Source organism: Polyodon spathula, chromosome 2 (genome assembly GCF_017654505.1).
Source record: "Polyodon spathula isolate WHYD16114869_AA chromosome 2, ASM1765450v1, whole genome shotgun sequence".
NCBI classification, from domain to species: domain Eukaryota; kingdom Metazoa; phylum Chordata; class Actinopteri; order Acipenseriformes; family Polyodontidae; genus Polyodon; species Polyodon spathula.
In genome coordinates this window covers 32,449,345-32,593,523 of record NC_054535.1, presented here as the reverse complement: position 1 = coordinate 32,593,523, position 144,179 = coordinate 32,449,345, and the positions used below count along the sequence as shown (strand labels likewise).

The following is a 144,179-nucleotide window of genomic DNA, read 5'->3' as shown; positions in this document are numbered from 1 at the left end:
CCACCTTTCTGTGGCGATGTGATGGATAATTAATTACAGTGAATGGAGATGGGCACACAGTATGAAAAGTGTACTGCTGTTAACAGTGTACTCAATAATATCTAAAATGCAGCAAAAGCACTAAATATCAGACAGTGAACAGTGTAAATGTACTGTACTATACAGTAGGTTGCTGTACCTGACTATCTGTAATGTGAGAACAGGGTAACAGATGTAACTTTACAGAGGCCTCTTCAGAAAAAAGATTATTCTACATATTTTTACTTTGGCAAGGAACCTTACATAGTTTGTTAGGAAGTAATGCTGCATATCCTAGCCTTTAACCACATCTCCAGCTGCTTGGCAACATAATTGCTTGTGTTCTGCTTCACTTTAAAACCTCTGGGCTTGACAGTTCCCCTGACCTCTTCTGAGTTTTAACAGCATATTGCTCTCTGTCTTCATCAGAAATGCCCCTGTTCCTGTATTTGCTGCCAGATCATCTAGTTCTCAAAGCTTTGTCTTTGTCAAGAGGTCTGATATTGAAAAGTGTATAAGCTTCACTACTGCAGGATGCAATATTGCAAGAATTAATGTCATGAATCGGGTTGTTACATACATTATTTCTTCTACAAAATTCTGATTGGCCACAACAATAGTATCAAACATGAATGTCACCTCTGGGTTTTTGGGGTTTTTTTTGACAGCTGAATATGGTAATGCTAGTAACCAAATAGCTGATGCCACAGGGCTGACAAATTGAAATTGGTGTGTCACATTTTTGTACACTTTTTTAGAGTTATGTCAATTGCAGGTTTTTTTTTTTTTTTTTTTATTAATATATGTAAGAAATAACCCATTACAGGGTGTGCAGTAAGACAATTCTTATCGTACACCCTGGGTGAGTTGTGAGGCACGAGGCTTTGCTTTAGCTTTTGTGAACTTGGGTCTATTTTTAATTAAAATAAATGTATTATTGACGAAAGATGTTCTGATCTAAATTATTTATTTATTTATTTATTTATGTATTTATGTATTTATTTTGGTAAAATGGTGAAGTGCAGGGTAAGTCATACAACGCAGGTTCATGCCCTGGCTGTGCAAAGTCGTGGGTTTTCCTTAAGCGAGTGTTGAATTGGCTCTGGCACTCCCGTGCGTTATGGAAGCAAAACCATCAGGTACTGTTTTTCCTCATCAAGCTAATAATAATAATAATTAAATAAAAGAAAAAAAAAAAGAGGTGCAGGTCATTTTACCTTCTTGTTGGTTGATCTTCTACCAAAGGCATAATTACTAGGTGAGTGTTACATTTAATGTGTGGAGTATTTGTACTATTTTAAGCACTTTTTATATACAGCCAGTACAAGAATAATAACCTCTCCTGTTTCAACAAGCATGAACAACTGATTGACATTAGAGCAGAACACCAAACCATGTGCAGCTTGTCTTTGACAGGCTGTTCCGGTATATTGTACAATATAATTGAGAATTAAAAGCAAAAAAAACACAGCCAAATCCACTTCTTCTGTCTTTGTTAACTGGAAAATGTCAAGGTTGAAAATGCAATGGGGGCAACATGCCACATAATCTCCATTCACTGTTTATAATTGCTTGACGCTTCATGCAAAGTAGAAATACATTTTATTCAACATCCCCACGAACTGCTCAGTGATACTCCATTTCCAACTGACTGATTTAACATTGCTGTAGCAAAAAAGCACTGTTAAATCATTTTTTTTAGTGTTCTGTCTTGCTGTATGGATTAAAGGAAATGACACTAAGAAACTGATAATTTACAATTAACTCTACATATTCATGTGTCAAGGTGTCAAACACCTCCAAGCAGTGTTATGGAATCTAGTTAGAGCGAGAACCTGACATTTTTTTTTCTAAAAAATTGTGAATGCTGTAATTATATAAACATATTTGTTTTATTTATACATTATGTTCTTGAATATTTACAAGGTATCTTTTTTTTTTTTTTTTTTTTAATTACTCATTGAGGCCACCATATCAAAGGAGTATGAAAACTCAGGTAATTACCTGCAGGGAAGTTCTGCTAATGGGCTTCTAGTATTGTTCTCAGGAACCGGGAACCAGGGATATCTAAACTTGTGGAAGCTAACGGGGTGATCCTGTTGTAATTTGTTGGGGGTGGAAAGTGGTAAAACGAAATAAAATGTGGTACCGTTTTTTGTAACTCTCAACCTTTGTCCACTGGTTTGTATTAATTTACCGCTAACTAAAAATGTAAGGAATTTCAACACTCGCTGATGATGTCAGTTATGTGAGTATAATATGTCTTCATTGTTTGGGGATTAAAAGTTACTTTAAAAGAGATCAGAACTACAACAACAACAGAAAAAACCACACATACATAAATATTGGCTGACCAAGGACCAATGCATGTGTATGTTAAGTATAGGATTGTAGCAGGATAGCGTCAGGGATGAGGCTCAAGGAAAGCTGTAGTGAAAGCTCTGTTGCACACCCTTTACTTTCACTTTCACAAAACTAAACAAAAACACTGGAACAACTAAGTCAGCTACAATGACCAAAATAAAAGGTTCAAACAAAACATACTTTCAAATAAATGCTTTGGGTTATCCAGGCTCCTTTCAAGCTCCTGTTCAGGCTGGACATTAGCCTTCACTGAACCCCACCTTTCTCAAGCAAAGGATTTTAGTCCCTTTATATAGATGTGGTCATTCCCAAATTAGCACTCAATTACCTAATTAGGGAATGACCACATTCCACACATGGCTGTTGGCAGGGATGGATTTAACCCCATCCCTGCCAAACTTACATTCAAAACCAATCAATCTTTATTTACAACAACACTACACAATATTTACATGCCACAAGGATAAACAATAAGTATTGAGTCGGTAGCGACAATTCACTGTTTCGAGAGCGCAGTTAGCTTGTACACTGTACTGCTTGAGAAGAAATATCTGACTAGTGCAATGTACCATGAAAGGGTTTTAACATGTGCTATTTGTTAGATCAATAATTCTTTGAATTACCTGACCTGGTCTACCCTATTTTAAAGAACCTATGTACTTCTGGAGAGATAGCTGGTAAATTCTTTAACTAAAATATCTCTTGGTCAAATTCCCAATGCCATAGTCGAAATATAAAATAAATAAACATTGGGGTACAAACCCTATTTTCTGCCATGTTCTTGTAGGTCCCTTATACCTGGGAGAATCTATAATGAAGTATAGCATACATTTTATGCAGATATACATCAACATACAGGTACACTATGCTTTGTTACTCTGTTATTGCCATTTATTAATATTTACTAGATGCACTGAACACACAACTGTGAGTGTGATAATGGAACTCCAAAGGTTAGCAACATGTATTTAACAAAGTGAACTCACTATTGTTAGTATATGTAATAATGTAACAAAATAATAGTACAGTGTAGATAGATGTGTATCATTTATTAAAATGGGGGTATATTTTTTCTATTTTTGACCTTAATAATAATGGCACCTTCTTCCATACCATTCTGAAAGATATTGTTGTGGATCTCTACTAAGCTTCTTAAAATTGGTACTCAAAAACTGTAATCTGTCTACACAGTTATCTATTGAGACATAAATGTAAAAAAAAAAAAAAAAAATGTGTTGGTAGTTCATTCAGTGCTCCGATGTCACTATTTCTCTAAAGAGTGTTTCATCAGACTGACGGCCATTAAAAGTGACAAGTGAAATGACTTCTGGCAGTACAACTTGAGTCCCAAGAGAAAAATGATTCAAATTCTGGAAACACAAAGTAGAAAAGATACTGTGTGAATTTGCTATAGTATTTGACAGGCATGACATTTGTCCTGACTTACCTGGAGCATGTCCATGAGTAGAGGGAATAAAATCAGACAGAAGCAGCTTTGTCAGTTACTAGCAACATGGTGGCCGTGGATTAAGTGTTGGCTGCAGCCTCAATCAAAGAGCCTCTAACCACTATTTGAGTTTTTCAGTGCTCCGTACCAACTTCCTCGCAGAATTTCAATCTTCACAGTCTCAATTTGGCAAAAGCTGAAGCAAGTGGAGCGTGAATTAACAGAGCACTCATTAACAGATGTTTATGATCAGCTCACACTTGTTGAGTCATTATGCTCTTCCTTGTCTTCTGAAATTAATTAAAAAAAACAAAAAAGAAGCTGAAGCTGGATGGTAGGGAAAATTGTTCATGCAGGCAGAATATCAGGGTTATTGGAATCCTGGAGCTGCCTGAGGGGTCCTGGTCCATTGCCTTTACAGCATCTTTCTTCACAGAGGTCCTTGGCACAGAAACATTCAACCAAGCTTGCCGAGTGTTTGAATCACCAAATTCCTCCCTCCTTGGATAGAAGTACCAACCACTGAATAAGCCACCATTGTCGCTACAGAGTAGTCCCTGCCAACAGGGTCTGTGACAGGGGCATCACTTCACAAAAAAGCTTGGGGGTGGCAAAGAATGCATTTAGGGGCCCCTCTCCTTAATAATAAAACTCTGCAACAAACTTAAAAAAAAAAAATCCCTCTGGCATTGCATGAATAAACCTAGTGAAGCAGCAGGTATTGTCTAGGCATCATTTTTGCAAAGATATCAAAGATATCAACCAGGACATCAAAATCTTTTTTTTTTTTTACCAATGATTTTTCAGTTGCCATTACAAGCAGATCACTCAGATGAGGATTGGTCATGTTAGTTCGTAAATAGGTTTTAACCGAACTTAATACAGAAAACAGACGGTCACTATTGCAGTGTTTACTGGAAGAGTGAGGATTACCTTGATGATTTTTAATAATATAAAAGTATAAGCAGGGCTTAAATTCTCATGGAATATTTCCTGGAGCCCAACCTCCACAAAAAAACAAAAACAGGATCATTTAAAATAATTACATTTATTTTATTTTAAACCACAACATTTTGTTCACAGGTTTTATAAGCATGTCTTACACATTTTGTTTTTTTCTGTTACACTTAAGTAAAACTCCAACTTCAAATAAGTAAAGCTCCAAAAGACAGATACGTACGTGCAACCAGTGGAGCAAAGAGCGGGGGCTGAACAGGCTATAGCTACCCCCCCCCCCCCCCCCCCTCGATACACATGATACACACACACAGGACTATACTAACAACAACCAAGGAAAGGAAGGACAGGCGCACACATACAGATACAGAAGTAGCGCTCCTGTTGTTATGCTGCTCTCCATATACTGTACGTAAATATTTTCACTTGTAATAATTGCCATGAAAATAAATTGCTACAGTCCCCGTGAAAATAAATGTTCGTAATTCTTTATGGTAAAGTTGTATTTTGTGTTGTTTTCACTACAGAACAATCTCAGGCTGAATTCAAGATGCAGAAATGTTTACTCAGCTCAGCTCCCGACAGCTCTGGCTGAATTTAAGCCCCGAGTATAAGTAATAGCAAGTATCCTTTTAGAGTTGTACCAGCTCAAAAAGAGAATACAATTTAACGGTGGAGCGAGATTTGCTTTTCATTCCCCTCTTCAACTCAGTAACTTCTTAATTAATTAACATGGCACTGGTTATTATCAGGGCGGCACAAGGTTTTTGTGAGCCCCGGGTAATTGACCTCTAGTGCCCTCCACCTTCAACCCCAAATAAAATATTTTTCTATCAAAAAGGTTTTCATAATTAGTAGTCCCTCGCTAAACCGGTCATGTCTGGAAACATGAGTTTTCTGATTTAAAAATAAATAAATAAATAAATCTGTACAGTAGGCCTTACACAAATGAAATGAATGCCTGTAGTGCACTTTCTTTTTACTTTAGCCTACCGGTAACACACAGTAAATCATGCTGCTGCATTTTACAAATTACTGTACAGTGTGAAAATAGTAAAAACACATATGTTTATTTAAAACCACCAGTATATGATTTAGAGCATTTTCTTTTTTACTGTAGCTTACTTAGTACACAACTAACAGAAAACAGAACAGACAATTTACAGAAATAATATTTTTTAAATTTACGTATAGAAAATTTGACAGTGCAGTAGTTTTTATTTAATTTCTTTTTCTAGTCATTTCCTTTCGTTTTTGACATTCAGATTTGAGAGGTTCCAGAGGCTTGGTAGGTTTAATTTTTGATGGTTTAAAACTGTATAATTATAATAGCTGTTATACATTATGATAATAATAAAGGTTATGATAATGAGGCTCGATAAAACGCTTGTCAAAGGAAAAGAGGAAAAAAAGGGGGGGAGATCTGAAAAGTTTCACTGCACTGCATGCATACAGTTTAGTTTAGTTGAGTGAAAACAAAATGTTTCTAGTCCTAAAGCATGCTGGAGTAGGATAGCTGGCACATAAATAAGACATTTACATTTATTTTATTTCTGTATGTGTGGGCTCCCCTCTGACGTCGGGGCCCCGGGTGCTTTCCAGGGTTACCCTGGTGCTGACCCCGGCCTTGGCTATTATTTTGCTATTTGCTTAGTTGCTGTGACGTGATATATGTTAAGCTAAGAACTTTTACTGACACGTTCCCAGAACACATCTTAAACATGTGAACAGAAGTATTAGTAAAATGTACCTTTCTGGGATATTGAAAAGTTAGTGATAATATACAGCAATAGTAATCTGTGAATCTTTAGATGCTGTGAGAAATTGACAAACATGGCTTTTCAAACAAACCTGCATCCTAAGGCAAAGGACATGTCTGGATTACAAACTTACTTCAGCCGATGATATGTCCCTTGTCAAATTGTATTTTGGTTTTCCATTGTATGAAATCTGTATTAAAACATAACCAGAGTTGTGCACCATGTCTACTCTCTCTTCAAGCAGACACCTTCATTTATTTGAACCATGAAAAGATTAATGCACTTTTTACACCCTGAGGCTTAGTTATACTTCAATTTAATAACAAAAATCAGGAGAGAGCTTGCCTTTCTTCTTGTAACGACCTTGGACATGCCAATGCAAACAATTAATTTATGCCTGTTACCCTTGTCAACATGCTAGTTATAACTGAAAGCAACAATTAATACTACCTGCCCTTCTGACTTGAGCAATTTATTACAATAAAATACAGGTCATTCCAGTTTGCTTTGGCCTTCGCTGTAAAAATAGTGGAGGAGAGTGAAAACACATGGATATATATCACAACTAGGCTTTACAGTGATTCATATTTTACTACAGAGCCAATGTGCTTGCTAGACTGTTTTCTCAGGAAGAACAAAAAAAATAAAAAGCAGAGGCTTAAGAATGTTGTTATGCTCCACAATAACTCTGTAAACATAAGTGATAAAAAAAAAAAAAGTTTGTGATACATGCTAAAATTACTATTTTAACCTGGAAGGATACAGACTTTTTTGACAGGTTTAGAGCTTGTACGAGTCATAATATGAGCTACACATATTTACATTATAAAAACTTGTTAATTTAATATCATCTGTATCATACTATACAGGTTACCAAACAACAAACTTATATTTCTCAAGGTTATGGCTGGCCAAGTTCCTGTTACTTACAATTACTGTATAAGGCATAATGGCCCCTGGGACAGAGGGCCAATATGCCTTATAGAGTACAGGAGCCGCATTGCCAAGCAACCAGTTGAGCAGGGAGGTTTGGCCTGGTACTGAGCTGATCGGGTGGCTGAGCCGTAGCTCAAGGCTACGGCAAGGCCGTGGACACACAGACAGATGCTGAGCTAAAACTTCTTTGTTTACACCGAGGAGAGCGTTCATTCTGCAGGATTACTAATACAGAACCATTCTGCTGCCATACAGATCCTGTGAAGGTACCATCAGAAAGAGCCAGAGTCATTGTGAGGGACCCACGCAGGTAACACTGCCCTTGTTACATATGATGTCTGAAGTGGGTGTCACTGGTCCCGCTGAGTCAAGGCAGGATAGACGCAGAGTAGTTGGCTGCCAGGATGCGTCAGGAGAAACATGATGATCAACAGCCATCAGAGGTACTACTGAGGGAGCAACTGGAGGCATGTGCGAAGCATCCAGAGAGGGAGTAGCGGCCATCCCCGGAGGCAATAGTAGGAGTAACTGCTGTCCGGAGAACCAGAGGAGGAATTACATTCTAGGTGATAGTTGCAGTCCTGAAGGCTAAAGTAAGAGCTACCATCCCGACAGGTGGATGAGTAGTAGTTACCATCCCTACAGCTGGTGACGAGTCAAAACGTAGCAAACTGCTTCAACCACAGCCCCAACCACCACTCATAGGCACGTTTATCTTTGTCTGAAAATTATGCAAAAAGGGCAGCATTTGTATTCAACTTAAAAATTACCCACTAATACATAAGGTAGAACAATTAGGTATGTAGAGCAGAAAATGTATTGGTAATCATATGAAAGGAAATGTGTTGGTAATGCTAAACCAGTTTGCTAGAGGTGACTTCGGCATAAGCAAAGGTTTAAACTGATTGGAATAATAAGTCTTGTGCATAAATGTATGGGAAATAAATATGCTAAACAATTAACCACAGTAACCTTGTAAAATAGAGTAGTTAGTGGCTGGTTGCACTTAAATGGAGTAACAGTTACACTACAATACACTAATTTATATTGATAATTAGTAACATAACAAAAACAAACTGTAGTCACATATGTTCTGAGCCTACTATAGTATGAATACCAGGCATAGAGGCATACACAGAGAAAGGAGTGCCAATACCTCCAGGATGTACCGCTCTGATCAATTTTTTCATGTGACGTCACCGGATGCTTTCTATAATTTAAGCACGGTACACGTTGTGGTGTTGGGTGCACCAACAGAAGAGGACAGAAATATAGATCATCCTTCTACATGATTCCTGCTGATCCAGATAGGAGGGCAAAATGGATTTCACCAATTAAAAGGGAAACAAAAAATGAAAACGACTGGACCCATTACACATGTTCGTGTAGTGAGCACTTCATAAAAGGTTAATATCAGTAATATATTGATAGTAAATTCTACTATTATGTTATTATTATTATTATTATTATTATTATTATTATTATTATTATTATTATTATTACTAGTAGTAGTAGCAGTATAGTAGTATTAGTAGTCATAGTATTAATAGTAGTAGTCTTAGTAGTATTACGTTTAACACGTTTACTTGTATGGCTGTTTTTGTTTAATTTAGCTACACAGTTAAAAGAGATTACACATATGCAGGTCTGTGTTTCCCGTATCTGTAGCTATCGGTACTTTTGTATACTTTCATCTCTGAAGCTGTGTAGGGTGAGGGATTCTCCACTAGATACAACCAGACCACCGAAATCGAGGCTGGGGAGTTTTTGTAAACAGCACCATAGGTGCACAGTAAGGGTCACATATACCAAGAATTTGACATGTCTCATTGTATCTTATTAACTCCTTATTTCAGAGGTGGCAAGTGTGTTCATTATTAATGTGTTGTGTGCAATCTGTGTAATTTGTATTTGCCATCACTGCTGTTTTGCCTACCAGTATGGCATTGGGGTCACGTGACTGCAACCTCTCAACTGCCTGTCTCTGTTAATACTAGTGTCACGTATTGCATCTAAACAATAATGTTCAATGCAGAATTTAATGTGGGTATTTGGAATTAATAAATGGTAAAAATTGTTAAAATATAAACATGCCCTGGTCTCATCTTTATAGTGTGACAAAGTAATTACATGTTTACCTTCATCCATAGACCTTACAGGAAGAAGATAAATAACCTTTTAAGGAATGACGATGTTTAGTTATTTGTAATGGCTCTACTCTGGCAGTCCAATCCTCTGAATAAAGGCAAGTATTTTCAGAGGGTCCTTGGTCTCAATGTTAAGCAGCTCTTTGAAGGTCCTTCCAGGTTGCCAACATGTCTATCTTTTAAACACTGCAATATATCTGTTGCTGTGACACCTGGGATATTGCAGTTATAGGACTGGCATGTTTTATTATTACTCACATTGCTTGTTAAAGTCAAACCTCAAGGAAAACCATTTCCTACCTGCCACTGATTACAAATATCAGTAAATGTGAATGCAATAAGGCATTGGGTATCCTGTCCAGATTTTCTACATCCTTGACTTGGCTTGTGACCATTACTTGTATTAGCCCCCCTTCCAGCTCCAATAAGCTTCCCTTTTCTTTACACATTTATAAATGATCTCAGTGTGCCAGTATATATTGCCTAGGGGCCCGCTGCAACACTATAAATAACAAAATGCAGTCGGTTACATCTATATAGAGCCCTAGAGAGTCAGTTTTATTACAATGTGACTCCTAGTTTGAACATATGTTATAACAACAAAGCCCTTCCCTTGGCTCCCTTTTCAAACGTGCATATTTCCTAGTCTAAAAGTACATACATTGCTTGTTACTGTCAAACCTCTGGGAAAGCATATTATAGTTTTTACAGTATCACTTTTGTTTTTAATTTCATTGACTGTCTCTTATTGAGGTTTCCATCTCACACTGGTATTAAGAGAGTCCGTCTCAACATTGCTGATCAGGTATTCTCTCTCAAGCTGGGTTTTAAGTTCTGTCCGGCATTTGTTTTTCATTTTTTAAGAATAAAATAACCTGTTTCATAGACAAAGTCTGCATGTTATAAAATAAAGCTCTAAATAGTGTACTATTGTGTTTTTAAAATTAATAATTTTCAATAAGTGTATGTTACACAAGTGATCTGAGTTTTTCAAGAAGTGTGCACAAAGCATATAACCCAATGCAGCTTTGTCATGGGAATGGTTTAAATTCACTTGGGATGAACCAGGTCTCTTTACAATGGTTAGAAACATAAGGGAAGACATCAACTCACCTCAGCAACACTCTGGAAGGAACAAGCAGAGATAGAGATTATCTCAACCTCCATTAAAATATATGTGATAAATTATTATTATACAGTCAGGATAGCAGTATATTAACAAAGCACACATTTGTGTCAGTTCAAGTTTAACACCCCATCTACAGTGCCGTGAAAAAGTATTTGCCCCCTGTCTGATTGTCTGCATTTTTGTCTCCATTTGGACAATATGGCTCTGAATGTGGTTTGGTGGAGCCCCGGAGCCTTAGAAATGACTTTGTAACCCTTTCCAGACTGATAGGCATCAACAACTTTTTTTCCAGAGGTATTCAGGAATTTCTTTTAAACGTGGCATGATGTGCCTCTAGAACCTGTGTGCTGACAACTTCACTCTGATGGTAAGGGGAAGTTAGTCAGATTTATATTGGGCATGGCTGGCCCAAATCAGTCCTGATTGTTAACCAAAGTATTCAAACAGCTGACCCTAATTAACCTTTTAATTGGGTTGAGTTAACTAGGCGGGCAATAACTTTTTCACACGTGAAGATTGCATGTTTGATTACCTTGCACACCAAACAAATGAAAGAAGCACCAAACTCTGGTGATATTTTTTTTCTCTCGGACTCCCTCTATATACTACTACAACCCACAGAATGATTTGACCAAATTCAATGTGAAAAATGGACGAAAATTAGATGGGGAAAATACTTTTTCACGGCACTGTATATGAAAACAGTCAATGTTTGCAGAAGACAATTTTGACTATTGATGTGATTTTTGCACGCTATTCAATTCACAGTGGAAATGCACACGCTCTGTCTGATAAAACTACATGTGTTTTTAATGTGTAAAAATGTACTTATATCTGGTAACTAATGTATATGTTTACAACAGGAAAAAAAAGACTGGTACGTGTTGTTGCCACCTCTCCCTGTATTCCCCGTTTTTTAGGAACGTGTCCCTGGATTTCAATATGCCCTTCAGGGACACTGTATACCATTTTGTAATCTTATACATTCTGTGACAGGGAGACCCTGTCATTGATTTTGGTGTGCATGTGTGCCTTTGTGGAAACAACTGGGACATGTTGCTAAGGAACCAATTGATCGCCACAGCTCAAAGCTACTGCACGGCCATTGCTACACAGACAGGAGCTGAGCAAAAGCTTGTGTTTGTTTACATCAAGGGGGAGAGTGTCCTTTCTGCAAGAACTATTACACGAAATCCTTCCACTCCAAGATGGTGCCATTTGAAAAGGGAGTTTGAAGAGGCAGGAGTCATCGTGAGAATGCCGGGACTCCGGGAGTACAGAAGTAGGTCAATCTAGGGGAAGTTGATCCCAGACAGTGTAGAAGGTTTGCGTAGAGTAGTAGGTTCCTGGAGCGGGATGTTCCTTTTAGTGTGACAACCTACATATGTAACAAACCCCCCCTGTTACACTTCCACATCAATGTAGATTACTAAAGCAGCACTGAAATATCAGTATGGTAATTTGAGTTAGATAAAGTTAGTGCCATCGGAGGTGGCAACCCTATTGGTACGCTGTGGCATATCTTTGTAAGATAATACAATTTTAGACTGACCCGCTATTTTAGGAGAGGTTACAACAAACTTGTCTGTGGCCTGAGGTGGTGTCATTCTATTAATTTAATTAAGGCAAGGCTTTGCTAAAATAGTAAAGCATAATAGTAAAGCATAAAAACATCTATTTTACGACTGTACTGCCTGTTGTTTTTAGTAACCCACAAAATCCTACATAGACTTTTTTCACCTGCTAATCCGTTAAAAAATTTACACCTATTTTCTAACATGATTCTCCTTTTTACCTGCCGCCGGGTCACATGTCATGCATAATCTGTGTTTTTACATGAATAAGTAATGAGCATTTAAGAGGTTTTAGCCATCAGGTTCAATTGTGTTAGCAAATGCTATATAAACACAACCGGCGGAAAAATTTGTCAAAAGGCAGATGCAAACACAAGGGCACATTCGTATTTCCATTCAGTCTTACCAATCACTTATTTAATTAGGACAACATAAAACAAACAAACATGATCGGAACAAATTATGGGAGGTATGGTTTTGAAAGGAGGTATAACTGCGGTGTACAAAAATGAAAATGAATGAAAGCTTTTTTTTTTTGGATGTACACAAAAGTTTTAAATGAATCATTTATCATTTATTTCAGGACGCTTAATTTTTTTCTCTCTACACAGATGAAGACGACTCCATCAGGATCATGCCTTGAGGACCATTTATTGATATTTTTAGAATTTTTAGACATTTTTATTCGGCTTGTGCAGACAATTTACTTTACCCAAAGCCGACCTGAATAAGAACAAATACTAAAACAAGATCTAACCACCCCTTTCACATCAAAGTGAGACCAGTTTGAATTATTTTCCAGGGTAGCCCTAAATGTGTCAAACTATACTTTGGAAATAAAAAATTAAAAAGTAATAATAAATTAAAAAATTAAAAAATAAATAAACACATTGCAGACATATGCTTTTAATAAAATAATCAAACCAACCGATTTATTTATTTATATATTTCAGAAGTACTAAAGTGGGCTAAGTAATGTTTAATTGTTAAGTCAATATTGTAACAAGCATAATATAAAAAATTCCAAAATCATAAATATACACAAAAAAAGGAACAGAGCTAATACAAAATATTACATCAAGTAGCACATATGCATTGAAATACTGAATACTGTATTGTTAAACTAAAGACGGTCCCTGAAGAGAAATTAAAACTAACATCCACAACTTTATACACTCAATTATAAGTGCTAATAAATCTAAAAACAACTGTGTACAATGCCACTAAAATACCATGTTTATATTAGGTGGATGGATTGTCATTTTATTTAAAAACATATGTCTGCAACATATTTATTACTACATCAACACAATGCTGAAGTTGGCTTCTTATTCACCTCCCTGCTTCTTATTCGCTAATATGCACAAATGTAACTAAAATTAAATAAATAACTGGGCCCTGGGGTATTTCATGTGATAAAACCCCTATATGTCACATATAAGAATTAATTGGCTTTCCTTTCTTATCATGTCTAATAACCCATTTTTAAGTTTCAAGCTTTCCTCATTCAATAAAGCTCACACACACACACACACACACACACCTGAACAGAAAAAAAGTCCCTCTAACAAACCATTCTGTTGTAAAGTCACGTGTCCAAGTTTTGTACTTTATTCTGCACCGTATAGAAAGCATGTTTTCCTTGTTGAAGTTTTAATTTCTACTTTTCATTAATAAGCCCAACGTATATCTGAAGTGCTAAGCAATGTGTACACTGTATCATCAATCTCTACCCATAAATAAAATTTTTGTTCCATACTATATAGACCTTATAGTCTTCTCCACAGCGGTTTGTTATATGGGTTTTTTTCCTGTTCAGGTGTGAGCGATATTAAATGGGGAAAACACAAAACTTAAAAATGGGTTATTAGACAAGATAACAAAGGAAAGCAAATTCCATGTTAGACAGGGAAGAATAAAATATTTGTACACTTGGCACTCCATAAAACTTTTGTTTGTACACAGAGCATAACGAAAAGCAAGACCAAACAAACCCCCCCAAAAAAGTGACAGAGAATAAAGGCATGGCCTGGGGTTTAAATACAATGTTTGACATATTTTAGTGGGCACAGAACAGAGGGGGGAGGTTACAATAACTCAGAAGTTTCCATTTTGCTGTTGTCTCACCACTATGATTTGAGATTTCTTTGCTCATGCTATTACGTCACCATGTAGACCAATTCAGTGCAATTCATCTTGAGATATTTCAGTTGTGCCAATTAGTCTGTCATTGCAAGCAAATTAGTTATGTTTTATTACTATTATATTGCAAGAATTACACACTTGACAATAACCAGTAAAACACTGCATTAAAAGACAAATATATGCAGTATTATCTGTAATCATTGAACACAATTGAATGCTAGTTTTTATGTACTGTATGATGTGTAATCAGATACTATAGAATGTTAGTTTGTTATAATTATGTACAATAAGATTGAATCTCAGAATGCAAAAGCATTAGTCACACACGTTGCGGTACATGTTAGTCGCAGCGTGAGCCCAGACTGAGTGGAACCAAGCTCTGCAGGATTTTGACCAATCGAAGAGTTTTGATAGGATGCCTTACTTTCTATAGGTTGCCTGCTACAGGGACTAGGGGCGGAACAAGGGCTGTTTAACCCAGGGAAATGTGAATGAAAAGTTGTACTGAGCTCTGTGCCTGTATTGAATTATTTTGTGTACCTTTTACTATTTGAATAAAGCATTTTAAAAACCAAACAAGACAAAGAGTTTTCCATTAAATGCAAGTTTGCAAGCAAAGTTCCAGAATCCGGCGTTTTCTGAGTCAGAGACAGAGCAGTGCGGCAAGGAACAGCAGCACCAGATCCATCGTGGAAGCAGAGTGAGCAGCCAGCGATTCCTGAGTCAGAGATGGAATGGGGGGTGACCCAACTCATTGGCAGCAGATCCAGTGGTGAGCAGTGAGTCAGCAATTCCTGACAGAACGGCAGCGGATCCTGAGTCAGAGACGGAGCGGCGCTGATGCGGTTCTCATCAGCAACAACACCCAATAAAATAATGTAACTAAATACACCACATCTAACTACGATATCCCACTGCAGTCACCAAAAAAAAAAAACAACTGTTCAAACACATATTGCAATAACAAAAAGCATCTCAGTGATTGAGTTAACCTTTCCCTATTTTGTACTGCATGGAGAAAATCTGCATGGTGACTAGCTTGTATAATTCCTTTGACAAATTTTCAGTCTCTTCCCCTATATCTTTCATATAGGAATTACAGCACCCAACTGTTTTTCAAATAATTTTACAAACTTTGATTGATTCCATTGCCTGGTGTTCAGTGCAGATCATAACTATCAAGACTCCTATCTTTTTAATGCAAAATCAGTTTACGACTTACAAAATGTAGATATCTGTGTATCTACTGTTTTTTTATATTATATTATATATATATATATATATATATATATATATATATATATATATATATTATGTAAAAATATATCTGTGTTAAAATATATATATATATAATATATATATATATATGCAAATCAATATACACGTTTAGAATATATATATATATATATATATATATATATATATATATTATATATATATATACATATATATATATTCTAAAATTTTTTCAGTTATCCTGTTGTGTAAATAATCAAATTTAAAAAATATTTAGCACATTTTTTATGTGAAAAAATACATATTCCTATCAGTTTCAAATTATTATTTTTTAATTAAAAAAATTAATCCATCAATGAAAGGCAGTTGTTTATAACATGCAATTAAATATATATATATATATATATATATATATATATATATATATATATATATATATATATATATATATTTTTTTTTTTTTTTTTTTTGATGACATTCATATTGACAATTTAGATTTTCAGTGGGACATGAGATATGCAATGTGGGTGAGGCAACAGAAACAGTTTCAGTACAGCAGCTTTTTTCTCTTTTGAAGACACTCATAGACAGTCTTTCATTTCAATGGTAATCACTACTTCCTGACTCAAGAGCGATTTGATTGGATTTAGTAGCATTCTGGTTTTAGTTAGTTAGGTCAGAATGTGGCTGGTTCCTAATGGTGTGTTGAGTAATGAGTATAAACAAGATTTTGTAATAAATATGACACTTTTTCCTATATAATATACAAAGTTATATAAGTACAAAATTTATTTTTTTGGTTTTAAGTATGATCATTCTAATGACAAAAATCCATATTAGGAAGAAATGCATTTTTATCTCGCCCTCCTGAGTAAAAGTGAACATACCACTTTGACAGCAGCTGCACACCTCTGCACACCCCTAGTGGTTTTGTCCAACAGCTTGATCAGTCTGACCACACTGTAGTGTAGAGAGAATATGTCAAAAAACCAACACCTCATACCTAGGATAGCAGGGTAATCACCGAGCGACCTTGATTTATGCCAGTGAAATCAATATCTCACTTGCTACAGAACCTCAATTTACAGTAAATAGCTGCTAAATATAATTCTCTTTTTGCAAAGATAAGACAAAGTTATGGATAAACAATGCATTATTTACAACCCGTAATATTCCGAATCTAATCATGTTTAGGTTCTAGTTCATGGAGCTAGTATAAATAAAATATAAAGCCTTTCTTTTATTAAACCAGGCCAGGTAACATAGTCTAACAGATTTCTACCTCCTGCCTTCCTCTTGGAATGCTGGTGAAAATTAATCAAACAAATCAGCTTGTTTTCAATTAATTCTTATATAAATGTTTATTCTTTTCCAAATGACTATCAGTTTACCCCTCTGTGTGTAAAAGGGTACATTTTGATTTATTGCAATTTTTTCTTCTTTTGCGAATAGGTGTAAATGATTGTGATCGACTGGTTTGCAGTGTGCAAGTGTACAGGTGATGCCGGTGCACCAAAAACAACACAAAGTTCACAGTTCAAAACAGTTCTTTATTTTCTGTTTTCTCAGTTTGCAACCAGTTAAATAATAATACTGGCTCTACACAATGATGTGTATTGCCAGCATATAAACCACAGGGTTCAGTCCCGAAATAATAATACAAAGAACAACACACAAAACAGACAAGGTCACTTCTCCTGACAGTGCTCTTAGTGCTTGTGTGGTGCAAGGCAAGTATAGGGACAGTAGTGAATTGTAGTCCGGGCTTCATGCTGGCCTGTAGCGACAGCTCCCGGTTCGTGTTAGCTGCCTGACATTGACAAACACAGACAGTTAGTTTCCATAAACAAACAAAATACTTAACACTCATGATATGCTTTTCACTGTTTCCTTTCACTGTCTTTAGCATCACATCACTGAGATCATGAACAGACTCCTAGAATGAACAGGAGAAGACCCGGTAGTAGTCGTCCACATCGGTACAAACAACATTGGAAGAGACAGACCAAAATCCCTGCAAAACAAATTCAGAGATCTAGGAAGGAAATTAAAAGACAAGTCCAAAGCCGTGGTATTTTCTGGGATACTGACGGCACCTTTCAAAGGTGGACAGCTGGAAATAATCTAAATGCATGGCTGAAAATGTAGGACCACATTCTATAACAAGGACTATCTATATAGGCGGGACAGACTGCACTTAAATAAAAAGGGAACCAATCTACTCGAAGAAAGAATCCTCGAGGAGGTTCAGAAGCATTTAAACTAGATAGGAAGCGGGAGAAATCAACAAAAAACAGAAGGGAGACTACATTAAAACAAGGGCAACAACTCAGGTAAGATAGCCATTAAATGTATTTGTCTAAATGCTAAAAGTCTCAGAAACAAAATGTTAGAACTTGAAGCTACTGCAATAACAAGTAACTAAAATGTAACAGGTGTAACAGATGAATATAATATTAGTGGGTATACACTGTATAGGAAAGACAGGACAGGACCGCCAAATTCAAGCATCAAGCAAAATAATCTGTTATATAATGACTTTAGAAATGTGTGCAGCAAAGAAGAAGCCATATTAATGGGGGATTTGAACTTCCCCCATATAAAATGGGAAAACCTGGTGGGAAGTATAACAGACAAAATTGAAATGGTGGAAATAATAAATGACTGCTTCCTAATGCAATTTGTTAAGGCACTGACTAGAGGGGAGGCATGCCTTGATTTGGTCTTTCAAATAACGAAGACAGAATAACTAAAACAGAGGTCACTACATGGTCTCATTTGAAGTACTTTTTAAAACCCAAAACATAATGACTAAAGCTATGGTTTACCATTTTAAAAATGTGAACTATGAAGTTATGAAACAAATGCTAACAGAAGTAGATGGGAGTAAAACAGAGAAAGCATCCACGGAAATCTATAGTACTAGAAGTGCAAAACAATTACATCCCAAAAGTAGACACGTACAAATCTAAAACAAAAATTGCCAAAATGGTTTAACCCTTAGCAGTCTATTTATTCAGCACTTGTCAGGCACGTCAGATCCAATTTATTTTCACAAGTGCTGTTTATTTTAATTTTACATGCGCTGTTTAAATTTTTCTTTTCAGGGTAAAACAGGTTTAAAAAGGCCCTGCATAGCAAAAGGACATCTGCACTGCATCTCCAGCCAAGCCCAACCCCTTGTTCGCTGTATTTTCACATACTTTTTTTATAGATGTGCATACTTATAAATGCTCTCCTGATCACTGATTTTATCACTAAACTCCTCAATAATGCGATCCAAGTCAATATTTTATTACTATAACATCTAAAAAAGTTCTGCAAATGTCTGTGATATTCTTTGAGCGCTGGATGCGGAAGCAGCTATCTCATTTGTTTGTGTCTGTGTTATCTCTGTGGTGCAAGGGCTATGTCTATTGCTCAGATGTGCCCCTATTTTTATTTAATTTATTTTTTTCAGCTTCATTCAGCTCTTATCGGTCTCACTCAGCCATTGCAAGGTTTTCTCTGCTTTTTCCAGAAAAAAAAAATGTCTTTTTGATGATGTCAGACAACGGACTGGAAAGGAAAAATTGTAATGTTGGGCCTGGTCTGACATAGGACTGCAAAGGGTTAAACAATTTAATCTGTTCAGTCTTGAACAAAGAAGACCATGCGACGATCTGACTAAAGCATTCAAAATTCTAAAAGGTATTGACAATGTTGATCCAAAGGACTTTTTCAACCTGAAAAAAGAAAAAAGGACCAGGGGTCACAAATGCAGATTAGATAAAGGGGCATTCAGAACAGAAAATAGGAAGCACTGTTTTACACAGAGAATTGTGAGGGTCTGGAACCAATGCTCCGGTAAATTTGTTGAGGCTGACACCCTGGGATCCATCAAGAAGCTGCTTGATGAGATTCTGGGAACAACCAAGCGAGCAAGATAGGCGAAATGGCCTCTTCTTGTTTGTAAACTTTCTTGTGTTCTTATAACCACATCAAGGGAACAGATTACATTGTCACATCCCCAATTATACCCTCAGTCATGCCCCCTGCGATAGCTAGTTCAATCACGTCTCCTCCAATCCATGACTGACACATTGCGTACAGCATTAGGGCGATGACGTTGGGCATTGTCATTCCACCCCCTTCCTGGATGGCTGGCTTCGGACTGACCCTGGAATGAACTGCCAGACCATCCAGTATGAGGCACTTTGTTCCTGTTATGCAGTGCCCTCACAGATCGGGAGGGAGATTGTTAACTAGGATTCATTCACATTCTGTCACAATGAGCAATTATCAATCCCCTGTGCAACAAAGTTAATTTGGAAATAACGTTGGGCAGAAACATTAACATTATGAGTAATCACACTTTTTCAGTTAATTTTCATACAGCCACACCCCACTTTTTCAGGCTTGCAGCTTGACTGGGTTAATACTGAAGTCAAGATCTTCAATAACTCCTTTGTTAGTGTCGACTGGTAGTGTCTGAGTGTGTTATCTGGAATTTAATACAGGACATGACATCAAATCAGAGCTTAATGGTTACTTCAGGGCACAAAGACGTGTTAGGCATCATAAATACAGTTCTAAATGTGTCTGGCAAGTATTTTACATTTTTTCTTATCTGAATCTAATTCCATATATTGGAAGACATGTATTCTTATTTTTTTGTTTGTTTGTTTTTGATTTATTGACAAAAAAATACAGTACAATAAATAAGAGCTCTTCAAGATGATGAATTCTACTTTAGTGCAACACAGACTATAATAACTTCGCCTAATTCAGACATTAAGCAAAGAGACGAGGAACAGCATGTTTGTGAATTGTAGTGACTGCAGGTGGCTTGTTAAACAGAGGGCTAAGTGCAGTTTGAAACACCACAAGATTCAGTTAATCAGGCTTGACAGGTAAGGGAAGAACAAAATCATACAGCACTGCAGGGCACGGCAGCCCATTTAAAATGGTAATACAATCAGCCATCTTCCCGTTTCTTATCTCTCCTCTGCGTTTGTACACATCAATCACTGAGAACAAATCATCATCTCCAACTGTCAAAACGAGCATGACAGACATATAAATGTGGAATTTCTACAAGAATGTTCACCATGGGTAGGAAACTGAGGAATGTTATCGATCAACCAACAGTGTAGGGGTATTAGTGATTAGAAGAACACAGCTACACTTTTTCACTACCAAATCAGATTATGGCAATGTAATATAATAGTATAAATGGGGTATTAATATTAATTAATAGTGTGAAAACAGAGGAATTGTTTTGGCTTATGTTTTCAGATTCATATATATCATTGCTTGCTTGAGAGTCAGTCATTGTGGAAAACAGCTCAGTAAGACAGTAAATTATTGCATGTACTGGTTTAATTCGTATAAAATCAGAAAGTTGTCAGATTCTAACCACATCTGAAATCTGCAACATCTATAGGAGGCTAGGTACAAGTTTGATGAATATTGATGAAGAATCAAGGCAATTACGGTGTTCACGAAGTATAATGAGCCAGACGGACAGACAGACAGGCAGATAATGACAGCATATAAGGATCCCCATTTTTGAATGAGAACCCTAGACAGACAAAAGCGTAAATCCTTTTCTTTCTTCTTTTGTCAACCAAGTGAGAATTAATGGAATATTAGGACATGCAGGAATAGAAGTGCTGTTTTGAAGTCATAGCTAGCTTAAATGTCTTTAACTTTGGGCTGTATCTCTAAGTTAACTATTATAATTATGCTAACAACATTAACCGTTTGAGGTCCTATATCAGACAAGGTTAAAATGTTTCCTTTCCGTTCCGATGTCAGACCTTGTCCGACATCATCAAAAAGGCATCAATCACAGTTCACTAGTCGGTTTTTCCCCAGAAAAAAAGTCGAGAAAAGCTTTCAATGTGAGAGGCCAAGAGAAGCCGGAAAAAAAAAAAAATGGAGGTGGATCTCAGCAATACACATAGTCTCTTCACCACAGACACAACACGGGCATAAACACACAAGATCTGCATCCAGTGTCCAAAGAAAACCGTGGATATTCGCCAAACTTTTTGAGATGTTACAGTAATAAAATTATGAATTGGATAGCATTATTGAGGAGTTTGGTGATAAATCAAGTGATCAGGAGATAATCAGTATGCACGACTTTGAAGAGATATGTGATAAATACAGCAAAACAAAGGGTGGGACAGGGCTGGAGATGTGGTACTGAGTATCATGCTGATATGTAGTGCCTTTTAAACGGTTTTACTGTGAAAAAAATTACTTTTTAACAGCTTGTGCAAAAATAAATTAGACCTGATGCATCTGACAGGCGGTGAAAAAATGGACCGCAAAGGATTAAAAAAAAAAAAGGATTAGTTTACTTCTTGAATTACATTACAGTGCTCTCAGCAAAATTTGTATACTTCTGATAAATGGTTCTTATTCATTAACAATCTAAACACAGGCACAAAATAAGTGTAAATTACAATAAGAATACTCTTTATTGCACATGGTAATCCACAGTGTTGGTCACGTTACTGAAGTAAGTAACTGTGACAGAAATATAATGAGTTCTGGTTGTAAATCTTCCTCCTGACTTGTAAGGGCGCAAAGTAGTGAAAGGGGAAGTCTTTGGACGGGCTGGCCTGACAGTTCATTTCCTGGGTCGGGAAGTCGGTCAGCCTGGATGAAGGTGAGACTCCATTGCAGGAACGTATTGACCCGGATGGTAAATGAGGTAGCAGCTGCAGGCAATAGAGACAGCTGCAATCGTTTAACATAATAGATACACATCTATTTTGTAGATACATACTATGAATAAATTATACTATAGTATTTTTCGTATGCAAGTGTATGTTGTCAAACTATTTAAAAAGTTATGTTTAAAGATCTAAATAGTCTTTGGAGCTTAGGTTACTGAAGAAGCATATGAGTTCCGAAAAATATAGTGATATTCTTACCCACGTGTTGCTACAATTGTTTAAATAATGTACCTGTAATTTCTATTTTCATTGTTAACATCCTCACAACTTTTTATACTTATAACTTTAAAGTCTGTTTCAAAGCTATTTTCAAAATGGCCGCTCTAGTGCACTGGGGTTTTAAATGTGTTTTATAAATCACTGCAGGAAGAGTGATTTAAAAAAAAATCATAACAGCAAATGTTCTGACTTTTCTGTTCTGTACCACATTATGGATCATTATTGCTGTCTTACCTGTTTGACAATGTGGGCAATAATCCTTATAATCCACTATTAGAGCACTAGAGCAGACAAATTACAAGATAGTGATTGCAATGGCATAATACGTGTTTATTCTCAGGGTCTTTATATAAACAGTAATAGACACTACTCTTGATTTATTTTCTCAAAATAAATATTTATAAATAAAATAATAGTTATTCATTCCATTATTATCAGTAATAAGGGAAAAAAACGTACCTAATACATTTAGTTCATGAAATAGTATATGATTGTATCCATTCGTTTCTTGATATTTATACAGTGGTTTGCAGAAATATTCACCCTCCTGCAAAGATTTCACATTTTGTTGGCACCTGAGCGTACTCCATGACACTTTCAAATTAGACTTTACATGTAGAATCTACACAAACTACTCCACATTGATAAAGTAAAAAAATTCATATAGAATATACAGTACCGTGAAAAAGTATTTGCCCCCGTCTGAGTTTCTGCATTTTTGCATATTTTTGACACTGAATGTTACCAGATCTTCAACCAACTAATCTTCAACTAATATTAGATAAAAAGGAGCCTGACTGAACAAATAACATAACATTTTGATACTTATTTTATTTATTTATTAAAGAAAGTTATGCATCACCCAATGCCCCCATTTGAAAAAGTATTCGCCCCCTTAGACTCAATAACTGGTTACACCACCTTTAGCAGCAATAACTGCAACCAAACATTTCCTGTAGTTATTGATCATTCTCTCACAGTGCCGTGGAAGAATTTTGGCCCACTACTTCATGCAGAACTGCTTCAACAGTAACATTTGTGGGTTTTCGAGCACAACATCTCAGTGGGGTTTAGGTCTAGACTTTGACTAGGCCATTCCAAAACTTTAAATTTCTTGTTCTTCAACCATTCTGATGTAGACTTCCATGTTTGTTTCGGATCACTGTCTTGCTGCATGACCCAGCTGTGCTTTAGCTTCAGCTCACGGACAGATGGCCTGACATTTTCCTGTAAAATTATCTGATACAGAGCAGAATTCATGGTTCCTTCAATGATGGCAAGTCGTCCAGGTCAAGATGCAGAAAAGCTTCTGCAGATCATGACACTACCACCACCGTGCTTGACCTTTGGTATGAGGTTCTTACTGTGTAATGCAGTGTTTGGTTTTCACCAGACATAACAGGGCCCATTTTGGCCAAAAAGTTCCACTTTTGACTCATCTGTCCATAGAACATTCTTCCAGAACTCTTGAGGATCATCCAGGTGCTTTTTGGCAAACTTGAGACAAGCATTCATGTTCTTGTTAGTGAGCAGTGGTTTCCGCCTTGCTACTCTGCCATGAATCCCATTTTTGCCCAGTGTCTTTCTGATGGTAGAGTCATGAACACTGACCTTAGCCAAGGTGAGGAAGGCCTGCAGATCCCTTGATGTTGTTCTAGGGTTCTTTGTGACTTCTTGGACAATTTTGTGCCTTGCTCTTGGAGAGATTTGGCAGGACAACCACTCCTGGGAAGATTCACTACTGTCCCAAACTTTCTCCATTCGGACAATATGGCTCTGACTGTGATTTGGTGGAAAACCAGAGCCTTAGAAATGGCTTTGTAACCCTTTTCAAACTGATAGGCATAAACAACTTTTTCCGGAGGTCTTCAGGAATTTCTTTTGATTGTGGCATGATGTGCCTCTAGAACCTGTATGCTGTCAACTTCATTCTGATGGTAAAGACCAAAGTTAGTCAGATTTATATTGGGCAGGCTGGCCCAAATCAGGCTTGATTATTAACCAAAGTATTGGTTACAGTTGACCCTAATTATCCCTTTAATTTGGTTGAGTTAATTTAGGGGAGCAATAACTTTTTCACACCTGAAGATTGCATGTTTGATTACCTTGCACACCAAACAAATAAAGAAGCACCAAACTTTGGTGTCATTTTTTTTTTCTCTCAGACTCTATATACTACTGCAGCCCTCAAAAAGATCTGACCAAATTCAATGTGAGAAATGTGCAAAAATGCTGAAAATGTGATATTTTCACGGTACTGTAAATAAGTAAGATTTACAGAAAAAAACAGATTAATCTCAGTTGCATAAGTATTCAACCCCTTTGCTACTGCAGCCCTAAAAAAGCTCAGGTGCAAATGATTTGTTGAAAGGTCACAAAATTAGTGAAATGGATTCAGCCTGTTTGTACTCAAAGTAGTTTAACTTGTAGATAATTTCCCTCAGGTATATAAAGACTTTCAAACTGCAACTCACATAGTGATCCAACAAAGCAACTATGAAGACCAAGGAGCTTTCGAAACAAGTCAGGGATAAAGTGATAGAGAGGCAGAGAACAGGAGAAGGGTACAAGAACATTTCAAAGGCGCTGATTATCCCTCTCAGCACAGTGAAGTCCATCATTAAGAAGTGGAAGATGCATCATACCACCTGGACACTACCAAGCTCAGGTCGCCCTCCCAAACTGAGCAGCCAGGCAAGCAGGAAACTGGTTTGCATTGTAACGCTTAAGCCAACAATGACCTTGAGAGATCTGAACAGTTCTGTGTCTGAGATGGGAGTCAGTGTTCACACATCAACAATAAGCCAGTCCCTACACAAAGCAGGCCTTCATGACGGGTTGCAAGACAGAAGCCATTACTCTAAAAGCCTCATCTTAAAGCACATATGGAGTTTGTGAAAAAGCATGCAGACGATACTGCAGACATGTGGAAAAAGGTTCTGTGGTCAGACGAGACATAAATTGAACTTTTCGGTCTAAATTCCAAGCATTTCGTCAGGTGCAAGCCCAGCACTGCACATCTCCCAGTGAACACCATCCTAACTGTCAAGCATGGTGGTGGCAGCATCATGTTATGGGGATGATTCTATTCAGCAGGGAATGGGAAGCTTATCAGGATAGAGGGGAGAATGGATGGTGCAAAGTTCAAGCGAATCCATGAGGAAAACTTGTTTGAGTCAACCAAGACTCTGAAACGGGGGAGGAAATTCACATTTCGGCAGGACAATGGCCTGAAACACAAAGCCAAAGCCACACTGGAGTAGTTGAACAAGAAGAGAATTAATGTTCTATAGTGACCCAGTCAAAGTCCTGACTTGAATCCAATCGAAAATTTATGGCGAGACTTGAAGATTGCAGTCCATCGACGATCCCCAACAAACTTATCAGAACCGGAGCAATTTTCCTGAAGAATGGGCAAAAATTGAATTTGCAGGTTTTCATATAACAGTATTCAGTTTAACCCTTTGCTGCCGGACCTTTCTAATTTCGGTGCCTGAAAACTGAAAAAACTCCCTGTTTTCCATGATGTCTCACAGCAATAATAAACCATGCCCAAATCTATCTTTCTGAAGCTTGTTATTGAGTATACCTAGGCCATTGAAACAAAAAAAAAACATGTTTCCCTCTGCATACTTCAAGAAAGTCATGTACAGCATGTGCAATCGGCAGCTTAGACTTTTGAAGCAGAGTTACACAGGACGTTCGAGATATGCCATGTAAACACAGCACGAAGGCAACTCAGACTTCTCATCTATGACTGTTTTTGAAGGTAATTATCTCCTGAACTTGTAATTCAATATGTATTTTGATTCAATATGTAATATTAAATGTTTTTGTGTATATTATATAAATATTATATATAGTATAGTATATATATATATATATATTATATATATATATATTTGTACTGTGACAGGAAATGGCTTTGTGGTGACGCCAGGTCAGAATGAGGAAGTGAAAACACAGGCAAGTACTGCAGTTGAAAAAAGAGACACGTGGTGCACCGTTTATTTTAAATACAAAAAACAAAAATAAATACTGCTCACACAGCAAAGTAAAATTTTTAAACAAAAATAAATCACGAACACAAATAGGTCAGGCTGGGCAATCACCTTCACTGTTCCTATAAGTTTTAATTTTTAAATGAACCTCTCCTCACTCACTCTTGTTCCGTCTCTCAAACACCCCACCCGGAACCGAGAGCATAGCAGGCCTTTTATACCGTGGCCGAGGGGTTTAACTAGCTAGTAATTATTCTATTACCCCTCGGCCACAATCTGCCCGTGTTTATTTAATTACTCCTGGCAGAGGACTAGCTGCTCCCTCGCCTCTGCCAGAACACACTTAAACAAAAACAAATAACAAAACATGGCACTTTGACGTCATATATAAATAAATACAATAAATAAATCATAATACAAACACAAAATAACATGATACAGGGGCAGAGGGGGAGACCAAGTTCTAAAAATAAACACCACAATACATTTAAGCAGGGTTTTCCTACCGCCCTGCTACTATATATATATATATATATATATATATATGTGTGTGTGTGTGTGTGTGTGTGTGTGTGTGTGTGTGTTTTTTTTTTTTTATATAGACGCTTGAAAAAGGACAAGCTGCCTGTGTTTGGCAATGACGGTACATTATTTGCTTGCACTGACTGTAATAACTTGCATTTTACATGCAAAATTGCTTTGTATTACTTTGTATTACATGTATTGTTTTATCATCATGTAGTTATTTTTTTCTACGGACAGTGTTTTTCTTCTGCTGAATATATACTTTATTTTTTACTTGCCGTGGTCGCAACATGTAGGCTAAGTTATTCTGCTTTACATAAAATAGCTTGTTTTCATATTTGTTTTTATTATTTGTGGTTATATTGAACTTTTTTTCTATAATGTTTGCATATAATAATATAGTAATATGATTAGTGTTTGCTGCATGCATATTTATTTTACAGTGTATGCTGAAAATAAAAAAAAAAGTGCTTTTCGTGCACTTTAGTAAACGTAAGAAAAATGCTTTTAATATTAATAATAAAAACTAAAAAAACAACTGCATTTTTACTTGTATGTATTTGTATATTTTCAGTGTAAAAGGTTTTGCATAAGACTTAACAAAGAACTTATGATATTTTGCTTAGTCTGGCCAACTTCCATAAGATGTTGCTGTTTGGTACATTTTTACATACAGACTATGGTTCAGACAAACCTTGTAGCTTGTCAACGGTAAAAAATATTTGAAAACTGTTTTTTTATTTATTAAGCAGATATTAGCAGTTATTAAAAAAATATATTTTTTTGTTAATATTTTTTCGATTTTTTAGGGGGCGTGGCTTACTTTTTTTATTTTTTTGATTTCCATTACATGAGAGTAGGTGTTAAACTTCATGTTGATTTGTACTCAGCTCTTGCCAAGATAAGCACCAACTAAGACATAGCTTTGCAGTAAACTAGTGTGATCCATCTGCATCTCCATCCATTTGCATTGTTTTCCATCTGATGATGTAGATATCCTTCTGTCTGGTGTTGATTGCTGAAGTGTAATGCTGGCTCCAGGGATCAGCTCATTTTGCCTCCCCAGCGCATCAGCACATACAACGGCTGAGATACTGGCTGCAGGGATCAACCCAGTACGGTCTCCCCAGCGCATCAGCATGACAACCGTCTGGATTGAGCTAAGTAGGGTACATCTCTCTGGGGTCTCTCAAGTAGGGCACCAGTGATTCTGGCGTCCCAGCATCACCCCTCCATCCATCAGCTCAGCCCAGCTTACTTACCTGTACATCAGCGTTGATTTCTTTCTGTGTTTCGTTGACTAGCCCACGACACCTCAAGAGGGCTCAACACCAGACGTCTCTGAGAAATATTGTGATTCTGATAAATAATATATCCCAGCATCACCACCTTCCATCCCCCACTCAGCTCAGTCCAGCTTACTTACCTGTACATCAGCGTTGATTTCTTTCTATTGTTCCAGATATTCCATGGTTTAGGTGTGTGTTCATAAATGTTGTACAATGTAATGCAACTTTTTTTTTACCCCTTTTTTGTTTATTGAAATGCATATTATTAACCAATCTTGGGACTGTTCTATCATTGAGCTTTATTGATTTATACAACATAACATTTAAACAAGCAAATGATTTGATATCACCCCAGCAGGCATTTTAATGTTTTCTTTTTAATGCTAAGAAAATCCATTACTAAGAGTTATAACCTGTCTAAACTCATTCAGTCATCCAGTGTGTGTACCCAGTAGTTTCTTTCTCATGATAAATTATTTTCTTTCTGTTCTGACCCTTCACATCACAGCCTATTATGCTTTCCCTCTTCAGCATCATAACACAGAAGATCTGATGGTTTTCATCCTGTGAAAAAAGAAGGAAAGGTCACGCTGCAGCATACCAAAGGCCTCGATTGCAGTGAAATATGAAATTCAGATATAGAAGATTTGGATCCTTTCCACAAAACTGTCAGTGGAATGCTGTGGCCCCTAATGATCACAGACATCCATGTTCAATTGAGTGTGACTGGATGAAACGAGAATTCAAACCGAGCCTCCCCAGCGAATTGTCTGGGTGATTGAGATGTAGCAGCAAAAGCGTGAAAGAGTGAATGAGAGAGCAAGGGGGGGGGGGGGGGGGGGATATGATTACAGGAGGATGACTTTCTGTAGAAAAAGCTTGATACCAGTATATAATTTCCAGAGTGCAAAACTATCCTGTCATGGCATGACAGTATATATAAAAAAGAAATGATACATTTTAAATTTTTTTTGCAAAGAAAGACTTTTCAGTGGAATTTGTATTTGTACCCCCCCCCCCCCCCCCCCCACACACACACACACACACACACACAATATATTGTTTTCTATCACAAACTTGTACAAGTCATTTGCTTTTGTATGTTTAATTACAACAAAAATATATTTTTCAAAAACATACAGAATTGTAGTCATCATAGCCACCAGGATAAAGCCCATTGAGGCTTAATATAAGCATAGCAAACTTGTTGCACTCGAAAATTTCACTGCAAAAATACCATGGTAAACTTTAATATAAATAGGCAATGTATGTCTAATGTATGTCTTAAACAAGACTTTCAACCCCCTTTCTCTTTTCTATTATTCACTACTTGTGCTTGAAATGAAGACATATGTTAAACAATAATCTGTAAATATATGTTCTAATTTTATTTAATAGATGAAAACTGAATACAATATTTAATGACCAGCCATCAATTTCAACAGCTACAAAGCACTGTACTATATTATAGGTTTAGAAAATGTGCAGGTGCTTATTCTAATTACATTGTAAAAAATGGAGAAACATACTGGGACTATAATGGTAATATCAATTAAGTAGAGCTGTACTACAGGTATTCAATTACATATACAATGTACTCCAGAATATTGGAGTCATTTGTCTAATTACCGTGCCTCTAGTTAAATTGCGACTAAGCTCCTGTTATAAACAAGAAATTTGACCTCTGACTAATTCACATTTAACAGCAGTTAAATATATGGCATTTCTTGCTGCCACCCACAGCTCAAAAAAGAAGTAAAAAAAACTGTTCAGTGAAGACACAGTTCATTAACAGGAATCAAGCCTTTTGGCAATTCGGAGTTTTAAAAAAAATGATAAATTAAAAGAGATATTAAGGTTTAAAAAATCTGGGCTTGCACAGTTCATTCAAATTGACAGCCCCCAAATTAGAACATTTGTATTGTGAAAATTCTAAAACCCATCGGACCCTGTCAATCATCTCGGAACTGCCCGTGGCTGTATAGTTTACACTATACAGTAAAAGTAAAATAAAAAAAAAAAAAAAAGTAAAAAAATCTATTACAGTTAATGTTTTGTTGCAGGTTAACACCAATGAAACTATGTGTGCAAGAAACTGCTATAATGTATGCTATTATCATAAAATATACATTTTGAGCTCTGCTAATTAAAGGGCAACTTGGACCCTGTTTTTATTTATTCTGTTACATGTTCCTATGTATTTCTAAACCTGTTTAAGAAAGGTGTGTATATTATTGTATTTATTTTTTAACACTCTGACAACTTTTTTTACACTTTCAAGTTGCAGTGCTCTGATAACTCTCTTCAAGATGGCAACTCACGAACCGACTGTGTTAGGAGGGCGGGGCCTGTGAACACCAGCGGAACTGATCAAACAAATTGCAGTGATGGCAGACACTAAACTCCTGCCCAGCCCTTCCCATCTCTTACATTTGAAGCCCTCCCTCCTCCTTATCATAGTCAACCATTTGAATTACAGTACATATCATCATTTTCAAAATCTGATTTATCATACATTTACACTGTATTATAAACAACCCCTCATTGTCACTACACTGCACTGAACATTAGGAAGTACAGGGTAAATAATTAAAGAAATGAAATGGGTCATTGTGGTTGAGGATGCCCCCATCCCATAAACGCAATGACATGGAAACATCAAGATTGCGTCAAGATTTAAATAAAAAAAAAAGTAGTTTAACTGCTACTAAGCTTTGTGTCTTCTGTTAAAAACACTTTTCCCTTCCCGCTGGCATTTACGCCGTGACGTAACAACAGACCGCCCACTGACTTTCCCATGCCGCGTTCGGTGTGAACAGTTGTCTGTGGTGACTGCAAAGTGGCACACAAGGAGGCGGCATGTGCGCCGCATCTGGTGTGAATGGCCCGTAAATCTTGCATGTTGGCTCTAACCGCATGGGTGTCTGTTAAGAGGATGTTGTGATTAAACAGGGCTTGTCATGCATATTCATAAACCCCTTCCCTCCCCTCTGAACCTGTGCTGGAGTGAGCAGGCATGACAGATGAACCAATCAACTGAACTGATGTTGTGAATTTATAAGATGTTTTGACGGGAAGACACAATGCATAACCAATGTGAAACGAAAATAACTGGTCAAAACTGATCTATGACCAGAGACAACAATATCCCAAGCACTCCACAAAGGTAAAAAGAGGGAAGCCATTACTCAAGAAAGCCCACCTTGAATCCTGTTTGAAGTACGCAAAAAAAAAAAAAAAAAAAAAAACTCAGGAGATTCTGTAGCCATGTTGCAAAACATTTTATGGTCTGACGAAACAAAAATGGAACTTTCTGGCCTAAATGCAAAGCGTTATATTTGGCGCAAACCCAACACAGCCCATCACCCAAAGAACACCATCTCTACTGTGAAGCATGGTGGTGGCAGCATCATGTTATGGGGATGTTTTTCATCAGCAGGGACTGGGGCACTTGTCGGGATAGAAGGGAAAATGAATGGAGCAAAGTACAGAGAAGTCCTTGAGGAAAACCTGCTGCTCTCTGCAAGAAAGCTGAAACTGGGACGGAAGTTTACCTTTCAGCATGACAACGACCCAAAGCACACTGCCAAAGCTACACTGGAGTGGCTAAGGAACAAAAAGGTAAATGTTCTTGAGTGGTCTAGTCAGAGCCCCGACCTAAATCCAATCTAAAATTTGTGGCAAGATTTGAAGATTGCTGTCCATCCACGCTCCCCAAGGAACTTGACAGAGCTTGAACCGTTTTGTATTGAAGAATAGTGAAATATTGCCAAATCTAGGTGTGCAAAGTTGGTAGAGACCTATACCAACAGACTAACAGCTGTAATTGCTGCCAAAGGTGCTTCCACCAAGTATTAACTCAGGGGGGTAGAGACTTATTCAATTATGATAATTCAGCTTTGTATGTTTAATATATAATTTTTTTCTCAATAAAAACTTTTTTTCCCCTTTTAACAGTGTGGAGCATGGTGTGTAGATAAGTGGAAAAAAATCCTCATTCCAAACTCTGAGGCACTGACACAACAAATGTAAAAAAAAAGTTCAAAGGGGTGCAGACTTTCTATAGGCACTGTATAAAAACTGATTTACTAAATAAAAAATGATTTGTTTTCTCTTTATATGTATGCCATCCTTATTTTTTTATTTAAAAAATGTTCTGGACTATTTTCTTAGAACGTCTTTACTCAGCGGAAAGGTACCCGACGAATCACTACAAGTTCAAGGTAAATCTAGATTTTATGGTATTTTTTTTAAAGAAAACAATGGTAAAAATAATTTTCTAATAATGATAGTGCCCCCTCAATGAGGGCTTTACCGTGCGATAATTGACCTTGACTTATGTTAGTGCCTTCGCCTTCGGCTTGGGATGCATAACTCCCGTTGCGGTCAATTATTACACGGTAGAGCCCTCATCAGCGAGCACTATCACTTACATATATCACATGATATATATTATTATGCACGGTGCCCTAGATGATGAAGCAGAAGACAGAGAACGTTGCCATGTATAATTAATAAGCACTTCATTAATCAGAATAACACGGTCTTTGTTTGGGCCAAGACCACGCCACAAAAACAATAAAAATCTCCTTCCTTCATTCACTTACCCCCTGCTTGTACTTTCTCAGGCTCTCACTGCCTCTCAGGCTCTCGCTCTATCAGTATTTCTAACTACAATTCAGACAGCTCGGTTAAATCATTCGCTCAACACTCAAACCTTCAACTCTCTCCACTCTCTCTTATACCCCATCCCCCTTGCTGCTCCCACCCACTCCACCTCGACCAACAAACCAGATCTATCAAAGTGGCATGGAGACACACTCACAATACATGCAACACATACACAGGAGAAGACAGACGAGACAAACAAACGGGACAACATACAAGTCTACCAGACACAGAACAGTGCCTGTGTCGCTACAATAAGGTAAAATAATCAAGAGGGATATACTTCATTAGGAAACTAACAAAATAAATTTCTCTAAACAGATTTTTTTTTTTTATGTTAATCAAAAGCATTATAAATCTGACACATTTTGGATTAAAATGTTAAAAGGTTACCAATCAAAGTTCTTTGTTTTATATCTATATCTATATCTATAGATATAGATATAGATATAGATATAGATATAGATATACATACACACACACACTACTGGTCAAAGGTTTTAGAACACGCCCATTTTTCCAGTTTTTATTGAAATTTAAGCAGTTCAAGTCCAGTGAATAACCTGAAATGGTACAAAGGTAAGAGGTAAACTGCCAGGGGTTAAAAAAAAAGTTTAGGTTACCAAAAACTGAAAAATAATGTACATTTCAAAGTTATACAAAAAGGCCCTTTTCAGGGAACAAGTAATGGGTTAACGTACAGCTGTTCTACAGCAATGGAAGTAAATTAAGCTTTGAAAGTTGATGCTAACAATTCCTACAAGTGTCCCAACTTTTGTTGATTACTTACAAACCCTCTGTCTGTATAAAAGCAGTGTTGGAACAGACTGCATTATTGTACTGCAGGAAGTAGTATATTGCTATCATAATGGCGAGAAAAAGGCAATTAACAAAGGAAGACAGACAGACCATTATAACCCTTAAAAGTGTAGGTCTTTCCTTTAGAGAAATTGCAAAGAAAGCCTAGGTGTCAGTGAGTACAGTTTCCTACACCATCAAAAGGCACTTAGAAACTGGAGGAAACTCTGACAGGAAGAGGTCTGGCAGACCTAAAGACACAACATAATCAGAAGACAAGTTTCTGAGAGTCAACAGCTTGCGTGATAGGCGGCTCACAGGACAACAGCTTCAAGCACAGCTTAACACTGGTCGAAGTAAGAAAGTCTCAGTTTCAACTGTGAAGAGAAGACTTCGAGCTGCAGGTTTGACAGGTTTTTGTACGCGGTCGAGTAGACGAAAGGATGGTTCCTCGGTGTGTGACACCAACTGTCAAACATGGAGAAGGAAGCGTGATGGTCTGGGGCTCTTTTGCTGGATCCAGAGTTGGCGACCTGCACAGAGCGAGTGGCACCCTGAACTAAAACGGCTACCACAGCATTTTGCAGTGCAATGCAATACCCTCTGGTATACGCCTAGTTGGTCAGGGGTTCATCCTACAGCAAGATAATGACCCAAAACATACCTCCAGGCTATGTCAGAACTACCTTAGAAGAAAAGAACAAGACGGTAGGCTTCAAATCATGGAATGGCAAGCACAGTCTCCAGACTTAAACACCATCGAGCTGGTTTGGGATGAACTGGACAGAAGGGTGAAAGCAAAGCAACCTACAACTGCAACACTTTTGTGGGAACTTCTGCAACAGTGTTGGGAAGAACTTTCCGAACAATATTTGATTTCCATTGTAGAAAGAATGCCACGAGTGTGTTCTGCTGTTATACAGTGGCTTGCGAAAGTATTGACCCCCCTTGGCATTTTTCCTATTTTGTTGCCTTACAACCTGGAATTAAAATTGATTTTTTGGGGGTTTGTATCATTTCATTTACACAACATGCCTACCACTTTGAAGATGCAAAATATTTTTTATTGTTAAACAAACAAGAAATAAGACAAAAAAAACCCAGAAGACATGAGAGTGCATAAGTACTCCCCCCCCCCCCCCAAAGTCAATACTTTGTAGAGCCACATTTTGCAGCAATTACAGCTGAAAGTCTCTTGGGGTATGTATCTATAAGCTTGAAATATCTAGCCACTGGGATTTTTGCCCATTCTTCAAGGCAAAACTGCTCCAGCTCCTTCAAGTTGGATGGATTCCACTGGTGTACAGCAATCTTTAAGTCATACCACAGATTCTCAATTGGATTGAGGTCTGGGCTTTGACTAGGCCATTCCAAGACATTTCAATGTTTCCCCTTAAACCACTCTAGTGTTGCTTTAGCAGTATGCTTAGAGTCACTGTCCTGCTGGAAGGTGAACCTCCGTCCCAATCTCAAATCTCTGGAAGACTGAAATAGGTTTCCCTCAAGAATTTCCCTGTATTTAGCGCCATCCATCATTCCTTCAATTCTGACCAGTTTCCCAGTCCCTGCCGATGAAAAACATCCCCACAGCATGATGCTGCCACCACCATGCTTCACTGTGGGGATGGTGTTCTCTGGGTGATGAGAGGCGTTGGGTTTGCACCAGACATAACGTTTTCCTTGATGGCCAAAAAGCTCAATTTTAGTCTTATCTGACCAGAGTACCTTCTTCCATATGTTTGGGGAGTCTCCCACATGCCTTAAGGCGAACACCAAACGTGTTTGCTTATTTTTTTCTTTAAGCAATGGCTTTTTTTCTGGCCACTCTTCCGTAAAGCCCAGCTCTGTGGAGTGTACGGCTTAAAGTTGTCCTATGGACAGATACTCCAATCTCCGCTGTGGAGCTTTGCAGCTCCTTTAGGGTTATCTTTGGTCTCTTTGTTGCCTCTCTGATTAATGCCCTCCTTGCCTGGTCCGTGAGTTTTGGTGGGCGGGCCTCTCTTGCCAGGTTTGTTGTGGTGCCATATTCTTTCCATTTTTTAATAATGGCTTTAATGGTGCTCTGTGGGATGTTCAAAGTTTCAGATATTTTTTTATAACCCAACCCTGATCTGTACTTCTCCACAACTTTGTCCCTGACCTGTTTGGAGAGTTCCTTGGTCTTCATGGTGCCGCTTGCTTGGTGGTGCCCCTTGCTTAGTGGTGTTGCAGACTCTGGGGCCTTTCAGAACAGGTGTATATATACTGAGATCATGTGACAGATCATGTGACACTTAGATTGCACACAGGTGGACTTTATTTAACTAATTATGTGACTTCTGAAGGTAATTGGTTGCACCAGATCTTATTTAGAGGCTTAATAGCAAAGGGGGTGAATACATATGCACGCACCACTTTTCCGTTATTTATTTTTTTGAATTTTTTGAAACAAGTTATTTTTTTCATTTCACTTCACCAATTTGGACTATTTTGTGTATGTCCATTACATGAAATCCAAATAAAAATCCATTTTAATTCCAGGTTGTAAGGCAACAAAATAGAAAAAATGCCAAGGGGGTCAATACTTTTGCAAGCCCATGTATCTGCAAAAGATTAAATTTTGTTAAACAAAACATTTCCATGATTTCTTTTTTTATCTCCAATTGTTTATTTGTTCTATGCTTTAATTTCAGATAATAAAAACTGTAAAAATGGAGGTGTTCTAAAACTTTTGACCAGTAGTGTGTGTGTGTGTGTGTGTGTGTGTGTGTGTGTGTGTGTGTGTGTGTGTGTGTGTGTATATATATATATATAATGGAGTTAAAATAATAATAATAAAACCTTAGCTACTTTAGCAGGACGGAAGAGCCCTGCATGTGATTAGTGGGGCAGGGCTAATGAAATTGATTATTAGTTAAAAGAAATGTATTGTGTGGGTTTATTTAAATAATAATCAATTTCATCAGCCAGACTTTGCCCTGTCCCACTAATCGCACTCAGGGCTTTTCTGCCCTGCTGCAGCTACTAAACAAAGTATCAAATAAACATGGTATACACTTTAACTTTCATGTCTGAGTAATCATTTCTGTCATAACAGTAAAAAACTGTTTTATTATACCGAGGACAGCAGCTTTCCTGAAGCTAGAATTAGATACAGTGTGGTTATGGCATATTTAATGGTAACCGTTTGTCATAGTCTTAAGGAGCTATATAAACTAAAACATGTTGCCCCCCACAGGTCCTGGAAATTAGTGTTAATAAACGGTTTGTCTGTAAAGTGATAGCAAGGCATCTTTGATAAGGTAATTTTAAAAGATTTATGCCTAACCAGACTGAAATACAATGCAGCCTAAAACTATGAATTCACTTGATTAAAACCCCATGCATTATTCTCCCAATGATATGTCTTCTTTTATGATGATCTCATTATTATGGATCTAATCTAGGGTTAATTTGCACCGGGTCGCACCGGATACCAGATTCAGTATCCATTTGTCTGACAGGTGAGAATTATATACTGCAGTTTGCAAATGATGAACCATATAAAAATTTTTAAAGAAAAATAACATTTTTGCAAAAAAGAACTGTATATTCTTGTTCCATGAATTGAGCGTAAACTGTAACAATATGTTTTAGGATGCAACAGCTAGGAGTAAGAACATTTACATTTTTATTACAGCTGCAAAGAACAACAGCAAAAAACAATAGTTCTAAACAACAGTCATCGATCCTCTTGAACGGATTAGTCGGCCCGTCACTGGTATTGTTCAGATCTGAAGCTTATGTTAAAACATGACTAGGCAAAAGTTTGGCATGTAGCTACTGACACCAACATTAAGGCACAAAACCTTGATCCACAAGCAGATGAGAACATGAAGCTTATATGGCAGCGACTGTAAATCAAGGTTGGTACATTAGGTACAGAAAACAATGTTATTCCTCTTCCCTAATTATATGATTCGGTAACTTCTTGTTTACAAATTAACGCTTGGATATAATCATATATAAACCTGTATAAAAAACAGTCCAGGTCATGCTAATTAAAATGTTATTTATTTGTTATATCATGCTAAATTAAATATGTATTGGGGATTCAACCTTGAAGTCTGAACTAAATATTTAGTTTAGCAATCCCTTTCATTCATTTTAGGATGCTGTTTTAATAAAACACTCAAGAGAACATAATATCCAATGATTGACACACACACAGACAAAAAAAAATCTTCAACTCTTTTCCATATAGGTTTGCTTCAAAAATAAAAAGTAGAAAATTTGTTCCAGAGATGAACTACTAGAAAACAATAGATTGAATAAGGTGCTGCGGGCAACAAGTTAAATCACTAAACATAAACACTCTGCATTAAATTGTTTTACATATCGTAAATAATGGACATGGGACAAATTATAAATGAACACGATCTTTGAGCTCATTAGATTACAATACAGTATACAGTGAACAGTTTAACTAAAGGGAACATTTTCTCTTTTCAAATGTACATGTTGAACTGTGGCAGAGCATAGCTCTGCCCTTTAGAAATTGGTAGGGATTGGGTTAAATTCCCCTACCTGCCTGGGTTCATTGTGTTCAGGTGGCTGGGGTTGATTAGTTGATTAGATGATTAGATTAATTAATGATCAATCAGTGCCCAGCCATCTGACATAAAAGGAGGCCTCTGCTTCCTATTAGGAGGAGGGAGCTGAGGAACCTGAGGTTGGTGTTGGTGTTGGTGTTGGTGTTGGTGTTGGTGTTGGTGTTGGTGTTGGTGTTGGTGTTGGTGTTGGTGAATCCAGTGAAGGCATTGCCCAGCCTGGAAATTGTTATTTTTGTAAGGTTTGCTTTTGTGTCTAATCTTTATTTTTGCCCTTGTGCCTTTTTATTTTGTGTTTATTTATAATAAGAACTGCAGTCTCTCTCTGGGCCTCTATCCACTTGCCAGCCTGTCACATGAACATGTTTATAAATCATAAAACTTGCAATTGTTACACAAAATTAAGCATGTTATGTGTATTAGGTAATAAGCTTTCCATCTTCCACGTGTCATTGTTCCATTTCTAGTAGCTGCAAAACAGTCCATTATTTCTTATACTTTGTTGTTGCACTATAACCTTCTGGATGATACACAGTTCAATATGTGATCATTAGAAATTCTGTCACACAAAGAACTGAACATGTGATAGAGCTCATATAATTTTAAACTTTTTGCCTTGAAATGTCCACACTGTAGTTTGCTGGAAATAGCCACGTACAGCTGCCTGTTGTTGATGATTGATATCATTATCTTTGAGGAAGGCCTCTGTAGTCTTCCTTTGCAATGCCATACAATTCTCAGCAGTGAACTTTTCTCTTCATAACTTCCTATATTGCATGTTTTAGATTAGCATGGAGGGTTATCAACCCAGCTTCTAGTACTGGTACTGTGCAAATAAGTGCCTTGTAGAAAGTCAAATATATTTTTTTGTATCTCAAGGATTACAGCATTTTTTTCTAAATTGTCCTTTGCAGGAGCAAACTATAAAATATGTTCATTGCACAAATAACATTTAACTTGTTGATATTAGCAATTACCAGGCTGCAATTTTGCTCAACGCTAAAAAAAGGAAGACAATGTGCAAACTAAAGAGCATGTGTATTGTATCCAGTCATATCCCCCCATGTTGTAGGAGGCAGAAAGGGAAATCGAGAGAAACTGACTTCCCTTTTAACATGAAATACTTCTTAGTCTGCACCGATTTTTTCGATAATAATAAACTAAGCATTCATTATTTCCATTATCATAAACATCCCACAATAGGAGTTTACATTACTGGGTATAGCGTAAAACCAGCGCTTCTACAATATGGAACATAATGAATATTATTGTTACTGTACAAAATATAGATTTATATGAAACAAACAATTTTAAAAAATACACTTCATGCTTCATAATTACTAGGTGTAATTTATTGGTCAGATGGCTTTGTGTGGTGTGCGTGTGGTGTTGTCAAGTTCAGGAAGCAGTAGTCAAAAAAAAGTATTAACTGAAACTGAAGCGCTATGGCTGAGTTCAGTGTTTTGTTAAAATAATAATGAAACAGTTTAAACAAACAACAAAAAAAAAACACTTCTACAAAACAAAAGGGCACGTTGACCAAACAAACAATAACACAAACAAGTATATCGGTAATGTAGCAATTGTTTCTCTCTTTCTTCAAACTCACATCTCTCCTCTGACAGTCTCTGCCTTCTGAGGCAAGAGTGGGTCTTTTTTATATTCATGGCCAGCCACATTCCCACGACAGTTCTAGGGAAGGGGGTTTTAACACCATCCCCACGACTACACATTATAAGAGCGGCTTTTTTCACTGGTCTCAAACAGTAAGTAATAAAAGACGAATAGTGCTCTACCGTCCGCACATAAACACAATAATAATGATTAGGGTGGATGGCTTCTCCTGCCTGCATACAAATACAGTAATAATAATAATAAAAACAATAATCATACATAGATATACACACAAGATGGGCACTTTGCCACATAATCATTTTAAATGTTTATCATTGTTATTTGAGCAATTTCCAACTCTCTTAACTTAAGGCCAATTTGAAAAGCCTTTCATATGAAACGTTCCTCTGCACCTACTGCTACCAAGTACTGTATTGACTTGTCAACAGTGACTGGCCTACTAGCATTCAGTCTAACAAAATTCTCCCTATTTAATTAGGTAGCTACATATAAACTGCTGTATTTTGAAACAATCAGTATACCGCCTTGGGAGTAAAACTGATGAGGGGTTCTTGCTTGACAAAGTACAAAACATTTAAAAAATCTAACTGTAACAAAAGCACGTCTCTGGTTACACAAACTTTTTTTTTTTTTTTTTTTACTGCTTTTTGAAAATTGATTAAATTTAAATTTGAATTCAAAGTTCAACCACATGAAATAACATACTCACTGTGTCAACCAAATACAATGAGTATAAACACAGTAAAGTTACAATACCTATAAAAATGCATACCGTTGTTCAGAATCAATTTGAAGATGAAAAGCCATTCGACTAGTCTTTGCTTTGCACTTTATTCAACAGTGGGCCACACTAAATGATGTGTCTACCAAAAATATTTTGCCTTGTAGCAGATGCCAACAAATTCAGGACATTGTAAAACATTGTTAAGAGATTATATAACCTTCAGCCAGGTATGAAGAAGAGTGCACCTTAAAACTTGTACATCATGTTTCTTATGTGATGATTGAGAAACAGAAAAATAAACTTTTGGAAATGAAATTTGCAAAAAAAGCTTGTATCTCTTGAAATATTGTTGCTTTGGAGGCATACGTCTATGGCATCTGCTAATGAAGGATCGGGGACAATGGTAACACTTGCTACAGTCAACACAGTTCCTGCAGAAACTGAACATGCTTCCACTCATAGCTCATTTCTGACTGTATTCATTGAGCACACATGATAAATGTGATTAATATTGTGACTATGTTGAATTTTGACAGTGATGTAGATTTTTAAAATAACATCCTCTGCCTTCTAAGAACACACGACAGGGTAGCCGATGTGATGATGTCAGGCCAGATGCAGGAAACAAAAACAAAAGAGACACTACAGGTACGGTGCAATGGTGCTTGTGCCGTTTTATTTTTTTAAATAACAAAAATAAATTAAATATTTTTAATAAAATAAAAAAAAAACCCTGCTCACTGAGTGAAATAAAACATGAACTCAAAAAACTAAACGCACAGGTCAGGCTGGGCAGATCACTTTCACTAATCCTATTGTATGTTTTTACAATAGGATCATTGGATCATTTCTAAACTGCTCTCGCTCTGTTCTCTCCTCTGAACACCTACCCAGAGTGCAGCAAGCTGCAGGCTTTTATGCAGGTGACCATCTCCCGATTAGCTACCTTCTACTCAAGGTTTTTAAATACTCCTGGGAAAGGACAAGCTGCCGACCTCGCCTCTGCCAGAACAGATTTAAATAAAAATAACAAAACAAACACATCATACAATCAAATAATAAATCATAATGAACACAAAATACTAAACTGCAGAGGGGTACCCCATTCTAAAAAGAAACAAATAATCATGTACAGGGCTCCTTGCCCTGTTACAGGCCAATAAATTAAATTCACTCAGGACCTGAATGACACTGAACCTATGATAAGTCAATATCACATTTCTATGATGTTTCCTTCTTATATTCAGCTCCTCATGCCAGGACTCACCAGATGCTATTGGCTAGCAGCATAAAGAGATGCTGAGGATGGAGCAGCTGAGAAGCCAGCACCTATCAATGCCTGCTCCAGGTTAATCTATGCTCGTAGCTGTAACACATTTTAATTATTTGTAGACCTACCCCTTGGGTCCACTACTATCTAGATCAACAAGAAAAAAAAATCACGAAATACAGCATGATTAAAAGGTGGCCAGTGTATTATAAAATGCCTGCCGATGATCCAATTTTCACCAAACATTCTTCTAAGAATCCTGTCCTGCATTTTTTTTTTTTTTATCGAATTTTTATTGGTTTTCACAGAATAAAAACAAACAAAAAAAATATATATTACATAACACTATATTCTCCCTCCCTCCCCTTCTTCCAACCTCCCTCCCTCCTTAACCTTTTCCCAACCTCCCTCCCTCCTTCCTCTAGCAGCCACCCTCATCCCTCCCCAGATCTCTTGCGATTAAATTAACACAGACTTTAGCTGATAGATACTGCATCACAACAGTCACATAGTCTATCCCATGCAATGACAATCAGACTTCAGACAGTAGTTTAGTTATCTCAGTTGCAACTCCTTTCCAGATTTCTAAAGTGGTGTTTTTGCCATATTTATTCTGGCGGTAGATAGTTCTAACATGACTATGTCGGTAAAATATGACAACCATTGCCGAATAGGTAGCCTATGAGGAGGGAGCCAGCGCTTTACTGTCAGTTTTTTTGCTGTTGTTAAACCAGCAAGTCGAATTTTCCTCTGGCGCTCCAGTAACTGAAGTTTTGTATTTTCATTAAGTAATAGTACAACTGGATCTAATATAATGTCTCTCTCAATTATTTCAGACAGTATAGATATCATCTGGCTCCAAAAGGAGTTAACTTCTGGACATTCCCAGATCATGTATATTAGCATGCCAGGTGTGTTAAGAGTACAGAGTTTAAATAAGGGGTCTCTCACAAAGAGTCCAGTATGACCTGTGACATAATCTAAAATTAATTAGTTGGTGATTGGGGTTTTTAGATGCATTAAATATATTGTCCCCCAGACTGCATTCCAATCAATTAGCCCATCTTCTAAGGCTAGATCTTTCACCCATAACTTGAACAATGGCAGTGTATTATATGAATCTTTTAGTAATATAGTTGTAACAAGCCCTTTTGGAGGAATCACCAGAGACCCAATCCACTATTGGATGTAATGCAAGTTCCAATCCCCAGAGAAGCCCGTCTTGCATGAAGATCGTTGTCTCAAGCAGATCACATTCCTGTCGGTCTGGTATGGCTGCTTCTTACAACAGAAGATAGTATCATTCACCTGTGGAGGTGTAAACCTGCAGTCCATTACACCCAGCCTCTTTGAAAAAGAATGGGGCAATGATAAATACAGAGGTTCATTAACATGAGTATGAATTATTTTTTTTTAAGTTGCCCAAATCCTGCAGTTGTGTGTAATCACTGCTTTGTGAAGTGTGAAATGTTACTCAAACACTCAAATTCCATGTTGACCTGTTGTAATCAATGTGAGCTTAATCGTGTACAGATACAGTTCACGGATATGCCTGCACATTGGACCACATTAAAGACCCTTCATGTTTTATGTCGACTGATTGCTGCCTCTTTTTCTGTGGCAGGTGCAATTTCAGCAACTGTTTCTATAGGATTGACTGCTGGCAGTCCACTTCTCAACCAGCCACAAAGTCAAATTTCATGGCCAGATTTCATACTGTCTGTACACTGCATGAACCTCGACAAAGACTTTTCTGTGTGTGGTAGCAATGAAAGGCTTTTTCTGCAATGTTTCTATTACGATACAAAAGCTTCACTTATGTTGTCTTCTTTATGGTCATACTGGCAATTCTGTAGTCAGCATCATAGTGATTTCAACCTGCTTCAGCATTTCCTTTTATTTGTTTAATTATGCAAATTAGGGCTACAATTATGCCCCCTGGCAGGAAAAAAATATGAATTTATTGGCTTTATATCTCCCATCTGCTAATAATCATGTCCCCCAATTTTAACCGTCATACATTGTAACTTCGAATCCAAAGCATTTGAATTTCACTTTTGCTTATAGAAACATCTTTCTGCTTAAGAGTGTACTTCTTTCTGTAAGTCAAATCACATTCTAAATCACGCCTGCTGGTCTTTGAAAATGTGTTACCATCCAATCTTTCAATATATGTGATTATCAGCTCTGTGTTAATGCTGCTGTTATCTCTGCAATATAACCTTCTTTCTAGGTTCGGTAAGATCAATTCTAAAAAATAATGCCTTGAATACAGTTTAGAATATATATTGTTTCAGAAAAATTGCATTTGTGCTAGAATGAAATTACACAGAAGCAACTTAACCTAATTGGTTAAAATGTTAGAAAAAACAGCAGTTATATATTTCAACGTTTAAAAGAAATACATTATAATGGCTTGGCATCTCAGCCCATTGAACTTAATGGAATACAAGGGCTAGACCACTCTGCCAAGAGTTTGATTTTCAGCCAGTCATACTGTCTGTCTGACCTCCTCAATCATGCAATACAGATTGAAGCTTACTTCCAATGTATTAGAGTTTGTGTCACACTAGTCCAGGGCTTCTCAAACTCGGTCCTGGGGACCCCCTGTGTCTGCTGGTTTTCATTCCAACCGAGCTCTCAATTACTTAACTAGACCCTTAATTGAACTGATCATTTGCTTAAACAGACCTTTTTACTTGTTTTCAGCTCTTGAACAGTTGCATATTTCAAGTTAGCTATAAGATGTAAGTAACTTGAACTGCAACTGTTTAAAAGCTGGAAACAAGTAAAAAGTTATAATTAAGCAAATTATCAGTTCAATTAAGGGTCTAGTTAAGTAATTGAGAGCTTGGTTGGAATGACAACTAAATAACAGCCACAGGGGATCCCCAGGACCAAGTTTGAGAAGCCCTGCACTAGTCCCTCCTCCTTCTCCCCCTGGTTTAGCTCTCTGTCTCTAAACTTGAGATTGACAGACATCACTGTCCTATTGGAGCCAGGTGCTGACAGTTTCCTTTACAGCACATATAACGAGCAAATACTTTGCATTTTAAAAAACTACCAGTGGCTTTGATATTTAATGTTACACACTGTATAACTTCAGCAGCTGCAATGCCATGATCTGAGTGTGTGATGGGTATGAACAATTTTTTTTTTCTCTTTGTAACTTAAATGATTCCAAATTATTCACATATTTTTTGCATATATCTGGAGGACACATATAAGGCAGAAGTTCTACTATTATTATTATTATTATTAGTTGTAATAGTCGTAGTGATGATGATAATAATAATAATAATAATAATAATAATAATAATAATAATAATAATAATAATAATAATAATAATCTGTGGATTTTATTTACAACATGCCATGTCTGGAACATTTATTTTTTTCTGTTAGATTTAACAACAGTCAGGGCGACAATAAAAAAATAATGGATCAATTGCAGCGTTTCAGTGTTTTAGTCCCAATTGCAGCATACTAATCAGAAGATCCAGTTAATTAGTTTAGTTGATCTGATCAAGTGGAGCAAGTTAGATGGTGTAGTTCAAGGTGAAAAGAAAAATGCATTTGAAAAAGATCTCCTCACCATTACAAAAGATTCATCTTAATTATGGATGATTGTGGATTTTCAGTTTAGATTACCACCCATATCTACAAAATGCAATTTATACTACAGTGTGAAAAATACAATCCGAAAATGGGATTTATACAAAAATGTAGGTGTTTTCCAATAACTACTGATTAAACAAGTGCTGTTTATTAATTAGAATTAGAACCAACTTAATTTTATATTTCAAACATTTACCAAACACAAGGGGGGGCAGAGTCTCTTTTTTTTTTAGGCAGCCTGGTACTGAATGAGCTGTGTAACCCCAGACCAGACCATTCACTGCTTAGTTGTAAAAAGGGAACCAGTTTTCTTGCATTTTGAACTGTAAGTTTCACATCCATCCTTGTTCATTTTTTTAGCAGAAACTCAGCTGAATCACAATGTTATTATGCTAACCGATTTAAGTATAGCTTATTTGAGTGTTTATGTTGAAAAAATGACGTGACCTGTTTGTTATCCACTACATTGAACTAATTTATTGAAATCCACATGCACAATTTTACTTCAAACATGGCATGCCGTATTTCAATCATCATTCATTATATATATATATATATATATATATATATATATATTATTTTGTTTCTTGAACATTGGTAACCTTTTAACGTTTTAATCCAAAATGTGTCAGATGTATAATGCTTTCGGTTAACATAAAAAAAAAAAAAAAAAAAAAAAAAAAAAAGAAATCTGTTTAGAGAAATTTGTTTTGTTAGTTTCCTAATGAAGTATATCCCTCTTGATTATTTAACCATGCATACTACTACAGCTATTACTACTACTACTAATAATAATAATACAAAAACAATCTTGTCATAATAAAGTCAGGAATCTAGTCATCTGACAAAATGTAATACCAATTTGTAAAAATGAACAGGAAGGAATTAGGACAATTCTACAAGTGAAAATAAAAAACAGTATTTAGTGTCTATTTGTTTTGTGTGTGTGTGGGGGGGGGGGGGGGGGGGGGGGGGAATGGAAGGAAGGGGGGGGGGGGGGGGGGGGGGAGGAGGGGGGGGGGAAGGGAGGGGGGGAGATAGTTCTTCCCCCCTCCTTTCCCCCTTTCCCTTTTCTGTTGGCTACATCTAAACCCATTAATTTCTTGTTTTGTTATACTGCAACAGACATACATAGATATTTTGAAATCATTAATAACACCGTGTAACAATTTTATTTTTATTTTTTTGGTTCCTGGGTAGTAAGTGTTATTTCCTAATTGCTTATGCCTCAAAAGTATAGAAAATGGCTATTATTCCCCACAAACTTTGCTTTTGTGACCAGGACAGTGATATTTTGAAATTTACCTATTTTCCAGAACATTCCAGATAGATTCAGTGCTGAGTAAACTTGGAGTAACTTCTAGAACTTTCTAGAACTTTACAGTAATATAAATAGTAGTATAAATACAGGGGCCTTAAGCCTACCAGTTCAGTTTAGTTCCAGCTGCCTAAGTGGATACATATCTGCATTTTTCTGAGATGGCATCAAGAGGCTGCAATGGTGGCATTCCTGATGGGTCTCCAAGGCGGTTTTACCAAGTTGCCCTGCTATCTTTGCCTTTGGGACAGCAGGGACACCAAGGCTCACTGCCACAGGTGGGACTGGCCACAGCGGACCGAGTTCTCTGTGGGGAGGAACAACATCAAGTGGGAGCCACTGGTGGACCCCCGGAAGGTGCTGATGCCACCACTGCACATCAAATTGGGCCTTATGAAACAATTTGTCAGAGCTCTAGATAAGGAGTCGGCAGCCTTCAAGTACCTTCAAGACTTCTTCCCTAAGCTGTCTGAGGCAAAGGTCAAAGCCGGTTTCTTCGTCGGACCACAGATAAAGAAGATCCTGGAGTGCAATGAATTCCCCAAGAAGCTCACTAATAAGGAGAAAGCGGCTTGGAACAGCTTTGTCGCAGTGGTTCGGGGCTTCCTGGGCAATCACAAGGCCGAAAACTATGTGGAGCTGGTTGAGACTCTGGTGAAGAACTACGGCACAATGGGCTGTAGGATGTCCCTCAAAGTCTATATCCTTGATGCTCATCTTGATAAATTCAAGGAGAACATGGGAGCGTACTTGGAGGAGCAAGGCGAGCGCTTCCACCAGGATATACTGGACTTTGAACGGTGCTACCAAGGACAGTATAACGAGAACATGATGGGAGACTACATTTGGGGGCTGATTCATGAAAGTGATTTACAGTATAATTGTAAATCTCGAAAAACTACTCACTTCTAAATCTTTTGTAGTCATTTTTGTATTACTTTAGTATAAATACATGTTAATTTGGATTCATATGTTGTTTTTTTCTGACTTTATGTGAACGAAAAGACACAAATTCACCCGTTTTCTCATTGGAAATAGGTAAATTTCAAAATATCACTGTCCTGGTCACAAAAGCAAAGTTTGTGGGGAATAATAGCCATTTTCTATACTTTTGAGTCATAAGCAATTAGGAAATAACACTTACTACCCAGGAACAAAAATTGTGTTACATAGTGTAATTGATATGATGGGAGTTGGAAATCCACTATTGTAAAGAAGCTTGTGCATCTGCTGATATGCACCAGTGCAGTTACCAGTGATTTGCAAAGGTAGAAATTCAACTGCATTATGGCAGAGTGATATGACAGGATTAAAGAGTTACACAATTTTTTTCTGACTTACTTTTCCGCCACTTCCCTCAAAGTATCAATATACTTGATGATAACTCCAGGGAAAAAAAAAAAAAAAAATATATATATATATATATATATATATATATATATATATATATATATATATATATATATATATATATATATATATTCGTTTCGGATAGGTTTTAGATTGTAAAGACGATAGTGTGTGTGTGTGTGTGTGTGTGTGTATGTATATATATATATATATATATATATATATATATATATATATATATATATATATATATATATATATATATATATATATATATATAATTTTCTTAAGCACATTATGTTATACGTCTTTACAATCTAAAACCTATCCGAACGAATAGACTTTTTACACGTTAGTATTTCGTGTATTACTTTTTTTAAGCTGTAATACAATATGCAGAAACGTTAGATTTTGGATAGGCTTTGCTTATCTGAAAAATGTGCAATCATTAGGACTAATGAAAAAATAATAATAAAAAGAAGCATTTTGCAGCTGATGAAGAGATACTCACATAATCAGACCCATACACGGTAACCCTTTTTGGTAACACTTTATATTGCCTGGTATAAATTTATATTAAATAGATATGCAATAGATAGGCAATTGTATATTAAATTAATGTTAAATTATTATTTAACAGGTATGAAGTTGCATATTAAATTTACGTTAAATTATTCCTTGCTACTTTCCATTAACATTTAAGTCAGATTAACTGTATTTTCAATAAGGACATGTAAACAATGGTCAATTATTGCATATGTTCAAGGGTAACAAAACGTAATATAAATGGACGTGATATGCAATTACATTTTCAATCGACATTTGGGTAACATTTAGCAGGAAACCAGCTATTGCATATTTATTAAAGATTAATTTAACATTAACTTAATATGCAATTGCATATCTATTTAATATTAATTTATGCCACACAATATAAAGCGTTACATTATTTTTTTGTACTGGTCAAAACCGTTTTATTAAGTACCCTGTGTAACAGGGGGTGTTAGGCGCGCGACCGGCTCCTCGAGCTCGCGCTGAGCGCAGTGTTGAGGACTGGGAAAGGCACGAGACAGCAGCGCGTGCAGACAGGAGCAGAAGCAGCAGTGCTGAGATAAAAACAGACAGAGGTGGTAGCACTGGATCACTAACGCAAGGACGGCAAGGTGATTATTCTTGTCACTTATTCTTGTGACTATGAATGCATAGACCTATGCAATTCTAGTAAAGGTTTTTATTTACATTGTCCCCTTTGTGCAATAAAATGTGGAAGGTACAGCTATTCTCTGACAAAGTGTTTTATCTTCCTTGTGCGTTGCAGATGCTGAACACAGCCTTCTTGTGTATTTGTGCAGTCGCCACCAGTCAGTTTCTCGGAGCAGCGAGTAGGTCGGACAACGGTAATTTTCTGGATGATAAATGGCTCACTGGACACTGGGACCAATTTCGAGACGTAAGTGTCATTTCAAATTTAATTTCTTTTAGTTTTTTGTTTGTTTAATTTATTTTAAACCAAGTAGAATAAAAATCTTTAAAAATCAATTGAATTGATGTATAATTCTACTACACACTTGCATCAGAAGTTAAGTTGATGGGGCGATATTTTTGCTTTCTTGGCAGCGACATACTTTTGCGGTTGTGTACCAGCTACAGACTCAAAACTAAACCTACTGTATTTTTAGGTTATACAACACGTCAGTATTGCTAGACATTTTGCTAAACTGAAACATTGCTAAATACTGTATCTCGGAGAAGAATTATGGATTTATGCATAATTATCTATACTGTGTGCTCTTTTAATAAATCCTCAAACATCGTTTAAACACAATAGTTCATCATGTTATGAGTTAAATAGTAACAAATACAAATTGAGTAGTGCTAGTCGGTACCACCGACTCTTACTCACTTCCACTGATTAACAGATGAAACATCACAAAACACCAGAAGTTGTGAAAAACGCATCTGGTCTTAAGTGCAATTAGTTGACATTAAACAATGTTGTTTGAAGCTTCTTTTTTTAATTCTGCCCTTACAAATTGTTTACCAAAGAACATAATACACTATTGGCACAACTGTGTCAAGTGGTAACCTAATATAAATAGACTTCAAGCGGTTATACTAAGGAAATTCAACTCCTGTGTGAATTGTATTACCTGATATTTATTGGTTTGTTTCCAACGAACTACAATACTTCCCATACTTAATTATAGTTGCTTTGATCCAGAACTTCAGAAAGATATAAACTTTTTTTTGTTGTTGTTTTTAATGAAGATTATGATCATCAGGCACTACTACTATAAAGTGCCCAAGTCTGAACATACTGCATTGTAAAACGCTGAGAAATGACATATTACCAAGTGTTGCATATAACATGTTTACAAAGTGATCTCTAATGAATGTTCATGGTGGCAACATGCATCTAATCCTTTATTTCACTTTCCTCAGCCAACAGTGTTTCCCCAGTAAAAAGATAAAAGTCAAATAGTTGTGTATTTGTTATCAATATTCTCCATTATGAGGCTTACAATTATTAAAAATTGCACCTTTTTTGGTAAATGAAAGATAGTTTGTAAACTGCTTCTGCAGAGCTTGTGTTAGTTGCAGGATTTGACAAGGGGTCGGATTTTCTGGATAACCTTAGTCAGCAATCCTAATGAGCTGCAAATAAAAAGGTTCATTGTTCTGTTTAGTATAATTGTACTGTGTAGTTATAGTGTCCTTAAGGACCAGGTTGACATGCTTGATGTAGAGGATTGCAATTAAATGTTGGTTTCAGTTGTCATGTGGTTGTAACCATCAGCCATTTCATGTTTGTCTTGATTTCAGTATAAGTAATCTCTGTCGTTGTTGATTAGTAATTTATGTATTTAATTTGTTTTGCTTCAAAACTCCTGCTGGCTGCTATATTTAGTTGTTTGGGAACTGTAATGTTAACCAGTCAATAAAATAATTTGTATTATTCTGCAGTCATTTTTCATCTTACCTTATTGGCACAGTCATTTATAATCAGTGTTTTCCTTACTAGGTGGTAAATGGCTGACTAGAGTGGTAAAGACAAAACCAAAGGTTCTTTAAAACAATCTCATGGGTGGAGAATGTAGACCTATGTCTGTGTGATTTGAGGTGTTGTTTTGCATTCTTGAAACTCAGAAATGCCATAATCTAAGTTGAGTTACCAATCAATTACTCTTGTGTACAGAGTCCTATATTTCACTCAAGCCGCACACCAAAGTAGTTTCTCAGAAGTTGCTTTTGATTCAGATTTGTGTAAGACTCTAAAATAGGTACTAGTCTACTGTAGACCTTTTTTAGAACACATTTCAAGTGAATGTATTATTTAATGCGCACTGAATATATGACATTTAGAGAGGACTGAGGACATAAATTTTTCACTGAAAATGTATCAAACTGTAGCTTTTTTACTTGATACAAAATGGCTGGTTGTCTGACTATTTCAAATGTGCCTAGAGTCTGAAATACAATTTTGCTAAAGCACTGTGGCCTACTGTACTGCATGTACTGTACCGTATATGTTTTATTGCTATAACTGTTTTTGTTAATGCTATGCAACTCTACCAGTAGACTTCAGTAAAAACATTTTTTTTACAGAACAATTAAGTATAATGTTTAGCTGAAGTGCAGAAAATGCTTAGAAACGTTGGGTTTTTGTGCTGGTTTCTACATTTTTTTTTGTGATACAGGATGAATAGTACTAGAAAGGTAAAACAAACCCCAAAAAAGGGTTTGCAGGCTGTTTGTAGATCAGAGGAATATAGTTATGTAAGACACTTTTATATAAAGTTTTAACCCTCACAATACTAACACCATTTTTTTTGTTTTAAGTATCGTGGTACTGTTATTATGAGCCATGTTTTTTGTCTTATATTAGTATATAATTAGTCGGTGCAACTTTGTCAGGGTGCCTTGGGAGATGTAAAAATACTCTGAATAAGCGGTTGTCCCAATTAAAGGAGAGGCATTTCAGTGGACCTTAGTCACACTTATATTCATAATTTGCGACATGAAGAAGAGAGGTTGAGTCTTTTTTAGTTTTTATTTCTAAATGAAAAGAAAAAGAATGAAATCACATGAATAAATGTTAAAATGCATCATTTGAGATACAAGTCAGTATAAAAAAAAATAAATCATAAACAAAATGAATCGCTTTTTTTTTATTTTCTACTTCACCATGGGTCCAGAAATTCAAGCTTCCTGACTTAATCTCTGTCAAAAACACAAGAAGAGCGAGTTGCCGACCTCCTCATCCTTGCCTGCTGTCTGTCGTTTTCGGTTCGGTTCGGATTGCCATTGTTTTCAAACTGCGGCAGGATTTCATCATTTACTTTTACAAGGCGAGACACATACAATGTAGACACGCCAAATTCCTTTGCCACAACTACCTGAAAAACCACAGCAGACTCCCAGCTCCTTCAGGAATTCAACCATCCAGAGGCAGAGGCAAATCGACTCGTTTTCGCTTCTCAGCCATGAGAAAGGTTTACACAAGTCACAGCGTAATCACTGTGCTACGTGAACCTGTAAAACCAATGAAAACCAATCTCCGGTCATCATTTGAAAATACTGTATCCCAATTAAACAAAGTGATAGAATTGAGAAGAACCAGATCCCAGAGTTCTGTCCCATTTCAGCAGAAATCCTGATTATCAGTGTCCTGATTAAGTGGCACCGACTGTATTGTGGTCATATGACTGGTGGACTGGAATCCCCAAATCAACTATTGGTAACTTTTTAAAGAGACACCATAATGTACTTAAGTGAATAGTCTGTGAAAAGGTGTTCAGATATCCAACAAGTATCAGAACTTCTGTGACAGACCAGCAAGTTTAACTGAATAGTAAACCTCCAAACACAGACCAAATGACTTCATTACATGTAACGCTGTGGCTAAGCAGTTGCAGAGAAGCCACTCATCACGGCAGGGGATGTATGTTAGTGTGTATCATGCCTTTTCTTGTCAGAAGGACAAATTTCACTGCAGTGCCAACCACAGTAACGATTTGGTCAGCATTCAGTGAATTGCGGCTTCATAATGTTTTGGGCAGGCTTTTCTCTGTATGGTCTTGGTCTAATTATTCAAAGTCATCCTTTGGTCACAGCATGAAGAAAACATATTTATTATCAAATATACTGTATATTCATACAATAACCAACAAGGATATTGTGACATTTAGAAAACTTGGTACTGGTCCTTACTTACCACACTTTCTAAAAGAATTTCAGATTTTTCAAAAACATATTTTAATGCAATGGAACCAACCTGGGGTGTGTTGGAGTGACTGGGCAACGATAACCCTGTAAAATCTGAGGAATGCTGTTACTGCAGAAGTTGAATTCCACTAGGTGTTGATCAGAACATGTCATGTTTACTTAAATGAATACTGCAACATTTTCATCTTTAAAAAAAAAAAAAAAAAAAAAAAACTGAAACATCATCAAAAAAGTCATGAATGTAGCTGGCCTCAGCAAAATAAATGTTTACGCACCATCAGAGACAGTCTCACAGGGAGTAATTTAGCCTGGAAATAAGATAGCATTTGCCTTTTTGAGCCTTTCTACGCATGCACGAAACTTGGGACTTAAAGGCAAAGTTCTCTGTGAAGAGTCATCCAAAATTACAGGATGCCATTTTTATTTTTTTGAGAAACGAAAACAGGTAATGCATTGCAGACAATAATTTTTGTTTAAGTATGTTGTCATCTTATTTATCAAAGTATATTGCAGACAGTATTTTTTTGTTTACAAAGGTGACATTTATCGTAATGTACGTTTACGTTTAATTTTTATTATAAATACATTTTATCTTCAGGAAATTGTTTGTTGTATTTTAGTTTTTTTTTACATAAATATTTTAAAAACGTTATTTTGTCGGTATAATTTATGTCTATGCATAGTTAAAATCAGTACTTGCCAAATGTGTATTTCCTTTAAAAAATGTCGTTCGTGGACAAATAAGTGTTTAATAAGTGTTTATGTAGGCTCACTTTAACAAAGTTATATTATTTTCACGGTAAATTTGAACTTTGAACCTTTTCAGTAAATTGAGTGGGGAAGTGGGTACAAGCACTTTTCTTAATGTAGAGAATATTGTTTTTCACATTTTAAATCAAGTCTACATGGGATATCTAAGCTTGTTTTAATATTGAAAATATTGAAAATTAGTGGAAGATGGTGTTTTAAGGTGTGTGTGTGTGTGTGTGTGTGTGTGTGTGTGTGTGTGTGTGTGTGTGTGTGTGTGTATATATATATATATATATATATATATATATATATATATATATATATATATATATATACATACACATTTGAAATGCACAAAACAATTGGCTTCCTATACATACCGTCCTAAAGTGCAGTTAAATTATTTATCTGTAATCCTTGTTGACATGGTGGATGTACTCACACAGCACCAAATACTGTACTAATAATTCAGAAAGCTCTCCAATTTAATGTAGTACCCTGTGCAAATCTGTTATCCTCACTTAAAAGTGAGTGCAAGTGACTATAGCTGATGCATAGTTCACACACCCTAGTCTCGTATCTTGTAATGGGCTTTGTGATGGTGGTCCACTATGAAAGGCGCTATATAAAAATAAAGATTATAATAATTATTAATTATTATTATTATTATTATTATTATTATTATTATTACCAGTGTCATTCATATGGACACCATTCCCCCTAAAAAGCCCAACCTGATCATATTTCATTTTGCGGTGCTGAATTTAATCTACCCCTAAACCCCTTACAAAATCCGAAATGACACTGCTCACCCAGTTACGTGCTTTGTTTATTTTTGGAGATGCCTTTACATCTTTCCAAAGACGTCGCTGGGTGATGCACCAGAAAATTATTTTTGTATTTGGAAATAGCTCATGCAAATTTGTTAAATCTTTTTTTTTTTCATTTTTCTAACTACTTCCACACTTTTCAATTTACCTAAATCATTGCCTCCAGCATGAATCACCAAGATATCAGGTTTGGAAGAAGGGGAATTAAAAAATAAATCATAAACAAAACAACAAAAAAATGCCACCTAAGCCCCATACATGACCTAAACTGTGTTTTTCATTAACCCGTTATGCTCCTGTGTTACCCATGTTCAATATAGAGATAAAAACACTTTTTTTTTTAAAAAACACTGCTAATAACACTAATAAGAATAATAGTCAGTAAACAGTAATTATCAAATTAAAATCAAACAACATCCAAACATGTGCCATTATCGAATTGCCTTTTTTTGAAGTGTTCAATACAACCCAACCCGGTGTTGCCTTCGCAACCACTGCACATTTTTCTGGTGTCCTTTCTTTTGTTTTCATTTTTGTAGCAGAACCTGCACCTTTTTTTGCGGTCTCTGCTTCCGTTGTGTTGGAGGGATAGTCACAAATGTGTGTACAGGGCTACTTTGCACGTGCATTGTGATGGATCTGGCTGTCGCAGACATCTGCTTCATTGCCTGTACCCAGTACTGTGTTTTGATACTATTTCGTCACAGCACTGCCATTTCAAACCAAACAGCTTCCCGTTTGCAGCTGGCTTACGTGTAAAGTAGCTGCATGCTCTTTTGTTTGAACAGTCATCTGAATGAACTTTTTTCATATCATGCTGTTTATTCTCCATAAACTTCTAAACTCCAGAACGCCTGTGAGCACCTGTCCTGTAAATTACTACATGGCCCATCAGCGTTCGTGTTTTTTGCTGCAATAATAATTTTTGCATCAGCCTACTCAAACCACTCTACCGTATACACAGAAGGCATTCACTTATGACCTGGAAGTGGAAATTCATATGTTCACATTTTAACTTTTGAAGCTGTCTGTGTTTGAAATATACCAAAACAAATATGGATGCGCCTAACAGATGCAAAGTTTTTTTCCATGGAGACTGCCACTGAGATGGTTTTAGAAATTTATTCTGATGAATTAATCGATCCCAAATCATTCTCTTCTTGTTATATTTGCTGTATGTTGTTGTTGCATAGAAAAATGTTTTTATGCGTGAGCACAGAAACAAGCATCAAAAGAAACATCACTATTATAACACATTTATTTTCAAAAAATTGTACATTTATAGAAGGTATATAAATGGTGGACATTGACGAAATGTTTTTGGTCTCATTTTAATCACTTGATCATTCATCCTTGACCATGACACGTTTGAGTGACTATGACTGAAGTATATGCACTTAATCACCTAATTAGTGAGACAGTTGATTGGAGACTGGATATGGAGTGATTTCAGCTGTTGAATTGCAAGGTTGAATAAAAGCAATAAAGGAAATCACAGAAAAAAAAATATATATATATATATATATATATATATATATATATATATATATATACACACACACACACACACACACACACACACACACACACACACACACACACACACACACACACACACACACACACACACACACACACACACACACACACATATATATATATATATATATATATATATATATATTTTTTTTTTTTTTTTATATATTTTATATATTTTTATATATATATCTGTCAAGAGAGCAGCACCTTCATGCTATCGGCATGTTGGCGGCTGGACTAGGCCAGCAATTTCAAACCTGGTGAGACGGTATAACCAGACACACTCTGTCAATGACAGGCCACAAACTTATATCCAAATATAAATGAAACTTTTTTTTTTTTTTTTGATGCTCAGTATATATTTCTGTTTGTTTGGTGTAAACTCAAGTTCAATAATAAAAAAAAAGACATATAATAAGCTGCTTTTTGTTTTACAAAATAAAGACTAGCAGTTATATGATGTCTAAGCCTTGATATTTTTTGTATATTCAATAGCGCTTATATTGTTGGTGATTGAAGAGTTGTGCAAAATTTCTGTGTGCTGTGTTTCACAGGATTGTCCTTTGGAGGTAGACTATGATGCAACATATCATCCTAGTCAGTCAGAAAGTGAGAGAAAGAAAGTGACAGGGACAGTGACAGTGAAAGTTCAGATGCGGGGCTAACATCATCACTACGTCTTCAGGTCGAAGGTAGAGGGAGAGGTACCGGGATAGGGAGTGGTACAAGAAGAGTGAGGCAAAGTTGTATGCAACAACCAGTAAAAGGTAGAAAGCAGCATGCAGAAGAAAAAGCCCAACCACCACCACAATGGAAATCTGATGTTTCCTGACCCGTGATTCACCCTTATTGTGCAGTCAGGTCCAAAGACCAGCATAGTCACAGAGTTGGAGCTGTTTTTAGAAATGGTTGGGGTAGTTTTTTCATTGAACTGACTCAAAATACAAATTTTTGTGTTGCATATAAAAAACTACCACAGATACTGGATCCCAACCGACCTTTTGCTACATCAGATCCTTCCTGATGTAAGACAGGTGAATCTGAAATAACAGCATTTATTGGCATAAATATCTAGGTGGGCATTCACCACTTACCAGCTTACACCGATTACTGGAGCTCAGACGCTGCCCTCTGGGTGCCACATGTTGCCAGTAGAATGACACGCAATCTGTATGAGCAGCTATGCAAGTATATGTATGCACTGCAGTGATCCAACTACTCCTAATGATCAAGATAAACTTGACAAAGTCCGCCTGTTGCTCAAAGTTCTGGAGGAAAACTGTCCTTGTTTACTTCAACCATGGAAAGCTCTTTCCATTGATAAGGCAATGATTACATTTGATGGCAGGTTACAATGGAAGCAATACCTACCAAAGAAACCTGTTAAGTGGGGGATAAAAATGTGTGACTCTCTTACTGGTTCCTGCTTGGCTTTTACAGTCTACACTGGTCGTGGGCAGCAGGAAGGTGACAGTGCACGTCTGGGACAAGCTTACAGTGTGGTCATGTAGCTTTTACTAAAATATCTTTTGTCACACCATCATGTCTATGCTGACAACTTTTTCTCTTCTGTCACACTTGCAAGAGATCTGTTGCATGCCGACACCTATTATTTTGGTACAACTAGGCCGAACAGACAGCATTTTCCCAAACAAATCCAGCAAGGGAAGCTGCATTGAGGGGAAAGTATAAAGTGGAGCAATGATGGTGGCATCACTGTGTGCAGATGGTGGGACAAGAGAGGTGTGTCTCTCATTGCCACCAATACTGATGTAGCTGATGCAAAAAAGCGCCAAACCAGGTTCAGACCAGATGACAGGATTTTAGTTTCACAAATGGTCCTTGACTATAATGTAAAGATGGATGGTATATATCATCTCAATCAGTTTAGAAGCTACTATAAAGTAGGTCGCACTGGTTGCAAGTGGTGGAAGTATGTATTCTGGGGGCATGCTGAATATACCAATAATTAGGAGTCTACCTAAATCGTGAAATTGAGGGGTCACCGAGAAATTCACCTCTTTTAGGGGCCAATGCATACTGGACAAGTATGGAGAGAAAAAAAAAAAAAAAAACTTTGTTGAAATGAACTACTGCACAACGCAGGCAATGCAAACTATGTCTTTCTGTAGATAGGCTTTTTTTTATTTCTTCGCCTTTCTTTGCAATTAAGCAAAACAAAAAAAAAAGTCCTTAGGCAAATAATATTTACAAAAAAATTACCCATATTAGTTAACGTTCTTGTTTACTGTTCAGATGACAACAATGTTTTAATCAGCCTCTCAGTGCGTCTGTACTGGCTTTTCTATGACCTGTACTGTACAGTAGGGGGTGGGACAAAGCCAGTGCTGCATTGTTTTGATTTAGGTTGCTAAAATCTTATTTTCAGCATTGGAGGTAAATGCCAGAAGTGCACGACAAAGCAAAAAAAGCAAAGTATATTTCGGTGATTGATCATGTCAAGATATTTCCCAAAGAAACTGTACATGCAGCTGGAGGTCACTGTATTGCACATCTTGTAATGTGTCTTTGGAGAAAATACGATCGATCGCTATTTAGCTTTAGAATCACACATTAAGCGAAAGGCTACTACAGAGGCTGCTGAACAGAATGTAAAATAAACAGCTTTCAGTAAACAAACTGGAAAGTCAGCGCAGACAAAAAGTATTCCTGACAGTTGTAGCCAAGTTAAATCAGTACTACAGTTACGGTCCAGCACAGCCACCTTGCTTCAAACAACCTGCTGCTTACTTTTTAAACGCAGTTGGAATTATAGACCTGATTAGGCAAGTTTTCTTTGTTTTGACTCAATATTCTTAAAATAAATTATTGGATGGGACAAATAACATGAACATGCTGCATATATTGCCTTTATTAAAGTATGCCAGATGCACCTGGATAACCCAGTTTTGGGACTGTTTGTAATCGATTTCCACATATGTGTAACTTGGCAAATCTTTGCCTTACACTTCTAACCAATTCAGTGGATGCAGAACACCCATTCTCAATGTAGGGGCAAGTCCACATCAGACAGAGAATGTCAGCAGCAACTGTTTGGGGATGTTGCAGGCTTGCCTTTAACAAATGACAGGAAGCAAGTACCACTATTTTTAGGCTTTGTAGTGCTCTGAAATACTGTCTACTTAGGTTTATTTAATGCTTAAACGGGTCTGCGAAATCCTAATTGTATTCCGCAACCTACCTGTGAAAAATTTACTGCAATATAAGTAGATCCCTAGCATGATAAGCATAAGTGCCTACATCATCTGGGCTCTTTTGAGAAGACCTCTGCCAAGGAATCAACGTCAGTGGTCTTTGAAGGTTTTCACACTTGCTCTGCTACACAGGTTAGCAGATGACCATTGTAGAAAGAAGCGATCGACACCTGGTGCTTCAGAAAATAAAGTGGAGGCAGTTGTTCAGACGAACATAAGGCCAGGACTACGGTTGGGTGATTCCTACTTCAGCACTATCGATATATCATTCTCTAAAAAAGTCAATGCATCGATTCATTAACGTTATGAAAAAAAAATGCAGTAATACATGTGGAGCTGTGGATTACTGTGTAACATTGCAAGTAACACTTTAAAAACGTATGCATATTATATTGATTACATCAGTTTAGTAATCAGGTATATTAAATTATTGTTTTTTACCTTATTTGTGTTGATTTGTACCAGTTGGGGGTGAAAGCAAAATAAAAATAAAAAAGTTGTTTAAATCCATAACCTGTCAGAGTGATGATCAATCAAGAGAAAAAACTATGTAGGACATTTTAATAAAATGCAAAACAATAACAGCAGTGCATTTCTAATGTCAGATGTAAAAGACAACATTTCCCTTTATCATCCCTATTTAATAATTTTGTTTATATTACAAATTAGTTTTATACAATGCAAGGTGTAAAAATGGTTCCACTGCTCCCTGCATCCTCTTTAAAAAAAAGAAAAAAAGAAAAAAATCAATCAGCGGATGTCCTATGTAGTGTACCAGCAGAACAGGATTTTAGCTGTCAGAACAGAGAGCAGACCAGCAAACGCTGTCGTAAAACATAACAACTTCAATGGAAGCTCCAGAGAATTATTAAGACTTTGATTTGGAAAGAGCACAGAATTTTTTTTAACTTGGGTGCCAAAAGAAAAAAATGTATTAAGTTTTAAACAGTAACACTGTAAATAGTTATGATGTTGACAGCTACCCACATAGAGACATTGGTATATGTTCTACAACACTGATTTTTACGTCGTGACCTGTGTATCTCATTAAATGGTCATACAAATAAGTTGTGTTACCGGAGTATCTCAAACATTGCATTCTTTACTTTTCTTTCTTGCCATCTTTAGAAAATAATTGTCAAACATCGAAAGACATTGTAGCTCACTCGCTATAGTATTTGTAATTCTAGCACAATGCTCTTAATTTGCTCTGTTACTTTGAAGACTCCTGCACAGAGTCATTCCCATCAGTAAACTCACAGGGGGCGGAGCAGGGGGGGAGGGGGGAGAAGGTGAGTTCATTTGCATGCAGATTTAGAGAGTCAGACTTGAGGGGAGCAGAGAAGCTCTGTGCTTAATGCAAAACATAACTGCCCATTCCAAATTTAAATTTTTCCTTTGCACAAAAACGATGCATTGGCTTGACTATCGATAGTTGTCAAATGATATGATGCATCAATACATTAATGTATCGCCTCAGCCAGGACACAGCCTTGTCAAGTTTGCAGGTAGAAAGAAGGGCTGTGTTGCATGCCTCCAGAATGGCCGCAGAGCACACAATGGTAGATGTGTACAGACACGTTTTGGTTGCTCTACATGCAGTGTACACTGCAACCCTAAATGTGACCCCAACAAACCATGTAGGGATATATTTTTGTAAATAGTTTTTAAACTTTTTTTTTTTAATTTTATAATTAGTTACATTGGTTAAAGTAAAAAGAACAAGGTTTACTTTGCAAAAACTGTCAAGTTTGGTGTTATTTGAAAGAATGATTTGACCTGTTAAAACAAAAAAAAAATAAACAAAAAAAAACCTTGTAATTATAGATTTTTCTTGATTGAATAAAATATCATTTTTTGCCAAAATTCAGAGGAAATTAACAGAAGAGTTCTGCAATTATTCTGGGGTCATAACTATGTGTATGTGTATCACTAAGAGTGGACCGGTGTCTCACAAATGACGATGATGTGATTTGCAGTTTTTTGTAGTGGAAACACTGAACACAAAACCCCTGGCAAATGGTCCTACTGTGTCTATGGTTTTTTCTTAGTTGTCAGAACAAACATAATTAATATGTAATTTCCCTCAATTTATCTTTTATAACTAAAAAACTGTGACTCCTGCAAGGATATGCATACATGATACAGTTGGTCCATTAGTTAAGCAAAGCCTTGGGCAAGCCTTAACCCCATACAGAAACAAACATTCCTTCATTCTCTTTAAATTCAATGAACTCAACTCAACTGGCGTCAAATAACATTGAATTCTCTGGGGCAAAAAGAAGTTCTGTACAATTGCGTTTTTTTTATTTTATTCTTTATCTTATGAGTCTTGAGTAGTTTAACCTTTGTGTGTTGGTTTGCTGTTGCTACACCCACACACACTTCTTACATTTTCTGCAACGTCAAGAACGATTCTCAATGTCTGCTGCCAGCTTGGAAAAATACTTCTGCATTTACTACATTCAAAGCAACTTTATTCATTTTAAAACTGTTGGTGAAAGAGAGTTTTTATGTTTAAGTTGTAAGTTGTAAAGTTAATTTCAATGTAAGTGTTATATATGTTTGCATGTAAAAATACATGCTCAGTTCTTGTGCATTGTATTTTGCTGTTAAACTGTTTCATGAATTATTTTGTTCTGTGAAAATGTGTTACATTTACTAAAATAAAAATGCTTTTAAAACAATAATATCAAGGTATATAGTACATCTTGCAAGTTATAAAGTATTAAATGAAGAAAGACTAATGTAAATCACTTAAATTACTGTAATTCACAAAAATAAATCCAACAAATCACACTTCCTTTAGTGGAAACATTTGGTATTTAGTATTTTACATGCCAAATAACTTGGTACATTTCTTTTTTATAAAGACAATCAGAATTAAAAAAAAACAAAAAAAAAACTAAAGTTGGACAATCTGTATGTAATCCTATAACAGTATTAAGATCTATTATTTGCTCAAAATGAGGTGGTGCTATAGTTTGTTACAACATTTAAAGGTATAAAATTAAATCATTAAATAAATAAATAAATACTTTGTTTAGTTGATGGTAAATAGAATTGGGAAATTGGGAAATGGTCGGTCTTATTGCTTAAAACACAAACATGTACCACAGGTTATTATTTAAGAGCAGAGATGAGTTGTTTATTTTTTCAACCGGATATATATATATATATATATATATATATATATATATATATATAATATTGAGTCTAGATAAATACTGAAAACGTCATGGATTTATAGCTACTCGTCCTGATATCATGGATTTATAGCTACTCGTCCTGATATTATACAAACTTCCAATGATTATTACACGTGGAGTTTGTAAAAAAAGATTTCTTCGCTTACCTAAGAAAATTGGAATAATGTTATAACTTGTTTAAACAAAACTACGTTGATAATAAGTGGGCTATCCTGCTGCAGTCGCGGGTCTGTATTAAGCTTAATTGAGACATTGGTCGTGTTCTTAAAGCCCAGATTTCTTCTGTTCTGAACAGTGCTGCACAGAGTTGCAGAGATGCGCTGTAGATGGCACTCAGCACCCACAGAAATCTGAGCAGATTGTGCATAGCCCAGTGCAGCTTTGCAATGTTGCTGCGGGAGGTTGGCTGCGGCTGTGAAAAAATGAGTGACCTGCTAATCGTAATGCAAATAACCACTAAAACTACTGCTGCCACCTTGTTAGCGGAGGAGAATGACATTTTATCAATATACAATGAATCCGTGAACAGCCTTGTCAACTCTATATTAAATAAATAAATCAATTATTTCAACAAACATAATATACTAAATATGTGATAAGTGATGTATAATTTTACAATAAAGTTAATCTTAATCTATTACATTAAACTGACTGTTGATAATCCAGACAAATGTAAATATAGCATTTTGAAAATGTGAGCTGTGCTGCAAGGTTTGGAGAAGGCGTTTCTCTAAAAGCTGCGTGTGACGTCAGAAAGACAGCAGCAAAGAACAGCTGATGCATCAAGCTCTGGGTAACAGAACGCAGCAATTGAAACTCGTATTCTTTGTCGTTGACAGTTTCTTTCAAAACTATTAGAGTATCAGTTCACAAAAAGATCTTCCTCAGACACTTTGCTAAGGTTGCAAGTACCATCGCTTGATTTAGAAGAAGCGTGTTTGCAGTTGAAAAATGTGTTAACCGTTGTATAAAGGAATTATGATAATTGTGGTGTAGAATAAAAGGAACAGTATTAATACCGTAATGTACCTAAACCACGGATATATATATATATATATATATATATATATATATATATATATATATATATATATATGAATGAAAAAAGTAGTCTGTGTTTAGTCATCAACCATGTTGAGTAAAAGACAAACCAAAGTCCACTTGTTTGTTGTTTTGTTGAGACTGGGTGGGTCGTACACTCAGGATGGCTCAATTGTATCCTTAATTCATTTTAGACTTGATGCTCAAGAGAGTAAAAAGCAAGCGGCAATGTTTTACATCTAAAAAAAACAATTATTTATTATTAAAAACATGACACACAATGCGTTTTGACAGTACGTGTCATCATCAGGTGTTGTGTCAGTGCCTCAGAGTTTCATGCATTTAAATGAGGATTTTTTCCCACTTATCTACACACCATACTCCACACTGTTAAGGGGAAGAAAAGTTTTTATTGAGAAAAAAATAATATATATATATATATATATATATATATATATATATATATATATATATATATATATATATTAAAAATACAAAACTGAATTATCATAATTGGATAAGTCTCCATCCCCCTGAGTTAATACTTGGTGGAAGCACATTTGGCAGGAATTACAGTGGTGAGTCTGTTGGGATAGGTCCCTACCATCTTTGCATACCTAGGTTTGACCATTCTTCTTTACAAAACTGTTCAAGCTCTGTCAAGTTTCTTGGGGTGTGTTGATGGACAGAAATCTTCAAGTAATGCCACACAGTTTTGATTGGATTTAGGTCGGGACTCTGACTGGGCCACTCAAGGAAATTTACCTTTTTGTTCCTTAGCTAATCCAGTGTTGCTTTGGCTGTGGGCTTTGGGCCGTTGTCATGCTGAAAGGTGAACTTCTTTCCGAGTTTCAGATTTCTTGCAGGGGGCAGCAGGTGTTCCTCAAGGACTTTGCTGTACTTTGCTCCATTCATTTTCCCTTCTATCCTGACAAGTGCCCCAGTACCTGCTGATGAGAAACATCCCCATAACATGATGCTGCCACCACCATGCTTCACAGTAGGGATGGTGTACTTTGGGTAATGCGCTGTGTTACGTTTACGCCAAACATAACGCTTTGCATTTAGGCCAAAAAGTTCCATTTTGCCACATGGCTACAGAATCTCTTGAATGTTTTTTTGCATACTTCAAACGGGATTCAAGGTGGGCTTTCTTGAGAAATGTCTTCCATCTTGCCATCCTACCATACAGGCCAGATTTGTGGAGTGCTTGGGATATTGTTGTCACATGCACACTTTGACCAGTCTTGGCCATAAAAGCCTGTAGCTCCTGAAAAGTTGGTTGCCATTGGCCTCTTGGTAGCCTCTCTGATCAGTCTCCTTCTTGCTTGGTCATCCAGTTTGGAGGGACGGCCTGATCTAGGCAGGGTCTTGGTGGTGCCATACACCTTCCACTTAATAATCATCTTGACAGTGCTCCAAGGGATATTCAAGGCCCTTGATATTTTTTATACCCATCCCCTGATCTGTGCCTTTCAGTAACTTTATCCTGGATTTATTTTGAAAGGGCCTTGCTGCTCATGGTTGAGTCTTTGTTTTGAAATACACTACCCTGTAGAGGGAACCTACAGGAACTGCTGAATTTATCCTGAAATCATGTGAATCACTACAGTTTAACACAGGTGGAGACCACTTGGTGTGTGATTTTGAAGGCGATTGGTTACACCTGAGCTAATTTAGGATTGCTATTACAAGGGAGGTGGGCACTTATCCAACCAAGCTATTTCAGTTTTTATTTTTAATTAATTTTCTACAAATTTCTAGAATTTTTTTTTTTTTTCACTTGGAAGGTGTGGGGTAGGATGTGTAGATAAATGAAAAACAACAAAAAAACAATTTTAATGCATTTTAATTCCAGGCTATAAGGCAACAAAAGGTGACAATTTTGAAAGGGGGTGTAGACTCCCAACACACATAGCAATTGTTATTATTTATTATTATTTTCACCCTTGAACACACAACCCTGAGTGAGTGAAACTTACTCTTTTTATGTATACCGAGACTCGACTGCTAATCAATCATTCAATTGGAATCTCGGTACATCTGCACGTGAACTAATTGTGCTCCCCATGCTTCTAGCCTAATACCCACTTTAATCTACACATGCAGTGATTGTGCAATCCCTGTGTCTAAGTACAAATATACATTTTAAAACACGTGCTACATAACCCTACATTATCCCTGTGCACTTATACATACACTAACAATAACACACTACATACAACAGATAAACATATAATACACACGGGGGGGGGGGGGGGGGGGGGGGGGGGGGGGGGGGGCACACTGCCACTGGTTCATCAACCAAAGCTTCTTTACATGCATGTCTTGGTACTGTAGATTTACTGGGTGAGTGGTCATAAATACTAGTAGAGAATGGGCAGATCAGTTATGTATTTATGTATCTATGAGTATTGTATTGATATGATGGACAGCGGTAGTGTGTTTGCATATACAGTTATATGTGTTCTTGTTCTATAGAAATGAAGATTGAGAGAAGGATGAAGAGGGGAGGGGGGGACCTGTCTGTCTTTGCTGTGTGTTGTCACACATCTGTAAATTAATTGCATCAATATGTCATACACCCATCTTGTGGCCTGGTGCTTTATTTGGCTATTCCATAGATTGCTGCATATTAAGAGGGGAAGGTTGAGCAGCAGCACTTCGGAGAGCCAATCACCATCAGGGCACTGTGAAAGGCATGCTTACGTTTTCCTAAAGCCAGACCGGTGATACGATCAACCAATCAAAGACCTGTATTTTCTCTGCAGCAGTCCATTCATAAGTTAGCTGAGGCGGGACAAACAGTTCTGTTAACTGTAATTTCTGGCCGTATGCAGCTGTCCAATCTATTGAATGTCAATGTTGCTAATTGTACAGAGACTGTTCATTTATTGAGAAATCATAGTAGGCTACAATTAACATTTTAGGGACATATTTAGAATTAATTAGTATTCTTAAAGAAAAAAAAATGTCAATGAAAAAAAAGCAATCCGGCGACACTCAAAACCTTACAAACAGGGCTTAATCGTGATGTTCAAATGGGTGAGTACAATGAATAACATAACACATTTCTATGTATTGTGTATATAAAAATGCTTGATTGATGTTTACTTTGTAGTTGAATGAACTCGTTACATTTACAAATCAGAGACTGCGTTACCACAGTAGAGTTTGTCACGGCCCGACTTATTAAAAAAAAAAATGTAGAAAAAAAAAACAGACAGTATCCAAAGCCTTTTTAAAAAAAATTGTACTTCAGAAACATACAGCTATGTCAGATCAGCTGGCCTTTAAAGAAACCTATATAGTATTTCCTTGTGATACAATACTGTCTGCATTCAATAAAACAGTGGCGTTATCAGTTCATTAATTTGAAAACTCGTCACCTAGCTGTGGAACCAATTTGTGTATTTGAATGGTCCGTATGTATGTGTGCACGATATATTGCGTGGTCTCATCGTTGTCATATCATCGGTACATACTGTGGCGACACCAATGATAGGAGCTTGTCAGGGTAATGCCATTACTAATGGTGACTGTCCATCATTCTGCATTCTCGCTTGGCTGTTGTGTGCAGTTGCTATATTGGTAGTGAATGTGCGGATGGTTTTGCGAGGCACAAACAAGATTTGCGAATTGTGCAAAAAACTGCTATATTCCAATGTCTCGCAACTGCTTTGTGCCGTTTTGGAATATCTCTCATTTTGTGCCAAAGCAATATTTTTTTGCGAGGCACAAATTTAGCGATGGGATTGCGCGAAGATCGAAGATCGGGCCCTATTGCTTTTGACTCCTGACAAGTTTAAATGTTACTTTAGATTACAAAACTTACAGTACATACTTCTGACAGATATAACTTCTGGTCGGAGTCGAGGGTCTCTGAACCTGAACGAAAAGTAATAATTTTAATTATTTTAAAATTTTGCAACGCACGTCTTTTTTGGAAAAGAGTACAGCCTTAGCAGCTTGTCAAACCTTTCATCTGTCATTCTAAAAAACCTAAAATATCTCTCACTGTACCCGCATCTCTCTAAATAATGTTTGAAATGATCCCTTTTGGGTTCTCTTTTGGTTGAGAGTACGGAGCAACAACGTCTCTTTTGATTTCTTTTAATCCTCTTGTATAGAGGTTCAGACCCAGCACATCTACTTAAATGTACATTTATCCAATTACACGAATACAGTTTGCATTTAAAGTATTATATTATATATGAATAACAGCTGTGACCACTTTGTGCTGTCAAAAGGGCTGCGACACGATGCAGCATACATCAAATAGTGAAGCTACACAGCTTTTAGCTGTCTGCGCCTGATGTATCGCATTCATCTGCAACAGAAGTACTATATAAGAAGAATATAAGAAAGTTTAAAAACGAGAGGAGACCATTCGGCCCATCTTGCTCATTTGGTTGTTTGTAGCTTATTGATACAGAATCTCCAGCAATAATGATTTATAAAAGTGACTACAGTAAAACATGAAAAAAATGCAACAGTGAGTTTTTTCCTTGCGAGTACAACAGGTTCAGTTTGGCTCAATACATACTTTACTAGCATAATTTTTATTATTATCTTGCTAAAACAAGGACATCTGCCTAATATATGGCATGGAAATAGCTAGGTTACATTAACTGTTGTATATCACTGTGTTTTCTTCACAGCTATACACCACATATAAGCGCATGTTTATCGATACAGTATACAGGTATTTAATTTACTCTTGGCCAGTAGTGTCTGGGAAGAGAACACTTAAATGGTACTTGCCAGATTTGAAGTGAACACATTATGGTTACATTAAACAGGTCCTCTTTTAAACAAGGGAGATCTGATTCAGGCAGATGTGGACTGTTGTGGAAGTGACTTTGTGTGTGTCTTTAGCATGAGGCATAATTAAACTGTTGCCCCAGAGATGTGTCTTTGATGGTTTTGGTTGGAGACTAGCCCTAAGAACATAAGAAAGTTTAAAAACGAGAGGAGGCCATTTGGCCCATCTTGCTCGTTTGGTTGCTAGTAGCTTATTGATCCCAGAATCTCATCAAACAGCTTCTTGAAGGATCCCAGGGTGTCAGCTTCAACAACATTACTGGGGAGTTGATTCCAGACCCTCACGATTCTCTGTGTAAAAAAGTGCCTCCTATTTTCTGTTCTGAATGCCTCTTTCTCTAATCTCCATTTGTGACCCCTGGTCCTTGCTTCAATATCGAATACAAGTGACTAGAAATTGATAGCCATGAGAGCACACACTACCACACACAGTATCTACTTCGACGTTAACAAGTTATGATTTACTTACCAGTTACCTGAAGTTTCCAAAGCAATTTCCCTCCATCTTTGTTCCTTCAATGAGCGATCATGATAGGAAATGTCACTTATGTCAAAGAAACATGGGTGTTCCTTCCACATCTCCACCTGAACTGAAGGCAAATTAAATATAGTGCTATTTGATTTGCTGCTGGCTCCTCCAAAAAAGCAAGCTAAATGTACTGTTCACTTTCATTAGCTGGCTGTGATGTAATGCTTTGCCGTTGACCACTGAGGTGTAAGACCATGTGAAGAGCGCTTTTTTCAAATGGTTGTATGTTTGAAAACAATGGAAATAGACAGAGAGAACAGTCTGAAAGAGAATGAAAAAAACATTAACTGACAAACGAAATCTTGAATATCGTTTTCTTTCCAGAACGTAATAAATAATTTAATTTAGTTTTTTGTTTCTGTTCCATGAAAAAAGTTTTTTTTTTCTTTTATCATTCCAGTTCCCCTTCTGTTCCGAATCCCTGATCTGTAGGGCTGTGTTCAGATGTCCAACGAATCCAAAATAGAAAGCAATACTGATACATAGTTAAGTGCGGCAGACATACATATTTCACAAACATGACACAAAATACTTCAGATTGAACCTCTTCTAAAGAACTCTTCAGCTACACTATAATGTGTTTATGTAGGCCGATGTGTTCTTTTGATAACACATTCAATTTAAATAAAATAGAGAAATGCAGCTGACAAAACTGTATAAAATTGTCTGAAATTAATTGCTATGTCAAATGACATGCCTGTATCGGTTTATTGCTGACTACTACAAATACTACGCTGGTTGTTCATAAACATAGCTGGTATATTCATACTGCATTAATAGTAATAAAAGTTTGCAATAGAAATAAAATTGTTTCATTAATCTGCACAGTAGCATACTTATTGTTCATTTTGAGAGGCTGCATTGTTTCGTATGTTCGAAGGACAGGGACCAGCTTCTCTTTGCTTTATTGATTTTGTGAGACAAAGGCAACTGAGTCAATACAGTAACAGCATCCAGCCTTACAATTTAAACAAGTGTAATGGATGGATGATGAAAAGTGTGAATCTTGTTACATGTGTGTTTTTAAATGTATTGCTTAATCTGGGGGTATATGGAGGCATATGTCTGCCTGTCAAACTTGTATTACATGTGCACACAGTGAATGTAGGTCATTGTGATCTACTTTTAATGTTACAGTACAAATAGCTCTTATTCTGTACGGATGGTTTTGCTTGTAGGATTGCTATTGTGTGGGGTTCACAGGGGAGGTTGTTTGTACATGAAATATCTCTGAGTTTATTTACAGGGTTTACTAGATATATATTCTTGGGGATGTTAGAGCTCTCTTGTGTAACAGAGCAGGGCCCTAAAGATGTGTATGAAAACCTAGAGTACAATAAAAACAAGACTGCTGATATATTACTGCTGACAAGCAGATGATATTAAGCGCATAGTTTCATATCGCTTTGTGGCCAAACTGAAATCTGATGCTGGAAATTGATTAATTATCTCACTGATTTATCACTTGCAACTTGACATTTTCAGGATTATGGAGACTTCAGACTTTTAGCTTTGCTGATGATCGAGACCTAACGCTTCATGCTTGATACACTGCTGTATTGTGTGCTTTATGCAGCCAATGTTGATCGTGGGTATTGTAATAATAATAATAATAATAATAATAATAATAATAATAATAATAATAATAATAATAATAATAATAACATTGTTCCCTGGCTGGTAGTATGTCAATATATAATGTATTACTTCAAATTAATGTCGCCCTTGAATTAATGCTGCCCTCAAATTAATGCCTCACTCAGATTTGAGCTTTTTACTAGACGCCTCCCTCGAATAATCGCTGCACTTAAAAAAAAAAAAACTTTGTTTCTTTATTTTCTACCTTCAAAAAAAAAATAAAGAAACGCGCAACTCTGGCTATGTGCATGTGACTCCCATGAAGAGACTGCAGCCTCTATCCACTATGTAATACAAACTAATGTACACACACCTGAGTAAGCAAATTGTATTTTATGGTACAGTCCCGACAGACAACCCAAGATTAACTACTTACAGCACAGCAGTCCTTCACATCCTTTTTCTTTTTTCCCAGCAGCGTTCAGTGCCAACACAGCATGGGATAAAACAAGGGCTGTCTGTTTACCTAGTCCCCAGTTTGGATGGTAAAAACTTAAACTCAGAGGAACTTAGAGCTTTGCCGGTGACGCTAAGCGCTGTCCGAAAGATGGCCAAAGATATCTTCTTCAGTTTTTTTCATTAAGAAAAACAACTGCATCACACTTAACTACAGTTCTCTCTCCTGTTCTTGTCCCGCCCCATAGCAACCAATACGCACTTCTGATTCGCTGGTACAGTACTCCCTGACCTCCTAACTCCCACCTAATAGGCTCTTGTTAACTGTCAGTAAATGTACTGTATTCAAGCCCCCAAAACTCACAAGAGTATAGTGCTGCAGATCGGAGCCTCTCATGGCTCTGCTTCTAAAATGCCTTAAATCATTTAATAAAATATTGCAGCATTTGTAAAGCAAAGTATTATTAATACTTGTATAACCGCAGTCATTTTTATTCATTTAAAATAAACAGCATGTCGCCAAATTGAAGTGATACAACAAACAGTCTTGCACTCTCACAGCAGCACATTCACAAAGCACTTGCACATGCATAATCACTGCTGAATCAAAGAGAAAGAACAATTTAGAAAAGTTGATAGATAATGTTGACAGATAAATCTACTTGAAATCTATCTGCAATATTACATTATAAAAGTCTAACGGAAGCTTAAGAAATCACTAGTGCTGCATTTAGTATCTGATTCAAAATTACAAACCACTGTTCTTGAAAGAAAAAAAAAAAACATTAATCATTCATACAGTATTCTGTGCTTTATTGTTAATTACAGTTGGTTTGCAGAGAAAGTTACTTTTGAGAAATGCAATATATATATATATATATATATTGTGGCTCTCAAAAGTATTCACCCCCCCCCCTTGGACTTTTCCACATTTTATGGTGTTACAACATGGAATCAAAATGGATTTAATTAGGAGGTTTTTTTTGCCAGTGATCAACACAAAATGTCAAAGTGAAAAATAAAATCTACAAATTGTTACAAATATAAAACAGAAAATAATTTATTGCATAAGTATTCACCCCCTTTGCTGTGACACACCTAAATAAGCTCTGGTGCAACCAATTGTCTTTAGAAGTCACATAATTTGTTGAATGGAGTCCAACTGTGTGCAATTAAAGTGTTTCACATGATTTCAGGTTAAATACACCTGTCTCTGGGAGGTCCCACAGTTGGTTAGTACATTTTCTAACAGTAACTACATCATGAAGACAAGGGAACATTCAAAGCAAATCCGGAATAAGGTTCTTCAAAAGAACCATCAGGGGTAGGATATAAGAACATTTCCAAGGCATTGAATATCCCCCGGAGCACAGTAAAGTCCATTATTAAGAAATGGAGAGAATATGGCACAACTGTGAATCTGTCTAGAACAGGTCGTTCTCAAAAACTGAGTATCCGGGCGAGAAGGGCACTAGTCAGGGAGGCCACCAAGATGCCTATCAACTCTGAAGGAGTTACAGTTTTCCACAGCTGAGCTGGGAGACACTATGCACATGGCAGCAATAGCTTGGGTGCTTCACAAAACTGGCCTTTATGGGAGAGTTGCAAAAAGAAAGCCATTATTGAAAAAAACTTGCATTAAATCTCGGCTAGAGTTTGCCAGAAGGCATGTGGGAGACTGAGACCAAGTAGAAGAAGATTCTGTAGTCTGATGAGACCAAAATAGAGCTTTTTGGCCTCAACGTTAAGCACTATGTTTGGCGCAAGCCTAACACCGCACATCATCCTGAGAACACCATGACTGCCGTGAAGCATGGTGGTGGCAGCATCATGCTATGGAGATGCTTCTTTGCGTCAGGGCCTGGAAAGCTTGTGAAGATAGTGGGCAAAATGGATGCAGCAAAGTACAGAGAAATCCTGGAGGAAAACCTGCTGAAGTCTGCAAGAGACCTGGGATTTGAGAAAAGATTCATCTTCTAGCAGAGCAATGATCCCAAACATACAGCCAAAGCCACACTGGAGTGGCTTAAAAACAAAAAGGTCAATGTGCTGGAGTGGCCCAGTCAAAGCCTGGACCTCAATCCAATTGAGAATATGTGGAAAGAGTTGAAAATTGCTGTTCACCAAAAGTCTCCATCCAACTTTACGGAGCTTGTGCAATTTTGCAAAGAAGAATGGGCAAAAATTGCAGTGTCCAGATGTGCAAAGCTGGTAGAGACTTATCCAAATAGACTAATGGCTGTAATTGCTGCCAAAGATGCCTCTACCAAATATTGACTCAAGGGTGTGAACACATATGCAATCAATTATTTTCTGTTTTGTATTTGTAATTAATTTAGAACAATTTGTAGATTTTATTTTTCACTTTAATATTATGGACTTTTTTGTATTGATCAGTGGCAAAAACTCTTAATTAAATTAATTTTGATTCCATGTTGCAACACAATAAAATGTGGAAAAGTCCAAGGGGGGAGTGAATACTTTTGAGAGGGTGAAGCGAAACTATTAAAAGCTGAACAAACTATTGAATATTCAGTGAAAACAATTTACAAATGAAAATGTATCAGTATTAAATGATCCATAGTTTTAACAGGAACATGTAAAAAAACTATTTACCTTAAATAAATAAATACATAGTTACATTTTGTTAAATTAACCACGTCTGTTATTGAATATAATGATACAATTTAAAGAACCCTGTAAAGTCATGTGCACATACTGTAAATACAGTACATAATTACTTTAAGTTATACCTGTACCTCGAATCGTGCAAACCTTCACAGAAACATATATATATATATATATATATATATATATATATATATATATATATATATATATATATATATATAATATATATAATATATACATGTTACATACGAGATTACCTTATATACTGTACATGTCCCCAAGGGAACAAAAACAGATGAAGACAGGAATGAAACAGATTATATAGTATTAAAGTTTTTTGAAGTGAGGATTGAAATTGGTTCTAAACCATAGATCAAGCTTTCCAAATGGTAATTTTTCAGTAGATGATCATAATCATATGTACTTCTTGCCACTGTGTATATATTTAAAATAGACTACAAAGTAAAGTACACAGTAGATAGCAACCATAAATAATGATAAAGTTACAAAAGTCAGTGTGTTTTTCTGCAGCCCTTTAATGTTTTCTGAAAATAAGGATAACAGTCTTACATTATTTATTATAGCTAGGGCTTCTGTTTTTCGGTTTTTATTAATTAATTATTTTTTATTAATTACATTTTTCTGTGCTTACTTTTTAGCTATTTTTGACTTACGTAAATCATATTTTTTCGTGGCTTTTGCTTTTTATATGCAGTATGAAATTATTGTTTTTGGTTACTCTCCAAAATTCTTGAGCTTTTTTTTTTTTTCTGTCACACTATGTATGAACTCGACAGTGCTTTCATACTTCATGTACCTTCTTTGCTTTGCTGTCTTCCACAACTAAACCCTTATGTTCTTGGACATATCCTTCTGGGGCTTCTGTGTGTTTAGATTATTTTTTATATATTTTTTTCCATTTCGCCACAATTTTTCATTGTCTTTTAAATTCCACGAGCATGTAAATACTCTCTATGGAACTGTAATAGCTTTAAATCTCACAAGAAAGAACAATCTTCTGCTGTAGTAATTGAATCTTACACGCGTTTTACAATCCTCCAGTAAAAATGTAAGAATTTGCTGTCGATCAGTAGTTGGAGTGGGTTTGAAGTATTCAGAACGAATCAATGCGAGATTCAAGTCAGGAAGGACTGCCATTGTTTGTTTTTGCAGGTTGTTGTATTTTATTTATTTATTTGACTGAAAAGAGGTCAAGGCAAGGAACTGAGTAACCATTGCTAGTGTTTATTGGATGTGCACTGATTAATAAAAATAAATTGTATCAGGGGTGTTTTAACGGTTTGTATTGGTTAAAAACAAAGATCAGAAGCCCTAATTATAGCCTAACAACTTAATAGTTATATATTTTTTCTTCAGTTACTGTTTAATTTGAGTATTTGTGTTTGGCATTGGAAACATGGTTATTTGCCAATTTTCTATTTAGTTTTTCATTGGGCTTTTATTTAAAACTACAAGAAACATGCAAATGTATGTATTGGATACTATATAAACATGTCAGTAACATCCATCCTTGCCTTTGGCTCTAAGTTAGAGATATTGGTAACATGAGAAAGTAGATTACCATGATTTACATCCCATACAGTTACAGAAGGACAAATGCCTTCATATACCCTCATGTTATGCTGATCAATAAACCAGGTTTATTCACAGTTAAATGAGCGCTCATCTAGATATATGTAAAAACGTAGTGTGCCTTGTAGACGGACAGACCTTAATATTATCCGTAAAATGATACTCTTCAATAATTTGTGCTAAAGAAGGTAATTAGCTGATTCGAACACAGTTGAATAAGCAGTTCTCTAGATACTTGCTTAGCTCTAATGTTTACTAATTTGAGACAAATCAAGCATATGAAATTTGAAAAAAAAACAAGCATAGTGTTTCCTACCAATTATTAAACACACTCACAACCAGCTTACAGCAATACACTTTGTTGAACTATTTTGGTCATTTCAGAAATTAGCACAGTAACGAACAGATTATCTGGGGAAATATGGAAACTTTCAGTCCAGAAAAAACAATACATTTACATTTGATATGTATATGTATATAACATTTGGGTTAGAACATTTTAATTAAGGCATAATTGTGTGCTGTAAACTATATGGTAATAGTTTTAGTGTTTTTATATAAGGCATATATGAAGCTTGTATCAATATAACATTAAAACAATAAAATTTTAACTTAATTTTGACTAATGCAGTATGGAAATTTGAATGTCATCAACTGTTAATCCAATAGGATTGTTACATACCTATTTGACATGATTAATGTTGCTTTGCTTCCTACAGTATTTCATAACTTAAACATATTTCTGATGGTATTATAATGTGGAAATGTTGGACCATGCATTATGTTTTGTTCACAAGAATATATCCTGCCAAAATACATTTTAAATGTCTCTATTTTAAATTGTAAAACATGTTATTACTTCTCTTATTTATTTACATTGTTTTTATTTTCTTGTTAATGCTGCTCCCTGTGTAGGAAGTTGAGGTTTGTATAATTTGAATCATGTTTCTGTTTTATTGTGTTTACTAATTATTATTATTGAAGTGACTTTCTCTCATAATGTGCTTTTATTTATTTATTTATTTATTTTTTTCCCCTCAGGAGCCTGGAACGTGGAACCCTGGAAAACCTTTTGATCAAGGTAAGACAATAATTTCAATACTAGATAATTTCTCAGTTTCTTAACATAAATGTCATGAATGCACATGCATTTACATGTTCAAAATAACATAACTGACAGATGACTATTTGTATTGACTGTTCTTGCTATCCCCACCCATCACATTAAGAGTTACAGCAAGACAACATTTTATGAGATTAAAAAATATATAGATAAAAAATAATAATAAATACAGTATTATTCAAAATTATAATTGCGGAATATAAGTACGAATGGATTGACCCCTGAAACTGCAGTAACCTTTCTGCATTTTAATTGCAGTTTATTTGTGCTTGATTTGAGTCTCATCCAAGACTTCATCTTAAAACCTAATCATTCTATGTTTGGTGCTCCTCTCGAAAAAAAAAAAATATAATCTTCTCCACTTCACTGACACTGAGTTTGTACTTTACCTGCTAACCTTCAGGGATCTTTCCAGATTACAAACCTGCCAACTTTTCAGTTTCTCTTTAGCGGTGATTTAATACAGTGTTCACAATCTGCTCTGATACTGTCTTAAACTTTTTTTTTTTTTTAGTCACAAAGAATCTTACACTGCAGACAGCTTTTTAAAGAATGTTAGTTGCAAGTGATAGCTTTGTGAAGTGCAAATGAAGAAGACTTCAGATTTCATTGCTTTTTAATGTAATGTTCAAATGTAATTCAGTGCAGTATTCCCTTTCAGACTTCTGCAGTTGATTCTATTGCTTGTATTATGTTTTATTGTATTACAATACCTTAGTGGGATCTGTGACGACAGTGCACCACACAACGCTGCCTGCTACAGTCTTAACTAACGTGGCCATCATCAGCAGCCAGCAACTAGATCAGCTGTAGCAGAACACCAATTATACAGAAATGCTGACCAAGCGAGTAATAGCTGTAATGGCAGTGCATCACACAACACTGCCCATTGAAAAAGAAAATAGGATTGAATGCCTCTGCTGGAATTTTATTGGCATTCTCTACTTTCTCTGTAAAGCCTTTTTATGCTATAGTCAATTTAAGTTCCTTCTATAAACATGTCTAGTAACAGTTTACAATAAATGGTAGTTCACATGCATGCAGGGTGGAATGAAATAATATGCCACAAATGTAGTGCACACATTTTTTACTGAACAAGCATCCTTCCACATCAATGAACATTCATTCTGTAACTAATATTTTTTTGAAAACATGTTTGTATGTTTTTTAATATTTTTCTTGATAGACAAACAAGTTTAAAATACATTATCTAAATTACTATTGTTACTGCAAGGTGTTATATGAGAAATATAATTCCCCTTGAAGACACACAGAGACAAGTCTACCAGGGTTGTATTGTATTAATGTAACATGATTTATTTGTCTCAGGCTTGAAATGTATTGAAATTAAATTTCTATAAACTATTTGGGGTTTATTAAGAACAGATATCTATATTATTTTTAGTAGTAAAAGTAAAAAGCTGCCAAAATCAGTTTTAACAGCCTAAACTTTTTAAACAAGTGACATATAGAAATTCCTCCAGTCTGATTTCACATAGCCTAATTAGTACTAAATTTGGACAAATGTTATCTCAGGTAAGGTAGTAACCAAGGCCTGTTGAGTCTACTTGAGGTCAACAGTAGCCATGTATTGTCATGGAAGTTTACAACACACTGCTGGGAGAACACATACGCACCTTTCAGGCATGAAGATTAGTGTTTCCCAAACACACCTGTTCAGAATGTGTGAGAAAAAGTTGAGTTCTCACTTGGGTTTATGGGGAAGACACTTAAATATTAATCAGATTAATAATCAGGTGAATATTGAATAGGGTTGTAAATTTGGTTCAATGATGTAAGTGAACGCCTTGAAGTTTCTGGTGTTAAAGTGTCACAGACTTTTTCAAACTTCTCCCCTTTGTGTTCAGACGTTTTGGTTTGTATTTATCACATCTACATTCAGTGTAAATATAACTAAATACAAATTCAATTGTAGTACATCACCCTTTTATAATTAATATAACACTACCTTTCTAAATCTGAAGTAGAAGATTTTTGTTTTTGTAGTTGTGCCCTGCTCCTACTACTGTCCTACTGTAAGCAGCCTTCTGCAAGATAATAAATAACATTAATTTGAAATTAATTGAAATTAAATAAATAAATAATGAAAAATAGATATACACCCTTTTAATGTATTAATAATAATTGGTTGCAATGCAAAGTTAGTGAGAAATACTCACAATAAATTAAACATCAGTAGAGTAGCAGAGAGGATTCTCTTCAAGCTGTGCTGCTTCTTGCTTATTTCAGGTCCAGTACTGAGAGTGAAATTGACTTTGAAATGTTTACAAACAATCTTGATTGTATGTTCTTGATTTTTGAAAATTGATTGGGAAATGTATGCAGATATTTTACTGATATATATAAGAAGGGACGACTAGCAGTGTCAAACTTTATTTTAATATATAATACTGCTTTTTTTGCGTTAAAAAAAAAAACAAGAACATTATAAGGCAATATGGCAGTTTTGCAGCTCCAGCTGGAAAACAAGGGGTTACATTTTGATGCAATTTGGGATATGTTGTAGTTGATAGGGTTACCAGCAACTTTAATAGGAATCACTTTTATGATTATGAAAACTGTTGGTTAACTTTCTTTTTTTTCCCGCTTCTTAAATAATTTCTAGGTTTGGACCCTGCCAAAGATCCCTGTCTAAAAGTCAAATGTAGCCGTCACAAGGTGTGTGTTGCCCATGACTACCAGAAAGCAAGTTGTATTAGTGAAAGAAGGATGACAGAAAGGTAAAAAATTGTTTTCATACAATTTCATTTATTATAGTAACTAACTGACTTGATCCAATATTAAAACTCTACTGCTTGTTTGTCAAAAACATCTGTGAAGCACTATTTGTTATTTCAGTGAATAGCACCATATGCTTGGACTTTGAGAATTGATTGTTAGAATGTACACATTTATTTTCAAATGTAAACAGATGTTAACACCAAACACAGTAGTTTAGTGAGCTTTCATTTTGATACAAACAGTTACAGTCACGAAAAAGTGTTTTGGTATAATCTGATGTCCAGTGTTAAAGGCTTTATTCTTGCAGTTGCCTTTCAATAAATGTGAGTAAAAACTTTATGTGAATAAAGTTGAAAGAGATAACATAGGAATATATAAAACATAGGAGCCAGATAACAGTTGGTAATATGGATTGTCTAAAGCCGTATTCCCACAGAAAATGCAGGATCAGCTCCAGCACTGCTGCTACATTTCATTTTCTAAATTCACCTTTTGCACACAACAATATTGGCATTTCAGTATCACCAGTTTGGCAGTTTACCCCATTTACACAGAAGGTGGATGTTCTCATGTTAACATAATTTGCAAGTGTTCAGTACTGTGATCAAAACAGTGATACTTTTGGTACTTGTCATGGTATGCGTGATATTTTTACTTTCGGAATGTCACACTAATCAAAATGAGCCCATCCTTTGGGGGCTCAGCCACTTGTGTTATTGCGATCTTTTATCTTGTGGTACTTGCTTTTCAATGATTTTAATTTAGCCTTGCTTTTTATTACACACAACACTGCATGTCATTATCTTTTCTAATATTGTAGAATACACATTAGCATCTTGCACAGTTCCATCAATTTGTGCATTTATCTCTTCTTCTGCTTTGATAGTCAAAAGTTCCCATACTTCTTTTTCGGACCAATTACTGCCTCGGTCAGTTGCCATTTTGTTGGTTTTATTTCTTCAAGCAACACGTGGTGGAACAGGAAATTGCGTTTACTTAGGGGAAAAAAAACAAGCACCTTGAACGCAAAATGCAGTGTCAGTAGTGGCGTTGCAGTTTACACTGAGAAAAAGCCATTTCAGTACTGGCACAGAGCCGTGTCTGAACCACATCAAAAGGTGGTTCAGTGCCGACATAAAGTGTGACTACTTTTTACCAGCATTTCCAATTTACACTGAAAGTGATACCGCATCAGTGCCGGCACAGACACAGCAATTTGCTTTTGTGTAAACATGCCTAAAGAGTGTTCATAAAATCCAATGTATTGAGTTTTACATAGATGAGGTCATGTAATAAAAACACAAATTTCTAATAATTTAATATGCAAGAAACCAATTTTATTTAAATAACTATTACACTTTTCTTCTTAAATACTTTAACAGGTCTGTCATGTGACCGTTTTGATTTAGGCTTGCAAAATAATGTTACAGCAACCATGTAGCATCAGAGTGGGTCATAATATCATTCTGTGTGTGAAAGCAACTGAGTTGAAATATACAGACGGAGAGTCTTAAACCATTCTCTGTGTCTTCTTGGTTTTTGGTCACAAACACCCCTACTGACAAAGAATGCTTTTAGAAAGAGTCATAAACTAACTGCTCGCTGAATGACTCTTTTAGCGCCGCAAGCCAGACAGGGTTGGGTACTTTGACATAAAGGACAGAAAACAGTCCATTTCATAAATCCAGCCGACAGGGGGCGGAATAGCGGACCAATGGAGAACAAGGAGTTGAATCGGAACGAGAACAACCAATGAGAAACACTCCACGTGGACTCAGGCACCGCCCAAAATAACCAAACTCACCAATCACCGGGTGGAACTCAGACAACAAAATCATCAACACAACTTTCAGAAAAGCTGGACTTTGCCCCATGAGAGAGCTCCTCATGCTAGAAGTGTGCCCCACAGAAGGAACAGCGCTCCAGGCAAGAGAAAGAAGGCTTGGAGTTCAGAAGATCAAAATGGAAGCTAAACTACTCTGAAAAAAGTTTCTGAATCATGGGAGCAATAGTGCTCGAATTCACGGAAGGCAAGGAAGAGCCAGTGTTCTGATATGTTACTAAAATCAGCTTTGAAGAGAGCCTTAGCTCTTTGCCTTACGAGAGACTGAAACAGTAAACTGAAGCATAGCCAACCATACAGAAGAATTGCAACAAGAACACTTCTACGAACTGCATAACTTTCCAATTGCAACGCATTATCTAAACTGAGTTATGTCTGATCAACACAACTATTTCTAGTTGGAAAACTGCCAACAACAAAGATAATGCTGCAAGACTAGTGGAAATCAACAAGCTGACCTGATTTGAAAATAACTTTTTTTTTTTTTATTGTGAGTCTACGCAACAATGCATACTTCAAGCAAAGTACCATCTTCATTAGGACTTCAGATCCAGAGAGCTGCAGTGTTCGTCACCAGAGAAGGTTGACTTCTTTATCTGGAAATGTTAAATATTTTATGACTTGAGAAAGTAACTGAAGCAAATGTGATCAAGTGGATAAACTGTTCTAGGAATAGAATATAACTTTGTGTTTTAAAATGTGTAAAAAAATTATTTTGTTTGTTGAAATGTGGTAGATCACGTCTAAATTAAATTAACACGGTAAAACTTTTGCTAAATTAGGTACTTGAATGTTGGATTCCGTTCTGAATGGGAAATTGAATTAATTCTTGTGCATATTGACATGATCGATTACAACGAGAAACGGGTATTGAAAATACTAATACAAAGTAGACACTTTGTGTGACAAGCCATATTTAATATTAGTATATTAACCATGTATGCTAATGATGTTATGGTTGTTGTAATCGTTTGACTATGGAATTAATGAACTGTATACTATTCACGCATATCTCTAACCAATAGCCTTTCCTTTCTGTAATACAGGCAGTCCTCGCACTTACGAAACAATTGGTTTCTGAAAGTCACGTTGTAAGTCGAAGCACCTTAAGTCGAAGCACATTTCCCATATGAATAATGTTATAAATTGGGATAACGTTCCTGACTCATCAGCCAGATAATATAGTTTTACAAAAATGTAATGCAAATATTTATTTAAATATTTACACTCACCCTGGTGATTACGCGCATATTACTCAGACAACTACCTGGCTTTTTTAAAACTGTAGACTCTGGGCTTTCCAATGAGTTTGTGGTACTCCTAGCAGGAAATAAAGCAGGATGTTAAGCCCCTCATCATGTGCCAGAGTTCACAGCTTAGGTTTTGTTTTGAGTCTATTGCTCTTATCAGACATTCTTAACGGCAAATAAATAAAAAAAAAACATGCATATAAAAACCCCCCAAAAAAATGCTAGACTAAGTCAGGGCGTACACGACAGGTACAGCAGTTCGGACACCGAGCATACACACATGACACATGGCTCGTGTCTCGCAGTGTTGTAAATGCCGTATCGATGTAGTAAAGTCGAAGCAGGGTAATAATGCAAAGGAGTCGAAACTGTCGTGCGTCGTAAGTCGAATCGTCATAGGTCGAGGATTGTCTGTATTACATTAGTTGTGCACCCTTTTTATTCTTAAATAAACTATTCCTTTATATTTCTGACATTTTGTGTGAATGTCGGTTATTGTCTAAGGGAATCCAACTTCTACATGATCTCGGACTTAAATATGGTATGTCTCAGTTATTAACATTTGGACATTCTTAAATAGGGCGCCTAGAGACTACTTAACACAAAACAGTACATTTAAATAGTAATATAACACAATTATACATAATACACACAGGGGCGGGGGTACCCAGCCACACTGCCCTACTGCAAAAACAGGCAATTTCAATTGTTCTCCCTCTCAGCGTGAGAGAAGGGTTTTAATCCAGGTACTTCCTGGTGCCGAAACAAGATGGCGGCTTCAGACCGATCCTTGACCTCAGTCAGCTCAGTCTATACTTGAGAGTATGGAGGTTCAAGATGCTGACAATGCGGCAGCTGTTGCAGTCAGTAAGGTCAGGCGACTGGTTCACTATAGTGGACCTCAAGGACGCCTACTTTGACATCCCTATAAGTAGGGGTCTACCTAAATTGCGGTTTCGTGGATTTCGCGGAAATTGTGAAATTGAGGGGTCACCACGAAATTCATCTCTTTTAGGAGCCAATGCATACAAACAAGTTCAGAGAGAAAAAAAAAAAAACTTGTTTAAGTGAACAACTGCACAACGCAAGCAACGCAAACTACGCATCTTCCTTCTGTAGAGATCCCTTTTTTATTCCTTCGCCGTCCTGTTTGCATTGCACTTAAGCAAAAAACAAACAAACAAAAAAATGTCCACAAATAATATTTACAAAAAAAAAAATATCCAAAGCGGTAAACTTTCTTGTTTACTATTCAAATGACAACGAAGTTTTAGTCAACCTATCAATGCATCTTTACTGCTTTTCTGTGACCTGTAATGTGAGCTTGGGGGTGGGACAAAGTTGGTGCTGCATTTAGTTTGCTAAAATCTAGTTTTCAGCATTGGAGGTAAAATATTAAAAATGGACGACAAAAAAGCAAAGTATATTTCATCTGGTGATTATTTCAATATATTTCCCAAATAAACTGTACATGCAGATTGAGGTAATTGTTTTAAATATCTTAATATGTCTGGAGAAAATACGATCGATCGCTATTTAGCTTCAGAATCACACATTAAACAAAAGGCTATTACAGAGGCTGCTGAACAGAACGTAAAATAAACAGCTTTCAGAAGCCAAACTGGAAAGTCAGCCCAGACAAAAAGTATTCCTGTCTGCAAGTTAAATCAAAATGAATGATGAATGAAAATGAACTAGCACAGCCACCTTACTTTAACCTGCTGCTTACTTTTTCGCAGAATTTTAGACCCGAATAGCCACGTTTTCTTTGTTTTGACTCGGTACTAATAAAATAAATTATTGGATGGGACAAATAATATGACAACGAACGTGCTGCGTACATTGCCTTTATTAAAGTATGCCAGATGCCCTTGGGTAACCAAGTTTTGTGGCTGTTTCTAATTGATTTGCACATCTGTATAATTTGGCAAAACTATGCCTTAACTTCCAACCAATTCAGTGGTTGCAGATGTGCAGTCTAAATGTATGGGCAAGTCCACCATAGGGGGATGCTGCATGCTTACCTTTAACAAATGACTGCACTCTGTTTAAGTAAGGAAGTAAGTACCACTATTTTACGCTTTATAGTGTTCTGAAATACTGTCTACTTAGGTTTATTTAATGTTTAAACATGTTGCACATGGGACTGGTCACCAACCACCTCCAGTGGTTAGGTATCATGGTGAACCAATTGAAAAACGGGTTAATGTCCTCTCAAAAGGCATAAGCCTCAGTTCCAGAAACATGATCACCAATCTGTCGGACGACTGAATCCAGAGGATAACTGTCTGCCTGGAGCTGTTTTGGCCCAACGCAGCAGTGCAGATACTGACCTTCCAGATACTTCTGGGCCTAATGACAGCAGCATCCCAGATCCTTACACATGCGCCCTCTAAGCCTAGTTCAACCACAGGGTCTGGCACCCTGTCTTAGAATGCCACCGCTTACTCACAGTGTCTTATCACTATATGGAGGCTCTCTTGTTGTGGAAACAACCAGCTCATCTGTGCTTGGGCATAGTTCTGGGCTCTGTCACAAGGAGAGAGGTGGACTACAGATGCTTTAAACTAAAACAAGTTTTAAACTAAAACGACTGTGAATTACTGTTTTAGATAATAATGCTTTTCTGTTGATCTCCCCACATACACAGCTATTAGTTATTAACTTGTTATTCTTACAAATCAGTACATCATTTCCACATATACTACTATGAAACAATAGGGAAATGTTTCTATTTCCTGAGTTTCAATCCACATACCTGACTCTCAAATCGCTGCCTTACTTCTCTGACATCAGTCGTTTTTGGTAAACTCCAAGCTACTGTGTTGTTAATATGTTGCTTGTAATTTCCAGATTGATTTTAAAACGTTTCAGACAGTACTTCTCATTTTTGAGTTTCCATTTTGGAAGAAAGACCCTGTGTGTGTGTGTTTTTTTTTTCTTTTAATACTGTAATTAGGTTATTTTGGTGTGCACTTTAAATACAAAGTAAACTGTCTTTCAGCATGTTAATGAAAACAATTACAATAATACCGCTTTTATATTCAGTACAATAATTTGTGTACAAGGTAACAGATATCACAAGATAAGGCTCGCCAAAACATTAGGTCAATGATTTGCTCCTTGCTAGTAAGTATATGGACACAATTACAATAATTCATGATATATTCATATGTGTTGCATTTTTTTTGTTGTTGCTGTTTTGGTTTTTTTTGCATTGTCACATCTCATCTAAATCTTCAACTAAATTTCATTTTTTTTCAGCTAGTCACAATTTCTTCAAGTCTGTCATAAACCTAAATTCAGCTCACTCTGAGGTCTATAAAGAGCAAAGGTTCCACCAAACCTGAAACCACCTATATGTGTCGTAACTGTCAGTTAAATTGGAGAAAGCGCTGGGAGGATACGCAGCGTGTCTCATAATATGAACATTGGCCCAATGTCTTTATGCTCATGTGAAATTTGACAGGAAAATATAACTTTCACTGAGCTCACTTTTGAGTTTTTTTTTTTTTAAATAACTGCCAAGTATTCCCAAAAGAGCACTTCCGCGGTGTGGCTGTTCTTCACGGAATAATGACGAACACTTAAGTAGCTGTTATTCAGAAAGGGTTCAGGAGCTCAATTTCAAAGGAATTCATCATGAGGATTTATTTTTTCTCTCAAATTAGCTAGGCATGCTTATAAATAAAACTCTTTATTTAAACCTTAAATTGAAGATAGCACTCTGACAACCGTATTTCCATTTGACGTTTAAACTTGTAAACATCCTATGCAGTTTCAAGCACATTATTTGTGATGTTATTTCCTGCACTTCAAACTAATAATGTATGGACATTTTTATTAACACTGTTTAGGCACTGTTTACTGCCTGATACTGTACAATGAAAAAAGCAATGCTCGCAATTACACTTTTTGTCTTTTTACTTTCAGTATGAAAGAAATTGGCCTCACCCAAAAGCCAGGGTCTAGTTCCTCGAAATGCAAGCAATGTTCTGTCTTCCATCCTGCCCCTGTCTGTGGAACTGATGGACATACATACTCCATTAAGGTGAACAGTTATTCTTCTATGATGTGTGAAACAACTTTTTTTAAGTTCTTGATTTGATTTACAAAAAAATGTTGTTTGTTTCTTTTTTTTCTCATAGCTTTTTTTTTTTTTTTAATTTTATAAATTGTCGACATGTTGCTATTAAGGCAATCCACAGAGTAAAATGAATGTATAGTACGTAGCCATGTTGTGCATAACTTGAGCAATTATTTTTTAAGTACATTTTAAGCAAAATCTGCATGTTCTCTTCTGTGTGAATTGCCCTGGGGAAAATAAATAAATAAAAAAAAATTAATTCAAGTTTAAAATCACAGTGTTTTTAATCTCACATCTTGGGCGTGAGATTATTTCACAACTATACAAACCCGATGATATATTTTAATTGAATTCTATTTGCTTTCCCCCCTCGCTGCTGGAACATCAACACATTCTACAAAACTGCTGAACAATAAACACACAGTGCACCATGGCAGTACTGAAAAAGAAGATAAATGTTTAGAGCTAGCAAAACCCTAACAAGGTTTACAAATTAGTGGATTAGGGATATTCATGTGAATCTGGATTGTTTATTTGTTGTTATTCACCACTGTTTATTTCCTGTTGTGTTTTCATGGATTACCTCTATTTTGTCTAAACAGGGATAGCTACATCAATTGCTCTATGGTATAATTAACATGAAAAGAGAAAGTAAAAGCATATCATGTGCAAATGGGAAAATTCTCTCAATTGTGGTTTAATATTAAAAACTTACGTGAATGAACTTTATAACCCTTACATGGGAAAATACCATGTCGGACTATGTGTTACCTTGACTGATCGAAAATTTTATTGGTGTCTCTATATTATAACGAATAAGTCTCCCACGGTATCCATATTAGTCAAGAGCGAAACAGCATCAGTGTCCATTGGAAGGGAAGTGCTGTATTTTATTTATATATATATATATATATATATATATATATATATATATATATATATATATATATATATATATGTTTCTGTGAAGGTTTGCACGATTCGAGGTACAGGTATAACTTAAAGTAATTATGTACTGTATTTACAGTATGTGCACATGACTTTACAGGGTTCTTTAAATTGTATCATTATATTCAATAACAGACGTGGTTAATTTAACAAAATGTAACTATGTATTTATTTATTTAAGGTAAATAGTTTTTTTACATGTTCCTGTTAAAACTATGGATCATTTAATACTGATACATTTTCATTTGTAAATTGTTTTCACTGAATATTCAATAGTTTGTTCAGCTTTTAATAGTTTCGCTTAAATACTTATGTGTTTATTTGACTGAAACAATGTACTTCTGTTTTCTAGCTTTTCTTTTTGCTCAGTGGTTTAGCTCCTATTTTTATCTCCAAGTAGTTAGAGAGCTGGATTGGAAAATTTGCCTAGCTGCATCACTTAAGTATATTTGCATGGGACACCTCTTTCATGCAATGCCCTATTCCGATTTTGCATTATTGTAAACTTACATAAAAAAAAAAAATAATATTTTGTTTCCTGTAGTGTCACAATTGTGCAGTGTAGATTAGTGTGCCAGTTATTTGTGAACAATTGTGTAAACCTTCCTAGGGGAGTGTAAAAAGCATTGCAAGATACATACTTACTGTCTGCCCCCCTCCACTATTTCAGTTCATTTTGTAATACAATGAGATGTCTTGTTTCTTGGAGTGAGTTTCAGCTTTCAGTGTTGCTTTGTGGATCACAAAATATGTTAGTGCTCCTACAGCATTAATGATTTGGGTAGAAAGCATGAGAGTTTGTGAACTCTCCTGTGATTCTTAAGGAGAGTCACAATCTGTAGGATTATAACTAACTTAAAGGATTTAGAAATACATCTATTCCCCTGATACAAGTTTATTGGCTTTAGGCAGAGGCTGTGCATTTGCTGTCAGATGTAGACATTATCAGTGCATTTTTCTAATAGATTGTATATGAAGGAGGTGTTTACTCATGAGTCTGCCTACAAGCTGTCAATGAGCCAGTGAAAAATGGTTTACAAGATCAGACAAGGACCACGTTGTTGAGTTTTTAATGAAAGAGGGGAAGGAGGCTCTCATTTTGCGAAAAGATTATACACTTTAATGTCATAACTACAATCTTAGAAACGATGGTGGTTAAAAAAGCTGCAAATGTCCTTTACCTGTGGAACATTAAAGGGTTACAGCACAGAAAGAGAGGAATTTGGATTGCAAACTCTGCACAAGCACACAGGTTTTATGTATTATATTTTAAAAAATTAAGGCACAATACCACCACTGAGCTACCCGCAATGGTATGACTCTGGTTGGGTATTGTTTCTTATCCTAAATGGCCAGTGTTGTGTTTATTCATTGCATTTTGTCACCTGAAAAATCGAACCTTTACAATTAGTGCTGGGACGAACACGGCATTTCCATGTTCGGATATTCGCTCATAATTTAAATATTCGTTTGTTTTTCAAAAAGTAATAAAAGCCATTATATTGCTCTGAACGCAGGCAGAGACAACATAGCAGCAGGGGCTGCAAGGGGGGCATCACCCGTGGCGGGTGGGGCGGGGAGGGGGGGGGGGGGGCGGGCTGCGCGGGGGGGGGGGGCAGCGGGCGGCGGGGGGGGGGGGGGGGGGGCGTGTCCGTGGCCCTGAGGACACACACGAGCGGTAATAAAAATTTCGTTATGGCACGCGGACCTTACAATATGTAACACATTAAAATAGAAAAATATTCAAGGAGTAAAGAATAAGTTGTCTAGGACTTACTTTACCCCAGTGAATTAACTACAAAACAAAGGATGTCAAATAGCAGTTCAAGTTGAACATTGTTTTGTTTATTCCTGAAATAAACAGTACATAAAGTTGACAACGCATTGTATTTATTGTTTCCTTGCCATTGCCGTTTCTTCACAGTAAACAGTGGCCATTTACTTGTGCCTTTTTATGCTAAACAAGCAAGCAAAAACTGAAATTTAACTTAAATACTTCAACTAAAACTAATGTAGAAATGGCGTTGTAAAGTGAATGAGAAAAGTACGTTTAGTACATTCCATGTAACAGAAAATCACTATATAAAAATAACTAAAATAAACACCTACCTACTGTTTAAAATAGATTGAATAACCCAAACGGTCACATAGTTGGCCTATATTTAAATCAGAAAATATTTCCTGAAACCACCTTATGCTCAACTAAGTAATGGAAATAATGCATTTCCTTGTCGAAATGTGTTTTGTTTTATCCTTAAGTTCTACATAAATGCAACCATATCTGACATCTAAGCATTTGATATGCCATCAGTACCAGGTTGTTTCAGCGGTGCAAATTAAGTGGTATGAAATTATCCTCTTATGTCTTCACCCTGCCTTTTCACTGCATTTTTAAGTGCTGTACAATTCTGATGAAATTCACTAAGAAGTAATAACAGAATAAGGGATATCAAACAATTTTTTTTTTATTTTTTTTTTAAATAAATAACACTGGGTTTGTTTTATTAAACAGTGAAATTAGTTAGCCATGTGTGTTTATATGTAACATTTTATGTTAAAGCACACCTTTCTCTAGTTAAACAGGAGAAGTATGCAAGGTAGTGATAATCTATAAAAAGAAAGCATGATTTCTCGAGTGATGCATCCGGTAAAGGCGCTCCGTGTGGAGTGCAGGATGCGCACTAAAGCCTGGATGTTCAAGTTCAAGTCCAAGCTATTCCATTGTCAACCGTGGACGGGAGCTCCCAGGGGACGGCGCACAATTCGCCAAGCATCATCCAGGAAGGGAGGGCTTAGGTCGGCAAGGGTGTCCTTGGCTCACCGTACACCAGTGACCCCTGTGGTCTGGCCAGGCGTCTGTGGGCTTGCCTGTAAGCTGCTCATAGCTGCATTGCCATCTGACGCTGTAGCTCTGGATGGCTGTATGGTGAGTCTGCAGTGTGTAAAGATGCAGGCGGCCGACGGCACACGCTTCGGAGGACAGCGCGTGTTCATCTTCACCCCTCCCGAGTAAATACTGCTAGATTTTAAAATTTGGTCGCCAAATAAAAATTTAGTGGCCAATTAATACTCTTAGTTAAAATATTTCAGTGACTTCAGTTTTCTCCTATTGATTAAATTTACACTCTAGTGTTTTTTATTAAGCAGTAGTCTTAATAGTCTCTTCAGATGGCACCGAAAACAGTTTGGATTTCAGTTTGGCATTTTATGGATGCAGAACATGACATTATAACTTACTGTACAGAATAGCAACTACTCTATGCTTTTAATGTTGTAAAAAATAAAGTTCTAAAAAAGATTTAAAACTTGATATTAGTAGCTCATCACAGCAGACTTTGAATAAACTATGAACACACTGAAGTAACTGAACAAAGCACGACACATTGTCTGTACCAGATATTATCAATGATATTACTTTTGCTAATACATTTTATGACATAATAGTAGTATACACAGTTTCTGAGACGTTTATCTTTTAACATGCAGTTAAAGAGAAATCGTTCACAAACCAGGACCATTTTTTGGTGTACAGGGCACTTGCTCCGTGTAATTTAAGAATATTTTTCTTAGTACCTATGTATAGGTTTGCGTGGACATCCGGGCAACTTAGTAACTGCATGGCAACCTCGAGCCGCTGAAAACAAACCAAGACAGATGCGGTTTCCTTTATTAATTGAAGATTTGTTACCATCTATTTGTAATACAATGGCGAGGAGCTGTGTGGTTGTTGGATGCCACAACCATGATTACATGAAAGACAAGCGGCTGTAATTTTTTTTAATTTCCTTAGCGGCATTTAAGCCCAGATAGAAGGGAAATGTGGCTTTCTGCTATAAATCGGCAGCATGAAGAAGGGTCTAAATGGAGTCCACCAGCCTCAAGAGCCATCTCCAGTGAACATTTTATTCATGGTAAACATAGTTTTACTTACAGTATAAATTACAGTAATACACAATCACAACTTATACATAAAGTTTACTCAATGCCTTTTTTAGTACTACGTACTAGTTCACCTGCATTAACATTAGGTTAGTGATATTTACGGTCCGTGAAACCATATGAAATCACCCAGGTTCACATTTTAACAGATACATATCAAAATAGTGTTAACGAGGGGGTTAGCACTAACCTACTATCGCTAGCTAACCCTCTCGGTGTGGTGCCGAAGCTGGACAGCCACAGACAGCGCACACAATAAAGAGCATTACCAATTAAAAACTTTATAACAAATTAACAATAACAATCCCCGGTGGGACACTGCTGCTGTACCCTTGAGCAAGGCAGCGTACTTTACCCACGTTGCTCCAGTAAAATTCACCCAACTAGATGTATTAGTTTACTGTATGACTAATATTGTAAGATTTCATACAATGAAGAAATTAGATTTTGTTGGGCTTTCTTAAGTCGGCAGTGTGGGCATTGCTTTAAACCTACAACATCTAATTTTAGTTTGTATCTATTATTTTTTGGGTCACGTAGGTTGTCAGCATAATTAGCCATGTCCACCGCTCGGATGTTACACAGCTTGACAACGGTTTTTTTTTCAGCGGCTGCCAGTTGCTATGCGGAAATCACTTGACTCCGCACAAACCTATTGAGTTGTTTATGGCACTACTGGGATACTAAACAACTGGCTACCAAACCAGGCGTGGAATATTGAGGTAAACGTTTGTATTCATTAACAACAAAACTAGTGCTTCATAAAAGCGGGGAGGAAAAAGCTATCGGCGAAACCAGGTTTTATTTCGTACCTGACCTGCCCACTCCCACAGTTGCCGATGGCGTGTGCATATTAAAAAATCATCGCAGAGACTAATTTTGACCCACAGCTCGCAAATTTGAGCCCTTCATACCTAATCTATCTAAAGGGGCCTGCATACATTCTTGCGGTATTTGTTAATTAATGTATTTGTTTATTTATTTCTGTATACTCAAACATACCCTCCAAATTCCACTGTATTGTTTTTAAAGTATTAAAATATGTGCAGAGGGAATATTCTTATAAAATGTCATTGAGATTCTAGAGAGCATTACAATTCAATTACAAAAATTTCTAACTCTTAATGGGTTATTTGTGAAGTTTCAGTCTGGTTTTCGTATAACACCAAGAGAGCCCTTGTCAAAGTTGTGAATGATCTGCCGATAAGCTCTGATGGGCTTTCTATCAGTTTTAATTCTTCTAGGTCTGAGTGCTGCCTTTGATACCGTAGACCATTCCATCCTATTGAATCATCTTGAAAGCACAGTGGGACTGTCTTGCCTTGTCATATCCTGGTTCAAATCTTATCTTTCTAATAGGTTTCAGTTCATCTCTATTGGGGAGATAAAATCAGCATTATTAGAAGTTGTCTGTCATTTTCCACAGGGCTCCATTCTAGGTCCTTTGTTGTTTTCGTTATATAAGGTACTGTTAGGTGACATAATCCACAGACACGGAGTGAAATTCATTGCTATGCTGATGACACCCAGCTATATTTGTCACTAAAGCCGAGAATTTCTTCTGCCTGGGTGTTATTAGCTACTTGCCTTACAGATATCAAGCATTGGATGTCACATAATTGTCTAATGTTGAATTGAATAAAACAGAGGTTATGCTAGTGGGCTCACAGACCAATTTAAAGGAAATGTGGGATTACATGAGCTTGACCCTTGCAGTCTCTCATCAAAACTTAAACCAGAAATTAAGAGTTTGGGGGTCATCTTTGATCCTGATCTCTCATTTGAGACATGCATTAGGGAAGTTACTAATGTATATTTTTACCATTTGAGAAATGTAGCCAAACTTAGACCAATTATTTCAGTATGTGATGCTGAGAGACTAATGCATGCCTTTGTTTTATCTAGAATTGATAATTGTAATGCACTTTTTTTGGTGTCCTATAACGTGTGGTATCGCAATTACAGCTTGTTCAGAATGCCACTGCTGGAATTCTGACTAAAACCAGGAAAAGTGAAGATGCCGTAAAACTTCAATTAAGTTATCCTAGATCATTTAATGTGTTATGAATTTATCATTCAGAACAACAGCTCTGCATTAAACTTCATAGCGTCCCCCAAATAGAGAGGGGGAGATATATAGCTGTATACTATTGATAATAAACTGTTGACGTTTCAACCAGGCTACAAAAATTTGTTGAGCCCACAACTTTCTTCCCAGCTGTTACCTACTGTTTGCATCTTTATACATATTTTCAATTATTTTGTTTTATCCTGGTGTCTGGTACATTTTTTGACATCAGAAAAATAGTATTACAGTTAATGGGTAAGTTAGTTTAACAGCATGCATGCATTGTGTATACCACTTCAGAAAAAAAACAGTCTTTTGAAAGATTGGAACAGTAGGTAAGACATGACTAATTCAAACAATGTTAAGAAAATCTCTCTTCTTTTTATAATAATTTGTTTTATTTGTTTTATTTTTCAGTGCAAACTAGAGTACCAAACATGCATTACGGGCAAACAAATCACAGTAAAGTGTAACGGACAGTGCCCGTGCCTTTCCAATAAATCTAAGAGTAAAGAAGAAAATAAAGGTAAGGTGATGATATTGATGTATGTTTGTATGAAGGTTTGTGATATAGAGCATTTCTCAGTTTTTCATCCACACACTCTCCAGTGCAATGGTTGATGTCAATACGTTATATATTAAATTAGGTGGTACAACTGTGTGTATGCACATATTATTCATTAATCAAGCAAATGGGATCTAGAAATATTTCATGGAACAGCACACCCCAGGTTAATTGCCAAAAGCACAACTCTCTGACAGAGCCATTTTGTATCCTTTGCCTCTTCACTACAAAATAATTTCACAAATAACAAAGTTGACAGCAGGAATACAGGAAGGTATATCTGAAGTCCTAGCCACTACCAGAGACCAGCCTTTTCTAAAGAACTCATAACTGCATGAGGATGACTACAGTGCTGAGTGTTTTTTTATTATTATTTTCTTATCACTTTTAGTTCTATAGAATTTTGTAAGCAATAACACACAGGACATGCATTAATCAAAACCAACCCAAGCCCTTGGAAGAGGATCTTACAAAATGAAATGGGCAAACTAAGTGCTCTGATTGGTTGTTTGTAATCACATGACCATGCAAGCATGTTTGCAGTACAGCTCTGAACAAAGCTTTTTATTTATTTTTACCTTATCACATTCTTAAAACTTAAATTAACTGCCTGAAGATCAAAGCACAGATTAGGCCTGTTGAGCTTGAGATGGACAAGGCCCTCTTGAATTGCACTTGTTGATGCAAAAGTCTTTCTTTCCTATGCTGGAAAAATTGGTTTCCCCACGTATTCCTTGTGAAGGGTTTCCAGGTGTTGCTGCAATTTATTTGGCTTCATGCTTTCGCTAGATAACACCTTGTGACATATTAGGCATTTTGGCTTTTCTTCGTTTTTAACACAAACACTTATGAAGCCATACTCAAAGAAAGCCTCATCGTATTTGCGAGCATGTTTCTTGCCCTCCTCTTGTTTTCCAGTCATATTCAAATCTGTAGTCTCACTGTTGGAAGCTGTTGCTCTTCATAAAAATCCATGCGCTGTTCTATAACAATGAACAAATCAAACCGAGGGTGGAATGGGGTGTCTTTCGGTGACTTGCATTTGATACTAGAATGTGGGAGGGCGGTATTTTGTAACAAAGGTACGTGATTGGTGGAGATCAGTAGCGCCTACACAGGCATTCCTGCAAGATAGGTTGTCGCACTGTGCTGAGAGGCTGCAAGCCTTGCAGTGTGCTGTGCAGTGTGCAACAGGAGAGATACCGAGGTAAATTCTCGTGACCCCATCCGTTGGGGTCACTTGGGGTCGTGACCCATAGTTTGGGAACCGCTGCTCTAAGTATAGTGGCAGTTTTACACTTGTGGAAGAGTGCATTAAACACAAATTAATTTAATGTTTAAAATTGAGTGATTTTTTTATGAAAATGAACATTTTATACACAATAACACACTTCAGAGTGTGCAATAGTTATAAAATGACAGCACTTTCTGTGTGGTTGAAGGTACTTGCTTTGCCTCGTCCCTCACAACGTATTAAAGGTGTGCAGTCACTTACTCACACCCTGTTCTGTGGTATTGCTTTCTCAATTGGAGAATGTTATTGCACTTAAAATGGTTTTATGTTTAATTCATAAAAAAGGACAAGAAACAAAACAACAAAATAAAAATAAAAAGATTTGAAACGTTAAGTTTCATTGAATGTATCCTTCTGCCAGTGCAAAATAGCAAAACAGAAGACATGTAAATGCTTACTAGCATGTTTTATACCCATTGATTTGTAAACTTCATGGTTTAAGATTACTATTTCCCCAATACAATCAACCTGTTTTTTTATATGCGCTCCATTCATTGTTAGGATCCATTGCAACTGCATTTGGTACTGCACAAACAACACGATTTAGAGTAAAGAAAAGATAAAAAATGTATACAGTGTAGTTGTATTTCTGTTAGTGTTTGAATAACTAATAGTTATGAAAATGCCGTATATTAAAGTGACCTGAAGTCCTAAATCACCAGTGATTTTAAATGCTGTTGAGAGACACCTGTTTTATTGTCAGAGGTGGTGGTGTCCATTAGATACTCGGGTGTGACCTCAGATTCATTTTAAAGGAACAGTGATAATGTTGAAATGCGAATAAAAATACAAATGCAGAGGATCAACAGAAATACAGGAACTGGCATGATGTAATAATGTAAAAAAAAAGATTCTCGTTCACATGGAAACCCAAAATAGTACATTTTTACCTGCAGTCGTCAGCATAGCACTGTTCCCCTGTTGGTGCAAGTTCCTCAGGGATTTACATAGTGTAATGTGTCAGAGCTGGCAAATGTCACATTAACACAAGAACTACTGGGCGTACATATAAACCTAGAACTACCGCAGCTGTCTTTTTTACGTTATATTAATATGTATAAAACTACTGCAACTACTTGCATGCCACAAAACTGTTCTGTGTTAAATGTGTTTATTTTAACATACCAAACATAGTGCTTACCTTTAATTCTGATTTCCTCACTTGTATTTTCCCATAATTTCTTTGTAAATCAGACATTTTGTCACTGTTTGTTTTCCTTCAGGATATTGTCTGTGACACAGCTTTTGCAGCCTGTTTGTTACACGTGAGGGAAACCTGTTACAGCACGAGCACTGACATGAGACTCAGGGGTGGTGTTGGAAGAGGACTTATGATTGTAAATGCCGGGTTATAAAACAGAGTGGTTTTAGCAGCTCAGAGACGACTTTTGACATGCAGCGGGAGCTAACAACACTCTGTGAAGCAATGGAGAATAGTGCCCGAGATTTGTTTGTTTGACTGTTTTATACAAGTGTTTTCTGTTTACCCTTTTATTTTGTGCCTGAGCTAGACTCTATCCGCTATTCAATGGTAATTTCCATCTCCAGTCTTGCAACAGCTGGTTTCGTACACTATTAGTCAGCAACTTTTTTTTTTTTTCTTTTCAATATAATCACGCCTAAGACTTGCTGTGCTGTCCTGCATTGTATTGGTCTATTCATTTTAACTAGAACATAAGTATTTTTAAATCGAAAATAAGTATTTTTACAGCTGTTGGTAGATAAATCAAGTCTGAAAATGTCTCCTGTGGCTATTCAAAACAAGTGCAAAGCTCTCAAGTTCAGCAGCACAAAGCCAAATTCACTGTTTTTTACTATGACAGTCAAAATGACAGCTGCGTTAGTTCAAGGTTTAACATATTATATCGCCATAAGTTTCTGCAATCCTGGGTCTATTGGTGGTTTGAAATGTATATATTTAGGGGAAGTAAAAAAAGACTTCCACGGTAGTTCTAGTGTTAATGACTTGTCTTTGTCACCTTGTTTGTATTAATTGAGCAAATTGTTCTCAAAAACAGGAAAATGTTTAGTGTAAGTGCACTCAAAAACTGCCATTAAAGAAGTCTGTTTTGATGAAATAGTTTAATATGAAATGTTTTGAGACCTTTGTTTATTTATTTAGCAAATCAGTAGGGATAACACCACCAATTGAAGTAACATAAGTAGTCCAGTAGGCAGACTACAGCAGCTACTCGGTAGCAGCTGGAGCACCAGCTGCCCAATGGCAGCCGGTGAAAAATGTAGGTTTAGCATCACCTAAGCAAAAGGGGGTGCTAACATTAACTAATTTAAAAGAAATAATGGTCAAAAAGACTAAATTAAATAGTCAGAGAAAAGGAGGAGTGGTGCAGAGCATGCCATTAAGAGCCCACTGGTCGACAAAGGCCGTCATGTCACCAGCGGACTCTTCATGGGCGTGCTGTAACATACCCCGGGACCGGACCGGGCCCTGAACATGGCTCCTCAGTCAAAGAGACCCTCCCCGGTGATCTTAAGCTTCCTGGTCTTGTAGATGGCCAATCTAGCAAGAGCCAAGAGCAGATTCACCAGGTGGTCTCTCGCTTTGGTGGAGCCACGGACAGGGTGCCAAAAAATAAGGAGGATTGGTGAAAAATGCAACCAGAACTGCAGTAGGAGGTTCTTCAGTAGGAGGAAAAATAGCTGCAGTCTGGTGCAGAAAAAATAAATGTGAAATACCAACTCGGACTGACCGCAGAAAGAGCTTGCGGCGTCAGAGTCGGTAAAGTGACCTAGCATCTCTCCTAACACGAGCTCTCAGTGCAGCACTCTCCATCCTAGGTCCCCAGCTCCTCTAGGAACCAGTGGGGAGTACCGGGCCTCCCACTGATGACTCTCCCCCTCCGGGAGTTGGAGGGGCTCCCGCCAAGCCGTACGAGGGTGAGGAAATGGAGGGTGTGGAGCACCATCGCGTACAGGGTTCTTCTTGACGCGGAGGGGAAGGGGGTTGAGGAGAATTGCGAGATCCTGCTGAGGTTATTCTCGGGGGGAGTCTGAGGGGGGTCCCGCGCCTTAGGTTCAATCAGTAGGATCTGAGAATTGGGGGTATGGAGGGAAGTTGGCTCTCCAGTCCTAAGGACCCCCTCAGAGATACCTGACAGAGTCTAGGTGCAATGCTGCTTTGCACTCCTAGATCGCTCGGTGGGCTGTTCTGACGGTCCCCGGAGTCAGCCACTCTGAGCGTTTGCGATCCAGGAGATCCCAGATTCTGGTCACTTTGGCTGAGATCAACAGCTTCCACACTGCAGGGCATTCCAACGCCTGCGCACCTAGATGGGGGCTGTACAGCAGGGGCTCCAGAAGGATTTCTTCCACCTCGGTCAGAACGGTGTCTTGGCCAACGTTGAACATGCTCCGTGTCTTGAGCAGGTCGTGGTAAAAGACTGGGCCGTGCAGCAGGCGTAAGAGGAGGGAAGTCAGTGCACATCACTGCTGGGCCGGGTCTGCGTACATCAATCTCTGCAGGGTCTGTAGACGGAAGGTGTTCACCTGGCACTTGATGCACACAAACCTTTGCCCTACCAATGCTTCTGACCCAGAAGAAGTCCACCCTGCCCACAAACTCAGGGGGCAGGCTCTGGATGGTGAGTTGATACCAGAGCATCGACACTACCAACTGGTTGATGACCAGAGCCCTGCCCCTGAAGAAAAGCAGTTTTAACAGACCCGACCACGACCTCAGTCTCACAGCAACCTTATCATGCAACTCCACCCAGTTGGCTGCGACGAGGTCTCGGCGGGACTCAGTTGGACTCCCAGATATTTTAAATTTCAGTCTAAGTCATCACCAATATACTAGTTATTTATTTCAAGTTTCCCAGTTCTTTTACAAGTACGGTATATTATAACCCAGAGACCTGAATAATTACCATGTTGATTGCTTTGATAATTCCTGGAATTCTTTTCCTATTCTGGAGATATTAAAATCACCAAATCTCACAGTTGCAGGTTTCTTACTTTTATAGTTTACGGTTTAAAAAAATTATTAGGGTTACTAATATCTTGTTCAACAGGAGAATATTACCTCAACTAGTTAATATGAACATACTTGAAAATTGCATTTTAGGAGTACTTATCAAGCTTAATTAACTATAGGATAATCAAACTAAAGATTTCTGTTTTTTTTCTTTTTCTTTCACTCCATTCATTAGTATCATGTAAGTTTGTTTGAACATTACTGATTCCAAAAAACTATATTCAAACCAATTATGTGATTAACTGATTCATCTCAGACAACAGTATCCACAGGTGTAGCGACTGATTTATTTTTGTACACTCTTAATTCTGGTTGCGAAAAGAAAGGTTTGAAGCAAATGCTATTCCAGGCTGGTACACATTTGATAGGCCAACATGTTATTAGTTACATTTCCCAATTTACTATATGTAAATTATATAGAGCAAGGCCATTCTTACTCATCATGGGATAAACTTTCAGTAGACATAGTTGGAATAATTCTAATGTCCATTAGAACTACAGGTAGTTTTGATAAAACATTTTCACACCTTTATCAATCTATATTAAAACCATATCCAGTAATTTTACTGATTTATGAAGTACAATATCCAAATCATATACAGGGTTATGAGGGAGGTCAGCATTGTGTTGACTCTTTACACACAATCTATACAAAAATATTTCCTCATAACTAGTCAGAATAACTGACTGTGTATTGCAAAATATTTTTCGTAACCTTGCAGATCACGCTCATGACAGCAGCTCGTCAGCACACTAGTCAGTATACCTTATCACTGTGTTCCCACAGGAGATTTAGGATATGTAACATCTTTAATATGTGAAATACTTTACTCCTTAAAATGTCTAGAATTCAATCTAGCTTCATAATAAACCACTAGCCTAAGAAAGTTTACAAACTTTCCTGAACAACTTACTTGTTCATTGAGAGAATTCAATCTCTAAGACAGTATCCATGTGACACGTCATAACGCCTCTGGCAGTGAAAGCCTTCATGCTTTCGGGAACAAATTGCTTGCTCACCAAGAGAACTAAATCTCCACGGAGAAAGTAATCATTATATAGATCGATTCATACCGTAATGTTACATTACATTGTTTTGCACACGTCAGTCCTATAACAAAACTATCGAGAATATCAGTTGTACAGTGATGGATTACTTACCATTAAAGCATGCTTCACAAACACCACTGTATTGTTCAGTATATTATGTTCAATAATTTTCAGAAAATTATTAATTGGTTAATTTCATCTTTTTATTCCTTCTAGAAATGTAATCATGTTTACCTCATTGACTATTCAATCCCTTTTGAAATAGAAGTCAATTACTCATGATCAAATTGCATAATCGCTTTTTAATATTGGACTTTGAATTAGTTATATTCCTACAAACTATATTAGTCCAGCCTTACCAGTATAGCATGGGATATAAAACTAATTGTCAAATGAGCAGTGATTGATTTACTTCACTCTTGGGTTAGTAAACACTGCATGCACTTGATTTATAAAGTAGCAGTCCAGATTCTGGACATACATTAAACTAAATAAAAGAGCAACAATCTGATTACTCAGTTTTGAGGTGACCAAGAAAAAACGCTTCAGAATGCTTTGAGGTCTCACGGGAGATTTCGCAGGCAGGCTAGTCCCAGCAGCATACCCCCTCCCACCCCCCTTTCTCAGTTTGAGATAGGAGTGGGTAGTGTCACTGCCTGTCTATTGCAACCCGATTCACATCTACTAACTGGCAGGAGAGAGAGTACATCTGGTTCAAAGCTTGTCTCAGCCGTGCTGAAGTCAGGCTGAGTGGCTGCCAACTCTTGTGGGCTCTGTAAATGCTTGTTGGCAGTTTTCTAACTGGAGATAGTTCCGTTGATCAGACGTAATTCAGTTCAGATAATGCGTTGCAATTGAAAAGTTATGTAGTTCGTAGAAGTGTTGTTGTTGCAGTTCTTCTGTACGGCTATTACATGACCTTAGGCCCAGCTTACTGTTTCAGTCTCCCGTATTGCGAAGAGCTACAACTCTCTTCAAAGCTGATTTTAGCCACTCTTCAGAACATTGGTTCTTCCTTGCCTTTCATGAACTCAAGCACTAATGGTCCCTTGATTCAGAAACTTTCTTCAGAGTAGTTTAGCTTCCACTTCTAGTGGGTGGAGCTTATTTGTTTCGAAAGTCACGCAGCTGGTTTTGTTGGCCTGACTTCCACCCTGTGATTGTCTAGTTTGGTTATTTTGGGCTGTGCGCGAGTCCACGTGAGCTGTTTCTCTTTGGTGTTCTCGTTCAGAGACAGCCCATTGTTATCAGTTGGTCTGTGGCTTCGCCCTGTGTTGGCTGTATTTATGAGGTGTACTGTTCTCTGTCCGAAGTGTCAAAGTGTCACTGCAAAATACTGCTGGGACCTAAATGATTCATTCAAAGAAAAAGAACACTTGTTCATCAGTTAGTCCCAACTCTTTCTAAAAGCATTCAGGGTTCGGCATAGCCCCTATATATATATATATATATATATATATATATATATATATATATATATATATATATATATATATATATATATATATATATATATATATGGCTTCCGTTTCATGAATCCAGTGTGTCAAAAAGCTGACAATTAATTTACAAACCATTTTTTAAAAACATAATTACGAACTAATCCTAACTTTCCCGTCGCACATCATATTTGTTGTACAGTCAGAATCTGAGACTGCGTACCGAAGTGCTTTGTTGATACTCGTTCCCGCGGCAAATCTTTTACAAATCGGGTTTTCTACAACTAAACAACCAATAAGCCAAAAGGAAAGCGCTGAAATCAATAAATCATAGAGAATGTAATTGTGAAAAAAAATGAAGACTATCATTTAGAGTAGCGGCTTCATTATGACAGAGAAAAGTAATGTTTTACCTTGTTTGGCGTTAGTTTCCCAGACTTGCAGATAAAACAGCAGCTTTATTTGTTGTGAATTCAACATTTTGTTTACATCATATCCAGTCTCACAGTATGATGCCCCGATGGATACCAAGATACCCAATCGAATTGTCTAACTTTTTGATTTGGGATCCGATGTGTTCAGGTCAAAAATGCCGTTCAGAATCTTTCTAGGACTCGTTGGTGTCACTCAGCAAGATTGGCGCTGACTTGGGAGATGCTACACAAGCGACAACACTGTGAGAAGGATGTTTATTATTTTCTATTATGAATATCATTTTAATAGTGTTTATTATTCGGATTAGGTGGGAATTTCGAATAGTTTCCTATTTGAATACACAGGGTGCAACCTTTTTGTGTATTCGATTACCCGAACTCTGGTCCCATACGCTACCAAGAGTAAAAGGCAAATGCGTGGGCACAAGCAGACAGCATAACTGTGTAAGCCGGTAAAGTTTAGCCAGGTTCACAAAATGTTCAGGCAATGTCTAAGACGAGATTTCTTCGCTCTGTACCCTATTTCCTTAGGCACAAGTTTTCTTTTGTTTACTGAATTAAAATACCCAGAACTCAATGAACAGCAACGTCACAGTGCATATCTTTTCCAATTAAAGCAACAGTAGCATAATATTATACAAACCAGTAATTTTTGCTGTAATGTATTCAGAATAAAATAACACCTACCATATAGCAACTTAAATATCCTACATCTGTTTAATTCTAACAAATAATATTTATAACATAATCTTCATGTAAATATTGTAACCAGGCCAAAATAGAAAATACATTCCAACATTACAATAGTTAAACTAGCCATCAAGTACTGACATCAGATGAATCAAAGTCAAGTTACTTTGTTTATTCAATAACCTGTAAATAATTCAAAACAAGGATACCTGGTTGTACTTTTAATGGTCAGTGCAAATGTTGCCGTTACTCCATCCATTCATAGAAAGTCAACAGTAAATGTTTACATTAACTACAGTCCTAGAGTTAACGCCTTTCCAGCTCCAAGTATCTTGCCTTTTCTTATAGTCACTGTGTTGTTCTGCTTATCATTTACTATGTCTTTATATTCATCATAATGTTAAATGATATTAAAGTTGAATGATATTATGACCAACTCCGATGCTACATCACTATCACACTGGCATAATGAAAGAAAGAAAAAACACGGTATAAAGCAAACACAGTAACTGTTATTTTCAGATTATATAAAATATAAAATATATGAAAATAAAGAATATATACAATAAATTACAGAGATTACTGTGCATGGGATATTACAGTGTATACAAGCATATACTTACAAATCAATGTATTTTAAAGTTAGAATATCACAAAATTGATTTCTTACATGTATTTGTTTTTTTTTGTTTTCCTTTGAAATAGAAAATACAAATAGAAAGTTTTGGTTAGGCAAATAAAAAAAACACAGTGAATTTGATGTGTGTCTGTGAAAGTGACAAAGACACTATCTTCAAAGCAAACAGACAATCAAGGAAGCTGTATAAGTAAAGAGAGACAAGTTTGGGAGGTTTGCAAAGGGCTTGACTGTCTCTATACAAAGTTTGGTGCTGTTTAATGACTTGAAGATTGCAGTCCATCAACGCTCCCCAAGAATTTGACATCGCTTGAACAGTTTTGTATAGAAGAATGGTCAAATATTGCCAAATCTAGGTGTGCAAAGTTGGTAGCGACCTATCCAAAAAGACTCACAGCTGTAATTGCTGCCAAAGTTGCTTCCACCAAGTATTAACAAGGGGGGGAGGGGTGGGGGGGGGGGGGTGGGGGGGGGGTGGAGACTTATCCAATTGTGATCTTTCAGTTTTGTATTTTTAATATATATTTTTTTTTTCTCAATAAAAACTTTTTTCCCCTTAACAGTGTGGAGTATGGTGTGTAGATAATGGAAAAAAAATCCTCATTTAAATGCATGAAACTCTGAGGCACTGACACAACAAAATGTGAAAAAAGTTCAAGGGGGTGTAGTCTTTCTATATATATATATATATATATATATATATATATATATATATATATATATATAATATATAATATATATATATATATATATATATATATATAGATATATGTGACAGAGTAAGGGGAGGATGTGTTCAAAGCAGAGGCTCTGCACATGGGTACACATGTGTGTGGGTGTCTGGTAATGGAAATTGTGTTTTAATTGACTGATTGGAAAAGTGTGGAATGTGGCCAGGTGGTAATGAAATGATTGTTTGCCAATTACCTCTGGTCACACCCTATAAAAGGAACAAAGGAATGAATGTTTGGTGTGCGTTTTGTTGGAGAGGAGTGTGCTTTGAGTAAAAGGTGATTAAGCGTAGAACATCAGGATAGCGGTACTTGGGTGTTGCACTTGTGCTGTGTTTGTTCAGTAGTGTTTTTGTTCAAAGTGTTACTTTGTTCTGCACAAAGTGTTTAGCGATCTTAGCCCCACCCCCCTACGGGTACGATTTACTTGGCCCTGGTGTAAGAGTGTGAAGAGACCCCTCCCCCTGCCTAAATAAAAACTTTTGAAAATGAATAAATCAGCAGTAAAATCTGAATTGTCAAAAGTATATTATTTTTCAGTGAAACGTATTCTAGCTTTATTTTAAGATGACTGAACAACACAGTAATCAGTCAAGTAACAGGATATCCAAACATTTAAATAAATCAGTTGTGTAACAAGATTGATTTAAATTGATGAATAACTCAGTTTAGTTAATAATGAGACCTATTAATAGGTTCAAATTAGTCACACAATGTATTAAAACATATTAATCATAGGCATCAATTGGATTTTTAAATTAATGTTATCAAGTACAAAAGTTAGATCAAAAACATTTCTATAAAAAAAAAAACTTGTATGTCAAAACCTAGCCCACAATACAAATGCTTTGTTACAACAGATAAGCGAAAACATCATTCTATCAGAAAACAAGTTTATATTTTACTTACTTTCAGCACGCTCCATAAAGCTTCACAATTGGTTTTAAAATGAATAATATCACAAAAATACTGTGTGCATTACGTGTACCTTAAAATAAGTTAAATTCAGTTTTCTTATCCTTCATCTTGAGCCTCAGGGTCTCTTGATCGCTGTTGAAAAACCTATTGGTAAGCTCGCTGTACAGCCATGTGTGTGTATTGGCTGGAACATTCAGTATGACGCGCATTATATTATTATTCATAACCCGGAGTTTAGAAGAGACTCGGCGTCTAATGTTCAAATTTTCAAGCAGCCCCAACTCTTATTAGAGACCCGGTGAGTATTTGAAATTCTACTGTGTGTGTGTGTGTGTGTGTGTGTGTGTGTGTGTGTAACTTTTTGTGTGTGTGTGTGTGTGTGTGTAACTTTTTGTGTGTGTGTGTGTGTGTGTGTAACTTTTTCAATGCACTGATCTTTGGCATGCTAGGCAAACGTGCTAACCTCTACACTACAGACTCTAGCTTCATGCCCAACCATTATAATTAGCCAAGGACCCAGCGGCAGTTAATCATTGTTTTTGTGGTTTTCTCGGCGGTGACTGTAGAACTTTTTAGTAAGAATACAGCTGGTCAAACATTATTAAAAGGATGATAACCTTTCTATTGATACCACAGATATATAGCCTGATAACACCAAACTGATCAGTATCTGGATCTGGCTCCTGTACTATGTTAAGTCATCTTTCAGTGCAACACATGTAGGCCTATTTCAGCAGACACGTAAAAAACAGTGTTACTATTATGATAATATTGTTAATATTAAGATATTGACAGGAAAAAGCTGGCTCTTCACTGAATGATCCAAATTTAAATAATGGTTTGAGTTTTGTAGCAAGTACTGTAAAAATGAATAATCCTGATTGATAGTGATTTATTCTGACAAGTGTGTGCAGGCAATAAGATTACATTTTTTTTTGAAAATCTAATTTATTAAAATAGTTTTGTATTTCTTGAGACATTAATCATATGCAGTATTGTGTATGGGGCATTAATTTTGTGGCAATATGAATAAGCATCTGTGCTTTGCCAATATGGTTTCTGTACCCTTTATTTTAATATTAATTTATATTAGAACACCAAAAAATAACTGGAGTAGAACTTTAAAGAATCAAAGCTCTCTAATGTCATCTTATCTTTATATAGTACATTTCTAATAAAATATACATTTTTGTAGTATTTTGTGTGTTTTGCTGTGTTATTAACTCTCACTGCCTTCCTGCTTTGGAACTCTGTGTTGCCAGCCTGCCCAGCCAATATGGCTGCCAACATTCTAAAAGAGTCTGACCTGCAAAAAAAGCTCCTCTATTCCTTTCCTGTTTTCTCCCTGTCAAAATATTGCACATTGTCACTAAACTTGCACCTATAAGTATATTATAATCAGATCAATGTTGCTACATATGCAACTATAATATATGTATGAATTGCTGTTTTTTTCTCACATGTCAGGTTTTTTGATATCACTGATGTGTCATGCACGGTAGAAAGCAAAGTAACTGTTCCCGCATCTTTGAAACTGTAGTTTGTGTGCAAGTTTTTTTTTTTTTTACAAGAATATTGAAACTTTTTCTGTCAATTTTTTGCAAAGATCCTTCTGCCACAGTGCCAAAGCCTTGAATCCATGAACCATTTGAGGTAGTGACTTCATGTTTGTCGGATTATATCAACATTTCATGCTAAATGTGTTGCTGACCATGAAATTGAGCTCTGTCCTAATATGACTGCAATATTAAGATCATGTGACCTTTGAAGTTGGAGCTGCATGGAGACAATGCACGTTGAGTTGTTGTCTTTACATTTAGTAAACAGTGTATTCTTTGATGTTCTTTCACTGCGACATTGATAAAACATATGTCCATTTCAGTGATACAGACCACATCATTGACACAAGGGGCTCCATTTAGCAAATATGTGCGCAGCTGCTAAAATGTGATTTTGAAGTCGGGTCTCTTGCATGGGCTAATGCACATCAAATAGCGAATCGTGCCCAGCTAATCAAAGCACAGTGGGGTGAGTAATGATTCAACATTCCCTTTAGAGCACCTGTGCATCTGCTATAGCGAACGGAGAGTAATTTTGAAACCAAAAAAAAAAATAAGGAAGAAGACAAAAGCGCAAAACATTTTAAAATGTCAGTTTTCTTAAGTTAGACATGTATAGCTTACCTCTGAACCATGAGCACTGTCACTGTCTTTATTATAAATGTGTTCTTGTTAAAAAAAAATATACTGATGATACGCATTTGTGTCTTATACAACAATAAAGAAGTCCACTTTTTTATTATTATTATTATTATTGATCCGTATGTGTACCTGCGTACCAGTTATGTAAGCCCCTCTCTGTAAGGCTTTGTCTGGCCTGCCTGGCACTTGCAGCATCTGGAAGTTCCAACACTGGGGCTTCAAGTTAAGCATCTGCTTCCCTCAAACCCTGTAATATTTCCTCTGTAAGTTCAACATCCATTACAGAGAGCTATGTTATGTAAAACACAAGAAGCCAGGATGATATTGCTAACCTTCAGAGGAGTGTACTGTAGTGTTTCCCCAGAGACATCCAAACATCAGGATCAGATTTTGAGAATTCCAAATGTTTGCTCAATTACAGTACGAGCACATTTAAAGGTACGGCTATACCTCTGTTTGGGAGGGGTAGTGGGGTTGAACAGCTTCAGTGGATACCCTTTGTCCCCTATCAGCCAGTCTCTCAGACTATCATCCTGATGAAACGCAGCTGCTACCTACGAATTAGGATGATAAACAAGTCATGAGCGGAGCAATGGTAGTTTGCATACAGTTTGATGTAGTTGTTGGCATCACAGATCCCGTTGACAGAGTAAGTCCCCTTATTCTGTCATGATTTATGTACAGGTGCCTATTCTGTGTTGGTGGACGTACCTTAGTGCTGCAAGCAAACAGTGTGCTCTCTACATGCCTCCTTCCAGGTCAGCCTGAAGCAGTTGGCAGATATCAGTGATTGTTTGTCTGTTGAGGCGAAATTGCTGCATACATTGTGTGTCAGACAGGCTCAGAAAAGACAGATGACTTATTTGGCAACCTCTCCTCCTCGCTCTTTGTCTGGCTGTCGTATAAATTTATTATTATTATTATTATTATTTATTTCTTAGCAGACGCCCTTATCCGACTTAATTTTTACAAAATATCACAGTGCAAAGTATTACATTACAAAATATAACATTATTCCAATATGCTCTCCATATTTATTGTATTTCACTTTTTTCTCTCTTTTGTTTGCCTGCTTCTCTGGTAGTTTGACCTGTATTTATAGTCAGTCATGTAATTTGCATCAGTTTAGACCTGGTTTTCACATGTCAGTTGAAACGGAAACTCTAACACTGTTGATGGTTTGCTATATTGCTCTATTTATATGTAAATGAGGACATCCCAAAGTTCCCCAGCTCTGTTCATCTAAAAAGTTGTAAATGAGGATCATTATTATGGATTTGAAAGAAAAAAAAAACAAAACATATAACTGTGCATGTGAGTTTCTTTAGCGTAAGAATGTTTGTAAAAATTCCAGTGAGGATCCTATTTTAATGACATAAACAACAACAGCATTTCCATTTTACACAATTTGGATAAATTGAAAGGTCACCTGTGACAAAAAAACAATTTCATTTTTGTCCAGTCAGGTTTACTAAGTGGTACAAATGGTCTTGATTTTTTTTTTTTTTTTTTTTTTTTCAGTTTTGAAGCTTCCCCTTTTCATAATTGAAATTAGGATCACAATGTGATAATGCTTTATCTGTTCATTCCTATATATATTTTTTCTAGCGCAGAACTTTGCTCCAAAAAATAAATAGAAATTTGAAAAATGATCCTACTCAAAAGTGCTGATTTTGAGTAGGATCTTCAGCAGTGTTTTTATATTCATCATGCAGTGTATATATATATATATATATATATATATATATATATATATATATATATATATATATATATATATATATACTGCTATGCTGAAGTAAAAACACTGCTGAAGTTTTCTCTTATGATACAGTCCAAACAAAACTATTATTACTGTAGCTTGGAATTAAAGCATGGAACATGGGGCTAGTTTAGAACATACATATTACAACTGAACAAGAGAGCAAGGTTAGAGTTACATTCTGTATTTGAGTTTAACAAAGAAAAGGGTAGTGTTAGAAAATTGTTAATTAAATAAACAGCAAAATAAACAACAAAAAAGTTAAGAAAAAAACATCTAACATACTGCATCTTCTTTTACCACATATAATAATGTACTGCTATCCAGAAATGTGAATTAAAAACCTCATAGTAATATATTATATTATAAAGTTATGTATTGTATATGTAAGTAAGGAATTGTAAATGTTTGTAGAGGGTCAATATTTTTAAAATTAAGATGAACTTGTCTAAGTCTATGTTTGCTGTTCATATTTAGGGAGTCAAATGTGTTCTGTGGCCACAAGTACATTTTGTAAATGTTCACAATGCAACCAAATTTAATTGGCAATGATTTTCATAACCAAAGTATCTTGCACTGGTAATTGCTGTGAGTTGGAGGGGAATACTTCTTGGCAAAGTCTTGGAGTGGGAAGCACTGATTTCATGTATATTTTAATGATTACCATCTAACCTTCTTCAACCTTCTCTGTCTGTCTCTTCCCATTAAAGCTTCATCTGTGTATCACCTCTAGTCATTCTAAATCAGTAGAGTTTTAACTTCACTCCCTCTGTAGCCATATACTTTTGAATAATTAGAAAATGTGATTACAAAAAATGTGATTTGTATTTCAATCTTTGTTGTAAAGTGCTTTTCTATTTGAGTTATCACACCCTGCCAACTTAATAACACTCAGCAGGATGTGAGGTTTAAAGCATACTTTGGCCACAATACAGCCCTTAGAATAAGGTTTAGCTCTCAGGTACAACAACGCTTTAACTTTTGTCACCTGAGGGCTATTTAGTTTGAAGACATGCTCCATTATGTAATCCATGTTTATTGATGATAGGTTATAATAAAGTTTTGTACAAGCTGTGCTGCTTTGTTGACTGATAGTTCAGGTCTGATTCTGACACTGGGTGTAAAATAATGTAAAAATATTAAGCAAATACAATTCTTACAAACATTTGTGGTCCAACTTGATTGATTACAAATGTGTTTTAATAGTCAAAGCAGCAATGACATTTTTTTTTTAAATAAAAATTATTTTAAACGAAATAAATAATAACAGACTTTCTTTACTTTCATTCTTGGTTATTAGGGTTTAATAAAATACCCATACTTAATACAGGTTTGCATCAAGATTATAGGGAATTTAATAGTAATGTTCCGATAAGTGTCTGATATGAGAAAACTACTTGGCACATTAGTTAAAACATTTCCTACCCATAGCAAATTGCCCAGTAAGCACTTTTGAGTAGGATCATTTTTCAAATTTCTATTTATTTTTTGGAGCAAAGTTCTGCGCTAGAAAAAATGCCACCATACAAAGTGCCTGCAAAAATTAATTATCCCCATTTCCCTTAGTATTTGAGAGGCAATATATGTAATTCGTAGAAGCCTACAGCAACAGTACAAACTAAAAAGGAAATAATTTTCTAATTAACATATTATTTTACAGAAGTAAAAGTGAAACGATGAGTCGGAGACGTCCTCAAGGTTTTATGGAAAAGCTTTCGTGGTGTTTCAAGGTTTTACAAAACTAATAAATGAATGAAATGCTTTTTTTCTTTGTTTTCTTTTGTTTTTTGTTTTTAAACAAATACTCAGAAAACTGCATAGACCGTTGATAACTATATTTTTCTCCCAGTTTGCAGTGACGTGGAACTCAGGGAAGTGGTGAACAGATTGAGGGACTGGTTCAAGGTGCTGCACGATAATGGAAACCAGAACAAGAAAACCAGAATAATTCAGAGACCAGAACGAACTCGTAAGTTGCAACATTGTCTTTATTTTAAGAAAGCTCTCAGCACATACTGTGCCACACAAAAAAAAAAAAAAAACCTTATTGACATACTCATATAATGTTGTAGCTAGCAGCATACGTTTTTGAAATTGTAAATGGACATTGATTGCAGTACAGAGCAGAATAAAGTAACCACGGCAACATAAGAACATAAGAACATAAGAAAGTTTACAAACGAGAGGAGGCCATTCGGCCCATCTTGCTCGTTTAGTTGTTAGTAGCTTATTGATCCCAAAATCTCATCAAGCAGCTTCTTGAAGGATCCCAGGGTGTCAGCTTCAACAACATGACTGGGGAGTTGATTCCAGACCCTCACAATTCTCTGTGTAAAAAAGTGTCTCCTATTTTCTGTTCTGAATGCCCCTTTTTCTAAACTCCATTTGTGACCCCTGGTCCTTGTTTCTTTTTTCAGGCTGAAAAAGTCCCTTGCGTCCACACTGTCAATACCTTTTAGAATTTTGAATGCTTGAATTAGGTCGCCACGTAGTCTTCTTTGTTCAAGACTGAACAGATTCAATTCTTTTAGCCTGTCTGCATATGACATGCCTTTTAAGCCCGGAATAATTCTGGTCGCTCTTCTTTGCACTCTTTCTAGAGCAGCAATATCTTTTTTATAGCGAGGTGACCAGAACTGCACACAATATTCAAGATGAGGTCTTACAAGTGCATTGTACAGTTTTAACATTACTTCCCTTGATTTAAATTCAACACTTTTCACAATGTATCCGAGCATCTTGTTAGCCTTTTTTATAGCTTCCCCACATTGCCTAGATGAAGACATTTCTGAGTCAACAAAAACTCCTAGGTCTTTTTCATAGATTCCTTCTCCAATTTCAATATCTCCCATATGATATTTATAATGTACATTTTTTATTTCCTGCGTGCAGTACCTTACACTTTTCTCTATTAAATGTCATTTGCCATGTATCTGCCCAGTTCTGAATCTTGTCTAGATCATTTTGAATGACCTTTGCTGCTGCAACAGTGTTTGCCACTCCTCCTACTTTTGTGTCGTCTGCAAATTTAACAAGTTTGCTTACTATACCAGAATCTAAATCATTAATGTAGATTAGGAATAGCAGAGGACCTAATACTGATCCCTGTGGTACACCGCTGGTTACCACACTCCATTCTGAGGTTTTTCCTCTAATCAGTACTTTCTGTTTTCTACATGTTAACCACTCCCTAATCCATGTACATGTGTTTCCTTGAATCCCAACTGCGTTCAGTTTGAGAATTAATCTTTTGTGCGGGACTTTGTCAAAAGCTTTCTGGAAATCTAAATAAACCATATCATATGCTTTGCAATTATCCATTATCGATGTTGCATCCTCAAAAAAATCAAGCAAGTTAGTTAGGCACGATCTCCCTTTCCTAAAACCATGTTGACTGTCTCCCAGTACTCTGTTACCATATAGGTAATTTTCCATTTTGGATCTTATTATAGTTTCCATAAGTTTGCATATAATAGAAGTCAGGCTTACTGGTCTGTAGTTACCTGGTTCAGTTTTGTTTCCCTTTTTGTGGATCGGTATTACGTTTGCAATTTTCCAGTCTGTCGGTACCACCCCTGTGTCAAGAGACTGCTGCATGATCTTGGTTAGCGGTTTGTAAATTACTTCTTTCATTTCTTTGAGTACTACTGGGAGGATCTCATCCGGCCCAGGGGATTTGTTTATTTTAAGAGCTCCTAGTCCCTTTAACACTTCTGCCTCAGTTATGCTAAAGTTATTTAAAACTGGATAGGAACTGGATGACATGTGGGGCATGTTGTCAGTATCTTCCTTTGTAAAAACTTGTGAAAAGTAATCATTTAACATATTTGCTATTTTTTTTTCTTCCTCTACGATTTTGCCATTTGTATCTCTTAAACATTTAATCTCCTCTTTGAATGTTCTCTTGCTGTTGTAATATTGGAAAAACATTTTGGAATTGGTTTTAGCTCCCTTAGCAATGTTCATTTCTATTTCTCTCTTGGCCTTTCTAACTTCCTTTTTGACTTGCATTTGCAGTTCTGTGTACTCTTTCTGTGTACTTTCTTTTTGGTCCTTTTTTAATGCTCTGTAAAGTGCCTTTTTTCGCTGAATATTTTTTTTAATTGATCTATTAAACCATTTTGGCAATTTAGTTTTACATTTAGATTTGTCTACTTTAGGGATATAATTGTTTTGCGCCTCTAGTACTACATTTTTGAAGAACAACCATCCTTCTTCTGTGGGTGTTTTCTCTATTTTACTCCAATCTACTTCTGTTAGTCTCTGTTTCATGCCTTCATAGTTTGCTTTTCTAAAATTGTAAACCTTAGCTTTAGTCTTTACTTTTGAGGATTTTAAAAAACACTTCAAATGAGACCATGTTGTGGTCTGAGTTTGCCAGTGGTTCTCTGACCTCTGTTTTAGTTATTCTATCTTCGTTATTTGAAAAGACTAAATCAAGGCATGCCTCCCCTCTAGTGGGTGCCTTCACAAATTGTGTTAGGAAGCAGTCATTTGTCATTTCCACCATTTCTATTTCATCCTTCGCGCTACCCACCGGGTTTTCCCATTTTATTTGGGGGAAGTTGAAATCCCCCATTAGTATGGCTTCTCCTTTGCTACACACATTTCTAATGTCATTGTATAACAGATTATTGTGCTCACCGTCTGAATCTGGCGGTCTATAGCATGCTCCTATTATTATGCCTTTTGAATTTTTGTCTGTTATTCTGACCCATATTGATTCGGTTTTATTTTCTTTGTCCAGGTTTAACACCTGGGCTTCAAGACTGTTTCTTATGTATAGCGCTACCCCTCCTCCTCGTCTGTCCTGCCTGTCTTTCCTATACAGTGTATACCCACAAATATTATATTCGTCCCCATCACTCTCAGATAACCACGTTTCTGTAACACCTATCACATCATAGTTACCTGTTAGTGCAGTAGCTTCAAGTTCTAGAATTTTGTTTCTGATACTTCTAGCATTTAGATAAACACATTTAATGGTTGTCTTACCTGAGTTGTTGTTCTTGTTTTGATGCGGTCTCCCTTCTGTTTTTTTGTTGATTTCTCCCCCCTTCCTTTCTAGTTTAAATGCTTCCGAACCTGCTCGAGGATCTTTTCTCCAAGTAGACTAGTTCCCTTGTTATTTAAATGCAGTCCATCCCGTCTATACAGATAGTCCTCGTTGTAGAAAGTGGTCCAATGATCAAGATAGGTGAAGCCTTCCCGTGTGCACCACGTCTTCAACCATTGGTTTTGATTTATTATTTCCAGCTGTCCATATGGTCCTTTGCAAGGTGCGGGTAGTATACCAGAAAATACCACAGTTTTGGTTTTCTCTTTTAATTTCCTTCCTAGCTCTCTGAATTTGTTTTGCAGGGATTTTGGTCTGTCTCTTCCAATGTTGTTTGTACCGATGTGGACGACTACTACCGGGTCGTCTCCTGTTCGTTCTAGGAGCCTGTCCACGTTTTCAGTGATGTGCTTGACCGAGGCTCCCGGAAGGCAGCACACTGTTGTAGTAAGGGGGTCCAAACTGCGAACTGAACTTGCTGTGTTTCTCAATATGGAGTCCCCAACAATCATGACCTCCCTTCTTTTTGCTGTCTGGTCACCACTGTCAATAGGGTCCTGGATGTTGTTCCTTTCATTCTCTTGTTGTTGGTTCTGCTCATCAAAATTCTGAAGTGACTCAAATTTGTTGGTTGTTTTGATTTCTGGTGGTTGTGTTTGACGAAGTTTCTTTTTTTCCCTGCTTCTGCCTACCTGAACCCAGCTGTTCTGACCTTCTATCTCCCTGGTGGCTTTCAGTCTGTTAGGGGTGATGCAGACTTCCATGAATTGTGGGTGTGCCAGTTCCTCAAGATCTTGTTGCTGTCTCACTTCTTCCAGCTCCATTTCTAGCATGCTTACTAGTTTATGCAAATCCTGGATCGCGCGGCACTTTACGCACACTTGGTTTAGCTCCGCTGGGTTTTCTCGGATTTCCCACATCAAGCAGGTGTCACAGATTACTGGCTTGAAGACCATGTTGAGGGTTTTTTTTTTTTTTTTTTTTTGAAGTTTAGTTTCTTCTGCAGCCGTCAACCTGCTTTCAAACTGCTTCTAAACTGCTCTGTACTTTTCCACGCCTGTACTTCTCCCACTCGCTGTCGCTTCCACTCGCTGTCGCTGGGAAGACTGCCTCGTTTAACTGCGTTGTTCTGCTGTGCTGTCGGCTCCTCCCCTCGCCCGTGTCTCAAAACGGCGCTGAATTTGAATCAGCTGCTCCGAGTTTCAGCTTGTTTGTTATCAGAAAAACACACGCGGCTGTGTTTCCCCAATGTCCTCTGTTTTCTGATTAAAGCAATTCAAGATGCAATTTCTCCTTTCTGCTTCGAAACTGCTCTGTACTTTTCCACGCTGTACTTCTCCCACTCGCTGTCGCTTCCACTCGCTGTCGCTGGGAAGACTGCCTCGTTTAACTGCGTTGTTCTGCTGTGCTGTCGGCTCCTCCCCTCGCCCGTGTCTCAAAACGGCGCTGAATTTGAATCAGCTGCTCCGAGTTTCAGCTTGTTTGTTATCAGAAAAACACACGCGGCTGTGTTTCCCCAATGTCCTCTGTTTTCTGATTAAAGCAATTCAAGATGCAATTTCTCCTTTCTGCTTCGAAACTGCTCTGTACTTTTCCACGCTGTACTTCTCCCACTCGCTGTCGCTTCCACTCGCTGTCGCTGGGAAGACTGCCTCGTTTAACTGCGTTGTTCTGCTGTGCTGTCGGCTCCTCCCCTCGCCCGTGTCTCAAAACGGCGCTGAATTTGAATCAGCTGCTCCGAGTTTCAGCTTGTTTGTTATCAGAAAAACACACGCGGCTGTGTTTCCCCAATGTCCTCTGTTTTCTGATTAAAGCAATTCAAGATGCAATTTCTCCTTTCTGCTTCGAAACTGCTCTGTACTTTTCCACGCTGTACTTCTCCCACTCGCTGTCGCTTCCACTCGCTGTCGCTGGGAAGACTGCCTCGTTTAACTGCGTTGTTCTGCTGTGCTGTCGGCTCCTCCCCTCGCCCGTGTCTCAAAACGGCGCTGAATTTGAATCAGCTGCTCCGAGTTTCAGCTTGTTTGTTATCAGAAAAAACACACGCGGCTGTGTTTCCCCAATGTCCTCTGTTTTCTGATTAAAGCAATTCAAGATGCAATTTCTCCTTTCTGCTTCGAAACTGCTCTGTACTTTTCCACGCTGTACTTCTCCCACTTGCTGTCGCTTCCACTCGCTGTCGCTGGGAAGACTGCCTCGTTTAACTGCGTTGTTCTGCTGTGCTGTCGGCTCCTCCCCTCGCCCGTGTCTCAAAACGGCGCTGAATTTGAATCAGCTGCTCCGAGTTTCAGCTTGTTTGTTATCAGAAAAACACACGCGGCTGTGTTTCCCCAATGTCCTCTGTTTTCTGATTAAAGCAATTCAAGATGCAATTTCTCCTTTCTGCTTCGAAACTGCTCTGTACTTTTCCACGCTGTACTTCTCCCACTCGCTGTCGCTTCCACTCGCTGTCGCTGGGAAGACTGCCTCGTTTAACTGCGTTGTTCTGCTGTGCTGTCGGCTCCTCCCCTCGCCCGTGTCTCAAAACGGCGCTGAATTTGAATCAGCTGCTCCGAGTTTCAGCTTGTTTGTTATCAGAAAAACACACGCGGCTGTGTTTCCCCAATGTCCTCTGTTTTCTGATTAAAGCAATTCAAGATGCAATTTCTCCTTTCTGCTTCGAAACTGCTCTGTACTTTTCCACGCTGTACTTCTCCCACTCGCTGTCGCTTCCACTCGCTGTCGCTGGGAAGACTGCCTCGTTTAACTGCGTTGTTCTGCTGTGCTGTCGGCTCCTCCCCTCGCCCGTGTCTCAAAACGGCGCTGAATTTGAATCAGCTGCTCCGAGTTTCAGCTTGTTTGTTATCAGAAAAACACACGCGGCTGTGTTTCCCCAATGTCCTCTGTTTTCTGATTAAAGCAATTCAAGATGCAATTTCTCCTTTCTGCTTCGAAACTGCTCTGTACTTTTCCACGCTGTACTTCTCCCACTTGCTGTCGCTTCCACTCGCTGTCGCTGGGAAGACTGCCTCGTTTAACTGCGTTGTTCTGCTGTGCTGTCGGCTCCTCCCCTCGCCCGTGTCTCAAAACGGCGCTGAATTTGAATCAGCTGCTCCGAGTTTCAGCTTGTTTGTTATCAGAAAAACACACGCGGCTGTGTTTCCCCAATGTCCTCTGTTTTCTGATTAAAGCAATTCAAGATGCAATTTCTCCTTTCTGCTTCGAAACTGCTCTGTACTTTTCCACGCTGTACTTCTCCCACTTGCTGTCGCTTCCACTCGCTGTCGCTGGGAAGACTGCCTCGTTTAACTGCGTTGTTCTGCTGTGCTGTCGGCTCCTCCCCTCGCCCGTGTCTCAAAACGGCGCTGAATTTGAATCAGCTGCTCCGAGTTTCAGCTTGTTTGTTATCAGAAAAACACACGCGGCTGTGTTTCCCCAATGTCCTCTGTTTTCTGATTAAAGCAATTCAAGATGCAATTTCTCCTTTCTGCTTCGAAACTGCTCTGTACTTTTCCACGCTGTACTTCTCCCACTTGCTGTCGCTTCCACTCGCTGTCGCTGGGAAGACTGCCTCGTTTAACTGCGTTGTTCTGCTGTGCTGTCGGCTCCTCCCCTCGCCCGTGTCTCAAAACGGCGCTGAATTTGAATCAGCTGCTCCGAGTTTCAGCTTGTTTGTTATCAGAAAAAAACACACGCGGCTGTGTTTCCCCAATGTCCTCTGTTTTCTGATTAAAGCAATTCAAGATGCAATTTCTCCTTTCTGCTTCTAAACTGCTCTGTACTTTTCCACGCCTGTACTTCTCCCACTTGCTGTCGCTTCCACTCGCTGTCGCTGGGAAGACTGCCTCGTTTAACTGCGTTGTTCTGCTGTGCTGTCGGCTCCTCCCCTCGCCCGTGTCTCAAAACGGCGCTGAATTTGAATCAGCTGCTCCGAGTTTCAGCTTGTTTGTTATCAGAAAAACACACGCGGCTGTGTTTCCCCAATGTCCTCTGTTTTCTGATTAAAGCAATTCAAGATGCAATTTCTCCTTTCTGCTTCGAAACTGCTCTGTACTTTTCCACGCTGTACTTCTCCCACTTGCTGTCGCATCACTGGTATTGGTTTTTTTATAGGAACTACAGCCAAAAGCGCCTGCTCCTAGGGGAGCATCCCACTGAAAAATGTTTGGTCCTGAAAGGGTTAATACCTTGTGGATGTCCTTTGACTTTATGTGAAATACAGACTGATCTTCTACTGGGGTGTGTTGTTCCATCATTCAATCCTGTGATCTGAAACACTGCTGGGTTTAGGTGAACATTTCTGAAGGATAGCAAGTCTGATCAGGTTCATATGCAGTGACTGACTTGCAACCAAGATTTTTTGACTCTATTACCACTGGTTGACTAAAAGTGTTCAACACTTGGCTGTATTGTGCTGCTGACCACTCGCCACCTAGAGGGTGTCTATTTACTGTATGTTTATTGTTTATTATGCTTGCTGGTGTAAGCATAGTTCATATTTAATTATTTAATGTTTTAACATTCTAGAAAATCACTACAACTTTTTACACTGAATAGCAGCTGAAAAATATAATATTATGTTATGTTGTTAAAGTTTGCATAGTTAGTGTCTTTGTAAAATAATACATTGTAAATAATAATTGTGCACATAAAATAAGAGAAAGATAAAGAGATCAGTGGTTGTGTTTTTATAGGGTTTAAGCAAAGTAGGTCATTCTTTACATTGGACACTGTTGCCAAAAATAAAAAAAACAAACAAAAAAAAAGGTTAATAATGATAAAATGAACTGCATAAATGAAAATGGCCTTTTTCATACAATAGAGCGCCGTCATAATAATAGAGCACCGTCATTATTAACCGTTTGCGGTCCTATGTCGGACCAGGTCTGACATTACAATTTTCCCTCTCCAGTCCTGTCCAACATCATCAAAAAGACGTAAAGCACAGTTGTTTTTTCTCTGATAAAAGCCGAAAAAAACCTTTCAATACCTTTCAATATGTAATGTTTTGGTGATAGTCTTCGAATTGAAAGGGAACTGGATATGCACAAATATAAATCCCTTTTAAATCCACAAGTTAATCTATGAAATGTTATATAAATTGAAAACAATTTAGAATGTTTATGATTTGATCCATCATGCATTTTTACAAATTAAATAGGTTCAAAAACCAGAAAATGAGATGAGACCTGTAAATGTAGGTTACACACTATTCTCAAATATAAGCATTCAAATGTAAAGCTTCTGACTATTTAAAAAAAAAAAAAAAAAACAATCAAATGTTGACTCTAAATGTGTTTTGGTGGTCCAGTGGTTAAAGAAAACAGCTTGATACCAGGAGGTTCCAGGTTCAAATCCCAGCTCAGCCACCGAGTCACTGTGAGTGATCCTTAGCAAGTCACGTAACCTCCTTGTGCTCTCGGATGAGACATAAAACCAAGGTCTTAGTGTAAGTGACTGTGCAGCACCAGTTGTTGATGCATAGCTCCCCACCTTGTCTGTAAGTCGCTTTGGATAAGAGTCTGCTAAATTAATAATTATATTACACATAAAACAATGTGAACATTGTTGATTTGTACCAGTTGTCTAGTTCATTCATATTGTATGTTTTCTACATAAATGTAACTGCTGCACCCACAGTTGTATATATATAATGTAGTGTATTTTGTATGTTTTTATTTCAAAATGTGTGTTCAGTTAATCTAAACAGAGTCAGACCGTTACACCACCTCCACTTAAATCATTAAGACAATTAACACCTCTCACATGGCAAGTTTAGTGTATTTCTTTCTTTTTCAGTTGCAGATTAGTCACAGATGTTGCAATGCGAAGCATCTAGTAACAGGATAGTAAATGTTTTGACTCGGAAGTCTTTTTCAATTACATTTTACGATTGTTCTTTACCTTATGGGTTTAGTGTTTCCTCTATTAAAAAAAATAAAATTAATTAAAAAAAACCTCATAATCCTGTTAAGAGAAGCTGAACATGACTGCACATAATGATCATTGACACACATCGCTGAGTGCCCTACAGTCAGATTGGAAGAGAGAAGAGAAAGGTAGTTATAACATAAAAGTTGTGTTAGGGAAATGTAGACACATACACACCCAGGCCCTTAATACAAAGTTATGCCTTTTTAAAGTTGTGTTTTTTTTGTTTGTTTTTTTTAATAACTATGATAAGGGCATTTTTTCTTTGGAGACTTTCTTCACCAACTATCCTTTATTTCTAATCATGTATTTATTCAATTATTTTCGCTTTAGGGTTTGATACAAGCATCTTGCCTATTTGTAAGGACTCTCTTGGATGGATGTTTAACAGACTGGACACAAACTATGACCTGCTGTTGGATCAGTCAGAGCTTGGAAGCCTTTACCTTGACAAGAATGAGCACTGCACAAAATCATTCTTTAACTCTTGTGACACATACAGAGATGGCTTGATTTCCAACAATGAATGGTGTTACTGCTTTCAGAGGCAGCAAGGCAAGTACCTCCAACCTTATTTCAACCTCATGTTACTGTTTCTGTTTTTTTTTTTTTTTTTTTTTTGTCTTTTATTGGTGCAATAACATTATAAGAACATAAATCGTACAATAATAGCTCCCACACATCCAAGAGTAATTATGTTTTAAGCAATCTAAGTTCTAAAACTGGAATGTTGTACTAATCTCATATAGTTTCGTGTAGTTTTATGGAAAGGAATTGCTTAGGAGGCATTTTGTAACAGGTTTTGTTTTATTAAATGATTCTAGCAGTATCTGTCTTGATCAAAATTGTCAACATATATTCCCCACTGGTATGCCATGTAGAAAAGAAAAGTTAGGAAAAAGATAAATATATGACAGGCACTTTTTTAATTTATTTATTTATTTATTTATTTTAACTCAAGTGCAGTTAAAGCTGAATTAATGTAACATGTCTTTTAAAGCAGCCTGGGTCTATACTGTGAATTGCATGTGTCAGCTGCTATTCATATTTGAACCTAATGTCTTATCATTGAGAGATATTCCTGTACAGGGATTCCCCAGAGTAACCAAATTTATATTGTAGGCCTAAGATGAATCAATCATAGTACTCACTGTTTTTGATCACGAGTATCTCTCTTCACATAATGTTTTGAATGTCGTTCCAGACCCTCCATGCCAGACAGAACTCACCAATATTCAGAAGCAGCAAGCAGGGAAGAAACTCCTAGGTGAGTCATATATCAATGTTTGGAAAGATTTTATTATACTCATAAATACACCCAATGATGGAGGAATGTAAAATCAATAATAACTGAAAAAAGACTGACTAAAATTCTGGTAACAAAATATGTTGCATTCTTTTAATGATATTGCATTTGTTTTTATTACCCTTTTCTAAATGGTATTAAACATGCTTTATGACCTCACTTGACACTTATGTGCACCTGTGTCTTGCAAACTGTGGTATGCTATTTATAATGTATCCCAAATAAAGACTTTTTTTTCTTTAAGCCACTGCAAATTGCAATCACAAAAACAATATTTAAAGTAACATATGGCAGTAATGATAGCAAACATGCTAAGTAGTTACCAGCACATCATAGCAATCAAATCTAAACACTATGACATTTATTTTTCCGGGGCTTATATCACTATTCATGTATTCATGTATTGATTTTATTCTGTTTTTAGTATATTTGTTTTGATCTAATCTCATTGTCCTTGTTTTTACCAATGACATACTCAGATTCATTCTGCAGTAAATATCACTTTAAATTAACAACATGGTTGTTTTAATATGCGCATTAATTACAAATGTGTCATGAAAATAATAATTGTGCTATTCAAATAAAAACATAACAAATTAAATCTTAGATTTTTGCATGTTCATATGTAGGAATGAGAAGAAGAAAAATCAGTATAATGTCCTGCTTCTTGACCATCAACTACCAACAGATAATTTATAAACAAACGGTTCTCTCTCTCTCTCTCTCTCTCTCTCTCTCTCTCTCTCTCTCTCTCTCTCTCTCTCTCTCTCATAAAACATAAGGCATAAATATTCAATAAGGTTCAGACCAAAAACAGAAGACTTTAACCCCTTTTCAGCCGCCAGTGTCTGTGTTTGATTCCATGCTATGAGTCCCTTTTTAGCTGTGAAACTGGTATTTCACCGGCAAACTGCACCATAGATCTCATGGATGCAATGCAGTGATTTGCGAAATAAGATGGCTTTTACGATGACACTTTTTTTTAGGAAGGGTCCTGCAGCACATACTGTGGTAGTACCTGTGTAAAATACAGTGTAATGACGTTTATATGGACATTTCTTTCCTTGTGTGGTGGATTTGGTTACTGTAGGTAATGTGTTAAATTATCCAAAATGCCTGTCAGATTACCCCAGGGTACCTAAAGTAAAATAATGTGCAACAAAAAAGCAAAACTACACTTAGGACTCCTTGGACTTTCGGAGCAAATTTTCAAAAAATGGCAAGGAAATTAATTTAAAATAAAAATGGAAACACCAATGGAAATACCAGTCCTATTTATGTGCAAGCCTAAACAACATTAACCCAGTGCAAATATCTAGGGTTGTTACTGATTTGTTTGAAACTCTGTGGCAAACCTGTAGAAATGAGAAATAGGATAGTAACAAACTCTTACTGGCTGAACCAAGTGCCTGAATTGGGAAATAAAATGCTATGTCAGTGAGATTTGTATTTTTGGGAGCAGCGATTCTGAAAAACGATTTATTTATTTGGTCTGGACTTATAGTTTTTTCTTGTTGTTTATTTTTTTATTTGTTGTGACCTTTTTTTTTTTTTTTTTTTTTTTTTTTTTTTTTTTAATAAAGCATTACCAAGACATCTGACAAGACTTTGGAAATAAAAATAATAAACACTTTTTAAAAAAAAATCTCTGCCTCAAAAAGGTTGTTTAAAGTTCTTTAAATATTCATAAAATGGTTGGCTGAGGGATGATGCCTTGAAAAAAAAAGGTATTAATTTGTGTGCTATCTGGAGAAATAAGACAACTCCAGATACAATAAACTTGGTTAGTCACCTTTTTAACATTTAAATCAATTGCAATTTGTTTTCATCCCTGCATTATTATTATTTTTTTTTTTTTTGTGGACAGATTTGGAACTGCTATTCAACCTAAAAAAAGGCTTTAAGAAACACTGAATATATAAAATAATTAATCAAAATATATTATTACTTAGCATTGCAGTATTTTAAATTATTTCACACCATTCTATTTTCTAGGGTTGTATATCCCATCCTGTGATGAGGATGGATATTATAAACCTAACCAGTGCCATGGAAGTGTGGGGCAGTGTTGGTGTGTTGACAGATATGGAAATGAAGTAACAGGATCCAAAACACATGGAGATGCAGACTGTGGTATGAATAAAGACAATCATTAAAATTCATTTTTTCATTAAACACCTTTCTGTAGATTTTAATTAATAAAATAGAAAGAAGTGAAAATAGGCAACTTATAAGAACATGTGTTAACAATATGTACAAAAAAGTAAAATGTTGTTTCCTGTATATCAGAATACATGACTAACTTAAAATGGGTCTTGTGTTTCTCTGTAGAGCTGGAGACCTCCAGTGACTTTGGAAGTGGTGATTTCCGTGACTTCTCCGATGATGAGGGTGGTGAGGATGGTGTGATTAACGATGAAGATGAAATTGAAGATGACGATGAAGATGAGGGTGATGATGAAGATGATGATGATGGAGGATACATATCATAGTCCTTGCACTTGATAAACTCTTCTAATTGCACGTTTCAAAGGTGACATCCCATGCAGCTTACTTAACATACTAACATCCCAAGGATTCTTCTACTCAACATGTATAATTTAACTTCCAGTATTTCCAACAAAGGCACTGAAATGCCAACAAAGGCATTTTTTCATTTCTATGAAAGTGTGAGTGTTTACATGTGGTTGTGCTTTTTCAAGTTGCGAAAACAAACGGGATGGCCAAATGAGTTGGGACTCAGAAAAAAGAAAAAGGGGTGAGAATGAAAAACAACACTTCATATGAAACAGCAACACAAAAACAGAATAGAATTCATTGTTTTTTTTTTTGTTTGTTTTTTTTAGCATGCAATTACTTTCACGTCTTTTGACGCAGTCCATCCCTGCTCTATAAGCATCCTTAATACTTTTTATCAGCCTTACAAATGCCTTCATAATACAAAATGTGTATCCTTTGTTTACCATGCATTGTCCTTCAAGTCTTAATTATTGTGTGGTTACCCACTTAAGGGTATTTTGGAAGAAGTCATAGGACACTTATCAAAGTTCATGTAATCTATCCTGCATTTAAAGAGGATTGTGAAATGGGTAATACTTTTAAACACCATGTACTTGGTATGTAATCAAAACAACTGACAGAAAGGCATTCTCTTTTCAAATGGAAGACCAACCCTGCAGTCAGTATGAAGTATAATACATTAGTTATGTTATTAAAATAAACAGCATGAAACAGGTTACTACTTCAGTATATGATACTGTTTGTTTATTGCTTGTGTTATTTTTATTTGCCTGTATCCCTCATATCTGTGGCATTCTGTGTAGTAATATTTTCTATAGAGTTTAAACACAAATATGCATATATTAAAATAAAAGTGATTAAGGTAAATAAACTTTTCAGTTAGTTTAGAAATGTTAATTATAAATTGTTAGACCCAATAAAAACAACAGAGTTGCCCTTGTTTTGTTTTAAAAAAAAATCTATATATATTCTATCCTAGGTATATAATTTGAGACTATAATATAAGATGCCTTTCATGATGAGAATTAGGAAGGTATTAGCATGCATAATAAATCTAGAATTTAGACAGTAGCTAAGCACACGCTCTGTTTAAAGAAGTTCTAATTTATACACTTACAGCTGCTGGAATAAAGAAAATTATTATTTTTAATTGTTACATTGATTATCTCGTTGGTTATTATTATACAATTGTTGTGTAGCAGTAGCTCCTATAATTTAACTATATATAGGAAATTACTTTAATCACAGTTATTTGTTTTCTTTTTATCAGCATGTTAATTGATTGTAAAAACATGGGAACTCCACTGCCTAAGTCTTTGGGCTTTGTGCCCACGTTTGAATTTATCAACTTGTGTATCCTTACATAATTGGCTGTTACTGAAATGTATTGATGGTCTTTTTCCATTTCTGTTTGTATTTTTAACAAAGAAAATCATAATAAATTCCAGTTTATTTGAATACTAATATTTATGTTTTAAAATGAAAAGGCCATAATGCATTTTTGTACTGTTTATGTATAATTTGCAATAATAAAGATTATGTTAGCCAAATATTGTTGTCTTTGTCTGCCCTGTTCTCTGCCGCTGTGTTTTAAACAGTTTATTACGCTCCACCATAGACAGTATCGTTAAAAAAAAAAAAAAAAAAAATGTAGCAACTACTGGCAGGTTGAAGTGGACCTTGAAGACCAGGAGAAAATGTCTTTTAAAACACTGATATGAATTACAAGGAGGTGGTTAAGTGACTTGCTCAGGGTCACACAGTAAGTCAGTGGCTCATCTGGGATTTGAACCGGGGACGACCTGATTATGAGCCTGTTAACTACTGGACCACACAGCATCCTATTAAGACCTCTGCTTCCTTGGAATTAGCGGCCATGGACTGTCTAAAATTAGGCTGTTCTATAGGTGGATATCAGAACGTCATAGTCATCACAGACCCCTAAGTTTGCTTGGGTCACCCCCACTAGGGATCAAACTGCAGTGGTTACTGCACAAGCACTGTGGAAATATTTGTAAACCCCATGTACGAAATATGGCCCTGGGAGTGTAATGATACATTAATATCACAATACAAAACATATACATATGATATGTATGATGATACATGTGATGGTCCTACATGTATGATGCACAAGATAACTTAATGATAACTTAATGAAGGACAATTTTGTCAAAAGATAAATTAAATGAGTTAGGGAAAGCGTATTCATGCGAACTGTAAAACACACCTGTATTCTTCATTCAAAAACTACTTGGAGAACTACAATGAGCGATGTTGTGTTTTGGGGAATTGGGTATATTATTCACATTACATAAATCATACGTGTTTTGTTATTTCATTAGCTACAAATTATAGGTCTCAAATGTTTAGTTTTGAAAAACAAATCATACATACACCTCTTATGATACAATATATAATGAAAATAAAAGTATTAAGATTCATCGATCGCATGATGAATCGTTACACCCCTCCTGGCCATTTACCTTTTTTTTCCAGATATAATTTTCTAGAATGGGGTGTAGGGGGTTGGTAACGTTTAATTTTCTTCATGGCAAACAAAAAATATTACCTTCCTGTATCTTTGTTTATGCAAAGCAGAGACTTCGATGTTTCCATTGTTTGTTTGTTTTGTTTTTTTCCCCCAAAGGTCAAAAACTTTGTTAAGGGGAAACTTGACATTTTGATATAATTTTTGGATTCCTCATGTAATTTTCATGAACAAAAGACACCTAACACAAGTCTCTAGCTCTAATAGTGTTTGAGTGAAAGATCCATTAAAGATTGGGGGCTTCAAAATCAACTACATTCACTTAACAGTAAATTGATGCCTTAGAAAACAATGTGAAAATGAGTGTTTAATGAAAGCCTGTTCCTTGTAATGCCAAGAAGCAGTGCTTTTTTAAATGTAAATATTAATTAAATCACCCTGTCAAGCACACCAAAATATTTTGACACAACATGTGCCTGTTCTTTTAAGACTAGTTAGGGATTTGAGGAAATAAGATTTTTGTTTCAGTGACTTATAGCAAAGAGTTATTTAATGTATAACAGAATATTTGAATTATTGTACAAATTATTAAATTCACGTTCCAGTCTTACCACATGTAAAAAAATAAAAGTAAAAATTCCTCTAAATTTTGAAAAAAAAAAAAAAAAAAAAAGTACTTGCTTGTGTACGTTTGTATGTAATCTTGGGGGAAAATGTTTCAGTCTACTGTGCTATCTAAATAGATGGCCTGGTAACTAAGAATGCAATAGCAACAGAACATAGCATTGTACAAGATGCCAAAACAAACTACTGAGTGACTAAGATCAATATTGCTATCATCATTTTCTATAATTGTTTCCGTTGCCATCTAATAAGGGTCACAAACTAACAAATTGTTATGTATATTCATGTATATAACTTGGTTATATTATTATATTGGTTGTTTTTTTATTTTATTTTTTTAAGTAATGGTCGTGCTTGTTTGGCAATTCTATTTCTTGCAGCTGTCACCGGATTGATAGTTGCTCTTTGTTTAGTTTTAAAGCACCAGAGGCATAGTGCACTCTAGAGGTTTATTACTACAGTATATAAAAAGTGCTGGGGTGTTCATTAAACTCACAGTTCGAGTAATTCCTGAACCGAGTAAACTTGGAAATTAGATTTGTTCCACATAGTTGGACCATGGGCTTTGATTTGCATGTGTTATGGGCCTTTGTAATAAAAAGTACAGATTTAATGTATACTTTCTGTTAAAACCAACATGCAATCATTTTATAGTTTTATTGAATGTACAACCAAATATCATAATCATGTAATGGTTTGGAGCAAGTATTTTACAGTGCAGACAAGCGGCTCATTGGGGTGACTGTGGCACCTTAATCATCATAAACTTAGGTAGTTATGTACATGTGTATTTACTCTACCTGCTGAACTGTGGAAGGCTGGTGAACTAAAAGACAACACTGGAGGTACAGTCTCTTCATCCATTCCTGCTATCCTTAGTTGTCTAATAGAATACACTTTCACAAGTACTGTAAACTACAGGCCAGAAGCAGGAAGAATAACAGACAATACAGTACTGCAGGGCAAAAGACGCTGCAGAGCCATTTATTTTCAAACAAAAATATACATAAAAAAAGATTTAACAAAAACACTGCTCACAGAGCAAAAACAAAATTTTAAACAAAAGTAAAAAATCACAAACACAAAAACTAAGCACACAGGCATCCTATGTATGGTATATTTTTAGCTGCTGTTCTTGCTCTATTCTCTCCTCTGAACACCCACATCGAGTGTGGAGAGCTGCAACTCCCAACTAGCAATAAATTAAAAAAATAATTAATAGGGACCTATTAATTCTTCTTTCTGCACAATGTTTTTAATAGTGGGTGGGGCTTCCCATCCACACCACCAAACAGTACAAAAAACAAACACGGCTCCACCATCAAAAATACAATAAATAAATCATAATACAAAGTAAATACAAACTATGCACAGGGGAATACCCCCTTTTTAAATAAAAACAGAACAATAACGTGGCAGACACACCTCGCTCATCCTCCACGTATAAAAACGTTTTATAACGGGTTTGCCCCGGCCCCTTTTCATGTACAGGGCTCCTGGCCCTGTTACACTACTGTATCCTCATTATTTTTCCCCCCTCCAAATATACAATACGGGGGGACCTGCAGGAAGTTTCCTACCTAAAACTTACTGGAAATAATTGGTTGACTTGGGCTAATGACTTATATTAACTATACTGGCCTTGTATTAAAACAGAAACCGCAACTTTAGTTTACAGTAACACCTTAACAGTTCCAACTCTGTTCACATAATATCTTTCCTCTGGTTATATGGTCACACTTTTACAGAATGTTTGAAGATTCATGTTTAAAAAACAATAGAACAACATATAAACAAAATAAGAAAGGGGCATGATACACAACCATAGATTGCAAGTGTAAATGGCACAACAATCCATCACGATTTATCAGTAGTGTCTGTCTGACTAAAAATCCATGTAAATCTGACTGCAGTCTGGCATCACGTCATTGATATTTTCTAAATATGTTGCATAAATACTCACATATAGTCCATGGATATGATATATAAATCTGTAAATACTTGTTTACTCAACTGATAAAATGTAACATTTTAATTAATACAATCCTTGAATTGCACAGTATACCTGGACAGTACTTATATAAACACTGTAATGAAGTTTTACAAATGCTCCCTATTTAAGAGATTGCGAATAATCCATTTTATAAAAAATATTTCATATAAACATATTTAGCTGAGATAAATTGTTGGTATTTATATATATTTAGAAAACGATTGAGTGCGAACAGCAAATTAGTTTCCAGATCTAGCGGGCTTCTATTTTGCATAGATGCTGCTGGAATGTTGAAGTTCTTAACTGTGAATTACATTTTCAGATCAATTTGCGCATAAATACCTTCATTTTCCCTTAACATTCTAATCTACAACTAATCTGATAAAACAGAAAGCTACTTAAACATACTTTCTGATGCTGGTCTAGAGACAAGCAAAATCATGTCTGTGACAGGACACTGTAATGAAAGCTCAATTCGCAGCTACTGGACAGCATATCAACAGGGAAGACACGATTGGTCCACTATTCTGTCCCACGGCTGGACCCAAACAACAGACTCCCTCAGCACCAACCAGTCAAACTCCCAACCCTGTTTTAGTTCCTCCCGCACCAACCAATCCACTCCCTGCGTGCTCGATTGACGCCCCGCCTCCAACAACATGTTTCAAGTCAGACTCAATACTACAAGGACCATTCAACAATTGTACATGTCCAGATAAATTATAATAAGAAAGAGTAAGATGCACAGTATATATAAATAAAATGTATTAACATAACAACAAACATAAAATAAATCATGTTTATTTATTTTTGTTTCAGGGTCAGCAACACAAACATAGCCTATCTTATAATAGAATTCATTTAGAAAAAAAAAACAGGAAAACCTATAAATCTGTATCATGCCAGGGGCGCCAGGGGGGCCATACACCCTGACCCCCCCACCCGCCACACACACACTCTTTTAAAAGTGCCCTGCATACTGCTTCCTTTGTTCTTGAATTTGGATGCACGCTCACACCACTGTCAAGGTTGTGTATATACATTAGGCTACTGTCACTTTAAGGAATTATCCCTCTGGGCTCCACACAAATGCATTAACGTAGGTAAACATTTCTTATTTGGCATCCTTATTGTGCGGTTTTCTAGCAGAGCAGAGACCCTGTTACTAAACAACCCAGACTTTACATTTTGGAGACTGCACATCTGTATCCATTGCTTGTATTTCTAAAATACTATCGGCATTTCACGATATTTTACAATTAAACATAATGTTCATTAAAGCAGAAAAAAATATTATACAGAAACATTTCTTATTTATAACAGGTCTATAAAAAAAGTTTTCATTTCAATGTGTGTTGCCCAAACAGTAATGCAATTACAGCTGATGTTATCTTCGATTTGTACATATTAGAAAATCTACATTATTTCTTTATTGATATTTAAGTTTCAGTTTATTTTCTTGATTATTTGAGCTGGTGCAGTGAAGTTGTTCAGAGCAGAGTCCTGAACAGTGATTCAGCACTATTTCATTTTTTGGAGAGGGATGCATTACCCAGTTCAAAGGCTGACAAAGTAGCTTTTCAGAGTGTAGCCTTTACTTTTGCTGTTAGATAACGTTTTTTTTTGTTTGTTTGTTTTTTTTTTTCAGAGAAGTAGATTACTTTTAAAACTGGAAACATGCAGAGGACATGGATAATTAACAAAGGTGCTTTAGAAGGCGATAATATTAATTTCAACACTAACAAAAAATAAAATAACACAAGGCAAAATATTAAACAACCATTTAAAACCTTAAATAACCAGAATATTATAAATATATAACCTGCTTCAATAGTTGACATAGTTGTTATATTGCATTAATGTGTCAGAAGAAATACTGCATTCAAATTATTATTTTTTTTTAAACGAAAGTGGTAGTTTTTCCATGATAGTAATGTTATCCATTGTATTATAGGGGGATAAAGAGGTTTGACAATGAGACTATAGTTATTTTTCTCTGTTGTAAAAGCAGCCATCAACTGAATGTATATGCATGTACAAGCTTGGTCTTTTGCATTAAGTAGCCCATTACATATTAAGTTGATATATTAAACCATCTCTCAGTTCCAGGCCTTTTTTACATTTTAAACCCAAATATCTTTTTGTATGATTTTTTTTTTTTAATAGGCGTGCTTAAATAGTAATTAGTTTAGCAAAGCTATCATTTCATTTCAATGTATGAAAATTAGTGGGGAGGTAGATCATACCATATGGTAATCATCCTCCCCCTACAACGATGTGACACTTTCACGGTTTGGAACGAGGGGGGGGGGGGGGGGGGCGGGGTGGCGGTACTATCTTGTTTTTAAGTTCTTGAGACTGCATAATATTATTCGAAAATGTAAAAATAATCTAGCCTATAGCTGTCCCACAACAACACTAAAGGGCTACTATACTTCTACATGCTTCTATATACACATGTATTGGGGTGAGATGCTTCAATTGATGAATAAGAAAATATATGTTTTCTTCCCATCTGTTGTCTCCATGTGCAGCTCCACCCCTTCTTTTATTTCAGTAAAAGTTGTCCTGATTCATGGAAATTGTAAGTTCGGTTCCTGCCCAAAAAATAAAATATACCTGTGTAATGTTTGAATTCCTGTCCACTGAGTCCAGTATCTCTGAGTAGCCTGATCACTGAATGTGTGATGAATCCCAGACAACCCACCTCTACTGGATAAAGCTGGACTCTCCACCCCCACTGTTCCACCTCAATGGCTAACTTAGCATACTGCAGTTTCTTTCTCCAATATGCCTCATCCACAGAATCCTCCTAGGGCATTGTTAGGGCATGCTGAGACTGACCACAGTACAATGTTAGGTCGAATGGTAGTTGTAGTAGTTTTGGGTGGGAAAATAAGGCACTGACCAATATCTGCCTGCATTCTTTGATATAAAATCCTATACAGTGGTTCCAGGGATCAGGATTGTAGGAGATGACATTCTGCATAAAGTATTAATTACGTATTTGATTGTAAGTTTCTTTACTTCTATGTTAATGTTTTATTTTCATATTTTGATATAGCTTAAAGCACATGTAACTAGCTCAGAAAGACATTTGCAGTCTCTCTTATCTTGGCATCTGGGCGGAGAGCCAAAGTTAGCAGGTCTCTAATCAAGATGTGTGGAGGAGTGGAGACACAGTGTGAAAACAGAACACCACAAACAAAGGACTAGTTTGAAACAGTTTCTAATAGATTAGGTTAAACAGTCTGTAAAATGTTTAAAAGTGACACACTATAGAATGTTATAGATTTGGTCGAGCTTCCCCCCTTACCAGGAGGTGTGTTGAAGGTGTGTGATAGCAGGGTGGATCCATACTTATTAGAAGAGAGTATAAGATGTGGGGTGGAAATGCTAATATATTCATAATATTTAATGTAATGTTTTTGTTTGAATCGTCAGTCAATTATTTGATTTGACTCCACAGACGTCTGTGTTTTGATGTGAACGTGTACATTAGGGCATGCTGTGACCTGCATGTATTTACTTGCTTGTATCTAATGTGTATATGATTGTATTAACATTATTTTCTTTTATATATATATATATATATATATATATATATATATATATATATATATATATATATATATATATATATATATGTATGTATCTCATAAAGCCAATATTTGTAACAGTTTCAAATAGTTTCAAACCTCAACATAATTCAATAAACCCATACTGTATATCTATAAATTGATTATCAGTATGATTATCGACTATTAAACCTTTGCATACAAATTATTTACAGTGTTTAATATATTGCTGTGGTTCATGTATGTATAATATATATATATATATATATATATATATATATATATATATATATATATATATTATATATATATATATATATATATATATACACACACACACAAAGTATTTTTGATTTTAAAAAAATCATTTGTCAGATTTATTTCCCTACAGGATATAGCATGTAAGTTTAATCTTACTGATTTTTACTAGTTATTCTATCTCCCTCTAGAATACAGGTGGATGTTAAATTGTACCTCAAGCCCTGTGAATCAAGCACTTTTTGGGTTACAAATGATGGGAATAAGAGAATTACCTCACAGGATGGCGACCTAGAAGGCAGTAAACTAGAATATTAGATCCTACAGGCAACTTCTTTGTGACCTATGTCTGAGAGAGAGGAAACCGTACTGCCATCTGTTGTGTCTGCAATATGATTACTGTTTCCCTCTTTGTAGGTTATCATGTGTCTCAGAGGACTGTGTTCATTTTGCCTTGGAGCTGCACCTCAGAATAAAACATTACCAGCATTTCCTGCTGTCACTACCCAAGCCATATTTTAACAAATGACCCAATTACTGCATTGCTTATGTTATAGTTAAACAAAATTGATTTTGTTTCGATACTTTGTAAAAGCTGCTTGTCCTCTTGTAGAATTCACAAAAGTACTCATTCACTGCACTGGTAACCTGGCATCCTACAGCATGATTTCAATAAATGATAATGACTGGATTATTTACCTGAGGGATAAGCGATCCAGAGTTTATTTTATTTTGTGGAATTGGCAATCCTGAAATGAAAGCTGTGCTCCACTGAATTTTAGTGATAGTAAGAAACAATGTAGAATACAGAGAGGCCAAGTGATCTTTGAAGATCATGAAGCATTATTATCTGAAGAGATACTGAAACCTTATTGTGTTTAGAACGAGGACATTACTTACTGTTGCCATGTACATATTGTGTAACATAATCACTTTTGTTTTGATATTTTTGTACACATGCTACAGGTCAGTGGTGCATAAAGTGTGGGGCAAGACAGTAAGGGGGGGGCACGACTATCTTTTTTTTTTTAAAGATAGAACAGTATAAATAAATACATAAATTGTAGTTAATTAGTCCAAGTTAGCTAATTAGTCCAGCTAATTAGTCATTTCAAATCAGCCATTGATGATCACTCTAGGACTGGAGACTGGAGAAATGGTCTTTGAAGTAGCGAGTGCCAGTGAAACGTCTGTGAACAGAACCAAAATGACGGCTTCCATATATGGGGCGTCAAGTGTGAAAATAAAGCACTAATATTTTAAGTGGTTTTCCTGGATTTAATGTAAATCTTGTACTTTTTTCTAGATTTAACCAAAAAAAAAAAGTTGATATAGCTTAATATATAAATGTTAACAAACACATTCTTAAAAGTTTTGAAATATGTCATTTTTTTCTGGCATTGTCATATGCAGAGGAGGGAGGGAAGCGGAGACATTGGCTCTCGGAGTGTAAGGGCAGCTCTGCAGCACACAATGCCAAATCAAACACTTCAGTGGGCAGGGGCTCATTTAGCTTCAGATTTAGCTGGCAAAATAAATATGTATTTTGTGAAAACCAGGATTTATTTTTTCAAATTTAATTGCTGAACAATAAAATGTATCTTTTAGGTAAATGTTGAATCACCAAGTGTAAAAAAAAAAAAAATAATTCACTGATTTATATGTTAAAGACCCAGGTTTAACGTGTCAGCTAAATGTTTAAAAATAAATAAATAAATAAATAATTATAGACTGGTTTTAAATGTTGAATTTACGAAACGCGTTTTCAACATTTGTAAATTATATCTGAAAGTACAATTCTGAAAATGTGTTTGTTACCATTTATGTATTTAATTAAATCTGGACCTTTTGTGATTAAATCTAGGAAAAACTAGGACAACTAAATGTATGCTAAGTAAGCGGGGGGGTCCTTTAAAAAGTTTGCGCAACACTGCTATGGGTCATATATCAACTGGGAAAAACACATTTTACAATATGATACAAGAGTTCAGCCAGATAAGAAAAGTCTTCAGCACTGTTTCTTGTATCTGTCATTCCTTGTTGTTGGATTGAACTTTACTTTGGACAGTAAACCAGATACTGGACACTGTATTTAGGATTGTGGAAATATATTGGAAAATGTGTTTGGTTTAAATCACACAAGGTACAGTATGTTAATTAAACAAATGAATGGAATGGTTTTTAATGCAATAGGGTGTTTGGCATCGCTTTTAAAAAGCTAGAATCCCATTATATCCCAGTAAACCTAAAATATATGCAAATATGAAAGTTGACAATCTTTGAGGTGTTGTAGACAGTATAGTACAAATCCAACATAAGACAGTTTAGCAGTAATGTATCTCATAAAGCCAATATTTGTAACAGTTTCAAATAGTTTCAAACCTCAACATAATTCAATAAACCCATACTGTATATCTATAAATTGATTATCAGTATGATTATCGACTATTAAACCTTTGCATACAAATTATTTACAGTGTTTAATATATTGCTGTGGTTCATGTATGTATAAGGTATTCAATAAATTACATGTTGTTGATCGGTATCTTAATCCCGTGGTGACTGAGGGGAAGCATCTTAACCCCTAATATAAATATGTTTATTCCATTGCACAGTTGCACAGTCTGTTGCGTCAATTTGGACTCAATTTGGTGCTCTGCAATTGATCCTGTGGCTTTATAGGAAACATATGTACCAAGAAGACAGAAAATGGTTATGGTTCTCAGAGGTAAAATCAATCTTCTGCCAAATTATTGCTTCTTGGTCCTTATAGATGCACATTTGTCAATCCAGATAGTGGAATTGAGATGCCCAAAACAGTTTATGGTACACAGGAGCAATGGGTTGCAGTATTGTTTTCAAAATTGTTAAGATATAACATGGAACCTTCATTACCAGACCAATAGTTGGCAACAGAGTACAGTATTTGGCATGTGTTCTCAGTATGTATCTGGGGTTCATAAGAGCATAGTAAAAAGGTTTCTGTTGTGGAGAATTGTTGCACAGATATGTTTTAGTGCCTAATTTAAACTGCAATTTGGCCCAGACAAATAAGTAAATGAAAACAATTAAAACCAGTACATTTCTTCAAAACTAACAAACAATTTGAGAGGAAGACATATATCTTTAAAAGGTTTACACAATTTAAAAGAATGGGCTTTGCAGTAAAGAATGGGAACTGCATAGAAAGGTTAAAAAGGTCATTTACAGGAACAGTGCAGCTTCAAAGCCATCATTTCTTACACTTCTCTTTCAAACTTGCTGTTAAAATACTCCTTTTGCTTTCTAAAATAAAAGCATGATGTGAAGGTGTATGGGAGCAGGTTAAATCTATCACCTCTGGTACATCCCTTTACATTTTAATGTAAAGGGATGTACCAGATGTATAAAAACCTGATGTATAAAAACCTGCAGCTTTGGCTGAACGAGGCAGTGTTCAGAGTGAAGAATGGGAGTTGTAATTCGTGAGATAAAGAAAGTAAGAATAAAAACAAATGCTACTTGTGCTTGCTATAAACCAGCACATTACTTGTTTTGTGTCTGTGTTTGTGTGACAGGCTGGTGAGTGGATAGAGGCCCAGAGACAGACTGTTCAAAAAAATATACTTTTATTATAAATAAACACAAAAATAAAAGGGCACAAGAGCCAAATAACAGATATTTAAACACAAATAACCAAACAAAAAAGCAAAACTTACAAAATAAAGGTTTCCAGGCTGGGCAATGCCTTCACTGGATTAGAAAAATTAAAACAATCACACACAACAAAACACCAACCTACTAACTCAGCTCCCTCCTCCTAATGGGAAGCAGAGGCCTCCTTTTATGTCAGGTGGCTGGGTGCTGATCGATCGTTAATTAAGTTAATCATCTAATCAACTAATCAACCCCAGCCACCTGAACATAATAAACCCAGGCAGGTAGGGGAAATTAACCCCATCCCCACCAATTTAAAAAGGGCATAGCTTTGCGCTGCCACAGTTTGTTTTGGCCACCGTGCCATTTTCTTTTGCAAAGTGTTTTGTTTCTTTAAATCTTATATTTTATTATTAAATGTGCACATCAGCGCTTCCATACCCCAGTATTGTTGTCTGTCTATTCCTGGTCTGACATCACCTCCACTTGGGTCACACACCTCCTTATATCTTAGTGTACATGTACAATGCCCTGCCCTATTATGGCAAAAGATAAAATTCCCCTGAATTTTCACATATTAAATATAGTTTGGGTAAAAAGGCATTTATTTATGCAGGCCCTACAGTAATTATTTGAATATTTTTTGGTACTACGGCTAAATCTGACGACAGGTTTATTATTTCCCTTCACCTTTCAACCAAAAGATTATTTTACAGCCTTAAAGAACTATGGTGGAGTAGCACACTGTGACAGGGTACACCCCACCCTGTGTGGATTTTGTATTTGTTGTACTATGATTTAAATGTATTGTTTAGTGTTTAAAAACACAATGTTTGTTATTGTTGTTTTACAGCATGGATGGGGTTAACATCCCCCCTCAAACTAAACTTGTGAAGAACATAACTGTCTCCCAATTAATCAAGTAATTACCAATTGGGAGATGGCCACACACACACACATATATGAAGTAGCTGCTCCTTTGGGGTTGATGAGAGGGAGAAAGGGGACTGAGAGACAGTTAAGAGTTATAAAATTATAAACAATTTTTACTCGAGCTGGCTTTACACCAGCACAAAACTTATTTTAATTATTGTCTGTTTTGTTTTGGCCATCAGGTCATTTGTTTTGTATAGTGGTTTTCTGTTTAGTGTTTTGTGTTTAAACCTTTTATTTTGTATTTATTAACAAAGGAAGCTTGGTGGTCCAGTGGTTAAAGAAAGTGGCTTGTTACAAGGAAGTTCCCAGTTAAATTCCAGCTCAGCCACTGACTCACTGTGTGCGCGACCCTGAACAAGTCACTTAACCTCCTTGTGCTACATCTTTTGAATGAGATGTAAAACCGAGGTCCTGTTTTAAGTGACTCTGCAGCAGCAGTTGTTGTTGATGCATAGTTCATCCCCTAGTCTGTGTAAGTCGCTTTGGATAAAAGCATCTGCTAAGTGAGTTAATAATAATCTACACTTCAACCTGCATCACCAAGACATATAAATTAATTTGACATGTCCTCTTTCTCTCTTAAGCATTAAAATATGTGGGTGACAAGAATAACATTTTAAAATGTAGACAAGATGGGTCATTTGGTTACAAAAGCAGACAGCCTCTCTGTGTTCTTCTCATATTTCCTCAGTTTAGGGGAACAACATCCAAATATAAAAGTGACAAAGTTGATTGCAAGTTGCTTGCACTATATATTGGAGAATTCACTTAACTCTTTCAGTCCTGAAGGGACCCACCTTATGTATGCCGCCATAAATCATGTTGGAACCTCACAGGACTCCTAGGTCCAAGTCTGAGGTAATTATATATAGTATATATATATATATATATATATATATATATATATATATATATATATATATATATATATATATATTTGTTCTTTTCTCATGTATACTCAATAAAGGAGTTCCATTTTAATTATATAACTTAATTTTGACAGAAAATAAAGACTGAAATAGTTGATGTGAATTGATCGTCCTAATATACTGTCCATAATCAACCCTCAGGCTTATTTTAGATACTTCACTACCTCCTTAAACACAAAGCACTTAAAAAAGAAATTACTTACATCTGACAGCATTACTATGATGAAAGCATTACAACTTGTTTCCAGAGGTCAGAGTCACACTGATATTTTTTTAACTCAATAACCATTGAGAATAACATGATGTGCACACAGCTATTACTGTTAATTTTCACCTATTTAGTGGCTAATTAGAAATCAAATAAATAATGTGGGGTTTCAGAATTGTTTTATAATGTGATTCAACTGTAGATCTTTACCGATGTTTGTGGTATTATCCTGTTATGACTACAAAGTCTAGACAATGCAATATTGTCTACAGGCCACAATTGCAAATAATACATTGTGCAACTAACCTGGACCATATCATTTTAGAGCAAGATACAAATGTAAAGTCATTCCTTCTGTTAAAAAACAATGCATTAGTGTAGCTTCTATCTGTCCATAAATATTTCCCCTGAGAAAAGCTTGCAGAAAGTCTGTATATTGGATGTACTCTACTACAAAGTCCTTTGGTGACCTTGTTTACGCACAGTTGACTGTAATTTGTTCTGACAGTCATTTTATTTTAGTTTAGAAATGTCTGTACAGCCTATCAGGCAAGTCACAGTTCAGAGTTTTGGCACATAGTGGTGCATGTACCGTAAAACAAAACGCAGTTTAGCCTACTGGCAGTGAACACATCATTCTTGCAAATGTAGGTCTCAGTGGCAGTTGAAATTTCAAACTTCCTTTGTTATATTTGTTGGGACTTTCATTTTCTTTCTTTGGGCCTTCAGCTAACATTATGCCGCTGACAAGTCAATATCATTTATTTATGGTTTGAATTTGTTTTGTGTTGCCATCACATATTGATATAAGGACATTCCATTATATTAATGAACAACCTTGCCTTATGTGTACATGTGTTCTTTATTTGGTTAATAAGCTACCTTGTCAGACTAAACTTCCTGCCAAATGTAATGTAAATGTAATGGGATTTCCAGATCCCCTAGGCATCATCAGGCTGAAGACATAACCCTTGTTACACACATGGTGGTTGTAGAAAGGCAGACTAACCTTGTTAAACACAAGGTGGTTGTGGAAAAGGTATTTTTCCGTATTCACGATAAATGAAAAAAGTTGTCCTTCAACAGGCGATCAGACACCGGTTCCCAGCAGCCTCGATGTGTGTCAGCAACAGCCTTTTATCGCCAGCTACTCTGCCTGGACACACCCACCTGCTGGTTTGGGATCTGCAGCTGGCCAATCACCAGCTGCATTTCCCTGCCACAAAACAACTTAGTCTCAGACGGAGCTTCTGGTTCTAACAATTAATGCAATATAAACACAAAACCCTCAAAGCAAATAAACTAAAACAAAAACACACATTTTCTCAAGTGCAGGGCCTCATCCCTGCCACATTGTCTTTAACATTAAAAATCAATTATATATTTTCCCTCTCAATTTGAAACTTGTAATAGGGTTGTTTTCTTAACAATAGTAAGTCCGTCTTCTTCAGGTGATCTTCAATCAGAAGAGATTTATTCAGGAACAAAGCAAATCCAAAGATAGTACAGGACGCAATCACAGTAATACTGTAAGTGCAGTTACAGGTCTCAGCAGATGGGATCTTGAGCCCCAAAAATACCTTTCACAGCATTAATATACTCAGCAAATTACTGCCTCCTGAGAGTCGAACTACACCTAGAGGAAGTAGACATCTCCTACTTTCACCAATGAACAGAGGTGGCCCCCTTTCACTGGAGGCGCGCAAGCAGATGCCCCATGACACGGCTCCAAAAGCACAGTGTTTGGAGAAATTTGTGGATTAGAACCAGCTTTAGCTGGGTTGATTGTGGTCTACATCTATGAAACAACTCAGGCATCCGCTCAAGGTCACAACTGCTCTCTAAAAATCATGAAAAAACATTTCCCTTTCAATTTGAAGACGACCACCAAAACATACTTATGTGATATGCCTGCCTATTGGTGGGTATTCACTGAGCTCTTTATATCAGAGCTGCCGATAGGCCCCTTTCTGGGTTGACGTCCTCGGTCGCGCCTACCGAGGGATTAACAGTCAACTCATGGAAGCCATGTTCTCTTTTTGCCTCTCAAGATGGTAAGGTAAGACCTGTGTGTTTACAACTGAACACATTTTGAAAGACCTTTTCTGAGTCGAATGCAGTTCTCCTGTATTCGTGCTGAAAACTGGCTTGAGGCTTTCGTGGAATCAGAGGCTCTAAAATAAAGCCTCTTCTCATTTCTTCAGCAGCCTGCCTTGCTTGCGTGGTGATGGGAGAACATCATATGTTCACCTGATGAGGAAACTGCTCCTGCTGTGTTTCATTGTCCATAGATCTCGCCGGCCGATCTTGTGTTGTTCCACACTTTTCCATGTCGTCCATTCTTCCTGCTTGACCTGGGACACAGCCTTTATGCACCTCATCCTCTCCTCCTGCTTTAGCACCTCATTGACTACCAGCTTCCTCTGTTGAGCTGGGTCTGCTTTGTGCCATGTAGGAGGAGCTGAACTGAGAACAAGGTCTCTTCTTCCTGTTGTATTTGCCCCATGATGTCAACGATTCAAAGGGCAGCATTTGCATCTTTGACAGCTTCCTTTGCCACACACTTTCTTCCAGTTTTCAATATAGGTGCTGCCTCCCTCACACATTTGTTGTGTGACTCTACCAATGTAATTTCCAGTCGAACCTCGGTGCACTTAAACTCCTCGGTTAGAGCTTAGACTGGCAGCAGCAGTGTCCCTTTACCATGCAGTCCCACTCTGCTGAAGCAGAGTGGAACACCTAACCATTTCCTGATGTATGAACTGATTAATGCTTCCATCTTTTCTACTGTTGTCAAGGAAACCTCATACACAGTGAGTGGCCACCAAAGTTGGCAGTAGACCAAACTGAAAACACCAGGGTTTAAGTTTGCCCAGTAAAGTGCTGTTGTCTATGCTCTTTAACCCTTGCACTGCTTGTTGTCTCACTTCTCCCACATGAACTCTGTCCTTTAGGTCCCCATCATACCATCTCCCAATTCTTTTCACAGGCTTCTCAGACACTGTTGGTATTGCGTCACCATTAATGTAGAACTTCTTATGCACTACTTTACTTTTAATTATAGAGATGTTCCTTGACTTAGTGGGCTTGAACTGAAATATATTTAAAAAGCCTTACATTAAACACAGGAAAATCACACAATGTTCAGAGACAGATTTCAATGATTTCTCACTTCTTTACCATTTAAAGGGGCACATAAAAGTAAAGTACTACAATTTATATAAAACCTTACAAACTGGAGACACTGGGAAAAGGTGAGAAGATATCAAATAAGACTTATTGTTTCGAACAAGCATATACAACCAACCTCTATTACAAAAGAATAATCCATGTTGTTCGGAAATCTAAATGAATGTATGGCTATATAGTGCTTACATTATTTATTTTATTTGTACATTGCTTATATAAATTACCTGTAGATGGTAGATAAAAACATTTAAAAGCGTCAAGATGTGCTTAACACTAGAAATGCCGGATTTTTTAACTACCTAGAACCACCACTCAGGTCACTTTGACCCATACATTTTTAAACTGCTTTGTTATGAAAATGAAAGACATATGATCGGATACAACTGAGAAGTTATATTCATGAACATCATAGCTAACATTTGCATCACAGAAACACTGTATTTAAATGGAAAATTAAACATAAAATGTTTTATATTTAGAATGTGGGCATATACAGCAAGAATAAAAATAAAATATACCACTACTTCTGGTATGATGGCTGCATTGTACTCTATGGAGGCGCGAATGCGTCTGCCAGCTGACTGTGCCTGCATCCAGGAGCAGATGCAGTTCCATTGAACTATTGTGTAAACACATGTAAACTGGTATATACAAATCTGTAAAACCTTTTTTTTTTCTAAAAGTAATTTAAAAAAAGAACATATAAAATGTGTTTCATATTAGGCACATAAGTTGTTATCCTACCTGTCATTTCAGTTTGCTGAGTCTGAATGCAGTTTGCCGTATTCCAATCAAAATGACAACTTTCAATATTAAACATTTCCTTCTGATATATTCCCAGCTGCATTTGTGGAACAAAACAAAGGATTTTTGTCTCCCAGGTACATTGAAAAATGAGCAACTAGGCTTTCTCTGAGTAGGCATCTTGTCAAATCCACAATCATAGCAATCTCTGTGTCGTAGTCAGTCTACAAACAAAGGCTTGAAATTAAAAAAATAAAAAAATAAACAAACACGTGTGCTAGGAGGAGGGGACGTGTCTTGTTTGCTGCATTTACAAAAACAATAGAATATCTTACGTTATATTAAAATAAAAAAGACTTGTATTGTAATGCATGGGTCACATTGACCCAGGTGGCGGTTCTAGGTAGAACTGTTTATAAATTTATCATTTTTGCGATTCTGGCTATGAAATGCCATCAGGATATTTATTTCATATATTTAGAAAATGTCAAAAATACACACACAACTTACAACGAAAGAGTAATTTATATATATATATATATATATATATATATATATATATATATATATATATATATATATATAATATATATATATATATATATATTTAAATTTAGTCATCTCCAATTTTTTACCCCAGTTTTCTCTCCAATTTAGTGTGTCCAATTATCATTTGTATCCTCGGCTCACTGCTCTCAACCCCCCGGCTGACTCGGGGAACAGAGGCTGGAGCACACATCCTCCAAAACGTGCTCCTGCCAATCCATCATTTGTCGCACTGAGGATCCACAGCGAGGCCACCAGACCCATAGTGCCGGAGGACAACACAGATCTGGCAACTCCACTGCAGAACCACAGGCGCCATATTGGCCCCAGGGGTCGCTGATGAGCGGTGACCCGTGGATTCCCCAGCTGACCTAAGCCTTCCCTACCAGTGCATCACTCAGCCAATTGTGCACCACCCCCTAGGAACTCCGGGTCACGGTTGGCTGTGACATAGCCTGGACTCGAACCTGCGATCCCCAGGCTATAGGACATATCCTACACTCCGCGTGGAGCACCTTTACTGGATGCGTCACTCGGGAGCCCTTAATTAACATTTTAAGTGCAAAATGTCCCGCATGGCAGTTCTAGTGTTAAAAGAAGTGTATTAAAAATGTATTATTCTCTCACCCACATGCCATGTTATTTGGTTTAAAATTCCTTTCTCAGTGATGTGATCAAAACAAGACATTAAT

At 36.6% G+C, this 144,179-nt stretch overlaps 1 protein-coding gene across 2 annotated transcripts; it reads left to right on the top strand.

Annotated features, from left to right (window-relative positions):
- Window positions 1–49,480: 49,480 nt before the first annotated feature.
- Window positions 49,481–125,729, top strand: LOC121295399 (testican-3-like). 2 transcript variants are annotated; one of them, XM_041219966.1, is made up of 12 exons: window positions 49,481–49,590; window positions 49,746–49,877; window positions 76,764–76,772; window positions 76,890–76,929; window positions 79,598–79,712; window positions 86,740–86,857; window positions 94,266–94,374; window positions 111,413–111,532; window positions 120,863–121,084; window positions 121,734–121,796; window positions 123,831–123,968; window positions 124,167–125,729. In XM_041219966.1, the coding sequence occupies exons 2-12, from the start codon at window positions 49,746–49,748 to the stop codon at window positions 124,325–124,327; spliced, it is 1,227 nt and encodes a 408-aa protein (XP_041075900.1). In that variant the 5' UTR covers window positions 49,481–49,590; the 3' UTR covers window positions 124,328–125,729. The 2 variants fall into 2 exon arrangements, with proteins under 2 accessions (XP_041075900.1, XP_041075908.1); XM_041219974.1 differs by lacking the exon at window positions 76,764–76,772.
- The last annotated feature ends 18,450 nt before the right edge of the window (window positions 125,730–144,179 follow it).

Coding starts and splice junctions, on each gene's coding strand:
- LOC121295399 (XM_041219966.1), top strand. CDS start 49,746: ATGCTGAACACAGCCTTCTTGTGTATTTGTGCAGTCGCCACCAGTCAG. Junction 76,930..79,597: donor TGGAAAACCTTTTGATCAAG/GTAAGACAATAA, acceptor AATAATTTCTAG/GTTTGGACCCTGCCAAAGAT. Junction 121,797..123,830: donor AGCAGGGAAGAAACTCCTAG/GTGAGTCATATA, acceptor TCTATTTTCTAG/GGTTGTATATCCCATCCTGT.